This window comes from Scardinius erythrophthalmus (genome assembly GCF_964197995.2).
Source record: "Scardinius erythrophthalmus genome assembly, chromosome: 6".
NCBI classification, from domain to species: domain Eukaryota; kingdom Metazoa; phylum Chordata; class Actinopteri; order Cypriniformes; family Leuciscidae; genus Scardinius; species Scardinius erythrophthalmus.
Genome location: NC_138226.1, coordinates 48,193,321 through 48,337,499, shown reverse-complemented (window position 1 = coordinate 48,337,499; position 144,179 = coordinate 48,193,321). Strand labels below are relative to the sequence as shown.

The following is a 144,179-nucleotide window of genomic DNA, read 5'->3' as shown; positions in this document are numbered from 1 at the left end:
TGCTCCCACTGGAGCTCTTTTACTCTGGCTAATCTTCTCCACTGCCACAGCAGTGATGTCTCCTCTGCTCCCACTGGAGCTCTTTTACTCTGACTAATGTCTCCACTGTCACAGCAGTGATGTTTCCTCTGCTCCCACTGGAGCTCTTTTACTCTGACTAATGTCTCCACTGTCACAGCAGTGATGTTTCCTCTGCTCCCACTGGAGCTCTTTTACTCTGGCTAATCTTCTCCACTGCCACAGCAGTGATGTTTCCTCTGCTCCCACTGGAGCTCTTTTACTCTGGCTAATCTTCTCCACTGCCACAGCAGTGATGTTTCCTCTGCTCCCACTGGAGCTCTTTTACTCTGGCTAATGTCTCCACTGCCACAGCAGTGATGTCTCCTCTGCTCCCACTGGAGCTCTTTTACTCTGACTAATGTCTCCACTGTCACAGCAGTGATGTCTCCTCTGCTCCCACTGGAGCTCTTTTACTCTGGCTAATCTTCTCCACTGCCACAGCAGTGATGTCTCCTCTGCTCCCACTGGAGCTCTTTTACTCTGGCTAATCTTCTCCACTATCACAGCAGTGATGTCTCCTCTGCTCCCACTGGAGCTCTTTTACTCTGGCTAATGTCTCCACTGCCACAGCAGTGATGTCTCCTCTGCTCCCACTGGAGCTCTTTTACTCTGACTAATGTCTCCACTGTCACAGCAGTGATGTCTCCTCTGCTCCCACTGGAGCTCTTTTACTCTGGCTAATCTTCTCCACTGCCACAGCAGTGATGTCTCCTCTGCTCCCACTGGAGCTCTTTTACTCTGGCTAATCTTCTCCACTATCACAGCAGTGATGTCTCCTCTGCTCCCACTGGAGCTCTTTTACTCTGGCTAATCTTCTCCACTGCCACAGCAGTGATGTTTCCTCTGCTCCCACTGGAGCTCTTTTACTCTGGCTAATCTTCTCCACTGCCACAGCAGTGATGTTTCCTCTGCTCCCACTGGAGCTCTTTTACTCTGGCTAATCTTCTCCACTGCCACAGCAGTGATGTCTCCTCTGCTCCCACTGGAGCTCTTTTACTCTGGCTAATCTTCTCCACTATCACAGCAGTGATGTCTCCTCTGCTCCCACTGGAGCTCTTTTACTCTGGCTAATCTTCTCCACTATCACAGCAGTGATGTCTCCTCTGCTCCCACTGGAGCTCTTTTACTCTGACTAATGTCTCCACTGTCACAGCAGTGATGTCTCCTCTGCTCCCACTGGAGCTCTTTTACTCTGGCTAATCTTCTCCACTATCACAGCAGTGATGTTTCCTCTGCTCCCACTGGAGCTCTTTTACTCTGGCTAATCTTCTCCACTATCACAGCAGTGATGTTTCCTCTGCTCCCACTGGAGCTCTTTTACTCTGGCTAATCTTCTCCACTGCCACAGCAGTGATGTCTCCTCTGCTCCCACTGGAGCTCTTTTACTCTGACTAATGTCTCCACTGTCACAGCAGTGATGTTTCCTCTGCTCCCACTGGAGCTCTTTTACTCTGGCTAATGTCTCCACTGCCACAGCAGTGATGTCTCCTCTGCTCCCACTGGAGCTCTTTTACTCTGACTAATGTCTCCACTGTCACAGCAGTGATGTCTCCTCTGCTCCCACTGGAGCTCTTTTACTCTGACTAATGTCTCCACTGCCACAGCAGTAATGTCTCCTCTGCTCCCACTGGAGCTCTTTTACTCTGGCTAATCTTCTCCACTATCACAGCAGTGATGTCTCCTCTGCTCCCACTGGAGCTCTTTTACTCTGACTAATGTCTCCACTGCCACAGCAGTGATGTCTCCTCTGCTCCCACTGGAGCTCTTTTACTCTGACTAATGTCTCCACTGCCACAGCAGTGATGTCTCCTCTGCTCCCACTGGAGCTCTTTTACTCTGACTAATGTCTCCACTGTCACAGCAGTGATGTCTCCTCTGCTCCCACTGGAGCTCTTTTACTCTGACTAATGTCTCCACTGCCACAGCAGTGATGTCTCCTCTGCTCCCACTGGAGCTCTTTTACTCTGGCTAATCTTCTCCACTATCACAGCAGTGATGTCTCCTCTGCTCCCACTGGAGCTCTTTTACTCTGACTAATGTCTCCACTCCCACAGCAGTGATGTCTCCTCTGCTCCCACTGGAGCTCTTTTACTCTGGCTAATCTTCTCCACTATCACAGCAGTGATGTCTCCTCTGCTCCCACTGGAGCTCTTTTACTCTGACTAATGTCTCCACTGCCACAGCAGTGATGTCTCCTCTGCTCCCACTGGAGCTCTTTTACTCTGACTAATCTTCTCCACTGCCACAGCAGTGATGTCTCCTCTGCTCCCACTGGAGCTCTTTTACTCTGACTAATCTTCTCCACTGCCACAGCAGTGATGTCTCCTCTGCTCCCACTGGAGCTCTTTTACTCTGACTAATCTTCTCCACTGCCACAGCAGTGATGTTTCCTCTGCTCCCACTGGAGCTCTTTTACTCTGACTAATGTCTCCACTGCCACAGCAGTGATGTTTCCTCTGCTCCCACTGGAGCTCTTTTACTCTGGCTAATCTTCTCCACTGCCACAGCAGTGATGTTTCCTCTGCTCCCACTGGAGCTCTTTTACTCTGACTAATGTCTCCACTGCCACAGCAGTGATGTTTCCTCTGCTCCCACTGGAGCTCTTTTACTCTGGCTAATCTTCTCCACTGCCACAGCAGTGATGTCTCTTCTGCTCCCACTGGAGCTCTTTTAATCTGGCTAATCTTCTCCACTATCACAGCAGTGATGTCTCCTCTGCTCCCACTGGAGCTCTTTTACTCTGGCTAATCTTCTCCACTGCCACAGCAGTGATGTCGTCTCTGCTCCCACTGGAGCTCTTTTACTCCGGCTAATCTTCTCCACTATCACAGCAGTGATGTCTCCTCTGCTCCAGCAGGAGCTCTGTTTTCTATGGCTAATTTCACCACAGTCACAGCAGTGATGTTTCCTATGCTCTTAGCCTTATCCTAGCCTTTTTTTGTTTTCTTAGATGCTCGGAACTCGCCATCACTTCCAAATTTGACCCAAAAATCCATCCCACCATCTCAGACTTATCAGTACCAGATGGCGAAACCATTTCATATTTGATCAAAGTAAGACTGATCAAACCAAAAAAGGTAATTTCATCTACATTTTTAACCTCGCTTCGCAAATCCAACCATACCAGTCAATTCTGGCATATCTGCAATGGAGAAGTTCTCAGGCTAAATCTCCTCTGGAACCCCTGTTCTTAGATGAATCCAAAAAACCCGTGACACGTTTTTGGTTCCAGAAACACCTCAAATCTGTTCTCCAATAGTCAGGCTTTCCAGCAAATAATTTTTCAAGTCATTCCGCATCGGGGCAGCAACTTCAGCAGCCCAAAAAGGCCTCTCCCTCTCCCAACAGCAGATTCAAGCCCTTGGGAGATGGTCCTCCGATGCTTTCCAAAGCTATATCAGGACGAACCGGTAAAATAAAAATAAAAATAAAATAAGGTAGAGCACTTAATCCCCTCTCTCTCCTCTTTCCTGTCTCCTCTTTCTGTCCAGCGAGCATTGGTCTCACAGTGGACGGAGTGAGAACTTTCCCAGTAGAGCACTTACGTTTTTCTCTTTCATCCAGCGATGCAGTGTGAGAAAATCTCCTGGGCAAGCACTCATTTTCCTGTTTCCTCTTTCTGTCAAGCGAGTATTGGTCTCCCAGTGGACGGAGTGAGAACTTTCCCAGTAGAGCACTTACGTCTTCTCTTTCATCCAGCGATGCAGTGTGAGAATCTCTTGGGCAAGCTCTAATTTTTCCTCCTTTCTGTTTCCTCTCTGTCTAGCGAGCATTTGGGCTTAGCGGGAAGCGCAAATCCTCCCGATCTGTCACTGTAAACTACAACCACTCCCCGTTCTCAGACCAACAGTGAGTCAGTCAGTCCAGGCAGTGAGCCAAAATTACGGGCCTTCCCGTTCAAGCTTCCAGGCCCCTTCTTGAGATGCCAGCCCACCAAACTCGGCACTCATTTGGGGGGTCTTTAGTCCGGCGGCTGTCCTCTGCTCTTTAGCCTTTTGGGGGGAGTACTCTGGGTTCGGGCCGAACTCCGAGCTCGAAGCCCTCCCTCCGGACAGCACGCCAAATACACATTAAACCTTACCCCTTCAAATTATATGTAAGTGTGAACTCGTGAAATGATGTTTTATTAACAAGGTTCGGGAGGAGCACGTTCAGATAATTAACACAGGTGGTGAGCACTCAGCAATCAATGGTGAGAGGTATAAATACTCAGCAGTCTCACCTCATTCCATTGACAGTTTTTGCAGCATCCCTCCACCACCCCTTCTCCACACTTCTAGTACTAAACACTTACATACGGGGGGAGTACTCTGGGTTCGGGCCGAACTCCGAGCTCGGAGCCCTCCCTCCGGACAGCACGCCAAATACGCATTAAACTTTACCCCTTCAAATTATATGTAAGTGTGAACTCGTGAAACATAACAGCGCAAAAAGTGGATGGAAACTAGGCTAGTGTGAACAGAATTCTACAAAACTTCAGTGAAAACATTAAATGATCATGCAATGGGATAAAATAGCTTCTCTTCACTGCAAACAATATCATGAAGAATGTGAATATGTAACCAAGTCAAAAGGTAAGCAGTTATCCATATTACTTTCAGTTTCAGCAGATGCAAAACACCATTAAAGCCGACAACTTTTAAAGTTGAAAAATATCAAAGTTACGTAAATGCTAAAAGCTCCTTTCTCAGTGGTTTCTCAGTTTGATCGATTTGAGCAACAATAAACAATGCGAAACATAGGCAGTTTGAGTTTGTGATAGTGCTTTACTATGTAGAAAATGTCTCTCCATCTGCATCTCGTGCCACAGCGTGACGTCATGGTCCGTGTACTTTTTGGTCATTTCATTTCCTGTTTGGAATGGAATAACGAGAAATGAAAACCAGCTCGTTTATTCGTTTTTTTGTTTAGTTTAAAAAACGAAAAATGAGATTTTGGCTCGATTTTTCATTTTTCGTTTGTGGTTTACAAATCGGTTTATGGGTTCAATATTTCATTTGCACACGTGGGCGGTGCTGAAACGCCCCTTTCATCTGATTGGTCATACTATATCAAACCGCTCCGCCTTCAGTAAGCTACGAGCTTTTCTTTCTGTCAGGCAGAATAAGCATTTTTAATAATCCGCATTTTTAAGACAGCTAATTTTACAGTAGGCTCATATTCAGAATGTCGACCTTCTCGTATAACGCCAACGACCGCACAAATGGGCTTCCTTTGTGAAATATAGCAGACCACCGTTTTAAATAACAGTTTAAAAAAGATGGTTTGTTATAGTCCGACAGACAGACAGACAGACAGACAGACAGATAGATAGATAGATCGATCTTGAAGTGTAAAGCTGGTTCTCATACACAGATAATGCCTTTTTATGAATGAAATTCATGCATTTATTTGTCATTTAAACTGATGCAAACAGGGAAAGAGTAGAAAAGACGTGTTATCCTGTCGCCCCCTCTAGTGGACAGCATTAAGTATTACGGCCTTCATTGCTCAGATAACGCAGGCAAGTCAATGGATTTTTTGGGGAAGTCAGTCTGACCAGACCACTAGTTAGAAAAGATATTAGCGAGTCAGACCAGTGTGAAGGTCTGAGCTGAGTTTGGTGATGCATTTAAGTTCTAGGCGGAGTCAATTTCTCATAATCATAATACATAATAATAATGTTTAAACATACACTCTCAGAAAAAAAGGTACAAAAGCTGTCACTGGGACAGTACCCTTCAAAAGGGTTCTAATATGTACCATTTAGGTACTAATATGTACACGTTTGGTACCAATATATAACTTTGAGGGACTTATATGCACTCTTTAGGTACAAAGGTGTACCTTTTGAAAAGGTACCGCCACTGACAGCTTTTGTACCTTTTTTTCTGATATGCTAGCTTTTTCAAGCCAACATAATAAAGAAAACTCAGAGAAACATCGACCAATTCAGTATGTAATAAAATTGTATTAGTTTTATAATAAAACTAATAACATTTTAAAGGTATGCCGTGCTCTTCAACCGACATGATTTAATTAATCCCAAACCTGGTAATTTTGTCAGTACTAATGTACGTTCACTTACAGTTTCTCTCTTTTCTGTCTCTTTCTTTTCATGTGAACGGAGGCTACACATGCATACATTCATAAATATAATCTTTATTTCTATTCAATTTTCAAAATTATGTATACGTCACACACGCCTAGCCTTCTGATGTAAATAAAAGACGAGAGTGGCAAATGTTACGGACATATTATCAAGGTACAGTTCAGCCTATTATTGATTTTTATTTCCACTTCCCTTTTATCCAAAGAGACGGAACTATTTGCACTGTATTTATCAATGGGAAAATATATCATGCTAAAATAATCTGTCATTTACTGTGGCTCACATTAATGGGGTCGCTTGCAGCACGAATTACGTGACCAGCAACATAGTCTGCTTCAAATATTGTGCGTAGTTAACAGTGAGTGGTGGTTTCAGACATCATTTTATTATAGTGTAGCCTATGATTTGTCAGTGCCGCACTCGTACTGACTCTTATTCTGCCTGACAGAAAGAAAAGCTCGTAGCTTACTGAAGGCGGAGCGGTTTGACCAATCAGATGAAAGGGGCGTTTCAGCGCCGCCCGCGTGTGCAAATTAAATATCGAACCCATAAACCGATTTGTAAACCACAAACGAAAAATGAAAAATAGAGCCAAAATCTAATTTTTCGTTTTTTAAACTAAACTAAAAAACGAATAAACGAGCTGGTTTTCATTTCTCGTTATTCCATTCCAAACAGGAAATGAAATGACCAAAAAGTAGACGGACCCGTCATGTGCAAACAACCTGTTAGCAGTGATATTGTTAGGCTTTTCTGTTTACAGCGAAGTAAGCTAGTTGCTTGCACAAAATATGATAGCATTGTAATATAACAATATAATATGTAACGATTAATTTTACAGTGGCTTCATAAATTAATTAAAAACAAAAAAGCAGAACACATTCTTTGTCTGGATATAATGTGTTGTGGAAAGCTTTTTCCACACCGGAGAAAGGCATCCGCTCTCGACCGATGAGGTAATGTATGGAAGAGTTTCACAGAAAGGTAACTTGTTGAGGTCAGTATTAGAGTAATGGTTCTCTGAATGAGTAACCAAACTCTCAGAATCATTAAGTGCTGAACTTAAGCAACCGTTATAACTCTGTTATAACCTAAACTTCAATGTTCATATCCACTTACACAGACAGAAAGTGATTTCTAGCAGCTCTTCTTATAGCAGTGTTCATGTTGTACTTGATCTCACACTGAGTGACAATCATGATAAGTAGAATAATTCGCACGCCTGGCTCATTCTGATGGGGTTATCATTGTTTTATAAGATGGGACACTCCTGACCAAAATCAACATTAATCAGATTTACGTTTTTGCATAGTTTGCAAATGTTTTAGAACAATGGAAGTGTAACTGATAAATTAATTTCAGTAAGTTTGCCCTTGCACAATGAAAATATATATATGAATGCTCAAAATATTAAATTATTTGGTGTATATTGAAAATATACAGAATAATATATTGTGTTTATATATTTAATAATACATTAGGAATTGATGCTTTTCATTTATTGAATAATATGACAATATATTTACTTATACAGTATATTATGTACAGTGCAATGCATAAGTGAATACACCCATGCTAAAGTTGACTAAAAAGAGGAATAAAAAATCATATTTTGGAAATTGAACTTAATGCCTTAATTTAAAAAATTAGGAAAAATCCAACCTTTAAGGACACCAATTTTCTTTGTGAATGAATAATGCATCGTAAATAAATAAATGTTCTTCCTTAAAATACAGGGTGCATAAGTGAGTACACCCCTATGTTAAATTCCCATAGAGGCAGGCAGATTTTTATTTTTAAGTATTTCTTTTTTTTTTTTTTTTTTTTTAGGATACTATGCATCCTGATAAAGTTCCCTTGGCCTTTGGAATTAAAATAGCCCCACATCATCACATAGCCTTCACCATACCTAGAGATTGGCATGGTTTTATTTCAGTTAGCCTAAAAGCTAGTTTGATTTGCATTGAGAGATGATCTTATGGAAAGTACCCCATGCCAATCTCTAGGTATGGTGAAGGCTATGTGATGATGTGGGGCTATTTTAATTCCAGAGGCCAAGGGAACGTTATCAGGATGCATAGTATCCTAAAATTTTTTTTTTTTTAAATACTTAAAAATACAAATCTGCCTGCCTCTATGGGAATTTAACATAGGGGTGTACTCACTTATGCACCCTGTATTTTAAGGAAGAACATTTATTTATTTACGATACATTATTCATTCACAAAGAAAATTGGTGTCCTTAAAGGTTGGATTTTTCCTAATTTTTTAAATTAAGGCATTAAGTTCAATTTCCAAAATATGATTTTTTATTCCTCTTTTTAGTCAACTTTAGCATGGGTGTATTCACTTATGCATTGCACTGTATGTGATTTTATATTCAATAACACTTAATAATATATATACATGTGGTAAAATATATTACTGTAATGTATAAATATATTTGAACAGATACTGCATGTCAAAATATTTGTTTTTAAATTTATTTTCGTAAAATCTGTCACGGGTAGCAGTGCAGATGATCCAACAAAGATGATGCATGACACAGAATGCAATATTTAATAATCACAAAGGGCAATAGTACATCTACACAACTAACACAACGTTAATGCAAGAAAATGACCCAGAGCCGAGACGGGATGAAGGCCCACGGTGGAACTGATAGAAGCTGGAGTCAGGAGCCGGAGCGAGTGAGGTGGAGATGAGACCCAGGCACACCAGAGGAGGCGTAGAGCCAGGGAAACACTGAAGGCCTGGAGCACTAGGTGGAGATGTGGGCTTGGAGGAGCCCGGCAAAGCCAGAGGGGTGGAGGATCGAGGCATATTGATGACTCTGAAGTCCAAGGCAGCGTCAGAGCGATGATGGACCAAGGTGGAGCCAGATGGACGAGGGAGCAAAAGGAGATGTTCAAGAAAATGCCCTGATTGTTTATTCTGGCTCTGAGGCTTGCGGTGGAGCTGAGAGATCCACACACTAGTGATGTGACATTTGAACCGAGGCGTCAGAGCGTGTGTCGAGAAAAAGTGGGCGTGCCAGATGAAGCCGCGGTTCGAGGCTTGTGTTGGTAACGTGAAAGTCACGTGACTAATGACAAACGAGGCCTCGGTTTGTGTGGATACGTCATCGGTTCGGTCTGAGTGTCGCTTCCGGAAAAAGGGGGTTCGAAACTTGCGCCACCTTGTGGGTGTTGCAGGAGTAGTAGAAGCAGGTGTAGTAGTGTCAGAGAGTTAGAGAACTCCCATTGGCATTGTCGTTATTGTGTCATATATGTGTTAGGGCTGTATATTATTACATTATCAGGTTAGAATAGTTATAGTATATTGTTATTATTAATTATAGTAGGCCTAGCTATATTATAGTCTTGTTATATTAATTAGATAAGATTATTTGGATTGATTTGGATTTTTGGATCTGGACTGGACTGCTTTTTGATTTGGATTGCCCTTTTGGATTTGTTTGCTTTTTGTGACCTCTTCCTTTTTCCTGATAATGGAGCCAGCAAGAAAGAGGGAATCCTCCCCTGTCTGGGCTCAACAGAAGCATCAGTGTCCTCATTTATACCAGCTGGCACTGGCATTTTTATGTTCCCCTGCATCCTCTGTTTCTTGTGAAAGGATCTTTTCCAAGGCTGGAGTGATTTTGTCCGAGAAGAGGAATCGTCTAAACCCCAACACACTTGAAAATTCTGTTTCTCAATAAAAATCTATTGTAATCCTTCCTTCACCTACCCCAAACTGCAGTGTTGCAGGGTGCACCTCTATATCCCCAGTTCAATAAGCACAACACTGCACTAAAACTAGTAACAGTTCCCTGTACACTCACAATAACCACCAGAAACTATTTTTCCCACCCCAGACTATGCTGTTGCAGTTTACTTTATTACACTCCCTCCACCATAAGCACTGCACTCAACACAGTGTCACTTTTGCTGTTCATACTGTCACTATCCAAACAATTTATGAATAACTAATTAACTGTGTGTGTGATAGTTGTCTCTGCACAAGTAAATTCAGACAGAGAAAGATACATATACCCAGGCAATGGACAAATGTCTGCTCAGGTCTTTTTATTATTGCAAATGAAAGGTTACAGACATTAACAGTGAGAAGAAAATAAATAAATAAATAAAAATGTATAAAATTAACAATTAATTAATTTGTCTGCTATTTCTTTGCACAGTAGCTAGGTGTCACTAGTGAGCAATGCTGAATGAAGCTTCAAGTAATGAACCTTTGGCTGAAGCAATGGGCTGCGAGGTCTCAGTGGTTCAGGAAGCCTCATTTTGCCATCACTAGCACACACCAAAGCGGAGCTGTTGACTGGGACACCCATGCGGATCCGAGCAGCACAGCGGGAACACTGGAGGAGAACCGAGACAGTGGAGGCGAGCTGAGGAACAGGCTGGGGTAGGACCATCCGCTACGAAAGAGACTTGGTGCTGGACGACTGAGAATAACTGAGGGTTTAAATACACAAGAAATGATAATCAACAGAACAGGGAACAGGTGTGAACTAATCAGATACCATGGCAACTAATGATGAACTGGAACTCAGACAAAAGGTGACAGGGAAAACGAAACAATACATGACCTTGACAATACATGACCATGACCCACCATGTTGCCTTGACTTTAACAAACCATCCAATTGTCCAAAAGTAAAAAAAAAAAAAAAAAATTCTTGTATACCATCACAGATTTTCAATATGAAATGTGTAACTATGCAAACAATAAAGATAAATGATTATGAATGTGTGCTCAGATTTATGTAAACCCACGTGTTAACTCATGTAAGAGAAATTAATTATTTTTCTCAAATTTTTCTCTTCTTTCTTTCTTTAGTTCTTTAATTTTGTAAAAATAACAACAAACTTGATGTTTACCTTAAAATACATATAATACAATTGAGTCGAACACAGTTAAGCTAAAGGAGATGTTTCTCCCCAAGTCTTTCTTTTGCAGCTGTGATGTTCATTTTCTAGGGTTTGAGGATGAACTCAAGTCTTGGTGTAAATATTCCTAAACAGTGCCTGGTCATAGTTCTGCGCTCTCATTCAGAGTCTGGCACACCCTCCAGTGTGAGATGAGAACATATTCCCCAGCTGATCGAGTGGGTAATAGCTAAACACACACAACACCGCAGGAGAGACGGCTGGAGAACTTCAGAGGGACAATGAGCAGCATGGCGAGAGAGATCATGGCGTTTGTACTCACCACGTCGGGTTGGGTGCTGGTGTCCTCCACTTTACCGACGGACTACTGGAAGGTGTCTTCGATCGACGGCACAGTTATCACCACAGCCACCTTCTGGTCCAACCTGTGGAAAACCTGCGTGACTGATTCTACTGGGATCTCCAACTGCAAAGACTTCCCTTCGATGCTGGCACTGGACGGTCAGGCGCTTTTGTCAAGTTCGTGTGCTTAAAAGTGGCCAAAAGTGATGTAGGAAAAGTCAATGTTCCGGTAGCTGTAGTGTGCCTTTTTTGCCAAATCATTTTGTGCGATGAATACCCTAAGCAAGTTTAGTGTTTTGATCTTCCCTCATATTTAAAATATTTAACATATATAAAATATATTCCTCATATTTTGATGGTTTAATCAAACTTGCAGGGTCATTAAAAACAAATATCCGCTCCGGACGTCACTTTTGACCACTGCTGTATGTATATGTATATGTACTGTATGTCTTGGTTGTATGAGAAATATTTCAGATTGACTAGTCAAATGTAAGTAAAGCACTTTGTCTGATGTTGATCCGCACTGAAGCTGCTCTTGGATCATCTCAGATCATCATGTGTGGGTCATGTAGCTCCAGTGCTGCTAAAGACACACACCAAATACATCTTTAAATTCAAACTTTACTCAGACTGTTATGCTTATAATTTAGTTTGCATTTCTTAATACAATATAAAAGCATTTTCACTAGTCATTTCAGGCTTCATGAGCACACAATAAAGGTCCTTTGTTGGCATTGATGGCTCCATGAAGAACATTTAACATCCATGATCCATGCAATCTTTCCATTGCACAAAAGGGTCTTTATAGTGGAAAAGGTTCTTTAGATTATTAAAATATTCTTCACACATAGAAAAATTGTTCTTTTAAGAACTGAACACGGAAGGGATTGGGGAACCCAGAATGGAATTTCTATGGCGAAAACCCCATTTGGAAACCTTTATTTTTACGAGTGTAAGAAGACACATTTATATTTGTGTCTCGTTCTTCATCTCACCAAGGTGATTTTTCTCTAGGTATAATGCTCTCAACAGAGCTAACCATTTGTGCAAGGCAAACACACAAAAGTCTGAAACGATTCTTTTCCCTCTAATTTGTCAATGTTTAGCACTTTTCAGAAAGCTATGGGGAATAATTTAGATGTATTAACCCTAAGGCTGATTTCCATTCATTCATTTGTTTTCGTGGGTTAACTAGTAAGCTAATATTTCACCAGAGAACAGTTAGAAGAGCATGTGTGTGTGTGTGTGTGTGTGTGTGTGTGTGTGTGTGTGTGTGGATACCAGTCTGCTCTTCCATGACTGAGGGACAGACATCAGAGAAAGAGCCTGTGTTTAACCACAGTGATTAATGCATCACCATTTTAATTGGAATTAATCAGAAGATGGTCCACTTTGGTCATAAAGGGTTGGACATAGTCAGCAACAATACTCCAGTCGGCTGTGGCGTTTAAGCGATGCTCAATTGGTACTAAGAGGCCCAAAGAGTGCCAGGAAAACACCATTACACCACCAGCCTGAATCTCTGATACAAGGCAGAATGATCCATGCTGTTTGATTACACAACATTCTGACTCTACCATCTGAACGTCACAGCAGAAATACAGACTCATCGGACCAGGCAATATTTTTCCAATCTTCTATTGTCCCGTGTGAATTGTAGCCTCAGTTTGCTGTTCTCAGTCGACAAGAGTGCCACCGGTGTGTGTCCTCTGCTGCGATAGCTCATCTGCTTCAAGGTTGGATGTGTTGAGCGTTCAGAGATGCTCTTCTGCAGACCTCGGGTGTAACCAGTGCTTATTTGAGTTACTGTTGCCTTTCTATCAGCTGAACCAGTCTGGTCATTCTCCTCTGACCTCTGGCATCAACAAGGCATTTTCACTCACTGGATATTTTTTCCTCAGACCATTCTCTGCAAACCCTAGAGCGGGTTGAGCGTGAAAATCCCAGTAGATTAGCAGTTTCTGAAATTCTCAGCAACCCAGATTGAGTGAGTGACTGAAACATTGTGTGCTTATACAAGGCAGAATGCCATTACCTAGAAAAGACTGTGGGTATTCGGGGTATGGCTCTTGAATGGTTTAAATAGTTTCTCTCTAATAGGACCTTCTCAGTTAATATTGGTCAACTTTACTCCAAATCTGCTTCATTGATTTGTGATTTGTGTTCCCCAAGGTTCTGTTCTTGGTCCAATTCTGTTTTCCCTTTATATGTTCCCTTTAGGTTCTGTTTTTCAGAGGCACAGAGTATCTTTCACTGTAATGCTGTTGACACTCAGGTGTACCTACCTCTAAGAAAGCAGGACAGAAGGTCAACCGAGTCATTATTACTTAATTGTTTTTCATGAAGTTAAATTATGCATGTCATTGATATATTTTTATTTAAATGAGCAAAACTGAGATAATCTGATTCGGGATCGTTTCTGTAAGAATGTAAATCGGTGGTTAAGAACCTTAGGGTACAGACTGATTAAATCCTGCTTCTTCTATTTGTGTTTAGTAGCAAAGGTAAAAACTATTTCAGTCCTCTACTAACCTGGATAAGTCCTTTTCATTTCTGTAAGACTGGACTATTGTAATTCCTTGTATGCCGGTGTGAGCCAATCACTGTTAAATCGCTTTCAATGAGTACAGAACACCACTGCTGAATAACTAATCTAAGTATAAAGCACTACACAATTTGGCACCCTCTTATGTAAATGATCTTTCACGCACTCTTTTAAAACACAATTGAAATTACAATTACTATCATCAGCATTTGGTTCGACAGTTTGATGTAACAAAAGAGGCTCTTGTTGTTTTTCTTTATTTTTATTTTTTGTGAGATGTTGGCTTGTATTGTAGGCACATTTAGAGACCTGTACCAGCATGTGAACCCCTTGCTGTGATCTCCACTCTCGGCTCGCAGCTCCAACCCCTGTGGGGGAACATGAGAAGCCAGGTTTGGTTTTTGAAGAGCTGGTTGAGAGGAACGTGGACATTTAGTCGGTGTGAGCTCGTCACCTGAGTCCTTAAGGTCCACCGCTGGTTGCAGGCAGGCGAACTCATGCAGCACTGCTTCTAAGTGGGTGCAGTTTGGCCAGGATGGCGGGGTTAATCCCCTATTTCTTTTCCGAAGGACATCCTGAGATATTTAATGACCACAGAGAGTCAGGACCTCGTTTAACGTCTCATCCGATGGATTGTGCTTGTTACAGTATAGTGTCCCCATCACTACACTAGGGCGTTAGGACCGACACAGAGCACAGGGTGAGCGCCCCCTGCTGGCCTCACTAACACCTCTTCCTGCAGAAACCTAGTTTTCCCAGGAGTCTCCCACCCAGGTACTGACCAGACTCAACCGTGCCTAGCTTCAGTGTGTGGCCAGTCTTGGGCTTCAGGGTGATATGGCTGCTGGCCAGGAGGCATCCATCCAAAATCAGTGAAAGAAATATCGGCATTCTCACCAAAACGCTGCAGAAAAGCGGCAATCCGGGCGCCGTCCATTGGTGAGCGTATCTCTATGACGAGCTGTAGTTGGCTTCTTGAAGACAGTTCAGATGTCTAAAGGGGAAAGATTCTGAGGCAAGGACTGCTCAACTCCCCCTTATATAGCGGGAAGACCCGCCTCCAGTTTGGCACCATTCACTAGGGCTTCAGTATTTCTCAGAGAAAGAAGTTTCCCCAGGGGCATCAGCTACCGACGAGTAAACTGACCTTGAAAGGGAATTCATTGATTGATTTTATTGACTGATAGTGTTTATAGTTTCATATGTTTCCTCTTGTTGTTCAGGTTATATCCAGGTGTGTCGGGGTCTGATGATCGCTGCTGTCTGTCTTGGTTTCTTTGGATCTGTCTTTGCTCTGATCGGCATGAAGTGCACTAAGGTCGGTGGTCTTGACCAAACCAAGGCCAGAATTGTATCCTTTGCTGGGATCAACTTTGTTTGTACTGGTGGGTCTCGTAGACATTACACTTCTCTTTCTCTGACCTCTGAGCACTATTATGCACAGCTGAAGTGCTATACTCAAATATAACGCTGTTCCTCGCCAGGTCTGTGTTCTCTGACCGCCTGCTCCCTCTACGCTCACAGGATCACCTCTGAGTTTTTCGATCCTATGTATGTTGCGCAAAAGTAGGTATCATGGTTTTTTTTTTCTCCTAAGAACTTTCAGGGACTGCAGTGATGTTGGTGCTGAAACGTTGTGCTTCCTCTCAGGTATGAGCTGGGCGCTGCGTTGTTCATCGGCTGGGCGGGCTCGACGCTGTGTATCCTCGGAGGAGCGGTGTTCTGCCTCTCGCTGTCTGAAGGCATGAGCAGCAGGTAAAGGACAAAGGCCTCTTACTCTCACATACGGTTCAAAGAATCAGATTTGGTTTTGACCCAGATGTCATGTCATTTATGGGGTCTCATTTATTAAACTGTGCGTAGGATCCTTACTAAAAGTCTACGTGCAAAAATGGCGTACGGCAAAAAATATTCAGACTTATAAAGCCTGAACCTGCGCAAAATTCCCTTTATAAACCCCAGTCAGAGGAAGATTGTGCGCACATGCATCTCCACCCTGAAATAACCATATATGAGCTTACAGCGCCTCGCTTTACTATGCAAATCCTTATCTGCATATCATTTGTATATGCATATTCATCCACGTGATGCCATGTTTAATGTTACAAGACATTTGGAAAATATGAGATACGGATGTGCATCACATTACATTGCTAAAAATCATTTAGTAAACTGTCCTTGCCTTGTTTGGAATTAATAAATCAAATAGTATAAAATAGATTTCAAAGTTTTTCTCAATCTTTATACTTTTTTTTTATACTTTTCAATTTATACTTGCTTTATATTTTTTAAGGAAACAGATGCATTATTGATCATTATTTGCGCGAAAAGTCCTGATATTATCATGCGCTAAGCAGCCCTCGCTGTAGTTAAAGCATTAAAACATGGAAAAGTGTTCAACATCAGCGCATCCACTACAAATATTTATATTTATTAGAATATATATTTTTTTTGTAACTTCTCGGTAATAATTTCATGTAGGCTAATTTAAGTGCTTAACTCCATTAATGAGAATGGCATATTTAATCTAAATGTGTATATCAGATATAAAACATAGTATAAATCATTCTTTTATGTATTTAAACTGTTATTGTGAACATCACTGTATTTATGATTAGGACTAAACTGCTCCGTCTCTAATGTTCGTACGCATGGGTCCGAGTTTGCGTGCATGTGCGCACATTCTCCCGTCAAGTGTGTTTTTATCAATCATAACTTATGCGTGTGAAGTGGCGTCCGGCTCGTTCAGGGCCTGTTTTGTGCGACGCACCGGTTATAAATGAGACCCTGGTCACTGAGTGATATTAACAGATCTGGATGATGTTGTGTCCCTGTTGCTGCAGTTCGCCGTATCCATCGGACAGAAAGGCTTTTGTCCCCAGCGGAGTGTCTCTAATGTCCCGTGCGGCTCCACAGAGTCAGTCGTCTCACGTGAGGAGGCCTCCGCCAGACTGCATCAGCTCTTCACAACAGTTTGACAAGAACGCTTACGTATAGCGCACACGCTGTAATATCTCATTGGGTTTTTAGTGCCTTCGGATGGCCAGCACATGTCGTGTATCAGATGCTGTCATTCAAGATTTGGTTATTATTTGCCTCTAAAGCATATCTACTGCAGCATGGTTATGTTTATGTTTACGCAGCGCTGCATGAGATCATCTGTTGATAGTTATGCTGTGCTCCACCAGTTCGGGTGATTATTAAATTCTGACATCAGTAAATCAGTCCCGGTCCAAAGCAGGCCAGACAGAATCACGTTCAAGGAGATCTGAGTTTCAATATTGTCTGGAGATTGTATTGCCTGTTTTGCCTAGCCTCAATTAATGTGATTTGAGAATAAAGTTTTTGATGTATAATAAATAATCAATATAATGTTGTTATAATTGTTGCATATCATTGGGGTGATACAATTGTGCATAATATCTGTGTGAACATATTTGATATATGTGACCCTGGTCTCGAGCCGCACGGGTATATCTGTGGCAATAGCCAACAACACATTGAATGGGTCAAAATTATAAATTTTTCTTTTATGCCAAAAATCATTAGGTTATTAAGTAAACATCATGTTCCAGTAAGATGTTTTGTACATTTTCTACCATATCATAAACATAAAGCACAACTTTAAAGGCAATTTTCTCAGTGTTTTGATTTTTTTGGGGATGTATAAATCTTTCAGGTGATGTATAAATGACCATTGTCATGATGTGTAGATGATGTTTCAGGATGAAACGTGCATTTCAGTTATTTACAAGCGTCTCACAGATTACGTCTTATTTCTCTGCCAGACACACTCCTCACAATATTTATAGTAAACCAGCGTCACGATGTGTGTACAAACACAACACCCGTCCCTTCAGGACTCTCTCTCTCAAAGGTCAGACCTTCATTAACTGCTTTCCTCCGCTGAAGAGTCGGCCATGTTTGAGTGGGATTGAGCGTGTGCTCAGGAGTCAGAGCGATGAGGAAAAGTCTGATCCAGGTGTTTGGATTCATGTTCTCCACCCTCGGCTGGCTCTTCGTCAGCATTACGCTGGCCATGGACTACTGGAGAGTCTTCTTCGTAGGGGGCAAAGGCGGCAGCTGGATGATCAAGTCGTCCTGGTATTGGTCAAACCTGTGGAGGGACTGTGTGACGGACACGTCCTCCGTCACCAACTGCAGAGACTATGATGTGCTGTGGGCCGTCACACGTAAGTCTCTGGGATCCGGAGGGTCTGTTGCTGGCAGGGATTGAGTGTCTGACCTGTTGTGCCTCTTGATAGCGTATGTTCAGGGTGTGCGAGGGCTGCTGATGGCCGGCATGAGTCTGGGGTTCGTCGCTGCTGTGCTCTGCTTCATCGGCATGGACTGCACATACATCGGTGGAAGTGTGGAAAAAAAGGATAAAATACTGTTCTCCGGAGCTGCTTTTCATTTTGTGGGTGGTGAGTAAAACCATTTATCCAATATTTATGCCTTCAAACTATATGCACTCACACAGAATCTGATCTGTATTTATGCATACACAGGTTTAATACTAGTAAGGTGAGGCACTAAAGCCATTGATTATAAATCACTGTGGTTCCTTCCTCCTAAACTAGTCAAGTCACCTTTATATATATAGCACTTTTTGCAACACAGATTGTTTCAAAGCAGCTTTACAGAGATAACAGGAAAATAATGCAACAAAGTTTGTTTCCAGAAGAAAATAGCATCATAGTCCAGCTTAAGTAAGTTCAGTGATGGTTCATTTCTGTTGTAAAAAGTTATTAATTTAGTTCATTTATATATATATATAGCCGCTCTGGAGAAAACATTGCCATCGTCCAGGTCAGTTCAGTTCTCATATAATGGTGTCAATGAAGTCAGATCAATAATATTGTTGAATATTAAATATCCCTAACTAAGCAAGCCAAAGGCCAAAGGCAACAGTGGCAAGGAACCAAAACTCCATCAGACGACAGATTCGAGAGAAACCAGGAACTATTGTGAAATGAAACTGATGTACTCACTTGGAACATATTTTAAAAACAAAGTGTCGGATAGTGTTGTGTTTTACCAGCATTCACCCACACATACACTGAGAGATCTCTTGTTTTCCTCCTCACAGGTGTGTCAGCGCTAGCGGCGTACTGTTTATACACAAACAGGGTCGCCAGCACTGCCTTCTCACCGGCTGCTGACAGGAGTATTATAAGGTACATGATACTCCAAGAAAAGGCAATGCCATTCGTCAACATTAATGATCCAAACTTGGATGTTTTCATTGAGCAGTAGCACACGCGACAGCTTGTGTCGGTCACAGCAGGGTCTAGATACAGCAAACTTACATACACAAAAATGTATATTTACAAAATTAAAATGAACGCACATTTGAGGAATCACTCAGGAGCAAAAGGAAAAGTGTCATGCTAAAAGACTTACCAATAGACATAAGGACACAAGGAACTGAACTGAACGGAGTATATATACACAAACTAAATGAATTAACATGGGACATTGTCAGGACCCACACATATTATTTTAAATTATATTCAATATTATATATAGAAGTTTAATGTATTATTGACAGACTTTTTTCTCACACAGTAATTTTCATCTTGGGTGAACTATACACAATACTTATTGTCACTATCCACGATACATACTGATGCATTTTTATATTGCGATATATTGTAAAATGATATTTATTGTTACACCCCAGTACTGGCGTTTCAGAAAAATAACCCATGTGAAAAAGAAGTGCACTTTATTGTATTGGTTGTGCACTTGTAGTGTACTTCAAGATGTTCAAGTAAATTTTTTTTAAATAAACTGTAGATATAATTTTAACCGTTAAAGTCATTTGTAAGTTGAACGTGTCTCTCGTACACTTCCAGTTATTTTTAGCTGTACAAAACGACTCATTGATATACAGCTATAATAAGATGCAGGTTTTTTACCTAATATAAGTACAATGTAAAAACAAATTTAAATGGATCATTTGATACAATACACTTATTGTGTAAATACATAAGTACAGTTAAAGACACTTCATATAAAGTGGGACCCAAATCTCCATAATATCTGGAGAAACTCTCTTATACACCCCTACAAATTCTAACGAGTAGGAATCTAACTGAAGTGTATTCATTCCCATTGATATTGTATGTATCTGAAGCTGCCCTCAGTGATGAGGAACTTCTGCATTAGTGTATCTGCGCGGACACACGTGATGAAGGCCGTGTGGTGATGGGAAACAGATATTCTGTTTACTTGCATTATTTCTCATGTGTATTATATCTCTGTACTGTGTAGGTATGGCATCGGAACTCCGATATTCCTCGGATTGGCTGGAAATTTCTTAATAATATTTGGATCTATTTTATATGCTGTGACAGTCATCCCAACAAGGTAAATAACTGTTTCAGTTAATATTTACAAAACTAATTAAGAATAATTGGTTCAAATTAAAGGAAGCTTCAGCTAAGTATTAGTTCAGGGGGGTGAACACTTATGCAGGTGTGCTGTTTAAATGTGATGGGTAGACTTTTTATATTCACTGTAACAAGCACTAACAGTGAGCAATATATCCATACATCATTTATAAATGATGTAAAAATGTTAGTTCACAGTGCATTAATGTTAACAGATAAAACTTTTGATCTTAAAAATGTATTAGCGAATGTTGAGATTAATGAATGCTATATGTAGTTAACAAATGTTAACAACTGTATAATTTCATAGCAAATGTGAAGACTGATGTACAGTTCTCTCCTCCAGAGTGTTGAGTGTGTTTGCAGCGAGAGCAGAAGCCTCTCCGTCGTACGGCCAGCGGACGGCTAGTAAATCTCTCTACACTACAGCGTACCGCGCTCCGTCAGGACGCTCCGGTGCCTCTCGCGTCTCCAGCGGCTCTCGCGTCTCCAGCATCTCACACGTCACAGGGGACAAAATACCTCCCAGAGACACGTTTGTGTGAAAGAGCTCTGTAACATGACAGCCAGCAATAAAATCTGAGCAGCTGCATGTGGGATTCACTTTGTAAAAAGTCTTTCAGTTTGTTTCAGTCATTGATCAACTATCAGTTTATGTTATTACACCCGGGCCCTCAAGAAGGCAGCCTGAACAATGGAGCCTAGCTGGAAGAACACAAAACTAGAGGTTTTTCACATTTCATGGAAGGAAAGTGTTACTGCATACAGAAAGGCCTTATCGACTCTCTTAGAAGAGGACAAACACAACCTTGGGTATTTATTTGATACATCAGCTAAATTACCAAAAAGCAGTTTTAGAGATGTGTTTTATGTGTGCCTGAAATGTTAACTGTGAATCACAAACGACACCAAGATTCCGCACCTGTGTAGTGGGAATTACCGTGATCTGCCTTACGAGTAGCCGCCACTGTACCAATCTGCATCAGCTCAGTTTTGGAGACGTTCAGCTTCAGGAAGTTATTCTGCATCCAGATACTGTAAATGTTAAAGGTCCCGTTCTTCGTGATCCCATATTTCAAACTTTAGTTAGTGTGTAATGTTGTTGTTAGAGTATAAATAATATCTGTAAAATTATAAAGCTCAAAGTTCAATGCCAAGAGAGATATTTTATTTAACAGAAGTTGACTACATCGAACGGCTCGATTGGACTACATCCCTCTACTTCCTTCTTTAATGACGTCAGTTGAACAGTTTTTTGACTAGCCTCCGCCCACAGGAACGCTCCCTCAACTCTACCGAAATTTGTTTATGTACTTGCGCACTTCGTATAACTTACTGTTTACTCAGCTCTTACAGTGATTTTCTGAAGTAAAACTGACGCTTCATCTTTTGTGTGATGTACAATAAACTTTATTAAACTCATCAGTATATGTTTGATCATCATTCAGACAGCAGACTTGTAGGCTATTAATAAATAATGGATACATACAAGCAGATGACAAATACGTTATAATAACCGTAATTAAACTACTAAACTATACCTGTTCCATCTCTATACAGCACTCTGACTCTGTAGGCATTATTGTCCGACTCGAGCTGAACACGTTACTGAGAGTTTCTGATATTATCATCATTCCGTGAGATGAAATTGTCCTGAGAGACTGAGCGTGAGCTCATGAAGCTCCGCCCCCTGGGTCGTCCAGCAGCAGCTCATTTGCATTTAAAGGGCACACACTAAAACACGTTTTTCTGAGCTCCAAAAAATGACAATTTAAACATGCTGTAAAAAATGATCTGTTGGGTATTTTGAGCTGAAACTTCACATACACACTCTGGGGACATCAGAGACTTATTTTACATCCTGTGAAAAGAGGCATAATACGGGACCTTTAAATAAAACTGGGCCTAACACTGAACCCTGAGGAACAGTATCAGATTTGTGATTACCCAAGCAATTTGTGAAGACTGAAGCCAATTGAATACTACTCCAGAAAGACCCAGCCAATTTTGCCTTCTGTCCCGCAGAACAGTGTCAAACGCAACACTGAGGACTAGCAAGACCAAAATACTGCATGCATCAGAATCTGCCGCAATAAGAAGATCATTTGTGACCCTCACTAGAGCTGTCTCAGTGCTATGACCTTTTCTGAACCCAGATTGAAAAGGTTCAAAAAGTCTGTTCAGTACTAGGTGACGATTTAACTGAATAGCCACAACACGCTCCAGAACTTTAGCCAAGAATGGAAGGTTTGAAATAGGCCTGTAATTGGACAAGTCAGAAACATCACAACCAGGCTTCTTTGGTACACTCTCAGAAAATAAAATACATAATTGTACCTTTAGGGGTACAATGGCTTGTCACTGGGGCTGTACCCTTGGCATAGGGTACATATCTGTACCCTTGTGATTTGTACTTTAAGAGACCAGTCTTGTACCTGTGGTGACAATTTTGTACCTTTATTTAACAGTACAAAAATGGACCCTTCAGAAAGGAGACAAAATTGGCTTTGACAGGGTACAATTGTTGACTATAATGAGATATACTGTATATATTACACACACACACAGATGCTGAAGTAAAATCTGAATTTATTCACATTCATTTTCACATTTTCGAACATTTCATTTTAAACACAATGTCTTACTGTGACATATAAATTATCATCAACTGAGTAAGTGTCATTTGCCTGAAAGTCCATTTCATCTCCTTTCATCTCGACGTCGGTTACTTCTGTGCCTGCTTCTGATATTTTCTGAAGGACCTCCTCGTTTGAAAGTCCTGTAAGAACCATGAGTAATCGTGCTATGACTTCTCCACTGATGGCCAAAAGAAAGAAAGACCGCGAACTGGACATTCTTTTAAATTGAGATTCAAGCAGCCAATCAGGGTTGGCTCTACATGGTGTAATGGCAGCTAGTTTTAATTCTGGAGGAATAATTCCAGAACTCAGTGATGAATTCACAATTGAAGCCATATGAGGGCAGATTGGTACAAGGCAGTTCATGATAACTAAGCAGGGAACCAGATCTAAAATACTAGTAGTTGAATTCATGGACTTTACTGTACAAACAATGAAGTTAACACTGACCATGAAAAGGTAGTGGTCGGAGGATTTAAAGGCTGAGTATCAACTAGCTCAACTGGAGAGATCGTGGTTAAAGAGCTTTATATGCCATTAATACCAGTGAAATAATTAAGAAACATCAACAGAGGAGTGAACAATGTCCTTAGATGGCTTAAGAAGTTTGTCAACTGTCTTAAATAAAGATTTAGAATAAGTTGCAGCATTACCAATGATGCTTGAGTAATAGTTCTTCTGTGCAGTATTCAGAGCAGTAACAGACTGTTGTTTAGTGTAAAGAAGCCTATGTACCATCAGGCCAGGTTTTTTTGTACTGCCGATCTAATTGCCTTCCAGCAGCTTTCATTAGACGTAACTCCGGAGTATACCATGGACAGGGTTTCCTAAATGTAACAACCCGTTCTCGCACAGGTGCAAACTCGTCCAGAAGTGCAGATAGCATGGAATTGTAGTGCTCAACTGAGTTAGTAATGGGAAGCCCAGAGACAGAAGTAGAAAAGAAAGTGAAGACATCCATGTACTTGATGTTACGGAATTTAATAATGCATTTAGAAATAGATCGTGATGACATAACATTCATGTCAAAAGTAATAAGTCTATGATCACTTATGCTCATGTCAGTACTATCCAGAGATTGAATACCAACTCCAGCAGAACAAACCACATCCAATGTATGGCCCAACCTATGGGTCGGAAAAGTGACATGATGTGTAAAATCAAAACCATCCAAAATGTCCAAAAAGGAGACAGTATTAACACAAGTTGGATTATGAAAATGTATATTGCCAGTCAACACCATAGCAGGACAGAGTGGACTAAGAAGTGTCAACAACTCAGCAAACTTAAAGAAATTAAGGATTTGGTTTTGGTGGACGGTAAATGAGCAGCACAAGAACAGGTGAAACACCATTGATTTTAAAAACCAGATATTCAAATGATGAAACACTAGGAGCATCAATAACATTAATAGATATGTTAGATCCAAATATTACAGCCAGGCCACCACCTTTACCAGAAGCTCGAGGCTCGTCGATGTATTTATATCCAGTCATACATATTCAGATTAAAATAGTCATCGTCTTTATGCCATATTTCACTAGACAAAGAATGTACATTTTTCTTTGGAGGATGGACAGAGACAGGGACACTAGAGGTTTTTCACATTTCATGGAAGGAAAGTGTTATTGCATACAGAAAGGCCTTATTGACTCTCTTAGAAGAGAACAATCGTGGTTCTATTTCAGAGATGAGTACCGTTTTATTGTTTATTGACCTTGTGTTGAAGTGTGGAATTCGCTTAGTGCTAAGCTATACATTTGCTGCAAACCTTTGAGAGAAAACCTCCAGATAGTGTAGATTTCCCTGACAGAGACCGCGGCAGACAGGCCTGAAGTTTGACCAGTATGCAGTGACTCCAGCACCGGCAGCAGAACGACTCTGACCAGAGTGAATATAACAAAGGAGCTGCAGAGTTTGTATGATATTTGGACGGCCATGGAGATCCAAGGTAAGAGTTCGGATAAAGAGTACCTTAGCATGGTGATGTCCACAAGTTCAGTCCACTGCTTAACACGGATTCCTGATAGAACAAAGACGCAATAATCCAAGTGATCAAGTGAAGTCGCATGATGACATCCCAAGCTGTTTTACCACAACTTCACACGGAGGGATTGAAGCGACACCAGGAGTTTGTCTGATCCCACACGGAGACAGCAGAGTATGCCGGTAAAACACGGCAGCGGACGAGACCGGCAGCAGACAGACCGGGGGAAATGCTTAACCCTTTGATGCACAACATGGGTCTAAAAAGACCCGACTGAGTTTTCATTTTCTATATCTTTGCAAAAAATTAATTTCATCATTCAGTATTCCAGGTATTCCTCAATTAACTTGTTTTAGATTATTAAAAATCCTAATTGAAATTTTTCATTTCTTTCTTTTCGAATAAAAATCGTTTTTGTATCGCAACCCTTCTAATGCGCAACATGGGTCTAAAAAGACCCGTATTCATTTCCTATGTTATTTCAGTGATGGCTGAGTGTTTCTTTGCTGAATCTTTAAAATATTTGTATTTTATCATTTGTTATTCCATGTATTCATTAAATATCTTGTTTTTGATTTCCACAAATCATTATGTTTATGTTTCCTTTCTTACTTTATAAACAAACACAGTTTTTGTATCTTTATTTTAACCACAGAAAATATTTTATATTTTGTAAAAGATGGACATAATATTTGAATATTAGGCTATGGTTACCTTGACCTTGTAATCCTACTGAGAAATTACTTGTGAGAAGGAGAAACATGTCCAATACTATTAGCTAGCTAGCTGGGGACATATTCTAGCTAGCTAATGTTAGCTACACTAAAAAAAAGATTATATTTTAAAGCTTATTTACATGTAGAAGGCCTAACAGTTCATAATCCTTCATATGCTGAAATGATTCAATGTTTTAAGAGTTTAGGTGTCATTTGTCATTTGTGAGGCATGTAAGCACCAAGATGGCAATTTGAGATGCCGCTGTACCAGTGTGATTTTATTTTGTTTGTTGTATTTTCTTTTATTTGACCACATTCACCACAATTCAATACAGTTACACAGTTCAATTTCAGTATTATCAGTTATCTATGATATGTGAATGCCAGAGGTGTATAGTCCAGGGGTCAGAAAGTAAAAGTCCTGCCATATTATTCCACCCATGACCTCAGACAGCTGATTTCACTAATTAGTTCTACCTACTGGCTGAAAAACTGCTAATTAGGTGGTGTAATTAGGCTAATTCAGGTGATTGGAACAAAATACTGAGGAGGACCTTTACTTTCTGAACCTGGACTTTACACCTTTGGTGATTGCTATGTTAGAGAAAGTGGCAAATAAACATTTCAAGTGTTAAATGTGTTGTCTAAATGACTGCTAAAATTATTAATTTGACAAAATGTTGTCTTTATTCTTTTGTTTTATCATGCTTGATAAGTAAATTTGATAGAGTAACACAAAACCTAGAAAAAAATCAAATAATAATTTTTGGTAATTGAAAACAAGACATTTTTAATATTTATAAATCATGCAATTTATAGATCATGGAATATTAAATGCTTAAATAAATTGATCTAAAAAAAAAAAAAAAAAAAAAAAGTCCAGCCATGCATGAAATAACATAGGAAATGAATACGGGTCTTTTTAGACCCATGTTGTGCATTAGAAGGGGTTTCCATAGCTTGCGCATCAAATGCTTAAAGATGCTAGTTCAGACCAGGTAGATCAACAGGTGAAAATCAAGCATCAAGTTCAGACTCAAAAGAGTTCAAATAAATAAAAAACGTTAAACTAAACTAAATGAGACGAGAGTAGCGGCAGCCTACGCGCGCCAGCGTCCTCTCCGCATCTCGTTGAGTAAATAGTAAAATTAACAAAGATGTTGTTACTGTATGAATACACTGTTGTCAGTAACACTTGTTCATATAGACAGATTGTTGAGCTGCTCTGTTGTTATTATGATGTGGAGTGTAGATTGATGCGAAACTTAAAACACTTATAAAACATGCTTACTCTCTGAACCTACTGTAAATTAACGAGAAATAAAGCTTAAACTTTAGACGCTTCCAAACTGTAATGACTTGTTATATATTTCTTTACTTGTGTAATCGGTCCTAATCAACCTGCCTCCACCGGGACTCAAACTGTGTCTCCGACGTGGGACGCGGGCGCTCTGACGAACACAGCCTCAAGCGTCAGTCGCTAGGTGGGAGAAATATTTACTCTTTTTGGTACATTTTGGAAAAAATTCCTAGACGTCATTGTTTTGGCAGGATTTAGGCCCAATATTCTCATCTTTGATGACCATTTTGACCATCCTTTGTTTAGGATTTTTTTTTTTTTTTTTCATTTACAAAGTACTACAGCTGTCTCAATGGAAATGTATTGCTGCCTCGCTGCCTGCTGTGAGTGTGTTTGTTTGATTCGGTGCGATAAGCTCCGTCTTAGCCATATATTTCTTTGTTCTGAACCATCATTTTACTACCATTTCTAGTTGTTTATACTACTACATTTTACCCAACATCTCAGATTAACCTGACATCGCTAGCTTTTGTTATTAGTACTACTAGCACAAAACGCTAGTAATTCGCTAGCCTGTTAACGCGCCACGCGTGCGCTCAGCTATTTTATTTATTTATTTTTCTCTCGCGCGTCCGCGCCTTTGAGTTCATAAAAAGCTCAGGTGAGTAAGAATCACTCAACAAACACGGTGAGTAATGTCTTGTCCTGTTATTGTCACTTGCACTTCATGTCACATGTTTAGTATAGGCTTCTCTGTCGACAATATAGGATTTATATGTGATAAATGTAAGGAGACAGTTAGGTTGACAGAGAAGATTTCAGAATTAGAAACACGCATCCAAACTTTAATTGAGGATAGTAAGAGTGCTAGTGCTTTAGATGTTTTGGATGCGCATAGAATAGTGCACACTTTACATGACGCGGTTCTGGCTGAAGTAGAGCCTGTGCAGCCGGGCAAATGGGTGACAGTGAGGGATCGCTCTAGTCGCGGATCTAAAAACCACTCTTCCGTTCCGATTACCATAACAAATCGATTTGCCCCGCTCAGTGAAACACCCACTGAGAATGATTGTGCCCTAGTTATTGGCGATTCTATCACACGGAACGTGAAAATAGAGACACCAACCACCATAGTCACATGTTTGCCGGGAGCCAGAGCGCCTGACATCAAAGCAAATTTAAAAGTGCTGGCTAATGCTAATCGTAAATTCTCTAAGATCATTATTCATGTCGGCACTAATGATGTTCGACTCCGCCAGTCGGAGATCACCAAAATTAATATTAAAGAGGTGTGTGAACTTGCAAGTACGATGTCAAGGACTGTAATTTGCTCTGGCCCCCTTCCTGTTCGCAGGAGTGATGAGATAGTTAGTAGATTGTGTTCGCTTAACGGTTGGCTGTCTAAGTGGTGTCCGCTTAATAATATAGAATTCATAGACAATTGGAAAAGTTTTTGGGGCAAACCTGACCTGTTGAAAAGAGATGGTATTCATCCCTCCTGGGATGGTGCTGCTCTTCTCTCTAGTAATATGGCTCATAGTCTTAGAGCTCAAACATGACAATCTGGGGCTCAGGTCAGGAAGCAGACAGACTGGCTAAACCGACTGTCTGCTAGCGGCCTCTCGTCACCAAGGTCAGATAAATCCAATCACATAGAGCCTCTTTCACCTAGCTATCATCATATAGAGACTGTGTCTGTTCCCCGAATTTGGAAATCCAAAAAACGTTTAAACCCAACTAAGGTTAAAAATTTAATTGATGTTCAACAAATAAAAAACAGCTATAATACAGATGAGCAAATGCTAAAGCTTGGGTTGCTGAATATTCGATCGCTTACTTCAAAAGCACTCATTGTTAATGATATGATTTCAGATAATAACCTAGATGTGCTGTGTTTGACAGAAACCTGGCTAAAACCAAACGATTACATTACTTTAAATGAATCAACCCCGCAAGATTACTGTTATAAACATGAGCCTCGTCTGAAACGCAAAGGGGGTGGTGTTGCTGTAATCTATAGTAATAGTTTCAAAACCACTAAGAAATCAAGTTTTAAATATAATTCTTTTGAAGCATTGGTGCTTAATGTAAAAATATATAGTGTAAACGATAAATCACGTTTGAGATTTGTGCTGGCTACTGTATACAGGCCACCAGGGCACCATACAGACTTTATCAAAGAATTTGCGGACTTTCTATCAGAATTAATATTGACTGCAGATAAAGTACTAATTGTTGGTGATTTTAATATACACATCGATAATGAAAAAGATGCATTGGGATTGGTATTTAAAGACATTGTAAATTCAATTGGAGTTAGACAACACGTGTCAGGACCTACTCATCGTCGTAATCATACTCTAGATCTAATATTATCACACGGAATAGATGTGGATGCCGTTGAAATTCTGCAGCAGAGCGATGACATCTCAGATCATTATCTAGTCTCGTGTAATTTGCATTTAGCCAAGGCTGCAAAGCCGACTCCGTGTTTCAAATATGTGAGACCTATCACTTCTGCTACTAAAGATTGCTTTATTGATAATCTTCCTAATCAGTTTCATCATCTCAGCATCTCAGATAGCTTAGAAGAACTAGATATTACAACAGAAACGTTTAACTCTCTCTTTTCCAGCACTTTAGACACAGTTGCTCCGTTGCGCTTAAAGAAGATTAAAGAAAATAGTCCAACGCCGTGGTACAACGAGCACACTCGGGCCCTTAAGAGAGCAGCCAGAAAAATGGAGCGCAACTGGAAGAAAACAAAACTAGAGGTATTTCGCATTTCATGGAAAGAGAGCTCAATTACTTACAGAGAGGCTTTAAAAGCTGCTAGATCTGCTTATTTTTCAACCCTATTAGAAGAAAATAAACATAATCCTAGGTATTTATTTGAAACGGTGGCTAAACTAACGAAAAATAAAGCTTCAAGCACCGAAGTTTCCAAGCAACACAGCAGTAATGACTTTATGAACTTCTTCACTTATAAGATTGATAATATCAGGGAGAAAATTATAACTATGCAACCGTCTACTACAGTATCGCATCAGGCAGTGCATTGTAGTCTCCCTGAGGAAAAATTTGATTCATTCGTTGCTATAGGAGAGGAAGAATTTACTAAACTCATTAAATCATCTAAATCTACAACATGTATGTTAGACCCTATACCGACTAAGCTACTGAAAGAAATACTTCCAGAGGTCACAGATCCTCTTCTTAATATCATTAATTCGTCTTTGTCTCTAGGATACGTACCAAAAACCTTTAAGCTGGCTTTGATTAAACCGCTTGTTAAAAAAACGCAACTTGATCCTTCAGAATTAGTCAATTACAGGCCGATCTCGAATCTACCTTTTCTGTCAAAGATATTAGAAAAGGCAGTATCTTCACAACTGTGTTCCTTTCTTGAAAGAAATGATATCTGCGAGGATTTCCAGTCAGGATTTAGACCGTACCATAGTACCGAAACAGCTCTCGTTAGAGTCACAAATGATTTGCTCTTATCATCCGATCGTGGTTGTATCTCTCTATTAGTGTTACTCGATCTTAGCGCTGCATTTGACACCATCGACCACAACGTTCTTTTAAATAAACTCGAACATTATGTTGGCATTACAGGAAATGCACTAGCATGGTTTAAATCATACTTATCTGACCGTTATCAGTTTGTAGCAGTAAATGATGAGATGTCTCATCGATCACAGGTTAAGTATGGCGTACCACAAGGCTCAGTATTAGGACCGCTGCTGTTCACTCTGTACATGCTACCATTAGGAGATATCATTAGGAAACATGGAATTAGCTTTCACTGTTATGCTGACGATACTCAGCTCTATATTTCTTCAAAACCTAACGAAACTTATCAATTCACAAAATTAACGGAATGCATAGCGGATATAAAAAATTGGATGACTTGTAATTTCCTACTTCTAAATTCTGAAAAAACAGAGTTTCTAATTATTGGACAAAAAACTTCCTCACGTAATAACCTAGAATACTGTCTAATACTTGATGGCTGCTCTGTTAAGTCTTCGTCGTCGGTTAGGAACCTGGGTGTGCTCTTTGATACCAATCTTTCATTTGAAAGTCACGTGTCTAGTATCTGTAAAACTGCATTTTTCCATCTTAAAAATATATCTAAATTACGTCATATGCTCTCATTGACAAATGCGGAACAATTAGTTCATGCGTTCATGACCTCAAGGCTAGATTATTGTAATGCTCTACTGGGTGGTTGCCCTGCACGCTTAATAAACAAACTACAGCTGGTCCAAAACGCAGCAGCTCGAGTTCTTACCAGAACCAGGAAGTATGACCATATTAGCCCGGTTCTGTCAAAACTGCACTGGCTCCCTATTAAACATCGCATAAATTTTAAAATATTGCTGATTACTTACAAAGCACTGAATGGTTTAGCTCCGCAGTACTTGAGCGAGCTCTTAACGCATTATAGTCCGTCACGTCTATTACGATCTCAAAATTCCGGCCAGTTGATTATACCTAGAATATCAAAATCCACTGCTGGCGGTAGATCCTTTTCCTATTTAGCACCAAAACTCTGGAACAGTCTTCCTACCATTGTCCGGGAAGCAGACACACTCTGTCAGTTCAAAGCCAGATTAAAGACACATCTCTTTGACCTAGCTTTCACATAATACATTATAGACTTCTATAATTTAATGTTATGCTGCATAGATTAGGTCAGTCGGAACCGGGAACACTTCCCAAAAATCCTGATGTACTCGTTACATCATGAGAAGAATGGCATCTACGCTAATTTTAGTGTCTGTGTTTATCCCAAGGTTTTCCCGCAGCCTGCCGGATCCAGGCCGTATCCAGATCTGACGAAGGACCTTCACCTGGACCGATGACAACGCAGTGCTGAAGTGCCAACTAGTCTCTCCCTATGGAGGATCCCACTACCACTATACAGATAAGGCGTTGTCGGGAAAATTCGTCTTGCGGTCCTACCCCAAAGCAACAAATAAAATAAAATTCCTTATCAAAATTTATAAGGAAAGACAAGTATTTTGTTTAGGCTTGGCTTGTAGGGAATTCCAAACCTGCGTATATTCTAACGCACATAACTATAGAACCCATTCTAAATGCGCATGTGACTGCCATCAGCGTTTCTCACAGGTTCGCGTTTAAAGTCTGTGTAGAGAGAATGGTGTCGTCTTAGCGGCCCCTAATTTAATAACAAATGATCATTGCGACGGAACCAAATCAATTAAAACTAACTTTAGATGGAAATAACTTAACTCTGCTGTAAAGCCAAAACAATCTCTGTTACCTCAAATTATACGCTTATCTCTGTAAAGCTGCTTTGAGACAATCTACATTGTTAAAAGCGCTATATAAATGAAGATGACTTGACTTGACTTGTATAACTTTCCAGAAAAGTATTGTCCGGACCTCCACTGGGAAGGAAACAAGTCAAGTCAAGTCAAGTCATCTTCATTTATATAGCGCTTTTAACAATGTAGATTGTTTCAAAGCAGCTTTACAGAGATAAGCGTATAATTTAAGGTAACAGAGATTGTTTTGGTTTTATAGCGGTTCTTTAATAAAGTTATTTCCAGCTAAAGTTAGTTATGATTGATTCGCTTCCGTCGCAACGATCATTTGTTAGTAAATTAGGAGCCGCTAAGACGACACCATTCTCTCTACACAGACTTTAAACGCGAACCGTGTCTTAAAACGTGATTAAATGCAATACATTTGAATATGTATTCTCTCATTATTTCATCTGACTCCATAAATGAAAAGGTTTTAATGATATCTGTGCATCATTAAATGTGAGCGAATGTTTGACTATTCCTCTTAACTCTTAATGAAAATAATGCCAAAGTCAGTTAGAATAATCAAATGTAACAATTCATTATGTCAGGTAAATGTATCACGCCAATTACATAATCAATTCAAAGATAATCAATACAAAACATCAAATGCTCTGGATTTAAGAGAAGAGATGCGAACTCGACATTATACATGAAGCGGAGAGTCTGGGCCGCTCTCAGCCTCACGGGCGGATCTGAAGCACAGAAAGGTCCCGATCTTCTCGTCGCATTTCCTTATATTGACAGAAACTTCTTTCACATGGAAACATGTGCTAACAATGGGAATTTACATTCAGAGGTTACACCTTTTGGGGGTAGGAGACCATTTGTCTAGAGACCACTTTCCTTTGTGTGTCAGTTATCTCTAAACTCCTAAAAACCTTACTACCTTTTGTTTTACTTATTTGGAAATGAGACCTTTGTACCAGTCGCACTGAGACATTTCAAATGATACTAAAGATGTACAATACTCGATAATAATCATTCGCATTGAACCATATATTTTCTTGGGTGAATTCAGGTGATCTGAGTTTGAGAGAGAGAGGGAGTGAGGGATGAGGGAATGAAATGTAGATTAGGATGACTCTGAGGTGAGACTTTTGTCTCGAATGGTGAGTTCAAATGGTCATTTCCAGCAAGATCCTGTCTTCAACCAGACTGTCCGGCATTTTCTAATTTCTCAATTCTTACACATTGAATAACCCTGTTCTATGACATCATTGCGAACACACCCTTTTGGAATCTACGAGGTGCCACTCCTAATACACAAGCATGTAATACGGGTGTCTGTATATAATAAACAGTGTGTGCGAGTGGCATTGATGACACCACAAACAAGCAGCGTCCTCCGCCCTCAGACCAGGGAAAGCACCAGATCCTTCAGCACACCTTACGGAAGCTGCGCTCGTCTTTCAGCGGACTAAAGCTTTAAAAGATCATCTATATTTTCATCTCTAGCCGCATCAGGCAATCCCAGCATGCTCTACAGGACGGTGCTGATGTACACTGAGATAGGCTGCTTCGTATCATGCGTCTGCGGCTGGATCTTGATCTGCTCGACGATGCCCACGGAGTACTGGACTTACTCTGAAGTGGCCAGTTTAGTCCTCACCTCTTCCCACTATTTCTCCAACCTCTGGAAAGACTGTCTCTCCGACTCCACCGGTGTCTCCGACTGCAAAGAGTTCCCCTCGCTGCTGGCTCTGCAGAGTAAGTGTTATCAGGGTTTCTTCACTCCAGTCAGTAGTGTCTCCGGCTGGCTGTGTCCTACAGCTCCTGAACATGTGTTCTGCTAGTGAGGAGGGGGAGTGAAAGACATCCAACTCTCACTGACGTCTCATGACAATCACGAGTAGAGCGGCATGTTGTTGCATTATATGTGGTTATTATGATAGAAAAATAATAAACCATTGTTTTGGCTTCAGGAAATTAGATAAAGTTACTGAATTTCTTTCTTTTTGACATGCAGTCAAACCAAAAAATATTCAGACAGATACAATTTTTTATATTTTTTTACTAGTGTGTGCAGGACACTATAGTCCATTTCTGTAAGTGAGGAGAGCAAAATAAAGTAAACTGTGACATATTACACCCAAAAATTCGTCATACAGTGACTACCAGTAAAATTTATTCAAATTTGGGACCAAAAATGATTCGGACTCTTTGACCTGATCATGTTTTGCTGAAGTGTGTTTTCTTTAATTGCTAATGAAGAACAAAATGAAGCATTGCTTGGTGATTGGTTGAGCTGAACTGGTATTATCTAATTGTGTAGTTAAATTTAACAGCTGACAGATATTCAACATAATTCATGTGTGAGACAGTCTAACAGAAGGACGGACAAAACCAGTCAAATATCAGCTTATATTCTTGTCATATTTTATTACCATTTTCTAAACTATAGCGAATAAACTGTGATCATTTGAAATGTTGAAGATGTCTGAATAAATTTTGGTTTGACTGTATGTAATACTTGATTTTATCCGTGGGGAATTGATTGGATGGTTGTGGTTTGCTATTGGCTGATCTCATGTGAGTGACAGGTTATTGCCCCGCCCACATCATCAGAGAAGAGAAAAGATCCTGCAAAAGGAACTTATTTTGATTCAAGATTATTAAAACAATAATGATGTGCTCGGATAAATAATTTAGAATGCGCATGCAAAATATTCATCACATAATACAATATTACCACATTGTGAAAAACACTAAATAAATAGATAAACGTGACTATTGTTGTGTCCAACAGCACACATTCATCTGTGCCGATCTCTCGTCATCACATCCATAACTCTGGGATTAATCGGCTCCGCTCTGGCTTTGGTGGGGATGAAGTGCACAAAACTCGGAGGCTCTGAAACTATGAATGCAAGAATAACCTTGGCTGCCGGCATCACCTACTTGTTGTCAGGTAAAGCCGGCCGGTCCAGTTGTCCAGCCGGCCCAGCTTGCCTCTGCTCCTCTGAACTCTTCTGTCTCTGCTTCAGGTCTCTGCGGCATGTTGGCTTACAGCTGGTACGCCCACAAGGTGATTTCCGAGTTCATGGATCCCAACTACAAGGCCAAAAAGTGAATATTTCAGTACAGAAATGAAATGTGCAGTTGATGCGGATCAGAGTTGGAACGGTGTTTCTTGTGGCGACAGGTTTGAGCTGGGAGCGGCGCTGTTTGTGGGATGGGGCGGATCGGCGCTCCTGCTGGCCGGGGGACTCGTGTACAGCGTCACCGCAGGGAACCAGTGCCAGTCCAGGTATCAGTCTGATGACATTCCTGTTTCGAATGCGCATGCGTCGCGTCTGAGCGCGTTGTTGTCTTTGGAGCTCCATCGATTGATTTATAATTCTTGATTTCTCTTTAAACTCACTTACAACGAACATTTTCTACTTTTCCTCACCTCATAGTTATAACGCGGATTGTTGAGTAGACGCGTCTCAAGCCTAGTGATCCAACGCTGGATACTCTTATAGGTTACGTCCGTGGATCACGGCTGAACGCGTCTTCTCCGCACTCATTTAAGTTACAAACAAACATTTTTTCGCCTATCGTGCGTCTACTCTACACCCGTACCACTGAAAAGACGGATTATATCCAAGACTTAAGCCATAAATTAGTATTAATATTGATAGCACCACTGGTAGCGTCGTTGCTAACTTAACTTACTGTCCATCTGTTAAAATGGCGAATATATCAAATGTAAGTAGTCTACCTTTTGGTGCAGGTGAGGACACATTTGAGCTGCACGCGGTGCAGTCTGAGCTGGAAGCTGTTGAGAAACAGATCCACGACCTTTTAGTGAGACAGGCCGAGCTGATAGACCGGCGTTTGGCTCTCGAAACATCACGCGCTGATGCTCACAAATCAGAGATTAATGTTACTAACCCGCTGACTCCGACCTCGTCTACTCCGTGCGTTCCTCAACATCGGCCCCGCGCGCCGAGGTCGCGATCAGCCATGGTCTCGTTCACTCCGGCTCCAACATGCCATCACGAAGCCTGGATTTTTCCGCAGCGGAAGTCGCGAGTCAGGTCTAGACCAAGAAAACTCTCTCCGACCCTCCCGGTTTTCGAGATATCCACACAAAACCGCTTCTCCCCTCTTCGCGAAACAGAACGCGATGCTGTGATCATCGGCGATTCCATCGTTCGACACGTACACGCTACGTTAAATAAAAGTAAGGTGCATAGTCACTGCTTTCCTGGTGCTCGTGTTTCTGAAATCGCTGCTCACGTTCCCGAGATTCTGAACGAGCGCGTCGGAACTGTTGTCCTGCACGCGGGAGGGGCCGACATCAGACTGCGCCAAACGGAGGTTTTGAAGAAAGACTTCAGGAATCTGATCGATACGGTACGCAGCACATCGCCTGATATAACGATTATTGTGCCAGGACCGCTTCCCACGTATCGACTAGGTCATGAAAAGTTTAGTAGATTATTTGCGCTTAATGAATGGTTAATGTCATGGTGCAATGAGCAGAAACTTCTCTTTGTAAATAATTGGAATCTGTTTTGGGAGCGTCCTAGGCTTTACCGTGCTGATGGCTTACACCCAAGCAGATTCGGATCGGATCTTCTGTCAGATAACATCTCCAAAATGTTAAATACCTTTTGACTAGTAAACAAAAGTCCAAATCATAGTCTCTGCTGCACCAATTTAACTGATATAAATAGTGTAGAACATTGCATAGAAACTGTGTCTATTCCTCGTTTAGTGAGATCAAATCATAAATCTACTGCAGGATCTAGAAAAAATCTAATTGTTATTAAACCAGAAAATGTTGCTATTGGTAATCAAAAACAATTTTTAAAGCTAGGTCTTCTAAACATTAGATCACTCACACCTAAGGCAGTTATTGTAAATGAAATAGTCACAGATAATAGCTTCGATGTACTTTGCCTTACTGAAACCTGGCTTAAACCAAATGATTATTTCGGTTTAAATGAGTCTACTCCATCAGGATACTCCTATAAGCACGAGCCCCGTCTGAATGGTCGTGGCGGCGGTGTTGCAACAATCTATAGAGATTTTCTCAATGTTACTCAGAAAACGGGTTATAAGTTTATTTCATTTGAAGTACTTGTACTAAATGTTACGCTCTTAGATGTTCGAAAAACATCCCTATTATCTCTAGCCTTGGCTACCGTATATAGACCGCCTGGGCCTTACGCTGATTTCCTAAAAGAGTTTGCAGATTTTCTCTCAGACCTATTAGTTAACTTCGATAAAGCATTAATTGTTGGAGACTTTAATATCCATGTAGATAATCAAAATGATGCGTTAGGGGCTGCGTTTACAGATTTATTAAACTCCTTTGGGGTCAAGCAAAACATTACCGGACCGACTCATCGATTTAATCATACACTCGATTTAATTATATCACATGGAACCGATCCAACCGATATAGATATCATTCCACAAAGTGACGATGTCACTGACCATTACATGGTAACTTGCATATTACGTACTCCTGTAATATATCATGCTGCGCCGCGTTATCGATTAGGCAGAACAATCCTTCCATCCACCATAGATAATTTTTCAAACAGCTTATCGGATCTGTCTCAGCTGCTCAGTGAACCCAAACAAACAGATGAACTTGAGGAATTAACTAGCACTATGAGCACCATTCTCTCTGGATCATTGGATATTGTTGCGCCCATTAGATTAAAAAAGGTCAGAGAGAAAAGTAAAGCACCATGGTACAACAGTACTACGCGTGTTCTAAAGAGAGAAACCCGTAATTTAGAGCGTAAATGGAAACAAACCAACTTAGAGGTCTTTAGAATCGCATGGAAAGACAGTATGTCACGTTATAAAAAGGCCCTAAAAGCGGCCAGGGCTGAGCATCTACGCAAACTAATAGAAAACAACCATAACAATCCTAAGTTCTTATTTAACACTGTGGCGAGACTAACAAATAAACAGATGTCTCCTGAACAAAGTATTCCATTACAGTTTAGTAGTAATGATTTCATGAAGTTCTTCACTGAGAAAATAGAAAACATCAGAACCACAATTGTAAACGTTCAATCCTCAATCGCGCCTTATAATTCAGCCTCAATTATCACGCCGCAAGAACAATTACAGTGCTTTTCAACTATAGAACAAAAAGAGTTAAATAAATTTATAATTTCCTCTAAAACAACAACATGTTTATTAGATCCCATACCAACTAAACTATTGAAAGAAGTGTTACCTGTAGTGGAAGAGCCTCTCCTCAATATTATTAACTCGTCTTTATCTTTAGGTCATGTTCCAAGAACATTTAAACTGGCAGTTATAAAACCTCTCATTAAGAAACCACAATTAGATCCGAATAATCTAGTAAATTATAGACCCATTTCAAATCTACCTTTTATGTCTAAAATACTAGAAAAAGTTGTGTCCGCTCAACTGGGCTCTTTCTTACAAGAAAATGACACCTATGAAAAGTTTCAGTCTGGATTCAGGCCGCATCATAGCACTGAAACTGCGCTCGTTAAAATCACAAATGATTTACTTTTAGCTTCTGACCAAGGCTGTATCTCAATATTAGTTTTACTTGATCTTAGTGCTGCGTTCGATACTATAGATCATACAATACTCTTAGATCGACTACAAAATTATACTGGTGTTCAAGGACAAGCATTAAGCTGGTTTAGATCGTATTTATCTGACCGCTACCATTTTGTTTATTTAAATGGAGAAAAATCTATCATAACTCCAGTAAACTATGGAGTGCCACAGGGATCTGTGTTAGGCCCTCTATTATTCTCAATATATATGCTACCACTTGGAAATATTATAAGGAAACATGGAATTAGTTTCCATTGTTATGCTGATGACACTTAAATCTATATTTCATCACGGCCAGATGAAAACGCTAAATTATCCAAATTGACAGAGTGTGTTAAAGATATAAAAGATTGGATGACGCATAATTTTCTTTTATTAAATCCAGACAAGACAGAGGTACTACTTATCGGTTCAAAAAACCACCCACAAAACCTCTCACAATACAACTTTAACATAGTAGGATGTCCTGTTACTTCATCCTCTACAGTAAAAGACCTGGGTGTTATATTAGACTGCAACCTGTCTTTTGAAAATCATATTTCATATGTTACAAGAACAGCCTTTTTCCACCTTAGAAACATTGCTAAGCTACGTAATATGCTATCAGTTTCTGACGCAGAAAAGTTAGTTCATGCATTCATGACCTCGAGACTAGATTACTGTAATGCGTTATTAGCCGGTTGTCCTGCATCCTTAATAAACAAGCTACAGTTAGTCCAAAATGCCGCCGCTAGAGTTCTAACTAGATCAAGAAAATATGATCATATAACACCGATTTTATCATCCCTACATTGGTTACCTATAAAGTCCCGTATTAATTACAAGGTATTGCTACTGACTTATAAAGCCCTAAACGGCTTAGCTCCAGTCTATTTAACCGATCTTCTATCGCCCTATAATCCATCGCGCTCTTTAAGGTCACTAAATTCGAGGCTTTTGGTCATACCTAGGATATCCAGATCCACCAAAGGAGGGAGAGCATTTTCACATTTAGCACCAAAACTCTGGAATAGTCTTCCGGATACTGTTCGTTGCTCAGACTCGCTCTCCCAGTTTAAAACTAGATTAAAGACGCATCTCTTCAGCCAGGCATTCATATAATACTTTTAATCCTACAGTTAAATCCGACCTCTAGTTCATAAACGCCAGAGGAGAACTGGCCCCCGACTGAGCCCGGGTTCTCCCAAGGTTTTTTTTTTCTCCATTAGGTCACCTGATGGAGTTTTTCGGTTCCTTGCCACTGTTGCCTTTGGCTTGCTCAGTTGGGGATATTTGGGGATATTTAATTGAATTAATCAATCAACGATACTATTGATCAGCATTACCGAACGTAGACGTTCCACTAGAAACAAACATTGATGTATTGTTCTAATTTATTACTGTGAAGCTGCTTTGATACAACCTGTGTTGTGAAAAGCGCTATATAAATAAACTTGACTTGACTTGACTTGACAATCACCCGCACCTCTGAGTGCATCGCAATCCATTTTAGACATTCTAATGACTATAATTAACTTTGCAACTACTTTGCTAACTTTGCAACTATATTAACTTTGCAACTATATCAACTTATTCTACTAACCCGAACCCAAACCTAACAGTACTAATACTCTAATGAGAGTTAGTTGACATGTAGGTGCAACGTTACTTATACTTTGAAATAATAACCATTGAAATAAACTAACGTTTTATGAATGTCCTACCAAGAGGTCCTGCTACTGAACATAATCATGATTTAATGTTTGTGACTTCAGCTCCAAGACCCAGGAGAAGTCCTATCAGAGTCGTTCCTCTGAGCCGAAGCAGAAGACGCTGTCCACTCCTCCGCCGTCGCCCGTCCCGGACAGAGCCAAGCCCCAGCCCAGCAGACCTGCTAAAGGGTTTCACAGTGTGGACGCCTACGTCTGATATCCTCCTGTTCTACCATGCGTTTATCTGGAAAACCTCTTTATTGGTAGTGTAAAGCATTCAGTGAATCTTTATGCAAGTCTTTTTAACATCATCAACATTGTGATCAAGATACAGAATTAATTGTTTTACAGAAATAAATTGGAGTGACTCTAGTCTATCCTGATGACTGTGTCACGGGTGATGCTCTTCAAATCTCCATTAGCTCTCAGATTTTAGTTGTTTCGTCACTTTGTTCCTGTTTTTACTGGATTATTCACAGCTGCCCCATGTTAGTCCGTCAGCGTGTACGGGGTTTATCACTGATGATGAAGCGGAAGAGATGCGATGTCAAATACAGACGCTTTCATGAAGCAACAGAAACACTTTTCATTCAGACCCCTATGTACTGGGTAATACAGAGCCAATTGTCTGTCATAATCATTTGTTAACAAATTCATTGTTTCTGCCTTGAATTATTATACTATTTAAATTAATACATTTTTAGCTGTGATTTTGTATATATACATTTCTGACATGCATAACTTAGTCACCTCTGATAACAGATCTCTCTAAATTGTAATGTGCATTTTCTGTAAAGCTGCACTGAAACGTGTATTGTGAAAAGCACTATACAAATAAATGTGAATTGAATATAAAGTTCAACACAATTCTACACTACTTAAATACAAATAAAGTGGGTCTATATATTTTTTATCAGTTTTATTTTGATAAACCCGACACAATATAACATTGAGGTTACATGAAAAGAGATTGATTACTGTTATAAAAACGAATTTATGAACGTCAGCTGAGCTGAATGTATCAGAAAGAAAGGGAAACACACGTAATCGTTGTCGTAGGTGAATCCGGCAAAACGTCTGCGCAGCGCCACATCAAGTCGAACACGCCTGTTATCTGCTTCTCTGATGAAAGAAAGCTGTTTCAATAAAGACTGGATATATTGCAAATTTAGAAGGTTAATTCATTTTTGAAGGTTGGCTTTTTAAAACCCCTCCCCACACCAAATGCCTATGACCACACGTATTTGTATATTTTCGGTCTAGTGCTTCTGATGTAACTTGGCTTCTGATGTAACTTGGCTTCTGATGTATACTTTTAATAAAAATAGTGCAATCCAAGCACCCAAAAGTTCATGAATCAAGATCAAGAATTCAAGGAAACACGTCTGAGACCACATGAGGCAACAGAACAATCACGTCTTGATTTATTGTCATTTCAAAGACACAGAACATTTCAGAGGATCTCTTTCATAATGCATTACACTTCTCTTACGTCAAAATATCAGTCTCTTATAATCAAAGCAATGAGGCTGATTTCATCCTGAGGTTATGGTCATAACATTGACCATCATGGGCTGTGGGATCATGTGGGATCATGTGGACCACGTGACGTGGACGGTGCTGAAGTCCCAGCGGTCCGGATGGCCCATGTGCGGGAGGTCTCTGTAGGGCGAGCGGCTCCACTGGAACACTGGCGTCTGATCCCATGTAGGACCGCTGACGGCTAACAGCTCGAGTCGCTGGAACAGGCCGAAGCTCGTCATCTGCAGGAGAACAGAAGCGTTACAACACTCAACATCTGCAGGAGGACAGGAGCGTTACAACACTCAACAACATCTGCAGGAGAACAGAAGCTTTACAACACTCAACATCTGCAGGAGGACAGGAGCGTTACAACACTCAACATCTGCAGGAGAACAGAAGCGTTACAACACTCAACATCTGCAGGAGGACAGGAGCGTTACAACACTCAACAACATCTGCAGGAGAACAGAAGCTTTACAACACTCAACATCTGCAGGAGGACAGGAGCGTTACAACACTCAACATCTGCAGGAGAACAGAAGCGTTACAACACTCAACATCTGCAGGAGGACAGGAGCGTTACAACACTCAACATCTGCAGGAGGACGGGAGCGTTACAACACTCAACATCTGCAGGAGGACAGAAGAGTTACAACACTCAACATCTGCAGGAGAACAGAAGCGTTACAACACTCAACATCTGCAGGAGAACAGAAGCGTTACAACACTCAACATCTGCAGGAGGACAGGAGCGTTACAACACTCAACATCTGCAGGAGAACAGAAGCGTTACAACACTCAACATCTGCAGGAGGACAGGAGCGTTACAACACTCAACATCTGCAGGAGGACAGGAGTGTTACAACACTCAACATCTGCAGGAGAACAGAAGCGTTACAACACTCAACATCTGCAGGAGGACAGGAGCGTTACAACACTCAACATCTGCAGGAGGACAGGAGCGTTACAACACTCAACATCTGCAGGAGGACAGGAGCGTTACAACACTCAACATCTGCAGGAGGACAGGAGCGTTACAACACTCAACATCTGCAGTAGGACAGAAGCGTTACAACACTCAACATCTGCAGGAGGACAGGAGCGTTACAACACTCAACATCTGCAGGAGGACAGGAGCGTTACAACACTCAACATCTGCAGGAGGACAGAAGAGTTACAACACTCAACATCTGCAGGAGGACAGAAGCGTAACAACACTCAACATCTGCAGGAGAACAGGAGTGTTACAACACTCAACAACATCTGCAGGAGAACAGAAGCGTTACAACACTCAACAACATCTGCAGGAGAACAGAAGCTTTACAACACTCAACATCTGCAGGAGGACAGGAGCGTTACAACACTCAACATCTGCAGGAGAACAGAAGCGTTACAACACTCAACAACATCTGCAGGAGAACAGAAGCGTTACAACACTCAACATCTGCAGGAGGACAGGAGCGTTACAACACTCAACATCTGCAGGAGGACAGGAGCGTTACAACACTCAACATCTGCAGGAGGACAGAAGAGTTACAACACTCAACATCTGCAGGAGGACAGAAGCGTAACAACACTCAACATCTGCAGGAGAACAGGAGTGTTACAACACTCAACAACATCTGCAGGAGAACAGGAGTGTTACAACACTCAACATCTGCAGGAGAACAGAAGCGTTACAACACTCAACATCTGCAGGAGGACAGAAGAGTTACAACACTCAACAACATCTGCAGGAGGACAGAAGCGTTACAACACTCAACATCTGCAGGAGGACAGAGGAGTTACAACACTCAACATCTGCAGGAGGACAGGAGCGTTACAACACTCAACATCTGCAGGAGGACAGAAGCGTTACAACACTCAACATCTGCAGGAGAACAGGAGCGTTACAACACTCAACATCTGCAGGAGGACAGAAGAGTTACAACACTCAACAACATCTGCAGGAGAACAGAAGCGTTACAACACTCAACATCTGCAGGAGGACAGAAGCGTTACAACACTCAACATCTGCAGGAGAACAGAAGCGTTACAACACTCAACATCTGCAGGAGGACAGAAGAGTTACAACACTCAACAACATCTGCAGGAGGACAGAAGAGTTACAACACTCAACAACATCTGCAGGAGAACAGAAGCGTTACAACACTCAACATCTGCAGGAGAACAGAAGCGTTACAACACTCAACATCTGCAGGAGGACAGGAGTGTTACAACACTCAACATCTGCAGGAGGACAGAAGAGTTACAACACTCAACAACATCTGCAGGAGGACAGGAGCGTTACAACACTCAACAACATCTGCAGGAGGACAGGAGCGTTACAACACTCAACAACATCTGCAGGAGGACAGGAGCGTTACAACACTCAACAACATCTGCAGGAGGACAGAAGCGTTACAACACTCAACATCTGCATGAGGACAGGAGCGTTACAACACTCAACATCTGCAGGAGAACAGAAGCGTTACAACACTCAACATCTGCATGAGGACAGGAGCGTTACAACACAACATCTGCAGGAGGACAGAAGCGTTACAACACTCAACATCTACATGAGGACAGGAGTGTTACAACACTCAAAACATCTGCATGAGGACAGGAGCGTTACAACACTCAACATCTGCAGGAGAACAGGAGTGTTACAACACTCAAAACATCTGCATGAGGACAGGAGCGTTACAACACTCAACATCTACATGAGGACAGGAGTGTTACAACACTCAAAACATCTGCATGAGGACAGGAGCGTTACAACACTCAAAACATCTGCAGGAGGACAGGAGCGTTACAACACTCAACATCTGCAGGAGGACAGGAGCGTTACAACACTCAACATCTGCAGGAGGACAGAAGAGTTACAACACTCAACATCTGCATGAGGACAGAAGCGTTACAACACTCAACATCTGCAGGAGGACAGAAGCATTACAACACTCAACATCTACATGAGGACAGGAGTGTTACAACACTCAAAACATCTGCATGAGGACAGGAGCGTTACAACACTCAAAACATCTGCAGGAGGACAGGAGCGTTACAACACTCAACATCTACATGAGGACAGGAGTGTTACAACACTCAAAACATCTGCATGAGGACAGGAGCGTTACAACACTCAAAACATCTGCAGGAGGACAGGAGCGTTACAACACTCAACATCTGCAGGAGAACAGGAGTGTTACAACACTCAAAACATCTGCAGGAGAACAGAAGCGTTACAACACTCAACATCTGCAGGAGGACAGAAGCGTTACAACACTCAACATCTGCAGGAGAACAGAAGCGTTACAACACTCAACATCTGCAGGAGGACAGAAGAGTTACAACACTCAACAACATCTGCAGGAGGACAGAAGAGTTACAACACTCAACAACATCTGCAGGAGAACAGAAGCGTTACAACACTCAACATCTGCAGGAGAACAGAAGCGTTACAACACTCAACATCTGCAGGAGGACAGGAGTGTTACAACACTCAACATCTGCAGGAGGACAGAAGAGTTACAACACTCAACAACATCTGCAGGAGGACAGGAGCGTTACAACACTCAACAACATCTGCAGGAGGACAGGAGCGTTACAACACTCAACAACATCTGCAGGAGGACAGGAGCGTTACAACACTCAACAACATCTGCAGGAGGACAGAAGCGTTACAACACTCAACATCTGCATGAGGACAGGAGCGTTACAACACAACATCTGCAGGAGGACAGAAGCGTTACAACACTCAAAACATCTGCATGAGGACAGGAGCGTTACAACACACAACATCTGCAGGAGAACAGGAGTGTTACAACACTCAAAACATCTGCATGAGGACAGGAGCGTTACAACACTCAACATCTACATGAGGACAGGAGTGTTACAACACTCAAAACATCTGCATGAGGACAGGAGCGTTACAACACTCAAAACATCTGCAGGAGGACAGGAGCGTTACAACACTCAACATCTGCAGGAGGACAGGAGCGTTACAACACTCAACATCTGCAGGAGGACAGAAGAGTTACAACACTCAACATCTGCAGGAGGACAGGAGAGTTACAACACTCAACATCTGCAGGAGAACAGAAGCGTTACAACACTCAACATCTGCATGAGGACAGGAGCGTTACAACACAACATCTGCAGGAGGACAGAAGCGTTACAACACTCAAAACATCTGCATGAGGACAGGAGCGTTACAACACACAACATCTGCAGGAGAACAGGAGTGTTACAACACTCAAAACATCTGCATGAGGACAGGAGCGTTACAACACTCAACATCTACATGAGGACAGGAGTGTTACAACACTCAAAACATCTGCATGAGGACAGGAGCGTTACAACACTCAAAACATCTGCAGGAGGACAGGAGCGTTACAACACTCAACATCTGCAGGAGGACAGGAGCGTTACAACACTCAACATCTGCAGGAGGACAGAAGAGTTACAACACTCAACATCTGCATGAGGACAGAAGCGTTACAACACTCAACATCTGCAGGAGGACAGAAGCATTACAACACTCAACATCTACATGAGGACAGGAGTGTTACAACACTCAAAACATCTGCATGAGGACAGGAGCGTTACAACACTCAAAACATCTGCAGGAGGACAGGAGCGTTACAACACTCAACATCTACATGAGGACAGGAGTGTTACAACACTCAAAACATCTGCATGAGGACAGGAGCGTTACAACACTCAAAACATCTGCAGGAGGACAGGAGCGTTACAACACTCAACATCTGCAGGAGAACAGGAGTGTTACAACACTCAAAACATCTGCATGAGGACAGGAGCGTTACAACACTCAACATCTACATGAGGACAGGAGTGTTACAACACTCAAAACATCTGCATGAGGACAGGAGCGTTACAACACTCAAAACATCTGCAGGAGGACAGGAGCGTTACAACACTCAACATCTGCAGGAGGACAGGAGCGTTACAACACTCAACATCTGCAGGAGGACAGAAGCGTTACAACACTCAACATCTGCAGGAGGACAGGAGCGTTACAACACTCAACATCTGCATGAGGACAGAAGCGTTACAACACTCAACATCTGCAGGAGGACAGAAGCATTACAACACTCAACAACATCTGCATGAGGACAGAAGCGTTACAACACTCAACATCTGCATGAGGACAGGAGCTTTACAACACTCAAAACATCTACAGGAGGACAGGAGCGTTACAACACTCAACATCTGCAGGAGGACAGAAGAGTTACAACACTCAACATCTGCAGGAGAACAGAAGCGTTACAACACTCAACATCTGCAGGAGGACAGAAGAGTTACAACACTCAACAACATCTGCAGGAGAACAGAAGCGTTACAACACTCAACATCTGCAGGAGGACAGAAGCGTTACAACACTCAACATCTGCAGGAGAACAGAAGCGTTACAACACTCAACATCTGCAGGAGGACAGAAGAGTTACAACACTCAACATCTGCAGGAGGACAGAAGAGTTACAACACAACATCTGCAGGAGAACAGAAGAGTTACAACACTCAACAACATCTGCAGGAGAACAGAAGCGTTACAACACTCAACATCTGCAGGAGAACAGAAGCGTTACAACACTCAACATCTGCAGGAGGACAGGAGTGTTACAACACTCAACATCTGCAGGAGAACAGAAGCGTTACAACACTCAACATCTGCAGGAGGACAGAAGCGTTACAACACTCAACATCTGCAGGAGGACAGAAGAGTTACAACACTCAACAACATCTGCAGGAGAACAGAAGCGTTACAACACTCAACATCTGCAGGAGGACAGAAGCGTTACAACACTCAACATCTGCAGGAGAACAGAAGCGTTACAACACTCAACATCTGCAGGAGGACAGAAGAGTTACAACACTCAACATCTGCAGGAGGACAGAAGAGTTACAACACAACATCTGCAGGAGGACAGAAGAGTTACAACACTCAACAACATCTGCAGGAGAACAGAAGCGTTACAACACTCAACATCTGCAGGAGAACAGAAGCGTTACAACACTCAACATCTGCAGGAGGACAGGAGTGTTACAACACTCAACATCTGCAGGAGGACAGAAGAGTTACAACACTCAACAACATCTGCAGGAGGACAGGAGCGTTACAACACTCAACAACATCTGCAGGAGGACAGGAGCGTTACAACACTCAACAACATCTGCAGGAGGACAGGAGCGTTACAACACTCAACAACATCTGCAGGAGGACAGAAGCGTTACAACACTCAACATCTGCATGAGGACAGGAGCGTTACAACACTCAACATCTGCAGGAGAACAGAAGCGTTACAACACTCAACATCTGCAGGAGGACAGAAGAGTTACAACACTCAACAACATCTGCAGGAGGACAGAAGCGTTACAACACTCAACATCTGCATGAGGACAGGAGCGTTACAACACAACATCTGCAGGAGGACAGAAGCGTTACAACACTCAACATCTACATGAGGACAGGAGCGTTACAACACTCAACATCTGCAGGAGAACAGGAGTGTTACAACACTCAAAACATCTGCATGAGGACAGGAGCGTTACAACACTCAACATCTACATGAGGACAGGAGTGTTACAACACTCAAAACATCTGCATGAGGACAGGAGCGTTACAACACTCAAAACATCTGCAGGAGGACAGGAGCGTTACAACACTCAACATCTGCAGGAGGACAGGAGCGTTACAACACTCAACATCTGCAGGAGGACAGAAGAGTTACAACACTCAACATCTGCATGAGGACAGAAGCGTTACAACACTCAACATCTGCAGGAGGACAGAAGCATTACAACACTCAACATCTACATGAGGACAGGAGTGTTACAACACTCAAAACATCTGCATGAGGACAGGAGCGTTACAACACTCAAAACATCTGCAGGAGGACAGGAGCGTTACAACACTCAACATCTACATGAGGACAGGAGTGTTACAACACTCAAAACATCTGCATGAGGACAGGAGCGTTACAACACTCAAAACATCTGCAGGAGGACAGGAGCGTTACAACACTCAACATCTGCAGGAGAACAGGAGTGTTACAACACTCAAAACATCTGCATGAGGACAGGAGCGTTACAACACTCAACATCTACATGAGGACAGGAGTGTTACAACACTCAAAACATCTGCATGAGGACAGGAGCGTTACAACACTCAAAACATCTGCAGGAGGACAGGAGCGTTACAACACTCAACATCTGCAGGAGGACAGGAGCGTTACAACACTCAACATCTGCAGGAGGACAGAAGCGTTACAACACTCAACATCTGCAGGAGGACAGGAGCGTTACAACACTCAACATCTGCATGAGGACAGAAGCGTTACAACACTCAACATCTGCAGGAGGACAGAAGCATTACAACACTCAACAACATCTGCATGAGGACAGAAGCGTTACAACACTCAACATCTGCATGAGGACAGGAGCTTTACAACACTCAAAACATCTGCAGGAGGACAGGAGCGTTACAACACTCAACATCTGCAGGAGGACAGAAGAGTTACAACACTCAACATCTGCAGGAGAACAGAAGCGTTACAACACTCAACATCTGCAGGAGAACAGGAGCGTTACAACACTCAACATCTGCAGGAGGACAGAAGAGTTACAACACTCAACAACATCTGCAGGAGAACAGAAGCGTTACAACACTCAACATCTGCAGGAGGACAGAAGCGTTACAACACTCAACATCTGCAGGAGGACAGAAGCGTTACAACACTCAACATCTGCAGGAGAACAGAAGCGTTACAACACTCAACATCTGCAGGAGGACAGAAGAGTTACAACACTCAACAACATCTGCAGGAGGACAGAAGAGTTACAACACTCAACAACATCTGCAGGAGAACAGAAGCGTTACAACACTCAACATCTGCAGGAGAACAGAAGCGTTACAACACTCAACATCTGCAGGAGGACAGGAGCGTTACAACACTCAACATCTGCAGGAGAACAGAAGCGTTACAACACTCAACATCTGCAGGAGGACAGGAGCGTTACAACACTCAACATCTGCAGGAGGACAGGAGTGTTACAACACTCAACATCTGCAGGAGAACAGAAGCGTTACAACACTCAACATCTGCAGGAGGACAGGAGCGTTACAACACTCAACATCTGCAGGAGGACAGGAGCGTTACAACACTCAACATCTGCAGGAGGACAGGAGCGTTACAACACTCAACATCTGCAGGAGGACAGGAGCGTTACAACACTCAACATCTGCAGTAGGACAGAAGCGTTACAACACTCAACATCTGCAGGAGGACAGGAGCGTTACAACACTCAACATCTGCAGGAGGACAGGAGCGTTACAACACTCAACATCTGCAGGAGGACAGAAGAGTTACAACACTCAACATCTGCAGGAGGACAGAAGCGTAACAACACTCAACATCTGCAGGAGAACAGGAGTGTTACAACACTCAACAACATCTGCAGGAGAACAGAAGCGTTACAACACTCAACAACATCTGCAGGAGAACAGAAGCTTTACAACACTCAACATCTGCAGGAGGACAGGAGCGTTACAACACTCAACATCTGCAGGAGAACAGAAGCGTTACAACACTCAACAACATCTGCAGGAGAACAGAAGCGTTACAACACTCAACATCTGCAGGAGGACAGGAGCGTTACAACACTCAACATCTGCAGGAGGACAGGAGCGTTACAACACTCAACATCTGCAGGAGGACAGAAGAGTTACAACACTCAACATCTGCAGGAGGACAGAAGCGTAACAACACTCAACATCTGCAGGAGAACAGGAGTGTTACAACACTCAACAACATCTGCAGGAGAACAGGAGTGTTACAACACTCAACATCTGCAGGAGAACAGAAGCGTTACAACACTCAACATCTGCAGGAGGACAGAAGAGTTACAACACTCAACAACATCTGCAGGAGGACAGAAGCGTTACAACACTCAACATCTGCAGGAGGACAGAGGAGTTACAACACTCAACATCTGCAGGAGGACAGGAGCGTTACAACACTCAACATCTGCAGGAGGACAGAAGCGTTACAACACTCAACATCTGCAGGAGAACAGGAGCGTTACAACACTCAACATCTGCAGGAGGACAGAAGAGTTACAACACTCAACAACATCTGCAGGAGAACAGAAGCGTTACAACACTCAACATCTGCAGGAGGACAGAAGCGTTACAACACTCAACATCTGCAGGAGAACAGAAGCGTTACAACACTCAACATCTGCAGGAGGACAGAAGAGTTACAACACTCAACAACATCTGCAGGAGGACAGAAGAGTTACAACACTCAACAACATCTGCAGGAGAACAGAAGCGTTACAACACTCAACATCTGCAGGAGAACAGAAGCGTTACAACACTCAACATCTGCAGGAGGACAGGAGTGTTACAACACTCAACATCTGCAGGAGGACAGAAGAGTTACAACACTCAACAACATCTGCAGGAGGACAGGAGCGTTACAACACTCAACAACATCTGCAGGAGGACAGGAGCGTTACAACACTCAACAACATCTGCAGGAGGACAGGAGCGTTACAACACTCAACAACATCTGCAGGAGGACAGAAGCGTTACAACACTCAACATCTGCATGAGGACAGGAGCGTTACAACACTCAACATCTGCAGGAGAACAGAAGCGTTACAACACTCAACATCTGCATGAGGACAGGAGCGTTACAACACAACATCTGCAGGAGGACAGAAGCGTTACAACACTCAACATCTACATGAGGACAGGAGTGTTACAACACTCAAAACATCTGCATGAGGACAGGAGCGTTACAACACTCAACATCTGCAGGAGAACAGGAGTGTTACAACACTCAAAACATCTGCATGAGGACAGGAGCGTTACAACACTCAACATCTACATGAGGACAGGAGTGTTACAACACTCAAAACATCTGCATGAGGACAGGAGCGTTACAACACTCAAAACATCTGCAGGAGGACAGGAGCGTTACAACACTCAACATCTGCAGGAGGACAGGAGCGTTACAACACTCAACATCTGCAGGAGGACAGAAGAGTTACAACACTCAACATCTGCATGAGGACAGAAGCGTTACAACACTCAACATCTGCAGGAGGACAGAAGCATTACAACACTCAACATCTACATGAGGACAGGAGTGTTACAACACTCAAAACATCTGCATGAGGACAGGAGCGTTACAACACTCAAAACATCTGCAGGAGGACAGGAGCGTTACAACACTCAACATCTACATGAGGACAGGAGTGTTACAACACTCAAAACATCTGCATGAGGACAGGAGCGTTACAACACTCAAAACATCTGCAGGAGGACAGGAGCGTTACAACACTCAACATCTGCAGGAGAACAGGAGTGTTACAACACTCAAAACATCTGCAGGAGAACAGAAGCGTTACAACACTCAACATCTGCAGGAGGACAGAAGCGTTACAACACTCAACATCTGCAGGAGAACAGAAGCGTTACAACACTCAACATCTGCAGGAGGACAGAAGAGTTACAACACTCAACAACATCTGCAGGAGGACAGAAGAGTTACAACACTCAACAACATCTGCAGGAGAACAGAAGCGTTACAACACTCAACATCTGCAGGAGAACAGAAGCGTTACAACACTCAACATCTGCAGGAGGACAGGAGTGTTACAACACTCAACATCTGCAGGAGGACAGAAGAGTTACAACACTCAACAACATCTGCAGGAGGACAGGAGCGTTACAACACTCAACAACATCTGCAGGAGGACAGGAGCGTTACAACACTCAACAACATCTGCAGGAGGACAGGAGCGTTACAACACTCAACAACATCTGCAGGAGGACAGAAGCGTTACAACACTCAACATCTGCATGAGGACAGGAGCGTTACAACACAACATCTGCAGGAGGACAGAAGCGTTACAACACTCAAAACATCTGCATGAGGACAGGAGCGTTACAACACACAACATCTGCAGGAGAACAGGAGTGTTACAACACTCAAAACATCTGCATGAGGACAGGAGCGTTACAACACTCAACATCTACATGAGGACAGGAGTGTTACAACACTCAAAACATCTGCATGAGGACAGGAGCGTTACAACACTCAAAACATCTGCAGGAGGACAGGAGCGTTACAACACTCAACATCTGCAGGAGGACAGGAGCGTTACAACACTCAACATCTGCAGGAGGACAGAAGAGTTACAACACTCAACATCTGCAGGAGGACAGGAGAGTTACAACACTCAACATCTGCAGGAGAACAGAAGCGTTACAACACTCAACATCTGCATGAGGACAGGAGCGTTACAACACAACATCTGCAGGAGGACAGAAGCGTTACAACACTCAAAACATCTGCATGAGGACAGGAGCGTTACAACACACAACATCTGCAGGAGAACAGGAGTGTTACAACACTCAAAACATCTGCATGAGGACAGGAGCGTTACAACACTCAACATCTACATGAGGACAGGAGTGTTACAACACTCAAAACATCTGCATGAGGACAGGAGCGTTACAACACTCAAAACATCTGCAGGAGGACAGGAGCGTTACAACACTCAACATCTGCAGGAGGACAGGAGCGTTACAACACTCAACATCTGCAGGAGGACAGAAGAGTTACAACACTCAACATCTGCATGAGGACAGAAGCGTTACAACACTCAACATCTGCAGGAGGACAGAAGCATTACAACACTCAACATCTACATGAGGACAGGAGTGTTACAACACTCAAAACATCTGCATGAGGACAGGAGCGTTACAACACTCAAAACATCTGCAGGAGGACAGGAGCGTTACAACACTCAACATCTACATGAGGACAGGAGTGTTACAACACTCAAAACATCTGCATGAGGACAGGAGCGTTACAACACTCAAAACATCTGCAGGAGGACAGGAGCGTTACAACACTCAACATCTGCAGGAGAACAGGAGTGTTACAACACTCAAAACATCTGCATGAGGACAGGAGCGTTACAACACTCAACATCTACATGAGGACAGGAGTGTTACAACACTCAAAACATCTGCATGAGGACAGGAGCGTTACAACACTCAAAACATCTGCAGGAGGACAGGAGCGTTACAACACTCAACATCTGCAGGAGGACAGGAGCGTTACAACACTCAACATCTGCAGGAGGACAGAAGCGTTACAACACTCAACATCTGCAGGAGGACAGGAGCGTTACAACACTCAACATCTGCATGAGGACAGAAGCGTTACAACACTCAACATCTGCAGGAGGACAGAAGCATTACAACACTCAACAACATCTGCATGAGGACAGAAGCGTTACAACACTCAACATCTGCATGAGGACAGGAGCTTTACAACACTCAAAACATCTACAGGAGGACAGGAGCGTTACAACACTCAACATCTGCAGGAGGACAGAAGAGTTACAACACTCAACATCTGCAGGAGAACAGAAGCGTTACAACACTCAACATCTGCAGGAGGACAGAAGAGTTACAACACTCAACAACATCTGCAGGAGAACAGAAGCGTTACAACACTCAACATCTGCAGGAGGACAGAAGCGTTACAACACTCAACATCTGCAGGAGAACAGAAGCGTTACAACACTCAACATCTGCAGGAGGACAGAAGAGTTACAACACTCAACATCTGCAGGAGGACAGAAGAGTTACAACACAACATCTGCAGGAGAACAGAAGAGTTACAACACTCAACAACATCTGCAGGAGAACAGAAGCGTTACAACACTCAACATCTGCAGGAGAACAGAAGCGTTACAACACTCAACATCTGCAGGAGGACAGGAGTGTTACAACACTCAACATCTGCAGGAGAACAGAAGCGTTACAACACTCAACATCTGCAGGAGGACAGAAGCGTTACAACACTCAACATCTGCAGGAGGACAGAAGAGTTACAACACTCAACAACATCTGCAGGAGAACAGAAGCGTTACAACACTCAACATCTGCAGGAGGACAGAAGCGTTACAACACTCAACATCTGCAGGAGAACAGAAGCGTTACAACACTCAACATCTGCAGGAGGACAGAAGAGTTACAACACTCAACATCTGCAGGAGGACAGAAGAGTTACAACACAACATCTGCAGGAGGACAGAAGAGTTACAACACTCAACAACATCTGCAGGAGAACAGAAGCGTTACAACACTCAACATCTGCAGGAGAACAGAAGCGTTACAACACTCAACATCTGCAGGAGGACAGGAGTGTTACAACACTCAACATCTGCAGGAGGACAGAAGAGTTACAACACTCAACAACATCTGCAGGAGGACAGGAGCGTTACAACACTCAACAACATCTGCAGGAGGACAGGAGCGTTACAACACTCAACAACATCTGCAGGAGGACAGGAGCGTTACAACACTCAACAACATCTGCAGGAGGACAGAAGCGTTACAACACTCAACATCTGCATGAGGACAGGAGCGTTACAACACTCAACATCTGCAGGAGAACAGAAGCGTTACAACACTCAACATCTGCAGGAGGACAGGAGCGTTACAACACTCAACATCTGCAGGAGGACAGGAGCGTTACAACACTCAACATCTGCAGGAGGACAGAAGCGTTACAACACTCAACATCTGCAGGAGGACAGGAGCGTTACAACACTCAACATCTGCATGAGGACAGAAGCGTTACAACACTCAACATCTGCAGGAGGACAGAAGCATTACAACACTCAACAACATCTGCATGAGGACAGAAGCGTTACAACACTCAACATCTGCATGAGGACAGGAGCTTTACAACACTCAAAACATCTGCAGGAGGACAGGAGCGTTACAACACTCAACATCTGCAGGAGGACAGAAGAGTTACAACACTCAACATCTGCAGGAGAACAGAAGCGTTACAACACTCAACATCTGCAGGAGAACAGGAGCGTTACAACACTCAACATCTGCAGGAGGACAGAAGAGTTACAACACTCAACAACATCTGCAGGAGAACAGAAGCGTTACAACACTCAACATCTGCAGGAGGACAGAAGCGTTACAACACTCAACATCTGCAGGAGGACAGAAGCGTTACAACACTCAACATCTGCAGGAGAACAGAAGCGTTACAACACTCAACATCTGCAGGAGGACAGAAGAGTTACAACACTCAACAACATCTGCAGGAGGACAGAAGAGTTACAACACTCAACAACATCTGCAGGAGAACAGAAGCGTTACAACACTCAACATCTGCAGGAGAACAGAAGCGTTACAACACTCAACATCTGCAGGAGGACAGGAGCGTTACAACACTCAACATCTGCAGGAGGACAGGAGCGTTACAACACTCAACAACATCTGCAGGAGGACAGGAGCGTTACAACACTCAACATCTGCAGGAGGACAGAAGCGTTACAACACTCAACAACATCTGCAGGAGGACAGGAGCGTTACAACACTCAACATCTGCAGGAGAACAGGAGTGTTACAACACTCAAAACATCTGCAGGAGGACAGGAGCGTTACAACACTCAACATCTGCAGGAGAACAGGAGTGTTACAACACTCAACATCTGCAGGAGAACAGGAGTGTTACAACACTCAACATCTGCAGGAGGACAGGAGCGTTACAACACTCAACATCTGCAGGAGGACAGAAGCGTTACAACACTCAACAACATCTGCAGGAGGACAGGAGCATTACAACACTCAACATCTGCAGGAGGACAGGAGCGTTACAACACTCAACAACATCTGCATGAGGACAGAAGCGTTACAACACTCAACATCTGCATGAGGACAGAAGCGTTACAACACTCAACATCTGCATGAGGACAGGAGCTTTACAACACTCAAAACATCTGCAGGAGGACAGAAGAGTTACAACACTCAACATCTGCATGAGGACAGAAGCGTTACAACACTCAACATCTGCATGAGGACAGGAGCTTTACAACACTCAACATCTGCATGAGGACAGAAGCGTTACAACACTCAACATCTGCATGAGGACAGGAGCTTTACAACACTCAACATCTGCATGAGGACAGAAGCGTTACAACACTCAACATCTGCAGGAGGACAGGAGCGTTACAACACTCAACATCTGCAGGAGGACAGGAGCGTTACAACACAACATCTGCAGGAGGACAGAAGAGTTACAACACTAAACATCTGCAGGAGGACAGGAGCGTTACAACACTTAACATCTGCAGGAGGACAGAAGAGTTACAACACTCAACAACATCTGCAGGAGGACAGAAGCGTTACAACACTAAACATCTGCAGGAGGACAGAAGCGTTACAACACTCATCATCTGCAGGAGGACAGAAGCGTTACAACACTCATCATCTGCAGGAGGACAGAAGAGTTACAACACTCAACATCTGCAGGAGGACAGAAGAGTTACAACACTCAACATCTGCAGGAGGACAGAAGCGTTACAACACTCATCATCTGCAGGAGGACAGAAGAGTTACAACACTCAACATCTGCAGGAGGACAGAAGAGTTACAACACTCAACATCTGCAGGAGGACAGGAGCGTTACAACACTCAACATCTGCAGGAGGACAGGAGTGTTACAACACTCAACATCTGCAGGAGGACAGGAGCGTTACAACACTCGACAACATCTGCAGGAGGACAGAAGAGTTACAACACTCAACATCTGCATGAGGACAGAAGCGTTACAACACTCAACATCTGCAGGATGACAGAAGAGTTACAACACTCAACATCTGCATGAGGACAGAAAAGTTACAACACTCAACATCTGCATGAGGACAGGAGCGTTACAACACACAAAACATCTGCAGGAGGACAGAAGAGTTACAACACTCAAAACATCTGCAGGAGGACAGAAGAGTTACAACACTCAACATCTGCATGAGGACAGGAGCGTTACAACACTCAACATCTGCATGAGGACAGGAGCGTTACAACACTCAAAACATCTGCAGGATGACAGAAGAGTTACAACACTCAACATCTGCATGAGGACAGAAAAGTTACAATACTCAACATCTGCATGAGGACAGAAGAGTTACAACACTCAACATCTGCAGGAGGACAGAAGCGTTACAACACTCAAAACATCTGCAGGATGACAGAAGAGTTACAACACTCAACATCTGCATGAGGACAGAAGCGTTACAAAACTCAAAACATCTGCAGGATGACAGAAGAGTTACAACACTCAACATCTGCATGAGGACAGAAAAGTTACAACACTCAACATCTGCATGAGGACAGGAGCGTTACAACACTCAAAACATCTGCAGAAGGACAGAAGCGTTACAACACTCAACATCTGCAGGAGGACAGGAGCGTTACAACACTCAACATCTGCAGGAGGACAGGAGCGTTACAACACTCAACATCTGCAGGAGGACAGGAGCGTTACAACACTCAACATCTGCAGGAGGACAGGAGCGTTACAACACTCAACATCTGCAGGAGGACAGGAGCGTTACAACACTCAACATCTGCAGGAGGACAGGAGCTATACAACACTCAACATCTGCAGGAGGACAGGAGCTATACAACACTCAACATCTGCAGGAGGACAGGAGCGTTACAACACAACATCTGCAGGAGGACAGAAGCGTTATAACACTCAACATCTGCAGGAGGACAGGAGTGTTACAACACTCAACATCTGCAGGAGGACAGGAGCGTTACAACACTCAACATCTGCAGGAGGACAGGAGCGTTACAACACTCAACATCTGCAGGAGGACAGAAGCGTTACAACACTCCAAACATCTGCAGGAGGACAGGAGCTATACAACACTCAACATCTGCAGGAGGACAGGAGCGTTACAACACTCATCATCTGCAGGAGGACAGAAGAGTTACAACACTCATCATCTGCAGGAGGACAGGAGCGTTACAACACTCAACATCTGCAGGAGGACAGGAGCGTTACAACACTCAACATCTGCAGGAGGACAGAAGAGTTACAACACTCATCATCTGCAGGAGGACAGAAGAGTTACAACACTCAACATCTGCAGGAGGACAGGAGCGTTACAACACTCAACATCTGCAGGAGAACAGGAGCGTTACAACACTCAACATCTGCAGGAGAACAGGAGCGTTACAACACTCAACATCTGCAGGAGGACAGGAGCGTTACAACACTCAACATCTGCAGGAGGACAGAAGAGTTACAACACTCAACATCTGCAGGAGGACAGGAGCGTTACAACACTCAACATCTGCAGGAGGACAGAAGAGTTACAACACTCAACATCTGCAGGAGGACAGGAGCGTTACAACACTCAACATCTGCAGGAGGACAGAAGAGTTACAACACTCAACATCTGCAGGAGGACAGAAGAGTTACAACACTCATCATCTGCAGGAGGACAGGAGCGTTACAACACTCAACATCTGCAGGAGGACAGGAGCGTTACAACACTCAACATCTGCAGGAGGACAGGAGTGTTACAACACTCAACATCTGCAGGAGGACAGGAGCGTTACAACACTCAACAACATCTGCAGGAGGACAGAAGAGTTACAACACAACATCTGCAGGAGAACAGAAGCGTTACAACACTGATCATCTGCAGGAGGACAGAAAAGTTACAACACTGATCATCTGCAGGAGGACAGAAGCGTTACAACACTCAACAACATCTGCAGGAGGACAGGAGCGTTACAACACAACATCTGCAGGAGGACAGAAGTGTTACAACACAACATCTGCAGGAGGACAGGAGCGTTACAACACTCAACAACATCTGCAGGAGGACAGAAGAGTTACAACACAACATCTGCAGGAGAACAGAAGCGTTACAACACTCAACATCTCCATGAGGACAGGAGCGTTACAACACTCAACATCTGCATGAGGACAGAAGAGTTACAACACTCAACATCTGCATGAGGACAGGAGCGTTACAACACTCAACAACATCTGCAGGAGGACAGGAGCGTTACAACACTCAACAACATCTGCAGGAGGACAGAAGAGTTACAACACTCATCATCTGCAGGAGGACAGGAGCGTTACAACACAACATCTGCAGGAGAACAGGAGTGTTACAACACTCAACATCTGCAGGAGGACAGGAGTGTTACAACACAACATCTGCAGGAGGACAGGAGTGTTACAACACTCATCATCTGCAGGAGGACAGGAGCGTTACAACACTCAACATCTGCAGGAGGACAGGAGTGTTACAACACAACATCTGCAGGAGGACAGGAGTGTTACAACAATCAACATCTGCAGGAGGACAGGAGCGTTACAACACTCAACATCTGCAGGAGGACAGAAGAGTTACAACACTCAACATCTGCATGAGGACAGGAGTGTTACAACACTTAACATCTGCAGGAGGACAGGAGCGTTACAACACTCAACATCTGCAGGAGGACAGGAGCGTTACAACACTCAACATCTGCATGAGGACAGAAGAGTTACAACACTCAACATCTGCAGGAGGACAGGAGTGTTACAACACTCAACATCTGCAGGAGGACAGAAGAGTTACAACACTCAACAACATCTGCAGGAGGACAGAAGCGTTACAACACTCATCATCTGCAGGAGGACAGAAGAGTTACAACACTCAACATCTGCAGGAGGACAGAAGAGTTACAACACTCAACATCTGCAGGAGGACAGGAGTGTTACAACACTCAACATCTGCAGGAGGACAGGAGCGTTACAACACTCGACAACATCTGCAGGAGGACAGAAGAGTTACAACACTCAACATCTGCATGAGGACAGAAGCGTTACAACACTCAACATCTGCAGGATGACAGAAGAGTTACAACACTCAACATCTGCATGAGGACAGAAAAGTTACAACACTCAACATCTGCATGAGGACAGGAGCGTTACAACACACAAAACATCTGCAGGAGGACAGAAGAGTTACAACACTCAAAACATCTGCAGGAGGACAGAAGAGTTACAACACTCAACATCTGCATGAGGACAGGAGCGTTACAACACTCAACATCTGCATGAGGACAGGAGCGTTACAACACTCAACATCTGCAGGAGGACAGGAGCGTTACAACACTCAACATCTGCAGGAGGACAGGAGCTATACAACACTCAACATCTGCAGGAGGACAGGAGCTATACAACACTCAACATCTGCAGGAGGACAGGAGCTATACAACACTCATCATCTGCATGAGGACAGGAGCGTTACAACACTCAACATCTGCAGGAGGACAGGAGCGTTACAACACAACATCTGCAGGAGGACAGAAGCGTTATAACACTCAACATCTGCAGGAGGACAGGAGTGTTACAACACTCAACATCTGCAGGAGGACAGGAGCGTTACAACACTCAACATCTGCAGGAGGACAGGAGCGTTACAACACTCAACATCTGCAGGAGGACAGAAGCGTTACAACACTCCAAACATCTGCAGGAGGACAGGAGCTATACAACACTCAACATCTGCAGGAGGACAGGAGCGTTACAACACTCATCATCTGCAGGAGGACAGAAGAGTTACAACACTCATCATCTGCAGGAGGACAGGAGCGTTACAACACTCAACATCTGCAGGAGGACAGGAGCGTTACAACACTCAACATCTGCAGGAGGACAGAAGAGTTACAACACTCATCATCTGCAGGAGGACAGAAGAGTTACAACACTCAACATCTGCAGGAGGACAGGAGCGTTACAACACTCAACATCTGCAGGAGAACAGGAGCGTTACAACACTCAACATCTGCAGGAGAACAGGAGCGTTACAACACTCAACATCTGCAGGAGGACAGGAGCGTTACAACACTCAACATCTGCAGGAGGACAGAAGAGTTACAACACTCAACATCTGCAGGAGGACAGGAGCGTTACAACACTCAACATCTGCAGGAGGACAGAAGAGTTACAACACTCAACATCTGCAGGAGGACAGGAGCGTTACAACACTCAACATCTGCAGGAGGACAGAAGAGTTACAACACTCAACATCTGCAGGAGGACAGAAGAGTTACAACACTCATCATCTGCAGGAGGACAGGAGCGTTACAACACTCAACATCTGCAGGAGGACAGGAGCGTTACAACACTCAACATCTGCAGGAGGACAGGAGTGTTACAACACTCAACATCTGCAGGAGGACAGGAGCGTTACAACACTCAACAACATCTGCAGGAGGACAGAAGAGTTACAACACAACATCTGCAGGAGAACAGAAGCGTTACAACACTGATCATCTGCAGGAGGACAGAAAAGTTACAACACTGATCATCTGCAGGAGGACAGAAGCGTTACAACACTCAACAACATCTGCAGGAGGACAGGAGCGTTACAACACAACATCTGCAGGAGGACAGAAGTGTTACAACACAACATCTGCAGGAGGACAGGAGCGTTACAACACTCAACAACATCTGCAGGAGGACAGAAGAGTTACAACACAACATCTGCAGGAGAACAGAAGCGTTACAACACTCAACATCTCCATGAGGACAGGAGCGTTACAACACTCAACATCTGCATGAGGACAGAAGAGTTACAACACTCAACATCTGCATGAGGACAGGAGCGTTACAACACTCAACAACATCTGCAGGAGGACAGGAGCGTTACAACACTCAACAACATCTGCAGGAGGACAGAAGAGTTACAACACTCATCATCTGCAGGAGGACAGGAGCGTTACAACACAACATCTGCAGGAGAACAGGAGTGTTACAACACTCAACATCTGCAGGAGGACAGGAGTGTTACAACACAACATCTGCAGGAGGACAGGAGTGTTACAACACTCATCATCTGCAGGAGGACAGGAGCGTTACAACACTCAACATCTGCAGGAGGACAGGAGTGTTACAACACAACATCTGCAGGAGGACAGGAGTGTTACAACAATCAACATCTGCAGGAGGACAGGAGCGTTACAACACTCAACATCTGCAGGAGGACAGAAGAGTTACAACACTCAACATCTGCATGAGGACAGGAGTGTTACAACACTTAACATCTGCAGGAGGACAGGAGCGTTACAACACTCAACATCTGCAGGAGGACAGGAGCGTTACAACACTCAACATCTGCATGAGGACAGAAGAGTTACAACACTCAACATCTGCAGGAGGACAGGAGTGTTACAACACTCAACATCTGCAGGAGGACAGAAGAGTTACAACACTCAACAACATCTGCAGGAGGACAGAAGCGTTACAACACTCATCATCTGCAGGAGGACAGAAGAGTTACAACACTCAACATCTGCAGGAGGACAGAAGAGTTACAACACTCAACATCTGCAGGAGGACAGGAGTGTTACAACACTCAACATCTGCAGGAGGACAGGAGCGTTACAACACTCGACAACATCTGCAGGAGGACAGAAGAGTTACAACACTCAACATCTGCATGAGGACAGAAGCGTTACAACACTCAACATCTGCAGGATGACAGAAGAGTTACAACACTCAACATCTGCATGAGGACAGAAAAGTTACAACACTCAACATCTGCATGAGGACAGGAGCGTTACAACACACAAAACATCTGCAGGAGGACAGAAGAGTTACAACACTCAAAACATCTGCAGGAGGACAGAAGAGTTACAACACTCAACATCTGCATGAGGACAGGAGCGTTACAACACTCAACATCTGCATGAGGACAGGAGCGTTACAACACTCAAAACATCTGCAGGATGACAGAAGAGTTACAACACTCAACATCTGCATGAGGACAGAAAAGTTACAATACTCAACATCTGCATGAGGACAGAAGAGTTACAACACTCAACATCTGCAGGAGGACAGAAGCGTTACAACACTCAAAACATCTGCAGGATGACAGAAGAGTTACAACACTCAACATCTGCATGAGGACAGAAGCGTTACAAAACTCAAAACATCTGCAGGATGACAGAAGAGTTACAACACTCAACATCTGCATGAGGACAGAAAAGTTACAACACTCAACATCTGCATGAGGACAGGAGCGTTACAACACTCAAAACATCTGCAGAAGGACAGAAGCGTTACAACACTCAACATCTGCAGGAGGACAGGAGCGTTACAACACTCAACATCTGCAGGAGGACAGGAGCGTTACAACACTCAACATCTGCAGGAGGACAGGAGCGTTACAACACTCAACATCTGCAGGAGGACAGGAGCGTTACAACACTCAACATCTGCAGGAGGACAGGAGCGTTACAACACTCAACATCTGCAGGAGGACAGGAGCTATACAACACTCAACATCTGCAGGAGGACAGGAGCTATACAACACTCAACATCTGCAGGAGGACAGGAGCTATACAACACTCATCATCTGCATGAGGACAGGAGCGTTACAACACTCAACATCTGCAGGAGGACAGGAGCGTTACAACACAACATCTGCAGGAGGACAGAAGCGTTATAACACTCAACATCTGCAGGAGGACAGGAGTGTTACAACACTCAACATCTGCAGGAGGACAGGAGCGTTACAACACTCAACATCTGCAGGAGGACAGGAGCGTTACAACACTCAACATCTGCAGGAGGACAGAAGCGTTACAACACTCCAAACATCTGCAGGAGGACAGGAGCTATACAACACTCAACATCTGCAGGAGGACAGGAGCGTTACAACACTCATCATCTGCAGGAGGACAGAAGAGTTACAACACTCATCATCTGCAGGAGGACAGGAGCGTTACAACACTCAACATCTGCAGGAGGACAGGAGCGTTACAACACTCAACATCTGCAGGAGGACAGAAGAGTTACAACACTCATCATCTGCAGGAGGACAGAAGAGTTACAACACTCAACATCTGCAGGAGGACAGGAGCGTTACAACACTCAACATCTGCAGGAGAACAGGAGCGTTACAACACTCAACATCTGCAGGAGAACAGGAGCGTTACAACACTCAACATCTGCAGGAGGACAGGAGCGTTACAACACTCAACATCTGCAGGAGGACAGAAGAGTTACAACACTCAACATCTGCAGGAGGACAGGAGCGTTACAACACTCAACATCTGCAGGAGGACAGAAGAGTTACAACACTCAACATCTGCAGGAGGACAGGAGCGTTACAACACTCAACATCTGCAGGAGGACAGAAGAGTTACAACACTCAACATCTGCAGGAGGACAGAAGAGTTACAACACTCATCATCTGCAGGAGGACAGGAGCGTTACAACACTCAACATCTGCAGGAGGACAGGAGCGTTACAACACTCAACAACATCTGCAGGAGGACAGAAGAGTTACAACACAACATCTGCAGGAGAACAGAAGCGTTACAACACTGATCATCTGCAGGAGGACAGAAAAGTTACAACACTGATCATCTGCAGGAGGACAGAAGTGTTACAACACAACATCTGCAGGAGGACAGAAGCGTTACAACACTGATCATCTGCAGGAGGACAGAAGTGTTACAACACAACATCTGCAGGAGGACAGAAGCGTTACAACACTCAACAACATCTGCAGGAGGACAGGAGCGTTACAACACAACATCTGCAGGAGGACAGAAGTGTTACAACACAACATCTGCAGGAGGACAGGAGCGTTACAACACTCAACAACATCTGCAGGAGGACAGAAGAGTTACAACACAACATCTGCAGGAGAACAGAAGCGTTACAACACTCAACATCTCCATGAGGACAGGAGCGTTACAACACTCAACATCTGCATGAGGACAGAAGAGTTACAACACTCAACATCTGCATGAGGACAGGAGCGTTACAACACTCAACAACATCTGCAGGAGGACAGGAGCGTTACAACACTCAACAACATCTGCAGGAGGACAGAAGAGTTACAACACTCATCATCTGCAGGAGGACAGGAGCGTTACAACACAACATCTGCAGGAGAACAGGAGTGTTACAACACTCAACATCTGCAGGAGGACAGGAGTGTTACAACACAACATCTGCAGGAGGACAGGAGTGTTACAACACTCATCATCTGCAGGAGGACAGGAGCGTTACAACACTCAACATCTGCAGGAGGACAGGAGTGTTACAACACAACATCTGCAGAAGGACAGGAGTGTTACAACAATCAACATCTGCAGGAGGACAGGAGCGTTACAACACTCAACATCTGCAGGAGGACAGAAGAGTTACAACACTCAACATCTGCATGAGGACAGGAGTGTTACAACACTTAACATCTGCAGGAGGACAGGAGCGTTACAACACTCAACATCTGCAGGAGGACAGGAGCGTTACAACACTCAACATCTGCATGAGGACAGAAGAGTTACAACACTCAACATCTGCAGGAGGACAGGAGTGTTACAACACTCAACATCTGCAGGAGGACAGAAGAGTTACAACACTCAACAACATCTGCAGGAGGACAGAAGCGTTACAACACTCATCATCTGCAGGAGGACAGAAGAGTTACAACACTCAACATCTGCAGGAGGACAGAAGAGTTACAACACTCAACATCTGCAGGAGGACAGGAGCGTTACAACACTCAACATCTGCATGAGGACAGAAGAGTTACAACACTCAACATCTGCAGGAGGACAGAAGCGTTACAACACTCATCATCTGCAGGAGGACAGAAGAGTTACAACACTCAACATCTGCAGGAGGACAGAAGAGTTACAACACTCAACATCTGCAGGAGGACAGGAGCGTTACAACACTCAACATCTGCAGGAGGACAGAAGCGTTACAACACTCATCATCTGCAGGAGGACAGAAGAGTTACAACACTCAACATCTGCAGGAGGACAGAAGAGTTACAACACTCAACATCTGCAGGAGGACAGGAGCGTTACAACACTCAACATCTGCAGGAGGACAGGAGTGTTACAACACTCAACATCTGCAGGAGGACAGGAGCGTTACAACACTCGACAACATCTGCAGGAGGACAGAAGAGTTACAACACTCATCATCTGCAGGAGGACAGAAGCGTTACAACACTCATCATCTGCAGGAGGACAGAAGAGTTACAACACTCAACATCTGCAGGAGGACAGAAGAGTTACAACACTCAACATCTGCAGGAGGACAGAAGCGTTACAACACTCATCATCTGCAGGAGGACAGAAGAGTTACAACACTCAACATCTGCAGGAGGACAGGAGCGTTACAACACTCAACATCTGCAGGAGGACAGAAGAGTTACAACACTCAACATCTGCAGGAGGACAGGAGCGTTACAACACTCAACATCTGCAGGAGGACAGAAGAGTTACAACACTCAACATCTGCAGGAGGACAGGAGTGTTACAACACTCAACATCTGCAGGAGGACAGAAGAGTTACAACACTCAACATCTGCAGGAGGACAGGAGTGTTACAACACAACATCTGCAGGAGGACAGAAGCGTTACAACACTCATCATCTGCAGGAGGACAGAAGAGTTACAACACTCAACATCTGCAGGAGGACAGGAGTGTTACAACACTCAACATCTGCAGGAGGACAGAAGAGTTACAACACTCAACATCTGCAGGAGGACAGGAGCGTTACAACACTCAACATCTGCAGGAGGACAGGAGTGTTACAACACTCAACATCTGCAGGAGGACAGGAGCGTTACAACACTCGACAACATCTGCAGGAGGACAGAAGAGTTACAACACTCAACATCTGCATGAGGACAGAAGCGTTACAACACTCAACATCTGCAGGATGACAGAAGAGTTACAACACTCAACATCTGCATTAGGACAGAAAAGTTACAACACTCAACATCTGCATGAGGACAGGAGCGTTACAACACACAAAACATCTGCAGGAGGACAGAAGAGTTACAACACTCAAAACATCTGCAGGAGGACAGAAGAGTTACAACACTCAACATCTGCATGAGGACAGGAGCGTTACAACACTCAACATCTGCATGAGGACAGGAGCGTTACAACACTCAAAACATCTGCAGGATGACAGAAGAGTTACAACACTCAACATCTGCATGAGGACAGAAAAGTTACAATACTCAACATCTGCATGAGGACAGAAGAGTTACAACACTCAACATCTGCAGGAGGACAGAAGCGTTACAACACTCAAAACATCTGCAGGATGACAGAAGAGTTACAACACTCAACATCTGCATGAGGACAGAAGCGTTACAAAACTCAAAACATCTGCAGGATGACAGAAGAGTTACAACACTCAACATCTGCATGAGGACAGAAAAGTTACAACACTCAACATCTGCATGAGGACAGGAGCGTTACAACACTCAAAACATCTGCAGAAGGACAGAAGCGTTACAACACTCAACATCTGCAGGAGGACAGGAGCGTTACAACACTCAACATCTGCAGGAGGACAGGAGCGTTACAACACTCAACATCTGCAGGAGGACAGGAGCGTTACAACACTCAACATCTGCAGGAGGACAGGAGCGTTACAACACTCAACATCTGCAGGAGGACAGGAGCGTTACAACACTCAACATCTGCAGGAGGACAGGAGCTATACAACACTCAACATCTGCAGGAGGACAGGAGCTATACAACACTCAACATCTGCAGGAGGACAGGAGCTATACAACACTCATCATCTGCATGAGGACAGGAGCGTTACAACACTCAACATCTGCAGGAGGACAGGAGCGTTACAACACAACATCTGCAGGAGGACAGAAGCGTTATAACACTCAACATCTGCAGGAGGACAGGAGTGTTACAACACTCAACATCTGCAGGAGGACAGGAGCGTTACAACACTCAACATCTGCAGGAGGACAGGAGCGTTACAACACTCAACATCTGCAGGAGGACAGAAGCGTTACAACACTCCAAACATCTGCAGGAGGACAGGAGCTATACAACACTCAACATCTGCAGGAGGACAGGAGCGTTACAACACTCATCATCTGCAGGAGGACAGAAGAGTTACAACACTCATCATCTGCAGGAGGACAGGAGCGTTACAACACTCAACATCTGCAGGAGGACAGGAGCGTTACAACACTCAACATCTGCAGGAGGACAGAAGAGTTACAACACTCATCATCTGCAGGAGGACAGAAGAGTTACAACACTCAACATCTGCAGGAGGACAGGAGCGTTACAACACTCAACATCTGCAGGAGAACAGGAGCGTTACAACACTCAACATCTGCAGGAGAACAGGAGCGTTACAACACTCAACATCTGCAGGAGGACAGGAGCGTTACAACACTCAACATCTGCAGGAGGACAGAAGAGTTACAACACTCAACATCTGCAGGAGGACAGGAGCGTTACAACACTCAACATCTGCAGGAGGACAGAAGAGTTACAACACTCAACATCTGCAGGAGGACAGGAGCGTTACAACACTCAACATCTGCAGGAGGACAGAAGAGTTACAACACTCAACATCTGCAGGAGGACAGAAGAGTTACAACACTCATCATCTGCAGGAGGACAGGAGCGTTACAACACTCAACATCTGCAGGAGGACAGGAGCGTTACAACACTCAACATCTGCAGGAGGACAGGAGTGTTACAACACTCAACATCTGCAGGAGGACAGGAGCGTTACAACACTCAACAACATCTGCAGGAGGACAGAAGAGTTACAACACAACATCTGCAGGAGAACAGAAGCGTTACAACACTGATCATCTGCAGGAGGACAGAAAAGTTACAACACTGATCATCTGCAGGAGGACAGAAGTGTTACAACACAACATCTGCAGGAGGACAGAAGCGTTACAACACTGATCATCTGCAGGAGGACAGAAGTGTTACAACACAACATCTGCAGGAGGACAGAAGCGTTACAACACTCAACAACATCTGCAGGAGGACAGGAGCGTTACAACACAACATCTGCAGGAGGACAGAAGTGTTACAACACAACATCTGCAGGAGGACAGGAGCGTTACAACACTCAACAACATCTGCAGGAGGACAGAAGAGTTACAACACAACATCTGCAGGAGAACAGAAGCGTTACAACACTCAACATCTCCATGAGGACAGGAGCGTTACAACACTCAACATCTGCATGAGGACAGAAGAGTTACAACACTCAACATCTGCATGAGGACAGGAGCGTTACAACACTCAACAACATCTGCAGGAGGACAGGAGCGTTACAACACTCAACAACATCTGCAGGAGGACAGAAGAGTTACAACACTCATCATCTGCAGGAGGACAGGAGCGTTACAACACAACATCTGCAGGAGAACAGGAGTGTTACAACACTCAACATCTGCAGGAGGACAGGAGTGTTACAACACAACATCTGCAGGAGGACAGGAGTGTTACAACACTCATCATCTGCAGGAGGACAGGAGCGTTACAACACTCAACATCTGCAGGAGGACAGGAGTGTTACAACACAACATCTGCAGGAGGACAGGAGTGTTACAACAATCAACATCTGCAGGAGGACAGGAGCGTTACAACACTCAACATCTGCAGGAGGACAGAAGAGTTACAACACTCAACATCTGCATGAGGACAGGAGTGTTACAACACTTAACATCTGCAGGAGGACAGGAGCGTTACAACACTCAACATCTGCAGGAGGACAGGAGCGTTACAACACTCAACATCTGCATGAGGACAGAAGAGTTACAACACTCAACATCTGCAGGAGGACAGGAGTGTTACAACACTCAACATCTGCAGGAGGACAGAAGAGTTACAACACTCAACAACATCTGCAGGAGGACAGAAGCGTTACAACACTCATCATCTGCAGGAGGACAGAAGAGTTACAACACTCAACATCTGCAGGAGGACAGGAGTGTTACAACACTCAACATCTGCAGGAGGACAGGAGCGTTACAACACTCAACAACATCTGCAGGAGGACAGAAGTGTTACAACACTCATCATCTGCAGGAGGACAGGAGCTTTACAACACTCAACATCTGCAGGAGGACAGGAGCGTTACAACACTCAACATCTGCAGGAGGACAGGAGTGTTACAACACAACATCTGCAGGAGGACAGGAGTGTTACAACAATCAACATCTGCAGGAGGACAGGAGCGTTACAACACTCAACATCTGCAGGAGGACAGAAGAGTTACAACACTCAACATCTGCATGAGGACAGGAGTGTTACAACACTTAACATCTGCAGGAGGACAGGAGCGTTACAACACTCAACATCTGCATGAGGACAGAAGAGTTACAACACTCAACATCTGCAGGAGGACAGGAGTGTTACAACACTCAACATCTGCAGGAGGACAGAAGAGTTACAACACTCAACATCTGCAGGAGGACAGAAGAGTTACAACACTCAACATCTGCAGGAGGACAGGAGCGTTACAACACTCAACATCTGCAGGAGGACAGAAGAGTTACAACACTCAACATCTGCAGGAGGACAGGAGTGTTACAACACTCAACATCTGCAGGAGGACAGGAGCGTTACAACACTCAACATCTGCAGGAGGACAGGAGCTATACAACACTCAACATCTCCAGGAGGACAGGAGCGTTACAACACTCAACATCTGCAGGAGGACAGGAGCTATACAACACTCAACATCTGCATGAGGACAGAAGTGTTACAACACTTAACATCTGCAGGAGGACAGGAGTGTTACAACACTCAAAACATCTGCAGGAGGACAGAAGAGTTACAACACTCAACATCTGCAGGAGGACAGGAGTGTTACAACACTTAACATCTGCAGGAGGACAGGAGCGTTACAACACTTAACATCTGCAGGAGGACAGAAGAGTTACAACACTCAACATCTGCAGGAGGACAGGAGTGTTACAACACTCAACATCTGCAGGAGGACAGGAGCGTTACAACACTCAACAACATCTGCAGGAGGACAGAAGAGTTACAACACTCAACATCTGCAGGAGGACAGGAGTGTTACAACACTCAACATCTGCAGGAGGACAGGAGCGTTACAACACTCAACATCTGCAGGAGGACAGAAGCGTTACAACACTCATCATCTGCAGGAGGACAGGAGCTTTACAACACTCAACATCTGCAGGAGGACAGGAGCGTTACAACACAACATCTGCAGGAGGACAGAAGAGTTACAACACTCATCATCTGCAGGAGGACAGAAGAGTTACAACACTCAACATCTGCAGGAGGACAGGAGCGTTACAACACTCAACATCTCCAGGAGGACAGGAGCGTTACAACACTCAACATCTGCAGGAGGACAGGAGCTATACAACACTCAGCATCTGGAGGAGGACAGGAGCGTTACAACACTCAACATCTGCAGGAGGACAGGAGTGTTACAACACTCAAAACATCTGCAGGAGGACAGAAGAGTTACAACACTCAACATCTGCATGAGGACAGGAGCGTTACAACACTCAACATCTGCAGGAGGACAGAAGAGTTACAACACTCAACATCTGCATGAGGACAGGAGTGTTACAACACTTAACATCTGCAGGAGGACAGGAGCGTTACAACACTCAACATCTGCATGAGGACAGAAGAGTTACAACACTCAACATCTGCAGGAGGACAGGAGTGTTACAACACTCAACATCTGCAGGAGGACAGAAGAGTTACAACACTCAACATCTGCAGGAGGACAGAAGAGTTACAACACTCAACATCTGCAGGAGGACAGGAGCGTTACAACACTCAACATCTGCAGGAGGACAGAAGAGTTACAACACTCAACATCTGCAGGAGGACAGGAGTGTTACAACACTCAACATCTGCAGGAGGACAGGAGCGTTACAACACTCAACAACATCTGCAGGAGGACAGAAGAGTTACAACACTCAACATCTGCAGGAGGACAGGAGTGTTACAACACTCAACATCTGCAGGAGGACAGAAGAGTTACAACACTCAACAACATCTGCAGGAGGACAGAAGAGTTACAACACTCATCATCTGCAGGAGGACAGGAGCGTTACAACACTCAACATCTGCAGGAGGACAGGAGCGTTACAACACTCAACATCTGCAGGAGGACAGGAGTGTTACAACACTCAACATCTGCAGGAGGACAGGAGCGTTACAACACTCAACAACATCTGCAGGAGGACAGAAGAGTTACAACACAACATCTGCAGGAGAACAGAAGCGTTACAACACTGATCATCTGCAGGAGGACAGAAAAGTTACAACACTGATCATCTGCAGGAGGACAGAAGTGTTACAACACAACATCTGCAGGAGGACAGAAGCGTTACAACACTGATCATCTGCAGGAGGACAGAAGTGTTACAACACAACATCTGCAGGAGGACAGAAGCGTTACAACACTGATCATCTGCAGGAGGACAGAAGTGTTACAACACAACATCTGCAGGAGGACAGAAGCGTTACAACACTCAACAACATCTGCAGGAGGACAGGAGCGTTACAACACAACATCTGCAGGAGGACAGAAGTGTTACAACACAACATCTGCAGGAGAACAGAAGCGTTACAACACTCAACATCTCCATGAGGACAGGAGCGTTACAACACTCAACATCTGCATGAGGACAGAAGAGTTACAACACTCAACATCTGCATGAGGACAGGAGCGTTACAACACTCAACAACATCTGCAGGAGGACAGGAGCGTTACAACACTCAACAACATCTGCAGGAGGACAGAAGAGTTACAACACTCATCATCTGCAGGAGGACAGGAGCGTTACAACACAACATCTGCAGGAGAACAGGAGTGTTACAACACTCAACATCTGCAGGAGGACAGGAGTGTTACAACACAACATCTGCAGGAGGACAGGAGTGTTACAACACTCATCATCTGCAGGAGGACAGGAGCGTTACAACACTCAACATCTGCAGGAGGACAGGAGTGTTACAACACAACATCTGCAGGAGGACAGGAGTGTTACAACAATCAACATCTGCAGGAGGACAGGAGCGTTACAACACTCAACATCTGCAGGAGGACAGAAGAGTTACAACACTCAACATCTGCATGAGGACAGGAGTGTTACAACACTTAACATCTGCAGGAGGACAGGAGCGTTACAACACTCAACATCTGCAGGAGGACAGGAGCGTTACAACACTCAACATCTGCATGAGGACAGAAGAGTTACAACACTCAACATCTGCAGGAGGACAGGAGTGTTACAACACTCAACATCTGCAGGAGGACAGAAGAGTTACAACACTCAACATCTGCAGGAGGACAGAAGAGTTACAACACTCAACATCTGCAGGAGGACAGGATCGTTACAACACTCAACATCTGCAGGAGGACAGAAGAGTTACAACACTCAACATCTGCAGGAGGACAGGAGTGTTACAACACTCAACATCTGCAGGAGGACAGGAGCGTTACAACACTCAACAACATCTGCAGGAGGACAGAAGTGTTACAACACTCATCATCTGCAGGAGGACAGGAGCTTTACAACACTCAACATCTGCAGGAGGACAGGAGCGTTACAACACTCAACATCTGCAGGAGGACAGGAGTGTTACAACACAACATCTGCAGGAGGACAGGAGTGTTACAACAATCAACATCTGCAGGAGGACAGGAGCGTTACAACACTCAACATCTGCAGGAGGACAGAAGAGTTACAACACTCAACATCTGCATGAGGACAGGAGTGTTACAACACTTAACATCTGCAGGAGGACAGGAGCGTTACAACACTCAACATCTGCATGAGGACAGAAGAGTTACAACACTCAACATCTGCAGGAGGACAGGAGTGTTACAACACTCAACATCTGCAGGAGGACAGAAGAGTTACAACACTCAACATCTGCAGGAGGACAGAAGAGTTACAACACTCAACATCTGCAGGAGGACAGGAGCGTTACAACACTCAACATCTGCAGGAGGACAGAAGAGTTACAACACTCAACATCTGCAGGAGGACAGGAGTGTTACAACACTCAACATCTGCAGGAGGACAGGAGCGTTACAACACTCAACATCTGCAGGAGGACAGGAGCGTTACAACACTCAACATCTGCAGGAGGACAGGAGCGTTACAACACTCAACATCTGCAGGAGGACAGGAGCTATACAACACTCAACATCTCCAGGAGGACAGGAGCGTTACAACACTCAACATCTGCAGGAGGACAGGAGCTATACAACACTCAACATCTGCATGAGGACAGAAGTGTTACAACACTTAACATCTGCAGGAGGACAGGAGTGTTACAACACTCAAAACATCTGCAGGAGGACAGAAGAGTTACAACACTCAACATCTGCAGGAGGACAGGAGTGTTACAACACTTAACATCTGCAGGAGGACAGGAGCGTTACAACACTTAACATCTGCAGGAGGACAGAAGAGTTACAACACTCAACATCTGCAGGAGGACAGGAGTGTTACAACACTCAACATCTGCAGGAGGACAGGAGCGTTACAACACTCAACAACATCTGCAGGAGGACAGAAGAGTTACAACACTCAACATCTGCAGGAGGACAGGAGTGTTACAACACTCAACATCTGCAGGAGGACAGGAGCGTTACAACACTCAACATCTGCAGGAGGACAGAAGCGTTACAACACTCATCATCTGCAGGAGGACAGGAGCTTTACAACACTCAACATCTGCAGGAGGACAGGAGCGTTACAACACAACATCTGCAGGAGGACAGAAGAGTTACAACACTCATCATCTGCAGGAGGACAGAAGAGTTACAACACTCAACATCTGCAGGAGGACAGGAGCGTTACAACACTCAACATCTCCAGGAGGACAGGAGCGTTACAACACTCAACATCTGCAGGAGGACAGGAGCTATACAACACTCAGCATCTGGAGGAGGACAGGAGCGTTACAACACTCAACATCTGCAGGAGGACAGGAGTGTTACAACACTCAAAACATCTGCAGGAGGACAGAAGAGTTACAACACTCAACATCTGCATGAGGACAGGAGCGTTACAACACTCAACATCTGCAGGAGGACAGAAGAGTTACAACACTCAACATCTGCATGAGGACAGGAGTGTTACAACACTTAACATCTGCAGGAGGACAGGAGCGTTACAACACTCAACATCTGCATGAGGACAGAAGAGTTACAACACTCAACATCTGCAGGAGGACAGGAGTGTTACAACACTCAACATCTGCAGGAGGACAGAAGAGTTACAACACTCAACATCTGCAGGAGGACAGAAGAGTTACAACACTCAACATCTGCAGGAGGACAGGAGCGTTACAACACTCAACATCTGCAGGAGGACAGAAGAGTTACAACACTCAACATCTGCAGGAGGACAGGAGTGTTACAACACTCAACATCTGCAGGAGGACAGGAGCGTTACAACACTCAACAACATCTGCAGGAGGACAGAAGAGTTACAACACTCAACATCTGCAGGAGGACAGGAGTGTTACAACACTCAACATCTGCAGGAGGACAGAAGAGTTACAACACTCAACAACATCTGCAGGAGGACAGAAGAGTTACAACACTCAACATCTGCAGGAGGACAGGAGCGTTACAACACTCAACATCTGCAGGAGGACAGGAGCGTTACAACTAGGGCTGGTCCGAATACCATTTTTTGAGCTTCGAAGCTTCGGTCGTAATGAACATCGAATATTCAAAGCTTCGGAGAGAGGGTGTTGAACATATTCTTCTCTCTAATAAAGGCAGGAATCTCTATGTGTCTGTATGTCCGTTTGCATTTTGATTATTTCGAGACCATTCATCCAATCGACTTCACAAGGGAGTACAGTGTCGATTTGGTGCAATATAGATTGACACGCGAGACGCAACACGTTCAGAATGAATAAACTTTTAATAAACTAGGTTACAGAACAGCGCGAGCGGAAAGCGCGCGCCTCAACGAGAACGGACACTGCACTATAGGGATATAAAACGCACACACACAGGTAAGCAATACTTTTAAGGTAGTCTAATTTTTTCTGACTAATAAATTACTGTAAAGGGCAGATTTAAATAAAGAAAAACAAAATTTAAATAAAGAAAAACGAAATTTAAATAAAGAAAACACGAAATAAAAAAAAAAAAAAAAAAAAAATTTAAATAAGAAAAAACTAAATTTAAATAAAGAAAAACGAAATTAAGTTTAATTAAAAACGAGATTAATTTAGATTGATAATAACCGGTAAAAAGTCTAATACATTTTGTTTCTATTATTCTATTTTCCACAATGTCAAAGCAACGCAGCTTAATTGTAAGATTAATAAGGGAATTAAGATCAATATAACTCAAAGGGGATTGAATTACAGGGAATAAGAACCGAATTAATATGCAAATTATTCAGAATTAATATTTAACACTTTATCAACTATTCGTCCACCGATAAGTTGAGATTAGGGTATTTTACCAATTCTGGACAGAATATTATTCCGTGGCCTACGGTAATAATATCATAAAGTTATGATAACTGATTAATATGAGCAAGGTAGCAAAATCTTCAGTTTAAGGCAGTAACTTGTAAGCACACAGCACAAGACGCTTGTATGTAAAATCAACCAAGACTTTATTGAACTACTCTAATACACACAAACTAAACTAACACAAAAACACACAAACATTCATTCAAACAGTGACAGAGAGTGATGTTATTAACGGAGTGTGAATGGAGTCCCAAATGTCTAGCGTTAGACACTATTTCTTGACCGCAACCTGAGAGAATCAATCTACTAGCACTTTAATCTTAGTTCGTTTTCTTAATAAGATTTGCACCAGTTCAACCAGAATTAGGAGATATTGTGTACTTGCGTTTGAGCGCGTGCGTTCCCTGTGACGAAGTTGCTGGAGAGGGAATCTCTTCGCCGCTGATTGGCTGGCAGTCGGTCGATGATGCGTTCTAAGGGACAGCACTCGATGGTGAGTGGTTGGTTGGCTTTGCCGGGTGGCGCTTCGTTCGCGGGATTTCCTGGATTGCGGGTTGCTATGCAACGGAGTTTCCTCTGAGTCTGGAGCGACTCTGAGAGGGGTTTCTTTGAAGAAGTTCAACGAAGGATCTTACGGAAGAGTTGATGAGTTTTGAGTGAGCTCTTGGTGGTTTGAAGAGTATGTAAGCATACACGCTGGACGATGGAAAGGTCAGCAAGAGCAAAAGTCACTGCAAAAGCGAGGCACAAGGCAGGCAAAAAGCAAGGCAAAAAGCAAGGCAAAAAGCTGCTTGTCATTGGGTTATAAGCGTGTCCATCTGACCCGTCCTTCCTAGTGCGACAGCCAATCAGATATTGTCTTGGGCGGGACCTACGCCCCGTTCTCCGGTTCTTGCATGTAATTAGCGTAAAGTCCACATGATCACGTGTGCCCAAACTCCGGAGAGTTTAGTTAAACGCTTTAATAAGTAAACTTAATAGTTTAAATATGGTGCATCCTACACACATCTACTTTATATCAACATTCTAGAAATCATTTACCCATCAAGTAGGTACCAAAATACATATACTTCCCATAGTGGAGGTGGAACTAAATAAGGATTTCGCTGTGATAAGTGTTTAACACACAAAATTAACTTCAGTAATATACAGCATACATACTACAGAGAATACACATGTATGAGGCAACTTCTGGTGATTAGTTCCTATAACTGAGGTAGAAAACCTTACAAATAGGCTGTAATGAAAGTTAAACACACAGAAAGAACTCCACAGGTTACATAAAATATACATGATACTTAAGATATATGTGAGGTAAATACTGGTGATCAATTCAGCTTATTGGAAGCAATTTTGAGATCGTTGTTTGTATTAAACCACAAGTGGGTTAATTTCAGTCTATTGGTTTTGGAGACAAAAGTCTCTGGAATTTACAACTGCAGAAAGGGGGGTGTCCCCTGGTTTAGGGTTTGTGGTGATTCTGGGCCATAAGAATGCTTTAGCATCCTTCGTTTCCTGATAAGGCTGTGGATTTATGCATTGGGGTCACCACAGGGTTCTTGGCCATTTGGCCTTAAGTTTGTGGAACAAAGAGGAATCTTTTCCTGCTGTCCTGGCATCGCTGGTTTGAGATTAGACACACACAACAAGGGAAAGGGGGGTGACATCTCCTTTAGCCATCTCGGCACCATGACTGTGTTTTATGACTTACTAATGATTCACTGGGGAATCGTTCCGAACTGTGGAATGTGGTGTTGGGTTAATATGAAATGGACTGTTCAAGGATAATCCTACATAATCAAAACACAAACTCAGGCACTTCTGTCCACACACACTCCGCTGTTCTGCTTTAGCCAGAGAACAGAACACTCTCGTTGCTGGAACACAAGGCGTCGGTTCTATTTCTAACATGCACGCGTTTTCCGCGTGGCTCGAGCTGTGCCTGAGACGCGTGTCTCACGCAGGCAGCAGTGTGCAAACTCCAACCTGTTAACATGGGAGCCGAAATAAAAACGGACGCCACGCAGCTGAGACGCTCACGCCACGCAGCCAGTGTGTCGCCGGCCTTATTCAAGCGCGAATGAGAACCGTTTCGCGGGGGATCCCAGGTGTGCAAAAAAAAACAAAAAACGAATATTCGATTGTCAAATTTTCAAATCGAATACCAACCTACCGAACGAATATTCGATTATTCGAATATTCGGGTCCAGCCCTAGTTACAACACTCAACAACATCTGCAGGAGGACAGGAGCGTTACAACATATAAACTCTGGATGTAAACAGTGATGGACACTGACCTTCATGTCGGTCCCACCGTGTGGCCGCTGCTTCAGAGCCCCGAACGGGTACGAGCCGTTGGCAGGGTTCAGGTCGGATCGGGCAGAGATTGAGTTTTCCCCGTTCTGGACCGGGTCACAGGCGTCGCAGCGGGACAATGGGTCTTCCTGATAGTTATTATATCTGCAGAACACACACACAGGCCAGATGAAGCCGGAAGCAATGGGAGAAACACAACACACACATGTGACCTCAGTGGTCTCACCGCCCAGAACTTGGTTACTGTGGTATTTAAGTGTAATGCCACTACCATGTACTAGGAGGCTCTATGTTGCATTCCTCCTCTGGTATATAGCCAGGTAAGAGGAGAGAAGTTACAGATGTGGCCTTTAAAAATGCGCGTCTCAGAGAGAAGAATGGCGCCAGCATTTCCGAAATTCTGCGGGATCCTGCAGAAGGGGGATTAGGTGTTGGACGCAGGAAACACTAAAACCTGTAGATGGCAGTCGTGTTTCATGTGGCCATACTGACGACAATACTGTATGTGTGCTCGACTTCATGCCAAGCACACTGTATGATATTGAAGTAACATGACAGGGATTCTCGGTGCTTTGGCAGTACTTTGATGTCATACAAATGCACGCTTTTTGGCAAACGTTTGGTTTGCGAAGTTTTCTTTTGCCAGTTACATAAACAGTCACATATTCTTCATAAAAATCCGACTCAAACGCGCATCATTTGTCTTATTTTTTTTCTGTGTACTTACAGTAGAAGAGACGTGATGTATGATAACTGAGTCTTATAACACAATAATTCGCGAAGACCTTTGAAGAGACCAAGAGCATTTGCGCAATATCATTAACTAGTTTGTCTAATTTTACATTTAGTTCCTTTTTGCATCTGAACGTTTTTAATAGCTTTAACATGGTTGTAATGCGCTTTTCTGCATTACTGTACAGTACTTTTTATATTATCATGTTTCCCTTTACATGGTATGAAACACATAGGCGTCGATTTCGGTGGGGACGGGTACGTGTACCCACCAGATTTCGTCATGAGTCATTTTGAACCCACCACTTTTAACTTCCGTCCATATTAATTTGACTTTTGGTTTGATTTTTTTGATCGTTTTCAGTGGTTATGAGGAGCAATATGAGAGAGAAATTTGGTAATCATTGTCTGACCCAACAAAAAAACATTATAATATTCATTTTATTTAATTTTTCGTGTTCGCATTTATGAGGGAAAAAAAACAACGTGTCAGTTCTCGGTTACGGACGTGAGCGCTCTGAAAGCGGCACTAAAATACTTTCAAAACTTTAAAACTTTCACAGAGACCTCAAACAGAACAGCTGCCTTTCTTTAAATTGAATTTCGTTTTGTATTAATTATATCTTAATTTAAAAATCAATGTTTCATGAACCAATTGCCTGGATTTAATAAATAAGAAGTAAATATAGCAGGCAATAGATAATCACGACATGGAGGTGCCGGCGAGTGAACTGGAGTTTGTCTCATAAATGAACCGAAACTCAGCGTATAATGCATATTCACATTCACAGCGTATTTAGACACATTTAGACGCATTCATAATCATTACTTTTACCGGTTCTTTGTGGCAAGCTTTATGCGTGCGGTCGTGCGCTTGAGTGCGGCTATATTACGTAAACGCTCATTATCCTGTAGGCTATATAAGTAATTAAATCAATATAAAGGGGCAATTTGTCCACGAATGACTTAAATGAACAACTAGCCTACTAGACGACTAGAAAAAAAACTTTTAGTCGGAAGCAGCCCTTATTCCACATTCGAACCAGGCAACAGGACATCTGGGTTGAGCGAGCGACCCTGCAGAATGAACGAGCCGAGCGGAATATTCAGAAATGCGCTCTCCACTCACGAGCTCTGATCGGAACAAACCCGAACCTCACTGTCTGCTGAACTTGCTCAGAAACATCAAAATATAACCAGCTTTTTTAAATGGTTTTTAAAACTAAACATTATTTAAGCACAAATTTTGAGCTTACTGGCGATTTTTTTATAATTATTGACAAAATTAGAATATAGTAAAAGTTTTTTTTTTTTTTAAGTTTTGGGTGGGCCTGTTGAAAAGTGGGGCCGTGCCTGAGCTACAGGACATGGTTTTTTAAATCAGAACCTGCGCGAAAGAGAGAAAAAAAAATGAATGCATCATTGTACCCAGCACTTCTGAAAATGCACTTCCGAAGGCGTCTCTGTCCCCAGCACAGCACGATATCAACTTTTATAAGTTATAAACATTAATTTGAAATAACTTAAAGCGTTTGTATAGTAGATTTGCTTAAATAGCATTTAAACAAAGGAACTGCAAGGGTAGGAATTAAAACCCCACACACTGGTGAAAACTGGAAAAAACGGTTTTCTTTTGATTCCCTGAGTGGAGATCGATTAGCATTGGGGATTGGCAAAGAATTGGCAGACCTGGGGGGTGGGTGGTTTGTAATTTCTTGACTCTGTGTCAATTGGTAGCAGCTAAAACAAGCAGCTAAAACAAAGACTGTGCAATTAATTACATTTTGGAATTAACTTCCTTAATGTCGTTTTATTTATACACTGTAAAAAATATATTTTTTTAATTTGTAAGTAAAGTTAGCATTAAATATGTTAAATATGTACAAACAATTGGTTTACAAACTCTTGGAGGTTTGTGGTTACCATCATTCAGAAGAGTGGTGCTTGTGTTTAGACTTGTGTTTTACGTGATTAAATCAGGAAGATTACATTGGTTTCTTTTCAGTGTAGAACAGTTTGTCAACAAAATGCAAAAATATAGTATATTTATAAACATGCCTAAAACAAAGAGTGAATAAGAATTAAAAAGTAATAAAGTTAAAACTGCTTATAATTTTGTTTAAATTTACTAGCATTTTCTGAGTGAAAATTGTTTCCTAGCTTTTTTTAAGTAAATCCTACTCCAATTTTTTTCAGTGTAGGTTTCTCATTTTTATCCGCTTTCTTTTGCTTTTCAAAGGGCCGTCTACCTTTGCTACCGCGGTCTCACTCGCTGTAAACACGGGTTTTGTTTCAGATGCGTTTAGTGCGCTAGCCCCATTAAAAGCATTTTATGTGTAATTTAACCTATTAAACTCGTTGCGTTTATATTTTAGGCGCATCTGTTTGCCCTTACATGATTTACTAATACATGTATATTTTAATTGAATTGTCTTAATGGATTAAGCATACAGATTTTTTCACTTTAGTCCTAGAATGTCCCAGGGGGCTTGATGTCTTGCCAACAGTTTGACAATTTGTTAAATGTTCACAAAATCCATATAAAGGGTGATTAACAGTTGACTTCTGAAATTAAATAAAAATGACAAGATAAGAGGTTTCTGCCCGAAATGACATCATTATGGAGAAATGAGTGCTTGCAGAATATGTAACTGTACTCTTTTTTTTTTTTTTTTTGACGAATGCTTACCAGCACATTACTTTTTTGTTTCTTCGACTTTAAAGATGAATAAACTCATTAAAGTTTTTTTTCTAGTCGACTAGTAGGCTAGTTGTTCATTTAAGTCATTCGTGGACAAATCGCCCCTTTATATTATTTTAATTACTTATATAGCCTACAGGATAATGAGCGTTTACGTAATATAGCCGCACTCAAGCGCACGACCGCACGCATAAAGCTTGCCACAAAGAACCGGTAAAAGTAATGATTATGAATGCGTCTAAATGTGTCTAAATACGCTGTGAATGTGAATATGCATTATACGCTGAGTTTCGGTTCATTTATGAGACAAACTCCAGTTCACTCGCCGGCGCCTCCATGTCATGATTATCTATTGTCTGCTATATTTACTTCTTATTTATTAAATCCAGGCAATAGGTTCATGAAACATTGATTAAAATTAAGATATAATTAATACAAAACGAAATTCAATTTAAAGAAAGGCAGCTGTTCTGTTTGAGGTCTCTGTGAAAGTTTTAAAGCAGACTTTTAGTGCCGCTTTCAGAGCGCTCACGTCCGTAACCGAGAACTGACACGTTGTTTTTTCCCTCATAAATGCGAACACGAAAAATAAAATAAAATGAATATTATAATGTTTTTTTGTTGGGTCAGACAATGATTACCAAATTTCTCTCTCATATTGCTCCTCATAACCACTGAAAACGGTAAAAAAAAAATCAAATAATATGGACGGAAGTTAAAAGTGGTGGGTACAAAATGACTCATGACGAAATCTGGTGGGTACGCGTACCCGTCCCGAAATCGACGCTTATGCTAGTACAATATCTTTGCTTCTGACAATTTTCTGTAATAAATCCGTAAATCAATCACAAAACGTGTTGACGAATAAAATTTTAAATTGTCAATTTAAAAAAGCAGAAATGTGTATAAAACCCGCTTTAATTACAGTTAACAATATCTGAACTGTGCTCTTTTGCATACTTCTAACTTTCTCATGCACTTTGTCTTGTATTTCTGCAATAGATTAATTGATCTGGCCATATATGTGACCAGACTAACGTAATTTTTCTGTCATTTCTCTGTCTTTTTATCTCTTTAAAATATTGCTACTTTTGGAAAAAATGACTTACAAATTATTATGAACAAACAATGAAACTGTGTCAAAATTCGACAACACAAAGAATTATCAAAAGGCGATATAACGCACATCTCAGGTTAAATTAATTATATAAAAAACAGGGAACATTTTGTAAATGCAAAACTGGACAAAATGCATAATTAAAATAATTGTATTATGTTTTACCAAATATTTAATACCACTTCCCCATAATAATGTAATTAATTTTTAAAACAACATCTGTCAAACTGTCAATCAGATACCTCTTATCTGATCATTTTTATTTTATTTTAGAAGTCATAACTGTTGATCACCCTTTATATGGATTTTATGAATATTAATATTTAAAAGATTTACAAACTGTTGGCAAGACCTCAAACCAACCCCGGACATTCTGAGACTAACGTGGACAGATCTTTATGCTTAATGCATTAAGACAGTTCAATTAAAATATTTATTAATAATGTAATGGCAATCAGATGCGCCCAAAATATAAATGCTACACGTTGTGCTGCAACATTACCTCACAAGAAATATCTGCACAAGAACAATCACACAAGAAATATCTGCACGAATTAAGAATCTGGGTAAGTCACATTATTTAAGCCTTTCATTATGTTAGGATGATTTTGTGTATATATATAAAAAATACTGCTGGGTTTTTACAGGCAGAGTCACGTGTATTATGCTCACACTAAATTCTCTGTTGCACTTATATAAATGCGCATTGCACGCACAATCATCTTAATAGTTGTACAAAAAAGTTATGCGCTGGCAAGAACGTCACTTTGCTGTTTTAATAAAAGCAATGTTAAATATTCTGCATGCACTCATCTCCTGGAAACCACAGCAATGACAAAGCATATAAAAAAATTTGTAAACGGTGTCCAATACCCCTTCTTGTCTTAAGACAACTTTGATGAACCTTTTGGATTTACAAAGATTTTCAAATGTCTGTATTATACAGTACTGTAAATATTTGTGTCTATTACTATTTATAATTTATATTTTATTGTGGATGTTTTCTCACAATCATGATGTAATGTGAAGTAAAATAAAAATCTAATGTAAAGTAATAATCTATAAACATATTATACAATCTTTAAAAACTTGGTTAAAAAACCACCTGGTGGATATTCTGTGAAGCGAAACACATTGAGGGATTTTTTAAGTAGGCCCCCCCAAAAGCACTTGCAGAATTCTGCGAGACGAATTGCCGAATGCCGTGGGAGAAAACGCGCGTTTTTAAAGGCCACATCTGTAGTCTGGTGAAAGGGAAGCATGGTCGTCTGTTGTGTTAACCCAACTGCTCAGAGTCCTGATTGAGAAACTGCGGATTCAAGCTCAGTCAAGTAAGTGTTTTCTATGTTTAGTTTGTCATGGTTAATTCTCTATGTAAGCTGTATTTTGGTTTGCATGTCTTTTTGTATTGGTTTGTTTGTAGGTAGCATGCTAATGCTAGCCTGTGTGCTTTAATGTAGAAGAACTCTTGATTCACACCCTTTCTTCACTGGCCGGCTTTATATTATGCCTCGTTTGCCTGGAGCTTGAGAGCTCTAAAGACACTACCAACATACCAGAAAGGAGCGGACTGAGGACAGTGGAAGGGCATTACTTTTCAAGATGTTTTGATTACTCCTATGGACAATAGGACAATCGTCAGATAAGGGTTTCTCTCTTTCCCCCATTTGCAAACAAGAGTGACAGAAATCATTTGTATGACTTTGGGTTTTTGTGTTGCTGGGATTTCTATATATTTTAGGGGGGTTTTGTCAATGCAAACATTTTTGTGTGTCTTTTCATACAAACTTTAAAAACTAGATTTCCTTTTGTGCCATGTGCCTGTTATGAAGTTTATATGTTAGAGTTTTAGCACTAGGGTTGATTGAAAATCTGGTTGGTGGGTCCCTATCGTGTAGCTTGCCTCCTTAAAAGTGTTTTTGGAGACCGTACCTCATCAGACGCACCATGGACTCGATGTCGGTCACCAGAGTCTGGTTCCTGCGGAAGATCTGTGCTCTGGGGCTCTGGCTGAAGGAGAACCAGGACCCGTACTTCTGAACCAGCTCCGGTCCTCCGCTGGCATTGAACACCGCCTCGAAGTACCTGAAACAGCAGCAGATCCTGAAACAGCAGCAGATCCTGAAACAGCAGCAGATCTGGGTGTGTGTCGGACGACACTGTAAAGCTGCTTTGAAACATTAAAAAAAACACCTGAAGACATCTTTTTGACTATTAGTTAAAATAAACTTTTTAATGCTACTTTTGTTATTCTACTTTTTGTTATTGATATGATTATATACCAAAATAATTATCAGGTATAGCAAAGAAGGATTTTATAATAAACAATAATATTTGCAATAACATATCGTTTTACTGAATAATTAAGTAAACATGATTTCTTAATGTATCTTTGTAAAGAAACCTCATTGTTTAACTGGCTACTCTCTGCTGTCTCAGACGACGACATCACTTCCTGTCGGTCCACTAGATGCCGCTAAAACTGCATCTTTAATTAACAATATGGTTTGGCGTTTATTTAATTTCTATGGTATTTATACAGGTGTTATTTCATTTGTTTTGATATAATTTTCTTACTGTAAAGCACGGTGCTGTATAAATAAACTTTACTTCTGAATTGTATAAACATTTAATTTGACTGGATACAGTGGTACTGTATTATTATTCTAATAGAATTTAATTTGAGTGTTTGACATAAAAGGTGATGCATCCATCTAATAAGTTTAGAAAAAATGAACTTATATAGGTTAAAATGCCCCTGGAAATCAATTTAAGGTGGAAAATATTGCCCGTTAATAAAAAAAAGGTAATTTCTGTCACTGCTGTGAACTGACCACTGCATAGAAGATGAAAAATATGAATATCTGTGTGAGTCTGCTGTCAACAACACGCCTACACCAGCCATAATACACACCCAAAAACACACGCAGCAAAATATAATCTAATTATTATCAACAATTTTTGTCAAAGGTGTTAAAAAGCCTTAAATGTGACTTTAGCAGCCCTATATAAATAAATGCACGTGACTTGGCCTGTTCTCCAGCGGTCAGTGTCAGCGGTTCACTCTCTTCATCCGGCAGAAGCTATGAGCGCTAGCGGACAGCATGAGCTTGAGGACGTCACACAGATGTTGTGACAGATGTGGTCAGTGTGACTCTGTACTTTCACAACCTCTTCTCATTTTAACTTTTCTTTAGAACATTTCCCAGCAACGGTTATTGATCTTATCTTTGGAGGATCCGCCAAATAATAATAATAATAATAATAATAATAATAATAATAATAATAATAATAATAATAAAAAGAGGTAATTGCAACTTTCTCTCGCAATTCAAATGTTTTCTCAGAAATCTCACAATAGTGAGAAAAGTCAGAACTGTGAGATCATGACTTTCACATCTTGCACTTTGGACTTTTACTTACTTTAACTTAAACAGTCAGAATTGCACGTTTATATCTAGCAAACACCTCTTTTCACCTCTTTTGTATTCTGTGGTGGGAACTCAAGCGATCTGTGTGAACTGGATGAATTTCTCAACTATGCTGGATCTGTGCTTAGAAAGCACATTTCTGAAACATTCTTCCACCTAAAACACCCGAGCACCCGAGTTAAAGCTCGCACCCGTGGCCTAAAGAGGAGATGATCGCTGACTCTGGTTTGACTGGTCGGGTCTCTTTACTCACGGGATGTTGTAGCTGGCCCAGTATCCCGTCTCAAACAGCTCTTCCGTTCGGTCCGCCGTTTCGATCATCCCACTGGGGGAAACACACACAGAACACACACGTTATCAGGCGTTTCTGCTGCTGTAATGCAAACACACATCAATTACTCATCACAATTAGCATCATTACTCCAGTCTTCAGTGTCACATGATCCTTCAGAAATCACTCTAATATGAGGATCTGATGATCAAGAAACATTTATGATTATTATCAGTGGGAATTATTTCTGTGGAGATCTTGATACACTCACTCCCATTTAAATAGAAAATAAATAGAAATTATTCATTTTATTCATCAAGAATGAATTAAATGTATCAACAGAGACAGTAAAGACATTTATAATGTTACAAAAGATTCTATTTCAAATAAATGAAATCAAATTCATCAAAGAATCCTAAAAAATAAAATGCATCACATTGTTTCTTGAGCATCAGATCCTCATATTAGAGTGATTTCTGAAGGATCATGTGACACTGAAGACTGGAGTAATGATGCTGAACATTCAGCTTTGATCACAGGAACAAATTACACTTTACTGTATATTCACATAGAGAACAGATGATTTACATTAGAATAATATTTCACTATTTTTACTGTATTTTTGATCAAATAAATGCTGAACTTTGATGAGCAGAAGAGACTCTTTCAGAAGCATTAAATGATCTTAATCACCCCAGACTGTTGACTGCCAGTGTGGCGTTCTGTCTTAATGGTTATAAAGTGTCAGTGTGAAGCAATCTCCCTCAGTACTGTGACTAAGAGAACGCGGATGCTTACGGGATCTGCTCCAGGACTGTGAAGAGCCCTAGTTGTGTGTATCCCTTTCCCGGGACGAACAGCTTGTAGTCGACCACCATCCACTGGTTGTTGTACCTGGCCATCACAATGTAGTCACAATGATCACCGGCTTTCAGTAGCGCGTGCTCATTTAATGAGGTGCACTGAGAGAGCCTCACGTTCCGCTGTTGTGTCTGCTGAAGATGTCGGCCCACGCCGGGCCGCTGTCCGCCAGCCGGTTGGCCACGACGTTCCTCAGCCACTCCATGACAGCGCCGCGGGGACGCACAAACCTCCACAGGTCAGGGTTACTGTTGCCAATCGTGGTTTCCAGAGTCACCTGAGGGAAAACACACTAACATTCAGTAAGAGATAATGTAGATCCGGCCGTGTGTTATCTCAGAATAAACCCGACAGAGTGATCAGGATCAGGTCTTCATCAGCCACACACACACACACACACACACACACACACCTGAAGGGGTTTATTCTGAGATCACACACACATAGACAACTGTCTGGATGTTCATTATTCTGCTTATTACACGGCTACTTGCCACATAAGTACATAATTAGACCCGAAATATTAATCTGAGTATAAATATGTTATCAGCTCTTTAAACGCAGAGCTTCGCGGAGAGAGCAGTTTCAGCGGCGGGATCAAAGACGGAAAATTAAGAGATACGGTTTACAGTCACAACACTTATTACACAGCATCTCACCACATAGATCAGAGATATTGATATTTCAGATTAAACTGTTTTAAAATCGTACCTGTTTGTGTCTTATGATCCAACAGTGTACAAAACAATAGTCACAAAATGGCCGCCGCTGCGTTTGTGTGAAACGAGAGAGAGCGAGTCCAAGATACTGGATGGCATAATTAAATAACTGTACACAAAATATTGATTCGACTGAGTTTTAATATTTTATTAGCTCACCAAAAGCAAAACTTCCACGAAGAAAAAACGTTCTGTGTTCTGTTGTTATCTGGGAATATCATACGGCTGGATGTGTGATTGACCAATCAGAATCAAGCATTCCACAGAGCCGTGTAATGAGAAATAAACACTGCTCTACCCAACAAGATAATAGTTTTAAAGAGACTCACCAAACCGCTGCTGAGCAAATAAAAGTCATCGCCTGAGAAAATACTGCCAGGGTAGGAGGAAAACACCTGCGTTTTCCCGGGAATAGTCCCCTTTCCTGCAGGAACAGTGATGCATGCGTTACATATTATATACACTGTAAAAAATTATCCTGAGGCAAACGCTACGGTGAAAAACTGTAAATTGATTATCAGAAAGTTTCCGAACTATATACGGTGGACAACTGATGGATCTTACCGTACATTTTTCAGTAAAAACCGTTAAATTTAAGTTTTTGGATGTGAAAAAGAACAAATGGTCCCACTTTATATTAAGTGGCTTTAAGTACTATGTACTTACATCGAAAAGTAGGTACAATGTACTTATTGTGTTGATGTTGTATTATAAATCACTTGTGCTGCTGCTGAGGTGTGATACGGGCAGTGGTGGAATGTAACGAAGTAAAAATACTTTGTTACTTTACTTAAGTACATTTTTCACGTATCTGTACTTTACTTAAGTAGAATCAATAGTGCATACTTTTGACTTTTACTTCGTTACTTTTTGAAGCAATTATTATACTTTCTACTCCACTACATTTCTACAACGTTTCGTTACATTTTCGTTACATTTTCTGATCAGTTTTTCTTTTTCCCCTTTCCAAAACAGGGATTGAAAAAAATCTCCATGTTTTCGGTGCTGACGCGTTCATGTAACATGTAACTGTGGTGCTGCCAATAAAGCACCTAAAAGCTGTCACAAAGAACCGGCAAAAGTAATGATTATGAATATGTAAAATATAGCCTAACAAGGAGACATTTTAATTGATGCTGACGCGCGATCTTTGCATTGAACGCACCAGAGAGAAATGCACATTTCATACGAATTACATGCAGAGAACAATGTTTTCTTTCGTTTTGAATTGTTCTGTTTAAAAGTACACATTTCAAGCTTACTATATATATATATTAGGGCTGTCAATCGATTAAAATTTTTAATCGATTAATTGCATGATTGTCATGAGTTAACTCGCGATTAATCACACATTTTTTTATTTGTTCTAAATGTACCTTAAATTAATACTTTTCAAGTTTGTAATACTCTAATCAACGTGGGCATGGATAAATATGGATGCTTTATGCAAATGTATGTTTATTATTTAAACCATAGTCAACATAGAGCATGAAGACGAGACATGTTTCAAAGGTCATAGATGTTTTTCAAAGAACTTGTTCATGTCTATTAGACACATGTAGAAAGAACAAAGAAATACCAGGTTCCCATTACTTCTCTTTCTTTGCACTGAGCAATTAACACAAACATGTTTAGATTTTTGCATGACAGGGCAGCTCTTCTGAAAATGCTAAATGTACATTTATTATTTATTATTACATTATAGTTTGTCTCTCTCTGTGCCCATTTTGATGAAGCTAAATTCTCAATAAAACTGTTTTCATTGGTATATTTTGCTGTTTCTGTTGTCAAACAACGCAGAATATGAAATGGTGACTGAAACGCGACCCATTAAGACATAACCAGCTCTCCCTTCCAAGATGTTAATCTGCAAAGAAATCCTGATAATCGAGCCGTCGTCTGGTGAAATCAAATACACATAAAATAAAGACAATATCTGTGCTCTGATTTCGGCTATACTTGCATGTAAAATTAGAGAAGCAACATAAATTCTGTGTTTAACTGAATTAAAGCGCTACTCCTCTCTCCAGCGCGAGACGCAGAGAGAGAGAGAGAGAGAGAGAGAGAGAGAGAGAGAGAGAGAGAGAGAGGCGCGCGCGCATGCTGGGAGAGCAGTACCGGCGGTACCGGTAAATTCTCAGAAACTAAATAAGGTTTGGGCGCTTTGTTGAAGAAAAAAAAATAAAAAAATCGCTAAATGGGTCTGTAATGTCGCTAAGTTGGCAACACTGTGTATCTCCATTTCTCCAACTAGGTTTTGGGCCACGGGTTAAACAGAAAATACGCGCTGCGTTAATCGAGCGATAATAAAAAATTTGTGCCGTTAATATGATTTTGCGTTAACGCGTTATTAACGCGCTAACTTTGACAGCCCTAATATATATATATATATATGTCTCAGGTCTGTGAGGCAAGTAGGCTATAGACCTGAGTTTCGGTTCATGAGTCACTTTCATCAGTTCACGCGCCCACGCCTCCGTGTCCTGGGGTGCGTTTCCCGAAAGCATCGTTGGCCAACTATGGTCGCAAGTTCCGTCGTTACCAATAGAGTTCAATGGACATTGCGATGAACTTGCGAACATAGTTGGCCAACGATGCTTTCGGGAAACGCACCCCTGATCTATTTTCTGCTATATTTACTTATTTATTAAGTTTAAATCCAGGCAATTGGTTGATGAAAAACATTGATTAAAATTAAGATACAATTAATACGAAACGAAATTCACTTTAAAGAAGGGCTTTTGAGGTCTCTGTGGACGTTTTAAAGCAGTATTTTAGTGCCGCTTTCAGAGCGCTCACGTGCGAAACGGAGAACTGACAGGTCCGTAACATTGTTTTTTCCTCATAAATGTGAACACAAAAAATAAAATGAATATTTTATGTTCTGTGGAGAGCCAACCCTTCTTCATCCGGTGGGTATATTACTTTTGGTTTGCACAGTGAAATTCACAGAATTACTAAAAAATATTTTGCCATCTAAAAGTTAAAGATTTTTTTGTCACGTCCGTTACGGATTTATATTTCCTCATATTAAATATAAAACGCATGTGTCTGTAGACTAGTATTTTTCTAATGTCTGTACTTCTTTATTAAGGAAGTATGGGGAGTATGGATATAGCCTATAAACAGTTTCAATTGGTATTTGAGAATTTACATTTCAAGTTTTACATTTCAAGTTTTTACTGCAATTGTCACGTCCATAACGCTGGGATTGCCCAATTTTAAAGAATTTATCCAGGACTACGTATTGTATAATGTTAATTTCAAATAAGGGGTGTGTCGCGATTCTGCCTTCTCACACTCACACCGCGACACAGGTTCGTGGATCCGAGTGTCGCGATTTCGGTTTCATATTGCATATTGTTACAGCCCTAATTATTAGGATATAGACATTAAGAGAATAAATTGTTATGAAAGTACTTTTACTTTTAATACTTAAAGTACATTTAAAATCAGGTACTTTTTACTTTTTACTTAAGTAGGGTTTTCATTGTGGTACTTTTACTTTTACTAAAGTAAATATGTCTCTGGTTATTTGTACTTTTACTTAAGTACTGAGATTCAGGACTTCCTCCACCACTGGATACGGGTAATGCTGGGTACACACCAAAAGATTTTTTACATCTTATAAGATTTTCAAAATGTGATAGACCACAAACATGAGGACAAAAAATCCTAGATTTAAGCGTTTTGCTCCTATAGTGTGTGGTGTGCCATGATGTGACAAAGACAGCACACCACACACAAACAGATTTTCAACCAGATTCTCGACTGTGAACACAGGAAATCTTGCAAAATCTCGCGAGACTTCAGAATAAGCATGGCGGATGATATGCAGCAAGAGATTATGATGATTTTTTTTAATGATTTTCACAGAAAATTCACAAAAAAAAAAAAAACATTGTACCCACCATTATATATAGCCTTTTATACAGAAATATATTCATTCTTTATTGTCTTTATTTATTCTTTATTGGAATTATTGTCTCTTTAGAAAAAGTTATTTAATCCCTCTATAGAACCTCACTGAACCCTTGTAACACTCAGCTTCCTGCATGTGTGTGTGTGTGTGTGTGCGTGAGAGAGAATGACCGTGTCTTCCATCATCTCGCTTTCTGATTGGATATAGTTTACTTTCACGTGATAATCTCCAGAGCGTGCGCGCGTTTGTCGTCGGGGTCCCCCCCACACATCAGGATTTCTGATCGTAAATATTAAACATGTTGAATATTTACGATTCGCGATCGGAGCGGCTCCGACGTTCTTCCGAGCAGGTTCGGACACTCTTAGCACACCTCACACCAAGGGAAAATCTGATAAGATAATCTGTTGAACCATCAAGATAATCGGGACACAGCTAGGATTGTCGGAAGGGGGGAAATCGGCCCAAAATCAGCCCGATTATCTTTTGGTGTGTACCCAGCATAAGGTCAGGGACGGGTGTGCTGGGGTGGGAAGGTGTAATTACAAATGTAATTACATAAATTAATTACAGCTGTAATTACATGCAGGTATTTTTAAAATATAAGTACGTATGTACACAATTGAAAAAACCTTAAATTGACGTTTCCACAATTCCCTGCGTGACACTTCACATTTGATAGATTTTTGTTGAAATAACTGTTTCTTCATAGTTTTACTTAGTTTTTTCTAATCAGTTATGTACATTTGGGTTTTATATTACATTTAATGTTGTTAAATATATGTTTATTGCATTTTTAAAATGTCATGTGTGTAACCATGATGGTGTTTAGTGTGTGTGTGTATGACACTGTGCAGCTTCTATATATTATTACTAACTTCCTCAGCGTGTGGAAAAGCGGTTTGAGCTTTGTTTGATCATGTGACTCTCATCACCACTGTGATTGGTGGTTGTCAGCATATTACAATGGTACAAAACAGATATAGGAACTACAATATTTCGGTAAATTAACATTATATAATGAAATACATTTTTTTACTGTAAATTTAAGTCTATGAAACCTAAAATGTTGCTACCGTATTTTTTACAGTACATTTCTGGCAACCACAGCTGCTGTTTTTTACAATGTAGTATAATATTGGGTAGGAACAGGAGTGTGTGTGTCTGTGAACATCTCTGGCCTGTGGGAGATGTGCGGTACGCGAGACTGTATCTCTTCAGGATCCGCAGCATGGACTGGTAGGTGTTCCACGTGTCATGTGACACCAGCAGGTCCTGGCGGCCCGGAAGCACTTTGATGAGAGCGGAGCAGGAGCCAGAGCCCACGGCCCGAGTCCGGCTCGATCTGTTGAGCGCAGACTCCAGGTCCTCCAGGTCTCCTCCCATCTGGAACAGGCTGAGCGCACATGCAATGATATTAATAATATATATAGCTGCAAGCAGCAGTTATCGGGGTTCAAGCGGTGTAAGGCCTTTAAGCACATGCGCAAAAAAAGATATTATTATTATTAGCAAGCATGTAACCACTTACATCATAGATGGAGATGAACATTTACAGCCAATACAGTAAATATACAATAGGAAATATATGGATTTAAAGTTTTTTACAGTTCACGATAATTTATTGGCCGATGGCGGACATGTTTTTTGAGATCCGTCAATGTACGGCATAGACAATCATGGCAGCTCGCACAAAGAAACGGCATGCCAATATCCAAGTCAACTGGACTAACGGTAGCATAGTTATGACCATTTTCATGTCTTTTCAATTTTATAGCGCCACCGAGTGGCCAATCGCCAGGTTTATTTTTACTGTGATGTCAGATGGAGCTCTTGCATATGTGAGCCAAGTTTGGTGACAATATCTCATTTCCTTTTTGAGTTATAGCCATTTTAGTAAAAGTGGCTCCTCCCACTTAGAATATGTTGGCGCCCCTTAGCAACAGTGAATCAAAATTTAAATTTTTTATGATAATTATTGACAGTCTGACTCCAGAGAATCTTTCATACTTTTGAGCACGGTAGCGCCCCCGTCAGGCCGATCGGGGCGGGCCTTGGTGACGATGTAGGCCGTGTGAGCACTACCAGCCCCCAAAGTTTCAAAGTTTTTCTGCCCGATCACTTTTAGGGGAGAATTGTTGAACCTTTTTACAATTACAATAGGGTTTCAGCACTACGCGCTTGAACCCCTAATAATAATAATAATAATAATAATAATAATAATACAACATGACATTTTTCACATGGACTAAAGGGAAAAAAGCATGGCTATACTCACAGGAAGCCGAAGGGGTTGATGGAGAGGCTTCCGGAGGGGAACTCCACCTTCCCGTTATAGCCGTCCTCCAATCCCTGCAGCTGCAGCAGAGACAGGCGGACCTGAGGGAAGAAGAAGAAGATGACCAGAAGAAGAGGACCTGAGAGAGAACAGGCCATGGACCAGAAGAGGACCTGAGAGAGAACAGGCCATGAACCAGAAGAGGACCTGAGAGAGAACAGGCCATGAACCAGAAGAAGCAGTCCTGCAGGCTTCGCTTGTGCATGAGAGATGCTTTACCATTGTCATGTGACACTGATGCAAGAGCAACCAATCACTCTTCAGTATGCAAATTATGGTAAGTAGGAAGACCAATCAGTAATGACATACTGCTGTCAGTAGGTGATCAAGGTAACAGATGTCATTAAGGGTGTAATGTTTACACAGAGAGCAAGCCTAAGGTCTAATAGAGGGTATGCAGTGACGTCACTTTCCCGCGGGAACACACTCCCTCAGCCGGACTGAGTGGCAGAAGAGCTGCTGAGTGGCTGGATATAATAGGGGGAACTGTTTAAATACGAGTAAAACAAACGATTATCAGTTTTAAGGTTGGACAGGATATAGTGTTCCTAACAACTCACCACAGATCCAGTGATCATGGATATTGACATACAGCAGGAATCGTGTTTCCTGACATTTACATGAGCCTGATTTCCACGCCCGGGAAATAAAGCAGATTTGCCTTTGAACGCTTTATATAAATATAATATAGATCTAAATCCATTTGATCACTTATATTAATGATATGTATATCATCATCTCGTCCAGCCCTAAATGTTTTTTGTCAGTGTTTATTTAAAAACATCCAATTATGCAGAATATACGATGGTAATTATTTAATTGATGAGTTGTCAATACAAGATATAGTGTATGATTTTACCCCTAAACTCAGCATATTGACACACAATGATAACTGCAAATCCAGCTTTCTCTGCCTGGAGTCTCTGTGAACTGCACGATTCATTCGCTTCTGTTCTGCAGCTTTCAGCGGCCTGTGAAAATACACCTCAGATGTCTTGTCAAATCTATTTTTACAGTCAATCTCTAGATGTGTTTTGAATGTTTTTCACGCTGAAAAAAAAAGCTTCCACTCAGTGTTTCTGCCGCTCAGTGTGTGTAACCGCTCCGGCCGCCGGTGACGACACACACACACACCCCCCCTGTGTGGGAACTCTTCTCCACGCACCTGATGCCAGTACGGCGAGTCGGCGTGTGTGTCCATCTGCTGATTGAGCCACTGCAGGTTAGTGCTGATGTAGTCTTTGAGCCGCTGACAGTAGCCGGCGTCCCGAGCGGACGGCTCACAGTAACCCTTCAGTGTGTTCATCCAGTGCTGGTAGATCAGCTGCGGCACACAGAGGACGTTAGTTCACTCATGGACTCTGCTGTCTGTCACGAAGAGCACGCTGTGTTTCTGATCTCTGCTGTGATGCACAGTTTCATGCATACGCTCATATGTTACAGTAACACGTGATGACACACAATTCATCATCGGAAGTGTCCAACATTCCACACTTCAGTTTATTAAATGCATCATCTGGGCATCTTTTTTTGCACTATTTAAACTAACAATGGCTTAGAAGAATAGTGCACAACTACACAAATCAGGACCACATACATACTTGATGGCGTGTGGATCAGCTAGAGATGAAAAACAGTGGCCAGGCGAATTATATCTTATATTTTGCATTAATTTCTATAAAAACAGTCAGTGCATGGTATGCAACAAATATTTATTTGGCAAAGCAAACAAGTGCTTATAGATTAACTTTACATGTGTTGTCTAGAATCTATTTTGTACAAAGCGAAAAAAAAAAAATGCATGTAGAATTAAAATCACTTCGCAAGAGATTATTTGATGCCATCTTTCCCAATCACACTGTAATGCTAGGAGGCTAGGAGCTCTAGCTGAGCGTTGACCTGTTGTTGATTATCTTGGTTATGTATGATGTGCATTAGACGTGTACCTGTGAGGTGACGGAGGCCTCCACGAGTCCTGCCGCATACGCCTGCAGAGAGTCATTATAGACGGCACTGGTGCTGACCTCCAGATACGCCCACCTGACGCACACACACACACATCAATACAAAGCCGTGTTACTGTCATCTACACTGAGAAATAATGCAATTCTTCATGTCACGCATGTTTAGTTTCCGCTATTTTGCACCAAATCAACATTACAGCAACCAAAGACTCGTTCTGCAATTTTACCTTAACGCCGTCGACAGAGGCAGCGTGTTTTGTTCATGCTTGTAAGACAACTCTCTCTTCATGTCCACTTATTATAAGCATCTCTGGGCTTGCCTTATATAGCATTAAAGCGGAGAGCGTTGCCGGACCACATCCGTGTGCAGTGTAAATGCTCAAACCTGTTAAAGGAGCAGTAAGCAATTTCTGAGAAATGGACCGCACAGAGCAACATACTTATAGCCAATCAGCTTTAGGGGGCGTGTCCACTCCTGAAGGGGGGGAGAGAGAGTTAGCCAATCAGCTCTAGGGGGCGTGTCCACTCGTGATGGGGAGAGAGAGTGAGCCAATCAGCTTTGTTCACTGTAGTGCTCATAAATGTAATGAATATATTATTAGACCTTTTAAATGTTCCTCCGCGTTTCTCCCTCGTTTTGGGAGTTTGTTGTCATATAGGGTTACATTTTTTAAATACTTCAAGTTGCCCTCATTTTAATATTCATGTATCTGTATAATGAGTGTGTTGCAGATCTGTGTTTAATTGGTTGTTGTCTCCTCTTCCCGCCCTCTTCTCTCCCACTTTTCCACAGCTTTACACACCCATTCCTCAAGTGTTTTTCAGTTGTGAGGTGTGAGTAGCCGCATTTCCACTGTCTGGCCTAAAGCGAGCTGCTAGTGCGCGTTCCAGGGCCAGTCGTGTTTACACTGTCACTCCAGAGGCTCGATCGGGCCTCTTCTGGGCCAACGGCCAGGGGTTTCTGGCCCGCCGAATACCTTGGTCCAAAGCAGGCCAACTCAGGCTAGAGGAGTGGTTACGAACAGAGGCGGAGTTCACCTGAGTCAGGAGACGCCAGCGCCGGATGAGTCCATATACCAGCTAACATCAGCAATAAAGACTTTTAACAGTGTGGATTCGGAACACCGTACAAGGCAGAAATATTTATATGCGACGCAAAAGACTATTATGTGCGCTAACCATTACTATAGTAAACATGGTAAATATGACCGCTTGAAGAAATCAGACAAATCATATAGTCTAATACCAATCATGTTTTTATTTTATCTATCAGTGCATCTCGTCTCTTTACACTTTATATCTGATGTCCATATTTAGCGCCGCATGTGTCATAACAACGCAACTCAGGTTTTTCGGGAGCTTCCCCTGTTTCTCTGACTGATAATATAACTGTACTGGGAGAGAGTGCTAAAGCTCCTCAGGGCGTATTTTGGTGGCATATTTGTAGAAGTGATCATTCTTTCTAATTGTGATTTAAACAGCAACCATAGCTACTGTCCTGTGACTACAAATGAACAGAAACAGACACGACCGAATAAGTACTTTCGGGATTTATAGGTAAATAACACTTAATTTTTGTTTATGTGACTAATGTGCAATCTTGACAAGTTAATTCCTTATGATCAACGTATTTTATTGTAAACCTGAGGTAAAACATCAATGCTTGGGTTTTAAATCTTTTAGCAAACAACAAAAATGCCATCAAACGGTCGCTTTTATCATGTTCGTTTTGCGTTCTAGTTTCCAGTGATCTAGTATCACTAGTTTCCAGTGATTTCCTTCTGATTAGTTTTCTGATAAAACTTCCACTTGTTGGTGAAATGATGGGTTTGTGTGGTTTTGGCCCGGTGCTCCAGGTGCGAGGCTATTAGCCCGTTTAAAGCCCTGGCTCGCACTAGCCGACAGGAGAAACACGGCTATTCACCAGCCTTAAACGGGGGTTTCATGACATTTTAAGAGGAATAACATGCTGGTTGAGTTAAAAGTAACACAAAATGTGTTGTCCTTATCTAGACACATAGATGTGTTAAGAAATAAAAGGTTGTTGTTTTCAACACGTCGGTTTTAAGAGTCCAAAAACACCCACATCTCTGTTTAGTGCAAAAACAGCCGCACAGCTGCAGAGAATCAGCGCTGGGGTGAGAATCTGCGTTTCGAGAAGGGGACTGAGGCAAGACAACTTTAACAAGATCTTTATAAACACGTCTCTCTTCTCCAGCTCTTCCAGCTTCAGCGGATCTTTATAAACGCGTCTCTCTTCTCCAGCTCTTCGTCATCAGCAGATCTTTATAAACGCGTCTCTCTTCTCCAGCTCTTCGTCATCAGCGGATCTTTATAAACGCGTCTCTCTTCTCCAGCTCTTCGTCATCAGCGGATCTTTATAAACACGTCTCTCTTCTCCAGCTCTTCGTCATCAGCGGATCTTTATAAACACGTCTCTCTTCTCCAGCTCTTCCAGCTTCAGTGGATCACGGTACGAGCGGCACTGACTGCATTTACTGGCACCATCACCACAACCTCAGCTGTAAGTCTCTCTGTCTAATGTGTGTTAATGTCCTTGCTATACACACCAGTTACAATAAACTTGTGCTAATCTTCAACGAGGACAACGTATTTATTTTTGGGTCACTAATTCAGAAAATTTGGAAAAACGTTCATATGGGTTAGTTTTACAATGTCTTTATGAACTTTCTGAAGAGTTACAGTAGTAGTTGCGTAACTGTCAATGGAGGGATCAGAAAGCTCTCTGATTTCATCAAGAATATCTTAACTTGTGTTCTGAAGATGAACGAAAGTCTTACAGGTTTGGAACGACACGAGAGTGAATAAATAACGACTGAAATTTCATTTTTGGGTGAATTAACCCTTTAAAAGAACTATTATACACCTGTGTGACAATACAAATCTTTTTGCTGGCGTTTGAATAGAAATGCATTAGTGCAATTTAGAACTTTTGGAATTACTATTAGAAATTTCAGTGTGAATTTTTTTCCTTGTTCAATTCATATGATCAATAGCCTATATATTCTCTTAATAATAATAATATATATATTTTTTTATAATGCACTTTTCTAAAACCCAAAGCGCAAATATAAAAATAATACAATACAATAAAACAATTAACAAGATTATTAAGACTGTTTTTATTAATTAATGTGTCTCAACGTTGGTGCGTTTCTGATGGTAAGAGATTGTTTTGTGCTTATAGGTGAAAGTGCAATAATTAAAAATCTATTTCTCAAATGACAACAATTGCTGTGATTATAATTGTGAGCAAAACAATCGTTATCAATTTAACCAGTTTTCATTGACTAAAACTACCCTGTTTTGCAGTAAAATGCCCTGACATTTAGTCAACTAAAACTACATTATATAAATTATATTATTATAAAAAATAAAATAAAAACTGTGAGGGTTAGGGTTGTGAACCGGCACTAACAGTGTTTTAACGATCCGATAAAAGAGCAGCTTTGATATATCCTCCAGCATGCTTGAACATGTTGCTTCACATTGTTGATAATCTGTCCAGCAGGGAAAGCATGACTTCAGCCGTCGAAGGCTCAATAATGGAAAACATGACTCCAGCCGTCATTGGCGCAATAGCGGGGGGAGGGGTTACCCTTGTCGCTATCGCTCTCATCATCGCCATCACCTGCTGCTGTCTCAGAAAGCGTGAGTGCTCCCCACAGAAACCAGTCCAGTGCTTCTCAAACACTATTACATAGAGGTATTTAGGCCGGTTGCGAAACTGAATAATGAAATAATGTTGTTTTTCCCACAGAAGGTTGAGTGCATTCCCTCTGAAGACTGCGCCTCACTGGATAATGATCACTCAAGACCAGCGGATGTGTTTTAGTCGAGTTCTTTTTTATCTTTGATTTTCAGTTTCTCCTTTCTGTTTGGTTTTTGTTCAGTGGCAGTTTTCCTTTATTTAGTGTTTTGTTCCAGTTTTTTAATCTTATTTAGCTTTAGTGTTATTTTAGATTTATTGAGTATCAAAGACTAAAAATAACTAATGGTTTGTTTTGTTAGTTTTGTTGATTAAGTGTTGGTTAGTTTCAGGAAAAGAAACCACCATGGTTGTGTTTAAAGGAAGTGTGAACATGTTTTCTGTTGAGTTTTTTCTTCTGGAGGTCTAAATGTGAGAGATTTCCCACAGTCCTCTTCTGTTCAACATGTGAACGCTCACAGTTTCCCGACCAGTGGAATAAAACACAAACCATCTCCAGTGCTTGTATTGTTATTATACACTGTAATAATAAAACTAAACCACATAATTATACTACAGACGTGTGAAATTAATGTGGGAAAGATAAATACTCTGAACCCTAAGTAGATTTACACAAACTGAGAAAGTCAAAAAGCGTTACGTTGTGCCCCGCTCTTCCATATATATATATACATAATGGTCTCCAATAAACATTGGACAATGCACTGAAACATTACTATATGAAGTTGTAGTTTTTTCCCTACTTAACTGTAAAGGAACCTCCTCAATGTTAAATTATAATTTTATGTTAATTCGATACCTTTTCAAAAGTCATTTATACACTGAACAAAATTATAAATGTAACACTTTTGTTTTTGCCCCCATTTTTCATAAGCTGAACTCAAAGATCTAGACTTTTTCTATGTAAAAAAAGGCCTATTTCTCTCAAATATTGTTCACAAATCTGTCTAAATCTGTGTTAGTGAGCACTTCTCCTTTGCTGAGATAATCCATCCACCTCACAGGTGTGGCATATCAAGATACTGATTAGACAGCATGATTATTGCACAGGTGTGCCTTAGGCTGTCCACAATTAGGGGTGGGGGAAAAAATCGATTCTTAGATGAATCGCGATTCGGGACGTGGACGATTCTGAATCGATTCACAAATGTCAAAAATCGATTCTCTAAAAAAAAAAAATTCTAATAACGTAACATTGACGGAACGCAAAAGGCGGAACTCTGAAGCGGACGTGCACGTGCGCGGACAGTCTGTGGCGTGCACATAACAGAGACGCGCACATAACGGACGCATGATGGCTGAGCGCCAAATGTGCAATGCCAGTCACAAAAAGTTACTCTCTGCAGATGTTCATTCACTTTCTTTGTATAAGCTGTTTTTGATTGTGGTATACAGCAAACATTTCAAGTCATAACTCTTTATTATTTAGTTGTGTATAAGTTAAGAGCGACTTTGTATGTTACTAATTATTCAGAATATGCATAAGTCCACAAGCATTATACGTTATGATAGCTTCTGGTACATTATTCTATATTTTTGAACGAAAACTGTTTGTGAATTTGCTACAGCAAAATGTTTTTTTTTTGTCTGAAGGATTATATTGCTCATTGGAAATAACAAGAGGATGTTGGTTAGAAGTCTATTATTAAATGCTACTATGCTAGAGATTCAGAATATGCCGAAGTTTGTATTAATTTACTACAAGTATGCTGCTAGTACAAGCATACATTTATTTTCCTGTTGGTTCTCAGCAATGTTGGGACATATGCTGGCAAATGTAACCTTACAGTTGACTTGCCAAATCACTTCCATTTGTTTTATTAATAAAATTAATATAGGAAGTATTGGAAGTAAGTTCGTTATGGTTCATCATAAATACTTTGCTTTAAAAGTACCAAGTAAAAACATTTTTTCAATGTTTTTGATAAAAGGCACTTCCCTGAGAATTGAACTTAATAAATGTGAAAAAGACACTTTAATGTCTGTCATTATGTTTGTCATTCTGTATAGCAAAGCAGATGAGAGTAGATCATGATCAGAAACCTGATTAGAAATCATTATGAATAAAATCGAATTGTTTTGAATCGAAAATCTTTTTGAATCGAAAATCGATTTTGAATCGAATCGTGGCCTCAAGAATCGGAATCGAATCGAATCGTGAGATGGTAAAAGATTCCCACCCCTAGCCACAATAAAAGGCCACTCTAAAATGTGCAGTTTTATCACACAGCACAATGCCACAGATGTCGCAAGTTTTGAGGGAGCGTGCAGTTGGCATGCTGACTGCAGGAATGTCCACCAGAACTGTTGCCCGTGAATTGAATGTTCATTTCTCTACCATAGCCGTCTCCAAAGGCGTTTCAGAGAATTTGGCAGTACATCCAACCGGCCTCACAACCGCAGACCACGTGTAAGCACACCAGCCCAGGACCTCCACATCCAGCATCTTCACCTCCAACACCGTCTGAGACCCGCCACCCGGACAGCTGCTGCAACAATCGGTTCAAACTGTCAGAAACCGTCTCAGGGAAGCTCATCTGCATGCTCGTCATCCTCATCGGGGTCTCGACCTGACCGCAGTTCGTCCTCGTAACCGACTTGAGTGGGCAAATGCTCACATTCGATGGCGTCTGGCACTTTGGAGAAGTGTTCTCTTCACGGATGAATCCCGGTTTTCACTATACAGGGCTGATGGCAGACAGTGTGTATGGCGTCGTGCGGGTGAGCGGTTTACTGATGTCAACGTTGTGGATCGAGTGGCCCATGGTGGGGTTATGGTATGGGCAGGCGTATGTTATGGACAACGAACACAGGTGCATTTTATTGATGGCATTTTGAATGCACAGAGATACCGTGACGAGATCCTGAGGCCCATTGTTGTGCCATTCATCCACGACCATCACCTCATGTTGCAGCATGATAATGCACGGCCCCATGTTGCAAGGATCTGGACACAATTCCTGGAAGCTGAAAACATCCCAGTTCTTGCATGGCCAGCATACTCTCCGGACATCGGCGTATACGACAGCATGTTCCAGGTCCTGCCAATATCCAGCAACTTCGCACAGCCATTGAAGAGGAGTGGACCAACATTCCACAGGCCACAATCAACAACCTGATCAGCTCAATGTGAAGGAGATGTGTTGCACTGCGTGAGGTTAATTGTGGTCACACCAGAAACTGATTGGGTTTCAGACCCCCCCGGACCCCCCCGGACCCCCCCGGACCCCCCCCCCCCCCCAATACAGCAATACTGCTCATTTTAGAGTGGCCTTTTATTGTGGACAGCCTAAGGCACACCTGTGCAATAATCGTGCTGTCTAATCAGCATCTTGATATGCCACACCTGTGAGGTGGATGGATTATCTCGGCATAGGAGAAGTGCTCACTAACACAGATTTAGACACATTTGTGAACAATATTTGAGAGAAATAGGCCTTTTGTGTACATAGAAAAAGTTTAAGATCTTTCTGAGTTCAGCTCATGAAAAATGGAGGCAAAAACAAGATTTGCGTTTATAATTTTGTTCAGTGTATAATGTCATGAAAAAGTGTCACTAAATTGCTGGCTCCCCAGTCAGACGCACACAAGAAAACCGTCAGCAGCCTGACAATGTGCGGGGCGGGGCTACAGGTGTTGCTCCGCCCCCTGACTGCTCTAATTGGCTCAGCCGTCTCTCATAGGCACACTGCTTTAAACTATAGCATAGCTTGGAGCAATACCTTACAGTAAAACGTAAAAACAAACTTTAACATTAGGCATTACGTTTATAAAGATAGTATTGGGTAAATTGGCAGTGGGCGGGATCACACAGACCAAAACAAAAACACTGAACACACATTTCAAAGCAGAATAACTGGCTGTCGCATTGTTCTTCAGAGAAACGAGTATGTGAACTTAGCATGTTTCCTAAAACATTTTTATGCTTTAGTAGTCAAAAATAAAAAAAATACACATCACTTTTAACTATTTAAGGTGTGAAAAGCCCATGAGACTGCGACAGCTTCTTTTCTATTAATCAGTTTTTATCCATGTTACAGATAATGTGAAATCGCTCCTTAAACGATCATCTGTGACGATCTGCACTCCTATTGGCTGTCGCTCCAGAAAGTCGCTGTTCATTTGCATATAGGTATTACGCCGGTTTCACACCGCAAGCGTTAGCGGCGCGTGCGCAGCACGTATTTTTTTCGGCGTCCATGTTATTCAATGAGTGCATTCACATCGCACGCAGAAGCGGCGCGGCAGCGCGTAGCAGGAGCAGAGCAGGAACAGCAGTGCAGCGATAGTTTCGGCGCCCAGTCTATTTTTAACGCGCCGCTTACGCTGAATTAAAGTGACACGCATTGATCATGGGCAAAATACACCGCAGTGTTATCCAAAAAGTGCATTGATGATATCTATTGTGTTTTAAACAGTCACTCAAATGATCAACAGCAATTTAAAAAGAAAACAAATGTCCAAAAACAAACTTGTTGCCCTGAACAATAAAAACAAAGACGAATCAAAAGTTATATAAATGAAATGATTAATTAAATAAGCTTCTTGACAAGTCTTTTCTCTTAAATGTATTTGAAAACGAAATAAAGCAATGCCAACTTATCCATTATAGAGTACTCTGTCTGTACACAAGCCGCGGTTCAGCCGCGCGTGACAAACGCTGCCAGTGTGAAAGCAAAACGCGCGTGTCCTGCTCCTGCTCACCATACGCACTGCTCCTGCTCTGCTCACGCTCTGCTATCGCGTGCAGTGTGAAACCGGCGTTATACATCTCTCAACTTCCTCGAAGTTGTGTGGTTAAAAAAAAAATCAGGAGACAGAAAGCATGTGACATTTGCAGTTGTGATCCTATTACATGAGGTTTGACATCTGTACATCAATTACATTCATTGAAAATTATGTTCACAAGAAATGCGACATCGCAGATCTGATCTGACTTGATGCTTAAAACAACACTTATCGACGAATAATATGATATATGGCTTTTGATATTCCTTTAAAGTTTATACTCGCATTAGTCCAAAATCAAAACAACGGTACCGCAGTAATCCTGAATCACATTCGTAAATTACCTCATATACCTACATATTCATGACTTACCCAGTGTTATTGATGTGTTTGTAAAGGTATTCGTGACATTCGTTTATGAAGGTATTCATCCATGCACTCAGTGTTATTGGTGTTTGTGAGGATTCTTTCCCAGTATTGTTGATGTGTTTGTGAGGATTCTTTCCCAGTATTGTTGATGTGTTTGTGAGGATTCTCACCCAGTGTTGTTGATGTGTTTGTGAGGATTCTCACCCAGTTTTGTTGATGTCGTTGCTGAAGTTGGCGACTGCGACAGAGTCCGGTTGAAATCCCTCTTTCAGGAACAGATTAGATGTTTTCTCATCATACAGCGCAGAGTAGATTTGAGCCCATGACACTGTCACGTTTAAAACACAGACTACACACAAAAACAAGCGATGACACGCCATTGAACCTCCAGAAACACTCTTCTCCCTTTTCTTCTGAGGTTTAATGGTGTTTGGTAAACTAACTGTATTACAGCCAGTGTTGCCAACTATTTTCAAAGGAAAGTAGCTAATGCCTCCCCGAAAAGTAGCTAAATGTCGCTAGATGACGTCATGCGTCAATTAGCATATTCATGACGTCATCGCGGCGTACTTGCGTTCTGCCTGCCTAATGTTTTTTTCTCATTAAAATCATGCTCACATACTGTATTTTAATATAATATAATATAATATAATATAATATAATATAATATAATATAATATAGGCTATATAGCCGAATGTCCAATAAAGCTGTTCTGATTTACTATATTTTTTTGTCAGACAATAGAACGAGTAGCCTAGCTATTGAATGACTATTTATGTGTAAAATTAACTGAATTGAGAGAGTTCGGGAACTGGGTGAAATAAAGCACTGTGATAGTGAGTATTAAGTAATAAGCACAAGAAAAGAAAGGAAAATAAAACGGTCAAACTAAATTCTTTAAATATAAAAACAAAAGATAAGTGATAAGTCCGTCCGTGGAAACAACACTGCTCATTCACGTCTGTTAGCTGCCGTGTTGCTGCCCTCAGCCATTCACAGAACAGGGTAGACGCAGAGAGAGGTGTGTGACGGCAAGGAGAAAGCAAATCTCGCGCTCGCAGGACTCATGCTGGCAACATTTGGAGATTACTGAGGTTTGTTCAAAAAGTAGCTAGATTAGTCGCTAGTCGCTTTTTTGAAAAATTGTCGCTAAAGGGGTCTGAAAAGTCGCTAAAAATAGCGACAAAGGCGCTAAGTTGGCAACACTGATTACAGCCACCAACTGGACGGGAGCGCGCAGTCACGTGATTCGTGTTGTCCCAAACAATTCCGCGCTGTCAGTCAATTTAAGTTTCACTTTTCATTTGCTTTTTATTGCTTGGGTAACAAAAAGATTCAGGGCTAAAATTCATTTTAATCTAAAGACTAGATTAATACAGAAAAGTTAGTGATCATATTATTCAGGGAAAGTAGGAAGCTGTCATATTTCTTTTTTTTATTTTTTTATTGCAGGAACGATATAACACTACTCTAAAAAAAAATTAAAAACTTTACGGAGAGATGGAAGAGTCATCATTGTCCTCCTGTTTATCATGTCTTCGGTGTGCTCATGACCGCTGAAATGACCTTGATGACGTGGAGGATTTAACAATGGAAGGACAAAGATCCGAGATGTGCCCTGTGCATGATTTGTATGATTTGCATGCACTTACTCACCCCTAGTGGGCTAGAATATGTTCTACAATAAACTGCATAATAATTTCCACATTAGACCCTGTATAAATTAATAGTAAGGCAAGGAAGTTAATAATAAAATGAAAACAGACTTCAATATATGAACCTACAATTCTTATTTATAGACTGTAAATAAAATCTGATGCAGCAAATCTCACTTGATAATTATATATAGTAAATAAATATTTATGCATTACAAATCATTTGAATAATAATGACCCTTTACCACCAGATTATTGTTTGTGTTACTCTTCACTTATTATTATATGAAAACAAATATGTAATTATTACCAATCATTTGAATAATTATTACCCTTTACCATTAGATCAAAGTTTGTGTTACTCTTTACTATTAAATTGTGAAGTTATATTAAACTATTTGAGAGCAAAATACAAATGTTGTTGTTTTTTATTTAGGTTTATTACATTTTTGTTCCTGAAATTCACTGTTTTCCTGGGATCAGGATAATTCTGTATTTCCCAATCTTACTAAAAAGTTGGGCAGGAGCCAGGGAGTGACCCAGGTCCAAGCCATGGGAAAGAAAAGCCCACGGAGGAGCCAGGGAATGACCCAGGTCCAAACCAATACCGGGTGAAGCCTCAGCAGTGAGTCCGGGCAGAGCCGTGAGAGATGGAGACCCAGGCTGAGCCGAGGAGCCAAAGACACCGGGTGACACCATAAGTCTGAAGGGCAGAGGCAGTGCTGATGGCTTGTGGGGCAGAGACAGAGCCAGAGGCTTGGAAACCCACGGTTGCCCAAGGCATTTGAGGACAATGATGGAGCCAGAGGGAAGATGGAGCCCGGTGGAGCCGAAGGGGTGGAGGGATGAGGCACAGCTGGAAGCCTGTGGACAGACCAGGGTGACGCCTGACTAGGGCGGAGCCGGAGCCCACAGTAAAGACGAGGGAGCATGGAGCTGGAGCTGATGGGTCAGCAGGCCGAGGTGGAGTCGAGTTCGGAGGCCCAAGCTGGAGCTGATGGGTCAACAGGCCGAGGTGGAGTCGAGCTCGGAGGCCCAAGCTGGAGCTGATGGGTCAGCAGGCCGAGGTGGAGTCGTGCTCGGAGGCCCAAGCTGGAGCTGATGGGTCAGCAGGCCGAGGTGGAGTCGTGCTCGGAGGCCCAAGCTGGAGCTGATGGGTCAACAGGCCGAGGTGGAGTTGTGCTCGGAGGCCCAAGCTGGAGCTGATGGGTCAACAGGCCGAGGTGGAGTCGTGCTCGGAGGCCTAAGCTGGAGCTGATGGGTCAGCAGGCCGAGGTGGAGTCGAGTTCGGAGGCCCAAGCTGGAGCTGATGGGTCAACAAGCCGAGGTGGAGTCGAGCTCGGAGGCCCAAGCTGGAGCTGATGGGTCAACAGGCCGAGGTGGAGTCGTGCTCGGAGGCCCAAGCTGGAGCTGATGGGTCTACAAGCCGAGGTGGAGTCGAGCTCGGAGGCCCAAGCTGGAGCTGATGGGTCAGCAGGCCGAGGTGGAGTCGTGCTCGGAGGCCCAAGCTGGAGCTGATGGGTCAACAAGCCGAGGTGGAGTCGAGCTCGGAGGCCCAAGCTGGAGCTGATGGGTCAACAGGCCGAGGTGGAGTCGTGCTCGGAGGCCCAAGCTGGAGCTGATGGGTCAACAGGCCGAGGTGGAGTCGTGCTCGGAGGCCCAAGCTGGAGCTGATGGGTCAACAGGCCGAGGTGGAGTCGTGCTCAGAGGCCCAAGCTGGAGCTGATGGGTCAACAGGCCGAGGTGGAGTCGTGCTCAGAGGCCCAAGCTGGAGCTGATGGGTCAACAGGCCGAGGTGGAGTCGTGCTCGGAGGCCCAAGCTGGAGCTGATGGGTCAACAAGCCGAGGTGGAGTCGTGCTCGGAGGCCCAAGCTGGAGCTGATGGGTCAACAAGCCGAGGTGGAGTCGTGCTCGGAAGCCCAAGCTGGACCTGATGGGTCAGCAGGCCGAGGTGGAGTCGTGCTCGGAGGCCCAAGCTGGAGCTGATGGGTCAACAGGCCGAGGTGGAGTCGTGCTCAGAGGCCCAAGCTGGAGCTGATGGGTCAACAGGCCGAGGTGGAGTCGTGCTCGGAGGCCCAAGCTGGAGCTGATGGGTCAACAAGCCGAGGTGGAGTCGTGCTCGGAGGCCCAAGCTGGAGCTGATGGGTCAACAAGCCGAGGTGGAGTCGTGCTCGGAGGCCCAAGCTGGAGCTGATGGGTCAACAGGCCGAGGTGGAGTCGTGCTCGGAGGCCCAAGCTGGAGCTGATGGGTCAGCAGGCCGAGGTGGAGTCGAGCTCGGAGGCCCAAGCTGGAGCTGATGGGTCAACAAGCCGAGGTGGAGTCGAGCTCGGAGGCCCAAGCTGGAGCTGATGGGTCAACAGGCCGAGGTGGAGTCGTGCTCGGAGGCCCAAGCTGGAGCTGATGGGTCAACAAGCCGAGGTGGAGTCGTGCTCGGAGGCCCAAGCTGGAGCTGATGGGTCAACAAGCCGAGGTGGAGTCGTGCTCGGAGGCCCAAGCTGGAGCTGATGGGTCAACAAGCCGAGGTGGAGTCGTGCTCGGAAGCCCAAGCTGGACCTGATGGGTCAGCAGGCCGAGGTGGAGTCGTGCTCGGAGGCCCAAGCTGGAGCTGATGGGTCAACAGGCCGAGGTGGAGTCGTGCTCGGAGGCCCAAGCTGGAGCTGATGGGTCAACAGGCCGAGGTGGAGTCGTGCTCGGAGGCCCAAGCTGGAGCTGATGGGTCAACAAGCCGAGGTGGAGTCGTGCTCGGAGGCCCAAGCTGGAGCTGATGGGTCAACAAGCCGAGGTGGAGTCGTGCTCGGAGGCCCAAGCTGATGGGTCAACAGGCAGAGGTGGAGTCGTGCTCGGAGGCCCAAGCTGATGGGTCAGCAGGCCGAGGTGGAGTCGTGCTCGGAGGCCCAAGCTGGAGCTGATGGGTCAACAGGCCGAGGTGGAGTCGTGCTCGGAGGCCCAAGCTGATGGGTCAGCAGGCCGAGGTGGAGTCGTGCTCGGAGGCCCAAGCTGGAGCTGATGGGTCAACAAGCCGAGGTGGAGTCGTGCTCGGAGGCCCAAGCTGGAGCTGATGGGTCAACAAGCCGAGGTGGAGTTGTGCTCGGAGGCCCAAGCTGGAGCTGATGGGTCAACAAGCCGAGGTGGAGTCGTGCTCGGAGGCCCAAGCTGGAGCTGATGGGTCAGCAGGCCGAGGTGGAGTCGAGCTCGGAGGCCCAAGCTGGAGCTGATGGGTCAACAGGCCGAGGTGGAGTCGAGCTCGGAGGCCCAAGCTGGAGCCAGGAGCTGAAGGGAGGCTGCAGAGACGAAGGTGAGGAGCTGGATGGGGTTTGCAGAGGAGGAGGGAGAGGGAGGGACCATTGGCATTGTGAAATTTCGGCATCAGCTCTGGCTTTGTGGCAGGTGCGGGCTTAAGTCAAGTCAAGTCAAGTCATCTTCATTTATATAGCGCTTTTAACAATGTAGATTGTCTCAAAGCAGCTTTACAGAGATAAGCGTATAATTTAAGGTAACAGAGATTGTTTCGGCTTTACAGCAGAGTTAAGTTATTTCCATCTAAAGTTAGTTTTAATTGATTTGGTTCCGTTGCAATGATCATTTGTTATTAAATTAGGGGCCGCTAAGACGACACCATTCTCTCTACACAGACTTTAAACGCGAACCTGTGAGAAACGCTGATGGCGGTCACATGCGCATTTAGAATGGGTTCTATAGTTATGTGCGTTAGAATATACGCAGGTTTGGAATTCCCTACAAGCCAAGCCTAAACAAAATACTTGTCTTTCCTTATAAATTTGATAAGGAATTTTATTTTATTTGTTGCTTTGGGGTAGGACCGCAAGACGAATTTTCCCGACAACGCCTTATCTGTAGAGTGGTAGTGGGATCCTCCATAGGGAGAGACTAGTTGGCACTTCAGCACTGCGTTGTCATCGGTCCAGGCGAAGGTCCTTCGTCAGATCTGGATACGGCCTGGATCCGGCAGGCTGCAGGAAAAACCTTGGGATAAACACAGACACTAAAATTAGCGTAGATGCCATTCTTCTCGTGATGTAACGAGTACATCAGGATTTTTGGGAAGTGTTCCCGGTTCCGGCTGACCTAATCTATGCAGCATAACATTAAATTATAGAAGTCTATAATGTATTATGTGAAAGCTAGGTCAAAGAGATGTGTCTTTAATCTGGCTTTGAACTGACAGAGTGTGTCTGCTTCCCGGACAATGGTAGGAAGACTGTTCCAGAGTTTTGGTGCTAAATAGGAAAAGGATCTACCGCCAGCAGTCGATTTTGATATTCTAGGTATAATCAACTGGCCGGAATTTTGAGATCGTAATAGACGTGACGGACTATAATGCGTTAAGAGCTCGCTCAAGTACTGCGGAGCTAAACCATTCAGTGCTTTGTAAGTAATCAGCAATATTTTAAAATTTATGCGATGTTTAATAGGGAGCCAGTGCAGTTTTGACAGAACCGGGCTAATATGGTCATACTTCCTGGTTCTGGTAAGAACTCGAGCTGCTGCGTTTTGGACCAGCTGTAGTTTGTTTATTAAGCGTGCAGGGCAACCACCCAGTAGAGCATTACAATAATCTAGCCTTGAGGTCATGAACGCATGAACTAATTGTTCCGCATTTGTCAATGAGAGCATATGACGTAATTTAGATATATTTTTAAGATGGAAAAATGCAGTTTTACAGATACTAGACACGTGACTTTCAAATGAAAGATTGGTATCAAAGAGCACACCCAGGTTCCTAACCGACGACGAAGACTTAACAGAGCAGCCATCAAGTGTTAGACAGTATTCTAGATTATTACGTGAGGAAGTTTTTTGTCCAATAATTAGAAACTCTGTTTTTTCAGAATTTAGAAGTAGGAAATTACAAGTCATCCAATTTTTTATATCCGCTATGCATTCCGTTAATTTTGTGAATTGATAAGTTTCGTTAGGTTTTGAAGAAATATAGAGCTGAGTATCGTCAGCATAACAGTGAAAGCTAATTCCATGTTTCCTAATGATATCTCCTAAGGGTAGCATGTACAGAGTGAACAGCAGCGGTCCTAATACTGAGCCTTGTGGTACGCCATACTTAACCTGTGATCGATGAGACATCTCATCATTTACTGCTACAAACTGATAACGGTCAGATAAGTGTGATTTAAACCATGCTAGTGCATTTCCTGTAATGCCAACATAATGTTCTAATCTATTTAAAAGAACGTTGTGGTCGATGGTGTCAAATGCAGCGCTAAGATCGAGTAACACTAATAGAGAGATACAACCACGATCGGATGATAAGAGCAAATCATTTGTGACTCTAACGAGAGCTGTTTCGGTACTATGGTACGGTCTAAATCCGGACTGGAAATCCTCGCAGATATCATTTCTTTCAAGAAAGGAACACAGTTGTGAGGATACTGCCTTTTCTAATATCTTTGACAGAAAGGGTAGATTCGAGATCGGCCTGTAATTGACTAATTCTGAAGGATCAAGTTGCGTTTTTTTAACAAGCGGTTTAATCAAAGCCAGCTTAAAGTTTTTTGGTACGTATCCTAGAGACAAAGACGAATTAATGATATTAAGAAGAGGATCTATGACCTCTGGAAGTATCTCTTTCAGTAGCTTAGTTGGTATAGGGTCTAACATACATGTTGTAGATTTAGATGATTTAATGAGTTTAGTAAATTCTTCCTCTCCTATAGCAACGAATGAATCAAATTTTTCCTCAGGGAGACTACAATGCACTGCCTGATGCGATACTGTAGTAGACGGTTGCATAGTTATAATTTTCTCCCTGATATTATCAATCTTATAAGTGAAGAAGTTCATAAAGTCATTACTGCTGTGTTGCTTGGAAACTTCGGTGCTTGAAGCTTTATTTTTCGTTAGTTTAGCCACCGTTTCAAATAAATACCTAGGATTATGTTTATTTTCTTCTAATAGGGTTGAAAAATAAGCAGATCTAGCAGCTTTTAAAGCCTCTCTGTAAGTAATTGAGCTCTCTTTCCATGAAATGCGAAATACCTCTAGTTTTGTTTTCTTCCAGTTGCGCTCCATTTTTCTGGCTGCTCTCTTAAGGGCCCGAGTGTGCTCGTTGTACCACGGCATTGGACTATTTTCTTTAATCTTCTTTAAGCGCAACGGAGCAACTGTGTCTAAAGTGCTGGAAAAGAGAGAGTTAAACGTTTCTGTTGTAATATCTAGTTCTTCTAAGCTATCCGGGATGCTAAAATGATGAAACTGATTAGGAAGATTATTAATAAAGCAATCTTTAGTAGCAGAAGTGATAGGTCTCACATATTTGAAACACGGAGTCGGCTTTGCAGCCTTGGCTAAATGCAAATTACACGAGACTAGATAATGATCTGAGATGTCATCGCTCTGCTGCAGAATTTCAACGGCATCCACATCTATTCCGTGTGATAATATTAGATCTAGAGTATGATTACGACGATGAGTAGGTCCTGACACGTGTTGTCTAACTCCAATTGAATTTACAATGTCTTTAAATGCCAATCCCAATGCATCTTTTTCATTATCGATGTGTATATTAAAATCACCAACAATTAGTACTTTATCTGCAGTCAATATTAATTCTGATAGAAAGTCCGCAAATTCTTTGATAAAGTCTGTATGGTGCCCTGGTGGCCTGTATACAGTAGCCAGCACAAATCTCAAACGTGATTTATCGTTTACACTATATATTTTTACATTAAGCACCAATGCTTCAAAAGAATTATATTTAAAACTTGATTTCTTAGTGGTTTTGAAACTATTACTATAGATTACAGCAACACCACCCCCTTTGCGTTTCAGACGAGGCTCATGTTTATAACAGTAATCTTGCGGGGTTGATTCATTTAAAGTAATGTAATCGTTTGGTTTTAGCCAGGTTTCTGTCAAACACAGCACATCTAGGTTATTATCTGAAATCACATCGTTAACAACGAGTGCTTTTGAAGTAAGCGATCGAATATTCAGCAACCCAAGCTTTAGCATTTGCTCATCTGTATTATAGCTGTTTTTTATTTGTTGAACATCAATTAAATTTTTAACCTTAGTTGGGTTTAAACGTTTTTTGGATTTCCAAATTCGGGGAACAGACACAGTCTCTATATGATGATATCTAGGTGAAAGAGGCTCTATGTGATAGGATTTATCTGGCCTTGGTGACGCGAGGCCGCTAGCAGACGGTCGGTTTAGCCAGTCTGTCTGCTTCCTGACCTGAGCCCCAGATTGTCATGTTTGAGCTCTAAGACTATGAGCCATATTACTAGAGAGAAGAGCAGCACCATCCCAGGAGGGATGAATACCATCTCTTTTCAACAGGTCAGGTTTGCCCCAAAAACTTTTCCAATTGTCTATGAATTCTATATTATTAAGCCCTGTGTCCACCAAAGCGTTTTTTCACACGGCTTGTGTATTTTTTCCAATTGTTTTCAATAGGATCGACGCGTTTATAGAATATACCGAGGCGCTGAGCGTCTTTTTCACGCTGAAGTGCTGAGCGCTCTGCGTTTTTTACCGGTCACCAAGAGTTGAAGAATGTTCAACTTTGGGTAAAACCAAAAAGTGCTCATTACTGTCAGTCTTTACCCAGCCGTCAAATGACAATGGAGGAGGGGTGGGACAAATACCACACAAGCACATTCTGCTTGTACAACGTCAACAGATGACAATATTTTGTCAAAAACAAAATATCTGTGAAATGAGATACTAGTAACACTTTCGCCGATATTTCATGTCATAACAAGCCAAGCGTCTCAACTGAAAAAAAAAATGCTGCGCTGCCAAAACGCTCTCAAGCGCCCACAGCTAGGCGTTTTCAGCTGGCTAAAGACGCTTTGGTGGACACGCGGCCTAAGAATCCGGGTGATGCTTGAGTGACTGAGTGACTACCTCATTCATGGTGAAAAAACTGAGGGCTTAAAGGAGATAAGGAGGAAGGGCAGGTGAATGTAATTGGATAACTATGGTGACAAATTACTGGTGGGAAACATTGGAACAAAGGAAACAGGGAAAATCCAAGAACACAAACAAACCTGGAAATCAACAGGAATAGGCTTGTAAAAAAAGCACTACTGAGTTTTTTTAGTGTTGTTTTATTCATTGTTAGTAAATAATGCTAAATACTTACATTTTAGCAAACCTTGAACCTTATTGTAAAGTATTGTATTACTAGTTAATTTAGCTAACTAACTTCGGCTGATGATTTGTGATTTGCTAAACCAGTGTGTGTGAGATGGTTTGAACCCTGATTTATCTCAGACACAGAAGAGCCAACTTTACTCCTGCTTCATTCCTGCTGGATTCCTCCTGGGACGAAGGCACAACAGGTTTGTGTAATTACATGAAATTAGATTCAACTTTATTGTCATTGTGCAGAGTACAGTAGAGCCAATGAAATACAGAAGCATCTAACCGCAAGTGCAAAGTCCTATATAAATATATTCAAATATAAAACATTACTGTTGTAAGCTGCAGTTAGATTCATTCGTGCATGTAAACAGTGATTATGGCTCATGGATCACTCCTTGCTGACACTATACCAGACAGCTTTGGGTTACCAGAGCTTTAACCACCACTACCACACTGTTTTCCACAGCCCTAAGTTAACACCTTATGTTTGAAAGAAATGTTTTTTATACCACAGTATGCATATGCGTACACATGATTGTGCATATTTACATGTATAAATGAACTCCATGCTTCAAATATGCCCATATGGTGAATCTTTTATTTGAGTTTTTCGTTTGTATGTTGATTGCATGCTCTTTGCACATGTGCCTGTGACATCATCACATACACCCCAATATGAGTTAAAACAAAACACTTTGATGAGACGTCCCCTGAGTTGAAGATAGACATAAAGTGAAAAACAACAACAACAAAAATGGTAATGATGCCAAACAACTATTTGGTTATTTTAAAAAGTTAAGATCCACAGGGCTTATGGAAGCGTCTGGAAATACTGGTATTGTTGGTCACCTCCTTATTGGAAGTCAGCATCTCATGGTGTGAAGACCTAAATCTGGGGTGCTTCATTTTCTGCCACTTCTTTTAGAGTACACATAATGCGTCCTTCAAAATACACTGAATGAAGGACGCAAAACATTGGCAGCCTCCCAAGGATCCTTCAAATTTCGACGGCACTTGATAGAACACAGCCTGCCGATTAAAAAATTCCCGACCCAAACTTCAGAACTCAATAGAATTGAAAAGATGCAGCTTCCTTACCTATTTGGCTTCTTCACCATCCAATACTGCCAAGCAATTGCTGAATTGTTGCATTATAAAAATCCATTTGATTAGTTTTGCACCGGCAAGGCAAGTTTATTTTTTTAATACACTTCATATACAGTAGTAATTGAAAGTGCTTGATCTCAAACACAGTCTGTAGCCATGATGTGGGACTCAAGATTGGATGAAAAGTGGTCAAGATTCTACATGTTTTTCGGAGAAGAAAAAAAAGCTACAATTTGGCCATAACTTCAGATAAAATCCAAGTTACCCGAGAACGTTGCAATATGGCTAACAGTGAAAGTGCACTGAGTTTGGCTTGGCCCAATTGGAAGATGGGAAAGACGGCAAAACGGATAGCAGCAGAAAATGTAGTGTAACTGGAGACGTTGAGGGGCAAATCCTAAATTTGTTGACGATTAGAGACCATGCCATGGCTATGCCATTTCACAACCTGTTACCCTGTGGTTATTTGGGCTGCCATAGATTCCGATGGCAGAAGAAAAGAGACTAACAAGCACTTTTTGGGGCATTACACATCTTTGGGACTTGATGCCTATAATGATTTTTTTGTCTTTGATCACAGAAACAAAATATGTGCAAAACAAAAAAGGTGATAAAAGATAAGAGAGAACTTTGTAAACAAAGGAAGACAATCAAAATGTTACACAGCAACTGCAAAGGAAAGAACACGCGGTATGAGCAGGTCTATGAAGAGAGCGGGGCTGGGTGTAGAAGACGGTTCACTCCTTCAGAGAGAAAATGTTCCGGTGGGGCAGAGCCCATTCGATGGACCACCGCTGAAATACATAATGACTTATTAAAACAAACAAAAAAGAAAGACAGCAGATGTGCAAACTCTAACAAATTGCTATGTGATTCAACATAGATTGTGCTTTTGTCATTTTACACTGTAATTTATATGAACATACTTTAGACATCATTAAGTCTCAGGAGTCTCCAACCTTCCTGCAGAGTTTAGCTCCAACTCTCATTAAACACACCTGTAGCAGCTGACCAAGCGCTGCGTCCCAATTCGCCTACTTATACTACGCCCTAAAAGTACGTACTCTTTTTGTGAAGAAAAAGTACATACTTTTAAGTGTGTAGCAAAAGAGTAGGCAAGCTTTGGGACATACTACTATGTCATCTTTAGCGGACCTTCTAAGTTTATTTGTGAAGACAGAAAACCTGGAATGATATTGTAAAGTCTAAAACTTCCCAAATGAACTGAGCCTCCTGTAGGCACTGCTCAGAATCCTCCAGGGCGGAGCTACACTCTGCAGGAACGTCCTTCCTGGACCAGGTCACCAGGTGAAGTGTGTACTTTCATTTGTTGTGGTTGTCTGCCTATTTTTTATAATCACATTCCTTGTGAAACATTAGTCAACAAATCCTCAGTAAACAGTAAATCGCTGCTGGCGTGTTATTTCACAAAACTGAGTGATTTACACACTATTTGACCTAACATTTTGAATGTTTTTTCACCATGTACAAGGAACTGGAGATTTAGGTAAATACTTGAACTCACACAACTCTCTTTGAGCTGGAAAGTGTTTTCCTGGGTCCCTCTGCAGTCGAATCTCCTTCACGGAGAAGATGGAGGTAGCTGTGGTCACAGAATTTAAAAACTTTATAATAATTATAACCTTTCAACAGTGAATGTATGACATAAATGTGTAAGAAATAGTTGTGTTCAGGATTGTTTCTTACAAGCAGAAACTGCCATCTTGACTTATGATGTTCCCAAATGTTTTGATGAATGAGATGTATACGTGTAGCATCACATCTTACAAACATACTGCATATTTGTGAAACTACTAAATATGAACTTTAAAATAAGCTTATACCACTTTAATATTACTAGTACTAAATACGTACTGTCATCCAGGTCCTGCACTTTGTCTCCCAACTCTCTGAAATAAATGTGCCGAAGAGCCACTTCTGCAGAAATACGCCGCCTTGCTTCAAACTACAAAAACACATTCATCTGGAGTGAATATGTCTCTTTTACAGAGCCAAAGCACCACCAAAACAATGTTCTTCTACAAAATCCATGCAGTTTAGTTTAACCACTAGAGGGCCAAAAGTTACATAGTGTACCTTTAAGAATTAAATAAGGACAGGTGTATCAATATAAGTCCAAAAGTCTCTTTCATAATAATGAACATACTAATCTGGTAAAGCAAAATATGAATTATTTAAGTAGACATCGACATCGAAAAACCTTTTGATCTCTGAGGCTTTCTTTGCAAGGGCAAAAGCGAATTCGTACTTTACCTGTAAAAACTGGCATAGCAGATCATGACCGTCATTGGTGATCCTGTAGAACAAAATTACACAAATCATATTATAGCTATAGCTTCCCGTCCCAATGTTAAGACATTTTAGTGGTAGTATTTTGTGGGCTAATCTGGTGTCCTTGTTCCTGTTCTTGTCCTCGGCTTTTTCCTTTGCTATTGAATTTTGTTTTATGTGTGTCAAACATTACCAATTAGAGACTCTGTTCAGGTGTGGGTACTAGAAACCTTTCCCAACAAAAATGTTATCTAACAATACACCTCATATATAGATCCCAAAACATATAATATCCCCAAAGCAGCCACACGGAAAGGCTTTTCACACACCTGGGTGCATGAGTGATCAGAGGTTCCCCGTCATAATGGGGGAAGTTGAATGAGAGGAAGTTTTCATTGGTACTGACTCCTGGCCAAGAGTACTCAGTAGGAGAACCTGGAGATGACATGAGTTTATAATCAAAACAGACTCCAACTACACTTACTTGCTATCACTAGAGTCACCAGTAAAAGGTAGACATCGAAATAAAAATGGTAAAGTTGCTCAGATGTGTAAAACGTGCCTGTCAAATGTTTGGAAACGAAAAATGAAAATATTTATATTTTTATATATTTTATATATATTTTTTATATATAAATATTTATATTTATATGTAAATGCATATACGAATATGCATTTACACATCTTGCCTAGTGTTTGCAGTTTTCAAAATGGCAAGAAATAACCTCGCCAGCCTGTAGTTGTCTTGAGAAATGAGGGCTATATTAGCAAAAACTGAGTGTATCTTTAACATGCATAACACCACAGCTCTTACCCAAGATACGAAATATAAGATGAAGTTCATCCTCCACTGTCGACCCAGGGAAGAGGGGGCGTCCGGTGATCATTTCATAGAATATACAACCTACACCCCTGTGTTAATGAAACAAAGCAGACAGACGGAAAGAATAAAATGTCTTTTTGAGAAATGCATGAAAGGAAAAATCTCGATATGCTACCCAGGCCAAATAGAGTGTGCTGGTTAACATAAGTCAGCAAAACACGTTGTAGAAAAGAATAATGGAAAAGAGTTGAAATAGTCTTCAGAGTAACATCCAGCATGACACCACTGATCAAAGCTCTTCTCTAGTTGGCTGAATTTAAAACGATACCCATGAAACACTCATGCACACAGTTTAGGGTTTTCTTTTAGGTCAGGGTGTTGACAACCAAGTAACCGTCCCGCAGAGTTCAGCTCCAACTCCAATCAAACACACCTGTTGTACAGTTGTAATCGGAATTATTCAACCCCCATTGCAAGGTTTATTGGCAAAATTTACAGACTTTCAGCTGTTTGGAATGAACGAATCAAACAAAAGCAATTGAAATAGCTCAAAACAGCAAATGTTTCAAGTGGTTTCAGCAAATTCAACTTAAAATGCAACTTTTAATAATCCCTCACAACAGCACAAATCTGTAAAACAGGTGCTGTCTCACTAATCAAGGGCTTCATTAGCTGCACCAGGTGTGCTTGAGCTAGAACACATGACACATCTGAACTGGAGAGGTCTGTCGAGTTGTTAGAAATACAGTAAGTCAAAAGAATGGTCCAAAAAGTTGAGAAGACACCATCGCCCTTCACAAACAAGGAACAGGACACAGAAAGATAGTGAAGGCACTAAATGTTCCTCGAGACACCGTTGAAAGCATAGTTCACAAGTTCAAAGTTAAAGGATCAGTGGTTTCTCTCCCTGGACGGGGCAGAAAAGGCAGATATCAACGGCTACCAGATCTCTGAGAAGGTTCAGAAAAACCCTGGAGCGACTGCAGAAGACCTGGTGGCCACAGGCTCTGAGGTTTCAGCTCATCCTAAACACATGCCAGAACTCCAGAACTACACCACTACTGACCCAAACACACAAGAAAAGAGCTCAGAATCATATAAATAAGCCACAGAGGTTTAGGGACTCTGTTCTGTGGAGCGATGAAACAGAACTGGAGCTGTTCGTCCCTGTGGATCAGCGGTGTGTCTGGAGGAGGAATGAAGCATCAGCTGTGAAGAGCTCTGTCTACAGTTCAGCGTGAGGAGCTCGTGATGCCCTCGGCTGATCTATATCCTCCGGCTCTGGAAACCTGCAGTGTGTGGAGGGAGAGATGGAGTCACTGAAGTATCAGGAGATCCTGGGAGGAAACGTCACGCCGTCAGTGAGGAAGCTGGAGCTTGGACCTTCAACAGGACAATGATCCCAATCATACCTCATATTCCACTAAGGCTTGGTCGCCAGAAGTCCTAGAAGATTTTACAGTGGCATCACAGTCACATGACTTGAGCCCCATAGAAAATCTCTGGTGGGATTTGAGTAAGGTGGTTTCAGAATATTGCAAGAATATTTCTGAACTGGAGGCCATTGCTCATGAGGAACGGGCTTAGATTAAAAGTTGCATTTTCAGGTGAATTCGGGGAAACCACTCAAAACATTTATTGTGTTAAACTAATCCAATTACTTTTGGTTGATTGCAAACACCTGAAAGTCTGTACATTTTGCCAATGGGGGGGGGGGGATAATTTCGATTGCAACTGTATGTGTGTCTATTCATGCAGCATCAGCAGCATATCTTACATGCTCACAGCAGCGAGTGTGTGAGTGTGTGTGTGTGTGTGTGTGTGTGTGTGTGTGTGTGTGTGTGTGTGTGTGTGTGTGTGTGTAGCCTCACCAGATGTCGATGGAGGTGAAGTACTCTGTTGATCCCAGCAGCACATCTGGAGGTCTGTACCAGAGAGTGACGACTTCATTAGAGAAAGTCTTCGAGGGCACTGACTTCTCACGTGCAAGACCTACAGCAGACACAAACAAACCTGATGTAAATCTGTAAACGTCATGATTCTGGCTCATTTCACACTATACAATCAATGCCAGTTGTCTATCAACTGATGAGTATTTGGGTATGTGAGTGATCGATCCTACCGAAATCAGCCAGTTTGAGCTCTCCCCTGTCGCTGATGAGAAGGTTCTGAGGTTTTAGGTCTCTGTGCAAAACTTTCTGCCGATGGCAATAAGCTAGACCTCGCAATAGCTGAAACAGGAAAATCTGCAGGGTGGAAACATGAATACAGTGAAGTCATTCCAATAGCTGTGCCTTTACTGTTGTAAACCATGTTTCCAAAAAGTTTTCATAGCAATAAATGTGGCTTCTTAAATGCTAATGTGCCAGTCAGCACTTGAGTTAAAGCTCTCATATACTCATGGCGAAGTTCTTTCTTCTATTTAGGGCTAAAAAGAAGTTCAACAATATACTGTTTTACACACTGCTGAGGGTGATGTCTAGATGAATATGTAAATATGTGCTGCGCTCTTTCCTCTCAATAACAAATGAACACAACAAAATGCCAGCAGTGAGAAAACAGCTGTTTAGAAAGCATCTGATCATAGACATGTGGGTATTTTTGCACCAGCTCTGCAATTTGGGACTCTATTTATACAATACTTTATACAATCAATCACTTTAAAGCAGAAGTTTTACAGTATTAAACATGAAAGAACGGTGTCAGCATCGCTTTCAATTAGAATTACAGCTTCAGTTTCTACTAGGCATGTGACGGTTTAAAATCTTCATGTTGTGATAATTGCTGAAGCTTTTATCACGGTATTCGGTATTATCACGATATTGAAATAAGTCTTGTCATAGTATAACAGGTTTAATAACTTTTTCTTGTAACTAAAAGAACTAAACATTTAAATACAATAAAGCAATGCACAAAACTGTATGAAGTGAACGAATGTTTCAAACAGATTAAATTGCAAAAGAATTATAAAGAAGATCAATAGGTAACTCTACAGTAAGGTATCATTAGTTAACGTTAGTTAATGCATTAGCAACGAGCAGCTACATTTGTTACAGAAGTTATTAATCTTTGTTAAAGTTAGTTAATCTGTTAGTTCATGTTTGCTCAGATCCAATAAATAATACAGTTCAAACATTTGATTTTAATAAATGTTGAAATTAAATTAACTAAGATTAATAAATGCTTCAGAAGTAGTTTATGTTAACTAATGAATTAAAGGAGAACTCCGGTCAATTTTAACATAGAATAAAAATAGAATAACTCGGTATAGGCAACACCGATTTTTGTCGTTGTTCTCTGTATTGATGTACAATAAAATGAGCTCAATGTTAAAATTGACCGGAGTTCTCTTTTAACTTATGTTAAATAGTGGAGCCTTATTGTAAAGTCTGACGGAACAATAAAGAATCAGAACATATTCAGTCAATATCTAGGGCATATTTTAGTCCAGATTAAATGTTTTTGTTCACCAGCCAAGGACATCTTTCCCAGAAAGTTTGCTTTGTAAAGCAACTCCAGAAACGAACTTCGTTTTGGCCTGATTTTGTTATAAACGACGTCACACCAGTTTGTTCTTCAATCTCGATTTCAGGGCCTTTAGTATAGCAAAAATGCCCTTTTTCTTTCCTCTGTCAGCAGTGGTGGACACAAAATTTATTCAGTTAAGGCACCGATTCCCAGATTAAATATTGCTCCACCAAACCGTAGAAGTACTCTTTTAAAATTTCTACTAGAGTCAATCTACAAAAGTATTAGTAGTTGATATTCACAATAAATCTCTGTCTTAATCTATTCAGGCCACATGAAGTTGTGTTGTGCTACGACATGAAATTGTTTTCAGTCATTTTCCCTGATGCATAGTATTATTTTTTAGTTATACTCAATTTAAACTAAAATGACAGGCAGTTTGAGGATATGTCTAACCTTTACATTATAAATGCTCATTATGCTCCCACAGTCCTCCAAATACTGTTTGAGGTCCTTCTCCTGAAAAACACACAAATGTTTCAGAAATACAGTAGACGGACAAAATGAGAGATGCGATGATGAATAATATCTCACACACCAAGTACTCAAAGACTAGTGTAAGGCACTTCTCTGTGTGGATGATGTCGTGGAGCGTGACGATGTTGGCATGTTTCAAGTTCTTCAGGAGAGACACTGACAGAGAGAGAAATATCATCAAATCAGCATGAATTAAAACGTCACAAGAAGTGTTGATTCTCTACACTTGTACAGTCTGGCACTGTTACTCCAGGGTTGCTAAGAAAACTGTGTGGTATAATCACAATAGCTATATACAGGGCTCAGAATTCATGGAGTGAATTAGTTAATGTTCCCAAACTTCTGAATGGTAGAGGATATTGTACCTTCTCGTATGGCGGTGCAGGGTGCGCCTTCTTCATACTCCAGCCGGATCTCTTTCAGCGCCACTAGGTTATCCGTTAATTTACTACGACCCTTAAACACTGTGGCATATGTGCCCTACACACACACACACACACACACACACACACACACACACACAATCAGCTGTTGAGCAGCATTACTGATGTGCAATGGCCTTTGCATTTATATTAAAATGACAAATTGTAAAATTAGTTATATTACAATATCAACCGACAATTGGCCAAAAGAAAGATAAGGATAACCCACTCAACTCTACTGACGACATATTAAACAATTCTAATGCAAGGTCAAACACTCAATAAAATGTATTTAGTTTAGTTGAACAGAAACTGTATCATCCACTGTGGAGAAGATTGGAGCTGGTCAGAATCTCACCTCTCCCAGTTTGTCCAGTTTGACATATGACTCTAATTTGCCAAAGCCGATTTCTGACTGAAAGGAAACAGATCTCAGTGATTAGCTGGTCGTGTCAAAGATGATATTTTTATGATCTAATGTAAACATTAAATAAAGGTGTAATGAACCTTGGCAAGCACAAAGAGATCTGACATTTACTCCCAGGTTCACAGACAGGGCTTAAGATATCTCCAGACTAAAATGCATGTTTGAGCTGTTTCAACTGAAAGCATATCTTAAAGGGATAGTTCACCCAAAAATGAAAATACTGTCATCATTTACTCTTCCTCAAGTTGTTCCAAACCTGTATGACTTTCTTTCTTCTGCTGAACACAAAAGAAGATATTTTGAAGAAAGTCGGTAACCAAACGTGGAAAAAATAAATACTATGGATGTCAATGGGGACCAGCAACTGTTTAATTACCAACCTTCTTTAAAATATCTTCTTTTGTGTTCAGCAGAAAAAAAGGAAATCATACAGGTTTGGAACAACTTGAGGGAGAGAAAATGATGACAAAATTTTCATTTTTGGGTAAACTATCCCTTTAATATATCTATATAAAATATATCACTGCCATTGTTTTTTCTCAAGATTCACACCAGTAATGTTTTTTCTAAGACACGTTTATAAGAGCTCCTTAAATGTCCTAATTGAATTTAGGCCTTATCCTGGCTTAATCTAAGCCCTGTCTGACAGAATAGATACAGATATAGAATAGAAATGCATTCTAAACATTTGATGATGTCATACTAATAGATCATGACAAAGAAAGACTTACAAGTGACGTTCTGCGAAACCTTCGACTTAGAGGTTTGTCAAATGGGGGGCTGTTTGTGGCAAATTTCTTTAGGTAACCCTCTGGCAAACGAATATCCGCTGGCAGTGAAAGACGTTTGTTGATTTCCTGAAGGGGAAAGGGAAGGGGAGAAACATAAAATGTGTCAAAGAGCAGTTGTGTGGGGCAGATGAATATATCTTGATAGAGTGCTGATGGAAGGGCACTTATAAATGTCACCTGGTGACCACATAATACTGCTGGACAACTTTAATGCCCATGTTGGGCAGGACAGAGAGATATGGAGGAGAGGGACGGCTTGCCTGATCCAAACACAAATGGTATTATTGGACTTCTCTGCTTGGCATGGATTGGCCATAACAAACACCATGTTCGAACATAAGGTGTACCTGTTTCATAAGTTCTCAGGCAGGCACAACAGGATTGGAGTAAACAGAGAGAACGAAGCCATAACAGAATATCATAGAATATTCATGTTACAGAACGCCCCTCAGAGGACTGAGGTGAAGCTGGTGGGACTGAGGATCGAGGCAGAGCCAGAAGGAGCCGAAGGGGTGGAGAGATGGAGCGCAGCAGATAGTGGTGCCGGCAGGATGACGTCTGACCAAGGCGAATCCGGAGGGATGAGGGAGCCCGGTGGAGCCGCAAGGATGATGGCTCACGGTGGAGCTGAGGGAGGGAAGAGCCAAGGTAGAGCCGACAGGTTGACGAGCCGAGGTGGATTGACAGGATCAGTGTCTGAAGGCAGACCCAGGGGATCCTCTCGACTGGGTGGAGCTGGAGACTGGAAGAGCTGAGGTCCACACAGAGTAGAGTTAAAAGAGAAGTCACAGGGCTGAAGGAAACCAGCAGAGAAACCAGCGGGGCTGAGGAACTGGCTTGCCACTGCAAGATCTCAAACGCTGAACACATAAGAGGCAGGAGGTACCAGTTCTTAACCATTACGTATTTCAGCCCCCGATAATCAATGTTCAAAGAACCATCCTTCTTCTTTACGAAGAAGAACCCCGCACAAGCCAGAGAAGAGGAGGGACAGATCAATATGTAGATAATGGAGCAATAATCAGGGATGACACAGTACAATGGGAACCACTGGTTAAATGAAAAGGAACTCCTCTTTGTGGTTTCCTAAGTAATGACACTCACTGGGCCAGTAATTTGTGTTATGGTCATCAGGCAAAGACCGCTCAAGGAGTGAAGAATAGTGATCTTAAATGGGAAGGCCCTTCTGCAGAGCCCAGTCTTCATTGATGAAATTCTGCTCCAAGTCGAAGAGCTCTCAGCACTTGAATACAGAGCTGTTGACGACAACAGTTGCAGGAGGGACTTTACGGGCACCGGGAGATGGGGAGATAGACGTACCGCTCACCCGGACCCCCTTGTTTACTGGCGAGCCGTGGCTTTTACAGGACATAACACATTAACATGACCTTGGTACACAACAGTAAAGGCAGAGACCCAATGTCAGTCGACATTGCTTCTCCTCCGCTGTGAGACAAAGTCTGCCCATCTGCATAGGCTCCAGCTTATCTGCTACTTCAAGTGCTCAGGAATCGGAGAAGATCCTGTATGAAAATGACGGAGTATGTTTTTATGTTTCCACTGTTCGATCGCGCCCGTGCCTCTCTCTCTCTCTGACACACACACATTCCAGCATTGCAATCTTGACATCGCAGCCTGTTCATTTTGCTGCGTTCACACCAAAACGCGAATAGAGCGTCAAATTTGCGTCTATCGCGTCTAGTTCGATGCTTGAACAGTTTGAATCCATTCGCGCGTCCAAAGCGAATAGGACGCGCTGCGCGCGTATAATGATAAAGTGAGCGTTTGAAGCGAAATAGACGCACGTTCAGAGCTAAGGCGGGCTACAGATTAGGTGTCCCTAAAGAACCCGCATATGCGCGTATCTAACAGTAACGTTAGTTCCGTATTACATTAATTAATGTGCACGCGAGATTTATTTATTTTTATACCGTGTATTCTCTGTGTAAATCCCTGCACCGAACGTACGTTCAGTACGAATACGTACCGTTACACCCCTAATGGGTATCGATCATAGGTATCGGATAATTTTTTTTCTCCCCTCCGATATCCGATCTAGCATTTTGGGCCAGTATCGGCACGATACCGATGCCGTGGATCGGATCGGGACATCCCTATCGCAGAGCATTTGGCCCATGACCTGATGTAAAACCGCAGGGCTCTGTGTCTTAGTTCGATGCGGCTGTCCATATGAATGGCAAGATCAATGAGGTAATATAAGAATTCTGGGGGGTCACGGACATAGATTTCATCTTTAACCTCCTTAACCAACTCATACAAAAAGTGTGCCACCAGTGTTGCTGGGTACAACACAGGATCCGGAACTCTTCTGCCTTACCGAAGAGTAGTCATGTTGCCAAGATGCCTCCTGACCGAAGACGGACCTATTCAATACCTTAATAATTTCAGTTCAAGAGCTGGAAATCTGCACTACATAGAGACTGAGACTCCCAGACTGCAGCAACCCAGTCACAAGCCCACAAGGCGAGGAGCGAGATGAAAAATGTGGCTACCCATCCACTGGGTCCATCTCTGGCCAATGTGTGATGTCAGGCTTTCTAGAAAGAAGATCCCAAAAGCAGATAGATGCTTAACACAGGCTTTGTTGAAAATTTAAAAAGCCCTTAAAAACAGCTCAGGGCCAAACTCCGACAAGAGGAGGTATGCGAAGAGTAGTGAGTTAAGCATGGGTCAGAATCAGAGACAGTCCACACAGCAACCACAACAAAATAGGAGGTAAGAGAAGAGTCAGACAGGCAGGGAGGTCAAAACCAGGCAAGCAGGAGAGGATAAAGGGGCAGTTGAGGACCAAGTCCAAAGGCAGGCATGGATCAAACAGAAATAGACAGTATAACCCAGTGATTGCAGTAAAGGGGAAATCCAACAACCAGCGCCAGGGACAATGCCAAGAGTCACCACTGGTGTGGGTAATTCAATGGATGGAGTGTTTGGGAAGGTATGATTCCATTAGAGTAACTGGGCAGATGACAAGAGTAAGCGGAGAGAGAAACCTGAACGACTCCACTGCTTCCACAGTGCTGTTCATGATGGTGAGTTGGGGGAGAGATGGGGTGTTCAAGAGTCCACGATCAGCTCCACTGTTTTGAGAATGTTCAACTCCGGGTTGTTATGACTGCACCAGACAGCCAGTTGTCTGAACCTCCTGTCTGTATGCAGACTCGTCACCGTTGTGGATGAGGCCTATGACAGTGGGGTGTTGAAGAATTTTGATGACTTCATGACCAGACGTGATAGAGACTCACTTTTTTGGAGACTGGAATGATAGTGGAAGAGACTTCTTCAAAAAGAGAGAGAAATCAAACCTGAGTCCTAGGAGAGAGTGACATAACCTATAACACTGCATTTTCTGAACAACAATCAGCTTCAGGTGGGCTCCTGAGTATTAGATGTAGGGGACAATCCCAAAATCACAGCCTGTACCTAATCCCTTTTCTTTTGTTTGGTTTGGCATTTCGCCAACTAAAAGAAATGAAAAGAAAAAAAATGACAATGACAAACAATAAGGTATCCATAATAATGTTAGGGTTACCTAATCCTAGGGTTAGGGTTAAGATAATAATTTATCTACGACTGGTGTCAAATGATCTGCTTATCGGCTATGGTAGGTGGTCTTATGTCAGTGAGGTGTTGGTTATAGATAGGCTGATCTGTGGTTTGAGCTGTGGAGGGGCTAGGGAGGCATTCTATCGCTTTGCCGAATTCATAGATGATGGTGAGGAAGTATGATTTTATAGGTGTGTTGCGGGCATATGCGAGGATAACCCCCTTTGGCACTGAGGAACCACAAGTTTGGACACTGAGATCCTCCGTGGGATATAGCAGAACGCCATTCTTAAGAGACACCATTTGCTTAATTTAATTTATAAATTTATAATTTATGTGTGTGTGTCTACCTGTTGGAATGTTTGTGACTCACTTATGATTGTACATGCATTACCTCATTAGAGAGTCGCTGCTGAAGGTTGCGCATTCGCACTCTTACAGGACTCTGAACTTCATCAGAGGAGGTTCCTGAAGCTTGATCACTTTCTCCATCTGACCACATTTTCCCATGGACTACACCTGTAAACACACACACACACACACACACACACACACACACACACACACACACACACACACACACACACACACACACTTTATAACCCCTGATGTCTTGTGTTTTATTACATTGCACATCAAACAAGTGAAAATAATTAAAACCCAGCGATGACCATGACATTTCACCTATTCTAATGTTGAATAACCATGTCAGGTGACCACAAGTTCAGGTCATTGATCTGGAGTAAAAATCAAGCTGACAGTGATTTGCTGAAACAAACAACTGGACTTCCCTCTATTTAAACACATTTACATAGCAAGAAGAAAAGAGCTGTGCGCAAAAAGGAACAACTACAAGAAAACATCCGGCTATATCAGTGGAAGAGAAACAAGGTAATTTATTCGGTTGATAATATATAAGTCCACAGCGACTCTTTACATATTTTATCTAAAGCTAATTTGTTATTGCATATTATCTGTATAAATTAATACTGTACTCTGCATTTAAACTAAAAGCTTAATATTAATTGTTAAAATATAATTGGTTGTGTGAATCCAAACAATACAAAAAGAAAGAGAGTAAACAGAACATTTGTTTTTAATATGATGCTACTGTAGTTGGCCAGGAGATGGAAGTTACAGTACAATAAATTTGAAGAAGGGCCGAGAGCCGTGGGAACAGAGCGAGTGTTAATGCACCACACCGGTCTCGAGTCCCACGGAGGAACTCCTGAAGGATAAAGGAGAAGTGACAGCGGTGAAGGACGAGAGAGGACCAGGCCTGGCACTTTATGTTGTGGTTTTGTTTTAGTTTATGTGACAGTCGTCCATGAGGGGCTGCCGCTTTACTTTTGTTTTGTTCTTTATGTTTATTTTATTATTTAATTTATTTAATTTATTTTATTTATTTACTTGAAATTTGTTATAGTATAGTTGGGTTTTTTGGCTTACAGGCCCAGAAAATTCTGAGTGAAAGATTTCATACCTACCTTCACTATGTGCACCAGAAGTTTCAGATCCAGCAAATCGACGCCCATCAGATTAAAAAAAGGTGTTATTGTAGTAAGTTGTTAATCGCAAATCATACACCTCACAAGGTTGTTTCCAAAATAGTCCCATACAATAGAACAGTATGTATAAAGCCGCTCAGACTAATATTTTAGTCTTAAGTGTGTCAAAATTCTAGGGTTCTAACTGTTAAGACCTAAATAATTTGAGAGTGCTGGAGAGGTATGCTAACCTAGTTATAGTCTAGGCAGAATTTCTGAAAATGTGCTTATTTAAAGTGCTGGAGGCATTTTGTGATTATTTATATTATACAACATTTCTAGGGGTATTAAGGGGTGCTGAATCCAAATCTGCTGTATATGAAGCTCAAAAATGCCCCAAAATGCCTCAAAATTGAGAAATTCAAAATGGCCGCCACCGCCAGACTGAAATCTATTTTTCAGTACATCTTTTTGACTAAACAAGGTACAAACATGAAATAAATGTGCTTTTGTACATTTTCCTACATGGGCAATTCAATGCCATATTCAGATTTGAGATGTAATGTGAAGAAACTGCTTAGATATTGCAAAAATAGTTGTTTTTGCCTATGAATAATTACTCAGTTAAAATTATAATTATTATTATTATTATTATTACTATTATTGTTGATATTATCAGGCTCAAAAATGTCCTTTGTATCTACATTTACTTACTTTGTACTTTTCTTATCATTTACCTTACCTTGATTTAGATCAATAATAAGTGTCAATAATCAGATTGAAAATCACAGAAGTATAGAGAAAAAGGTGGTCATTAGTGATAAAGAAGTTGTCAATCAATTAAGATCCAAAAGCAGGAAGATCCATGGGTCATGGTGATATTCATTGAACTATATCCCAGTAGAAGTTACAGTGACAGCTTATTCGCAGTCCTCTTCAATTTTCTGGCAAGTGTTGTCAAGTTTTCTGCAGTTGAATGCATCTATACATTCCATGCGACTCTTTCTGAATAATAGAACAATAGAATAGAAAGATTACAACCAGTACAAGTACAGGTACATTGGAATACTCTACCAGTCTATCATATTTGTCCATTCTTGTACACAATGATCAAAATCAACTAATTCCCTATACACATACCTGCAGCTGCAGCATTGGCTGAGGCATCCCTTGGTACACCCACATGAAGTGAACTCTCTGCAGGCTTTAGGCTGAGACATTAGCCGTGGCACTAATTGACCTTCCTTGTGCATCCATCCCATTTCATCCACTGGAGGAAGATCAGGATATGGGAGGTGAGCTTGGTTCCAGATTGTCGCTTGATAGTGTGAACGCATGATATGAAACTTCACTGCATCTGAGGTTGGAGGCAGAGTCTCTTGTGGACGACCTTTGCAAAACAACTTCACTCTTGTTTTCTTATGCCTGTTTTGATGGATTCGTCATGGTACCTGTCGAAGACTACATCAACCCTCTGGTACTTCTCTGCCATCTTCAAAACTGTGTCAGCAAACTTGTTGGCATAGTTGCCGAATGTTGTGATGTCAGGTGGCTTCGCAAGTGCCATTACAAGTGCCAGGATATCAACATCTCTCAGTAGATGGACACTGTCGTATAATCTGAGAACAGTGATAGCTTCTCAGACAACAGCGATGCTGAGACTGACAACAGATGATGAAGACGATGAGTACACACACACAGAGTGCACAAAGAGTAGAATGGAAAGAGATGATGTGGATGAAAGCAGAATATGTCTATCATTAAAAGAGCACAGTGTGTTTCAATATGGTGGGGACACACTCAAGAACATAAATCAACAAGGACGTGGTCACATCCCAGTTTCAACAATCTCTGCTTGGTGCAGAACACCTTGGACATGCACAAATGAAATGTGTTTGTGGACAAACGTCTGTGTGAACCTCCAGATAGTGACCAGCACTTGGATCTGAAGTCACCCATTTGAAAGAACAAAGCCAAAACATTTGCCTCTTTGTATGAAGTCGTGGAACTTTCCAAGAACAAGCAAAACATCATCAAAGTGGACAGGCAGATTCTACAAAGGCTCATCACAGCTTACAGAGTAGGTTGCAAGGTAGACTTGCAAAATATTCTCCAGCATGAACTCATGCCCATCCTGCCATCTCTGGCTGCAACTAACGGCAGTCTACATTCCACCAACTAATCTGCTTCTTGAAAAGGAACGATTCGAGCGCCGTCTTCTGTTCTTCTTTTAGAGAAAAAGCCAAGTCTCGTTCATTTTAGCGGCCAAAGCTGTTTCAAACAACTGGTGTTCATCCATAGCCATCTTGCAATGTTTACTAAGGACTTCGACGTCACATTACTGTCGTCATCTGTTTAGCTCGCCTATATCAGATAACCCGCTGTGATTGGTGCAGCTCAGATCGAGGGGCATATTTAATGAGCTCCATTGCTCGACACCAGAGTAACTCGCTGAGCAAATTCAACTTCTGCTCTCGCAAGAACTCTGGATTACCAGGGTAGCCTGACATCACAACATTCGGCACCTATGCCAACAAGTTTGCTGACACAGTGTTGAAGATGGCAGAGAAGTACCAGAGGGTTGATGTAGTCTTCGACAGGTACCATGACGAATTCATCAAAACAGGCACAAGAAAGAAGCGTAAACAGTCAACCAGTATGCAGAGAGATCGTGAATGACTTTGTTCCACTTCCAGCAGACTGGTCGAGCTTCATGGCACTAGAAGAGAACAAAGCAGATCTCGCCCGACTGTCAAGTCATCAGGTCCAGAACTTGAAATCTCCTCTCTGAGTGCTGACCATGAGGAGGCTGATACACGACTGATTTTGCACTGCATCCAGGCTCCTATGGACACAAAAGTCATGTCAGCGCGTGACACAGACGTGCTTCTTCTACTTCTAGCACATCATGACAGAATTGGATGTACTCATCTCTACATGAAAGCCGGGACATCAAAGGATCCAAAGTATTTTCCAGTACATGACATTCGCAAGTTACTCTGATGATCAAGTGGACACACTCATTGCCTTCCATGCCATCACTGGCTGTGATAGTGCGTCTCAGTTCAGCGGTCACGGAAAGAAAACAGTCTGGCAGGTATTCGAGCAACATCACACCAATCTTACTGGCCTTGGGAAGCCACTCCTTCGTTGCCCAGGCGGTGTGTTTGGGATCATTGTCATGCTGAAAGTCCCAGCCACGTTTCATCTTCAATGCCCTTGCTGATAGAAGGAGGTTTTCACTCAAAATCTCACGATACATGGCCCCATTCATTATTTCCTTTACACGGATCAGTCGTCCTGGTCCCTTCGCAGAAAAACAGCCCCAAAGCATGATGTTTCCACCCCATGCTTCACAGTAGGTATGGTGTTCTTTCTCCTCCAAACACGACGAGTTGAGTTTTTACCAAAAAGTTCTATTTTGGTTTCATCTGACCATATGACATTCTCCCAATCCTCTTCTGGATCATCCAAATGCTCTCTAGCAAACTTCAGACGGGCCTGGACATGTACTGGCTTAAGCAGGGGGACACGTCTGGCACTGCAGGATTTGAGTCCCTGGCGGCGTAGTGTGTTACTGATGGTAGCCTTTGCTACTTTGGTCCCAGCTCTCTGCAGGTCATTCACTAGGTCCCCCCCCCGTGTGGTTCTGGGATTTTTGCTGACCGTTCTTGTGATCATTTTGACCCCACGGGGTGAGATCTTGCGTGGAGCCCCAGATCGAGGGAGATTATCAGTGGTCTTGTATGTCTTCCATTTTCTAATAATTGCTCCCACAGTTGATTACTTCACACCAAGCTGCTTACCTATTGCAGATTCAGTCTTCCCAGCCTGGTGCAGGTCTACAATTTTGTTTTTGGTGTCCTTTGACAGCTCTTTGGTCTTGGCCATAGTGGAGTTTGGAGTGTGACTGTTTGAGGTTGTGGACAGGTGTCTTTTATACTGATAACAAGTTCAAACAGGTACCATTAATACAGGTAACGAGTGGAGGACAGAGGAGCCTCTTAAAGAAGTTGTTACAGGTCTGTGAGAGCCAGAAATATTGCTTGTTTGTAGGTGATCAAATACTTATTTTATCAAGGAATTTACCAATTAATTCATTAAAAATCCTACAATGTGATTTTCTGGATTTTTTTTCTCATTTTGTCTCTCATAGTTTAAGTGTACCTATGATGAAAATTACAGGCCACTCTCATCTTTTTAAGTGGGAGAACTTGCACAATTGGTGGCTGACTAAATACTTTTTTGCCCCACTGTATGTGTATAGGGAATTAGTTGATTTTGATCACTGTGTACAAGAATGTGCAAATATGATAGACTGGTAGAGTATTCCAATGTACCTGTACTTGTACTGGTTGTAATTTTTCTATTCTATTCTTCTATTAATCAGAAAGAGTCACATGGAATGTATAGATGCATTCAACTGCAGAAAACTTGACAACACTTGCCAGAAAATTGAAGAGGACTGCGAATAAGCTGTCACTGTAACTTCTACTGGGATATAGTTCAATGAATATCACCATGACCCATGGATCTTCCTGCTTTTGGATCTTAATTGATTGACAACTTCTTTATCACTAATGACCACCTTTTTCTCTATACTTCTGTGATTTTCAATCTGATTATTGACACTTATTATTGATCTAAATCAGGGTAAGGTAAATGATAAGTAAAGTACAAAGTAAGTAAATGTAGGTACAAAGGATTTTGTACAAAGGTACATTTTTGAGCCTGATAATATCAAAAATAATAGTAATAATAATAATAATAATTTTAAAGGTTGTATCAGTGATTTCAGGCCCAAACATAAATGATCACATTCATCTAATCTTTCCTACTGATCCGCTAGCTGACCGCCCCATAAGCAGGCCGCCAAAAAAAAACGTGTCTCTGTAAGCCCACCCACCGACAGGGGTGGGTGTTGTGAGGTTTTCGTGTGCAGTTGTCATAGGCAGCCGTGCACGAGCGCAAAACCTCACAACACCCACCCCTGTCGGTGATTGGTTGGAACACTATTTATTTTGGTTGAGTGGTTGGTGAAACTGATTGTTTTTGTGTGTAGATCTCAGAGCCTAGGCTGCCTATAGAGACGCGTTTTTTTGACGGCCTGCTTATGGGGCTGGCAGCTAGCGGATCGGTAGGAAAGATTAGGTGAATGTGATAATTTATGTTTGGGCCTTTTTTGGGCCTGAAATCGCTGATACAGCCTTAAACTGAGTAATTATTCATAGTTAAAAACAATGATTTTTGCAATATCTAAGCAGTTTCTTCACATTACATCTCAAATCTGAATATGGCATTGAATTGCCCATGTAGGAAAATGTACAAAAGCCCATTTATTTCATGTTTGTACCTTGTTTAGTCAAAAGGATACACTTAAAAATAGATTTCAGTCTGGCGGTGGCGGCCATTTTGAATTTCTCAATTTTGAGGCATTTTGGGGCATTTTTGAGCTTCATATACAGCAGATTTGGATTCAGCACCCCTTAATACCCCTAGAAATGTTGTATAATATAAATAATCACAAAATGCCTTCGGGGTTCTGATTTTGTGAAAATTGACCCTGTCTATTAGGAGTAACAAGATGGCAGCAGAGAGGAGACACACACTTACCAACGAAGTAGGAGTTATTTGATAGCAGGGTGTTGGTAAAACGATACAAGCGTCGTCATCATCAAGGTATTGTTTTTGTAACTGACCTTCTAAGATATTTGATACCATATCCCACTCAACAAATCAATGCTCTAACTGCAGAAATGAAAGTAATAATGAGTTTTTTGGCAAGTGTGAGAATGCAGCAGTGCACTGGTGCAGATTTAGGCTCATCGGCCCACATAAGCAGGGTCTGAAATAGCACTATTGTGCCACTGACCACACCAAACATACAGCAGTGGCCAAAAGTGATGTCCAGAGGCGATATTTGTTTTAATGACCCTACAAGTTTGATGAATCCATCAAAACATTAGGAAAATATTTTATGTATTTATTTTTCTGGGCCGGACATCACTTTTGGCCACTACTGTTTGGCAGTTCATTGACTTTCCAACTGAATCTTCAAACCATGCTGTAAAAGTTGGTTTTAGTTTTTGTAGATTACATTTTTGGCATTATTTCCTTTTATCTTGATAGGATAGTATAGAGTGAACAGGAAGTGAGACGGGAGAGAGAGCGGGGACGGGATCGTGAAAGGTCTGCGAGCCGGGACTCGAACTCGGGTCGCCTGAAGCACAACGGCGCTATATCAACGCTGTCCACGAGGCTATCGGCACTGACAAAAACAAGCCACTTTTATGAGGACTTCCGGCTTCCTTGAAGTTGTTGGAGCCAATGATGGAAATCGTATCATCGCTCTAACTGCAAATGAGGAGGCATATATCAATAGAAAAGGATTCCACAGTGTCAATACTTTTTCATGATGTTTCTTAATTAAATGATTGTATTATAACTACATGAAATGATTGGTGTCATGCTGCTGTGACCTCACCCTTGCAGGCTCACTACTGGATGATTCAGAGGTTGATGGCGGCCATTTTGAGTTGACATCATTGTAGTCCTTAAGCCCAATTTATACTTCTGCGTCGAACTCACGCCGTAGCTGCGTCGTAATCTGTGTGTAGCACACGTACCCTTCGGCGTACCCTGACGTGCACCTCTCCAAAAGTGTACTCTGCACGTGTAATTTAGCGTCAACACGGACAACGACGCAGAAGTATAAATGAAAACCACCGCGTAACCTACAGCGTAGAGGCTCCGGCGTAGGTCTGACGCAGAGGTATAAATCAGCCTTTAGTTCACCATCAGTCTAAGACTTTACTGAAAGTTGCTTTTAGCTTCTTTATAAAAGTCCTACGTTTTACTAAGACTTTTTTGACACTTAAGTCAAAGTTTAAGACTATTCTTATGAGCATTTCTGAGAAGTTTGGTTCCTCAAATCACAGCCCTGCAGAGTTCATCTCCAACCCCAATCAAAGACACTAGAGCGAGGCGATCGAGAGTTACAGAAGAACATTACAGGTGCGTGTGATCAGGGTTTGAGCTAATGTGTCAAACTCAGTGGAGAACAGAGAGCATTCTGGGGCAGTCAGACCGTCCTAAACAAGAACTTGTGAATTTATTCCCAAACGTGGACAGAAACATAGTGTTGGTTTTTGTAATGTCTGTTAATGTTAAATGTTTTGATGATCACTTTTTCTCATAAGCTGTAAAAAAAAAATCCAAAGATCCAAAGTTTTGAAAAAAAGTGCCATGTTACATAATGAAAATAATGGGTTTGTCATATATCGGATATTTCCTTTTTTACTTCTAATTTCTATTTTTATATTCTGCTACTTCTGCTGTTCTGAGTAAACATTTATCATATAATTGAATGCCTCTGTGTGAACACTCATCAGTGATTAAAGGAGTGTATGAGAGTGAAAGTTTGTCTGTACGCAGTTTCTGTTCTCACCGATGTCTCGGGACAAGGGAGGCTCGTCCAGCCCGGTGTCTTCTGGAAGCTCCGAGAGACTCTCGTCCAAACGCCGAACGCTTTGCAAGCTCATGGACAGGCGCTTTTTAATGATCTTCATGCGGTCCATCAAGGATGCTGTGGGTTCAGTCACATGTGCACATTCAGTAAATCCACAATCTGAGCTCTTCAAAAAGCAGCTGGACATAAAATGCTCAGTACCATCACTCAAACAGGACAGGTTCGGTTCAGATATTGTTTTGGGAATGTAATCTGTCGTGGATCATTTAGTCCTTATGTTAATGTGAGGTCGACTCGAATCGTTTGTTGAGGGAATGGAATCCTTTTCTTATTGCCACAAATATTACTCTTTCTTTGCCACTGACGGTAATCCATGTTTTCATTGTACAGTAGGGGGCGCTACACACTGTAAAAAATATATGATCAATAAGTTATTACAACATGTTTTTACATTGCTTTAACTCAGCAAAATAAGTTAAGCAATTTTCTACTTTTTTTAAATGTTACACAAGATTCAAATCATTTTTTTTTAAAGTTAGTTAAATGCAATTTAAGTTTAAATGACTTAAACATCCTAGTGGATTGTACTTAAAAATGTAAGTCAGCAACTTTCAGATCAAAACAGAGGTGAAGATATAAGATATAAGAAGATATAAGAAGTTCTTTACGAGCAGGACTCAATCTACTCCATCTGTGTTTTTATCATCGCTCTGAATCTGATTCAGACATAGTCTTTGATAAAAACGTGGTTTTCTCAGATTTTTGTTAAAAAGTTTGCTTTTTTAATGAACTTGCCCACATTCAAGTGTTGATAAAGAAAAGAATGCATGAAGCTACAATATGAGTTTTTTGTGTTTTTCTCCTTGCTATAAATAAATTCTGAAAATAGATCTTCACTTCAATTGTCTCCTTCGCCTCAACGACCAAAGCATATTATATTATATTATATTATATTATTAAAACTAAGTGAACCGAACCTGTCCCTTGTACTATAATTAAATCTATAATAAAATAATTTCAGTTCATGTAGACTGTAGAGGAATAAATGTGTGTGTTGAACGGCAGAATCTGTGTTCTTCAAAGCTGCTGTGCTGGAAGATTATCGGTCACTGGTTTTATGATAATTTACTCAGAACCTGAGACATATTTGGGCTTTTGGCCGTGGATCTGAATGAAGAGCAGGGAGTAAAGAGTTAACAAGAAGCAGTAAGAAGGCAGAACACCAGAATTGTGTGTAGAATTAAACGGATTTGGTCAAAAAGTGCCCATTGAACAAGCACTAAGGATGATGATAATTAAATGACCATTCAAGTGCAATAACAAAAAAAGTAGCAGTTTATTTCAATATTAAAGGAATGGTTCAGCCAGAATGATCTCATTCCAACCTCTGCAGAATGTTCATGTTGCTCTGTTTCACACTGTGATTATTGCACATGCATAACACATATATTTGCACTGACAACTACAGACATGAACATCTCCAGTTCACCCATGCTGCATCTCTCTGGATTGGGAATTGGTCAATTGTACAAAGTTTTAGTGAGGATGCGGGAGAGGATCTGTGAACGGTAGTGAAGCGACACAACTGACACATGTAGATCACATGATAATCACAACATGGCGGATATAGTACATCCAGATTACATTCACTATATATATATATATATATATATATATATATATATATATATATATATATATATATATATCGCTTTTTTAGTAGTCGTGAAGTAATTACGTACTCAAAATAAGTACCCACTCGAGAGAGTAGTGCATTGGCTGATCCAGACGGAAAAATACGCAATTTAATGCTATTTGAGCATAAGAAACCTGATTTATGGGACGGTTAATGTCCAGATTTTGTTGCTGATTTGAAATAGGCTATATGATTTAAATGTGAGTTTGCCAAGCTGTTTTCTATGGTTAACTACCTTAGTTAACATGAACTAAGAATGCACAATACTTCTACAGCATGTATCTTAGTTAATAATCATATTAATTTGAACATTTACTAATGCATTATTAAAATCAAAGGTTGTATTTGTTAACATTAGAACAATGCACTGTGAACTAACATAAACACAATGAACAGCTGTATTTTAATTAACTAACATTAACGAAGATTAATAAATACTTTAACAAATGTACATTGTTACATTTATGTTAACTAATGAACCTTAATGTAAAGTGTTACCGTTTTACTGTATGTAAAAGAGCAGCATGAACATTCTTCAGAATTTCTCATAGTGTGTTCTCCGGAAGAAAGAGGTTGATTTAAACCCCTTTAGATGCTGGTATTTAAGGAGTGTGTTCTGAACGCGTGTGTGTGTGTGTTGACATCTTGCCCCATCCTGAAACACATGCGTCATCATCCCATCTGCTGAAATCAGTGAATAACAAACATCATGACAGGCTTTAATAAGCGCTCAATCCCGCATTAGCTGAGTTACACACCGCGAATCAACACAACTCTACATTAGTCAGGAACTGCTGAAAGTTCATGACTGGACTGGCATATGAAGCACATACTAATGCACGAAACACCGCAGCCTACCTGCGGCAAACGCGACGCGACGCGTGTTCTCTTCACCGACGCTGCTCGCTGCACTCCACCGTGTCACATTTATACCTCACTAAACAGGATCTACAGTGAGATAGGGTGAATGTTTGAAGAGTTCGAGCTGAATCACCGATGCTCGGATGAACGGACATTTCTCCGGTCCGGCCGGGACTCCTGGAGATCACGTGACCAGCGCTGCCCTGTGTGTGTGATGAAGCGCGTTACCGTGAACATCCCATATCGGAATCACCCCTCTTCACACACACACATGCACTGGTGCACCAGTAATATTTTCCTACAAGATTATTTATAATATATTTAACATTTAAAATGCATTGTGCATGCTTGCTGCTGCTGATCTCCACTGTTGCAGCACATTGGTCACGTTCATTCTAGAGAAAGGTTCCGCCTCTTTTTGATATTCAATGAGGACGTATTTATTCGTATATATATATATATATATATATATATATATATATATATATATATATATATATAGATAGATAGATAGATAGATAGATATAGATAGATAGATAGATATAGATAGATAGATAGATAGATAGATATAGATAGATAGATAGTCAGCAATAATAACTTCAATACATAAGCATTTAAAATATTAAAAATTATGTAACTTGTTTTTTTGTTTTTTTGTAAGAACGGTAAAGTTCTCTTTCTGCCAGAATTTTTAGTGAGTTGTATTTGGGTAGCCTGCTATAATGCAACACCTTTATATAAATGGCATTTAATGGCGCTTAATTTTACATTGTTCACTTACAAATTAGCCTGACAAAATCATACACTTCAGACATGAGTAAAGTAGGCCAATGAACATCCATCTGTAACCCCATATTTAGTTTTTTAAATTCATAAAACAAGTTGAGCAGGGGCCTCATTTATAAAACTTGCGTACGCACAAAACGGGGCTGAAAACATGCGTACGCCAGTTCCTGCGCAAAATGTGGGATTTATAAAGAAAAACTTGACGTGAAAATATGCGCACCTACACGCAAACTCTGACCCATGCGTACGCACATTTTGGAGACGGAGCAGAACGGCGACACCGATGGTGAGTTGGAGTTAAATGTCTTTTTGGTCACTTTTAGAATTTAGAATTAAAATTAAACATAATACAGAAAGATAATACAAATATAATTTCACTCACCAAGCCTGTCACTTGAAGCAAATATCCATTCCTTCTTAAATGTCCGCGCCAGCGAACGCGTTGGGCCGTTTAGTGAAACTGACGCAGTTTAAATAAATAAAATAATGATTTAAACTATGTTTTACTTCTGATATAAACATTTAGATATTCAAATTATGGAGTTAAACACTTAAACATGAAATCATACTGAAAAGTTACAACTTTTTTTTATATTCAATCAATAGAAATATTTGTTGTGGATGTGATTGTTTTTGAACGCTTTTCCTGTGGCGTGCTTTAATGTTTTAACCACAGAGATTGCTTATCATGATAATACCAGAATGTCTGAAAAAATAGTTTCGTGCAAATAATGCCCAAGGCCTATCTGTTTTCATTAAAAATATAAATCAATTAAAAATACAATTCGGCAAGTGGAAAAGACTTTCTCTGAAATGTATTTTACACTATTTGATTTATAGGCTATTCAAAAACAAGGCAAGGATAGACAACTACTTGATTTGTATTAATGTAATGTTTCTTGTACCGTTTATATCATTTGCATATGATTATTCAAGTTATCACGTGGATGAATAATCATATGCAAATGATATGTAGATGAGGATCTGCATAGTAAAACTAGGCGTTGTATGCTACATATATGGTTATTTCGGGTGGAGACGCATGCACGCACAATCTTCCGCTGACTGGGATTTATAAAGTGAATTCTGCGCAGGTTCTGGCGTACGCACGGTTTTATAAGTCTGAATATTTTTTTGCGTACACCATTTTTGGCTTTTGTGCGTACGTTCACTTTTAGTAAGGTTCCTACACACAGTTTTATAAATGAGGCCCCTGGTCTTTTCTTCTCTATAATGCTGTATATCTGAGTGAAACGGTTCTGGAACAAGAACTAATGTGGGCGGGGCTTGATTTTGACCGTGACTAATTGATTGGATGGTTGTGGTTTGCTATTGGTGGATCTCATGTGAGTGACATGTTGCCCCGCCCTCGTCATCAGAGAAGAGAAGAGATGCTGCAAGAGGAACTCTTTCTGATCCAAGATTAACACAATTATGATGTGCACGGATAAATCAAGCCCCTCCTTGAACTGCCACCTTACCGTGGTGGAGGGGTTTGAGTACCCGAACGACCCTTGGAGATATGTTGTCTGGGGCTATATTGCCCCTGGTAGGGTCTCCCAAGGCAAACAGGTCCTAGGTGACGGGTCAGACTAAGAGCGGTTCAAAAACCCGTATGACGACTATAAATTCAAGGACCGTGACGTCGCCCGGCATGGTGCAGCCGGGGCCCCACCCTGGAGCCAGGCCCGGGGTTGGGGCTCGTATGCGAGCGCCTGGTGGTCGGGCCTCCCCCCATGGGGTCCGGCCGGGCTCAGCCCGAAGGAGCGACGTGGGGCCACCCTCCCGTGGACCCACCACCTGCAGGAGGGACCGTAAGGGGCCGGTGCTAAGTGGATCGGGTGGCAGTCAAAGGCGGGGGCCTAGACAACCTGATCGCTGGACGCGGAATCTATCTCTAGGGACATGGAACGTTACCTCTCTGGTGGGGAAGGAGCCTGAGATTGTGCGTGAGGTTCAGAGATTCCGACTAGAGATAGTTGAGATCACCTCCACGCACGGCTTGGGCTCTGGAACCACACTCCTCGAGAGAGGATGGACCCTTCACCACTCTGGAGTTGCCCATGGTGAGAGGCGGCGGGCTGGTGTGGGTTTGCTTATAGCCCCCCAGCTCTGCCGCCATGTGTTGGAGTTCACCCTGGTGAATGAGAGGGTCGCTTCCCTGCACCTTCGGGTCAGGGATAGGTCAGAGTGCAGAG

At 42.1% G+C, this 144,179-nt stretch overlaps 5 protein-coding genes and 1 long non-coding RNA gene across 7 annotated transcripts; 4 read left to right on the top strand and 2 right to left on the bottom strand.

The window, feature by feature from the left end:
- Positions 1-11,324: 11,324 nt before the first annotated feature.
- cldn10b (claudin 10b) lies at positions 11,325-16,930 on the top strand (the record flags this gene model as incomplete). The annotated part of the gene is made up of 5 exons (XM_081367434.1): positions 11,325-11,544; positions 15,157-15,318; positions 15,418-15,499; positions 15,584-15,688; positions 16,777-16,930. 5 exons carry the CDS (start codon positions 11,325-11,327, stop codon positions 16,928-16,930), a joined length of 723 nt encoding a protein of 240 aa, XP_081223560.1.
- Positions 16,931-17,894: 964 nt separating this feature from the next.
- LOC308691872 (claudin-10-like) lies at positions 17,895-20,876 on the top strand (the record flags this gene model as incomplete). Its single annotated transcript, XM_081367433.1, has 5 exons — positions 17,895-18,126; positions 18,199-18,360; positions 19,026-19,113; positions 20,213-20,308; positions 20,678-20,876. The coding sequence occupies 5 exons, from the start codon at positions 17,895-17,897 to the stop codon at positions 20,874-20,876; spliced, it is 777 nt and encodes a 258-aa protein (XP_081223559.1).
- Positions 20,877-33,790: 12,914 nt separating this feature from the next.
- Positions 33,791-40,772, top strand: cldn10l2 (claudin 10-like 2; the record flags this gene model as incomplete). Its single annotated transcript, XM_081367432.1, has 5 exons — positions 33,791-34,022; positions 35,062-35,223; positions 35,300-35,381; positions 35,458-35,562; positions 40,619-40,772. 5 exons carry the CDS (start codon positions 33,791-33,793, stop codon positions 40,770-40,772), a joined length of 735 nt encoding a protein of 244 aa, XP_081223558.1.
- Positions 40,773-41,943: 1,171 nt separating this feature from the next.
- Positions 41,944-108,104, bottom strand: plbd2 (phospholipase B domain containing 2). Of its 2 annotated transcripts, XM_081369051.1 has the most exons (13): positions 107,676-108,104; positions 106,673-106,910; positions 97,624-97,717; positions 96,843-97,001; positions 95,618-95,718; positions 94,521-94,735; positions 89,747-89,841; positions 88,815-88,975; positions 88,636-88,731; positions 87,820-87,891; positions 86,068-86,220; positions 79,567-79,729; positions 41,944-42,318 (listed from the first exon to the last, which is right to left on the bottom strand). In XM_081369051.1, exons 2-13 carry the CDS (start codon positions 106,846-106,848, stop codon positions 42,148-42,150), a joined length of 1,656 nt encoding a protein of 551 aa, XP_081225177.1. In that variant the 5' UTR covers positions 106,849-106,910; positions 107,676-108,104; the 3' UTR covers positions 41,944-42,147. The 2 variants fall into 2 exon arrangements, with proteins under 2 accessions (XP_081225177.1, XP_081225176.1); XM_081369050.1 differs by lacking the exon at positions 107,676-108,104 and having other exon boundaries at positions 106,673-107,005.
- Positions 99,763-103,335, top strand: LOC308692754. The gene is made up of 3 exons (XR_014030370.1): positions 99,763-100,165; positions 101,171-101,313; positions 101,423-103,335. It is a non-coding gene; the product is annotated as an uncharacterized lncRNA (long non-coding RNA).
- Positions 108,105-116,458: 8,354 nt separating the features above from the next.
- LOC308692744 (cyclin-dependent kinase 16) lies at positions 116,459-141,426 on the bottom strand. The gene is made up of 16 exons (XM_081369072.1): positions 141,193-141,426; positions 138,618-138,755; positions 130,078-130,202; positions 126,060-126,185; positions 125,260-125,316; positions 124,845-124,959; positions 124,541-124,635; positions 124,399-124,461; positions 122,597-122,720; positions 122,346-122,466; positions 120,466-120,563; positions 119,981-120,086; positions 119,634-119,676; positions 119,235-119,325; positions 118,885-118,962; positions 116,459-118,153 (listed from the first exon to the last, which is right to left on the bottom strand). The coding sequence occupies exons 2-16, from the start codon at positions 138,745-138,747 to the stop codon at positions 118,062-118,064; spliced, it is 1,464 nt and encodes a 487-aa protein (XP_081225198.1). The 5' UTR covers positions 138,748-138,755; positions 141,193-141,426; the 3' UTR covers positions 116,459-118,061.
- Positions 141,427-144,179: the final 2,753 nt, after the last annotated feature.

Coding starts and splice junctions, on each gene's coding strand:
- plbd2 (XM_081369051.1), bottom strand. CDS start 106,848: ATGGCGTGTCATCGCTTGTTTTTGTGTGTAGTCTGTGTTTTAAACGTG. Junction 95,719..96,842: donor ACTCGCCGTACTGGCATCAG/GTGCGTGGAGAA, acceptor TTCTTCCCTCAG/GTCCGCCTGTCTCTGCTGCA. Junction 87,892..88,635: donor ACAGTCCTGGAGCAGATCCC/GTAAGCATCCGC, acceptor TGTTTCCCCCAG/TGGGATGATCGAAACGGCGG.
- LOC308692744 (XM_081369072.1), bottom strand. CDS start 138,747: ATGGACCGCATGAAGATCATTAAAAAGCGCCTGTCCATGAGCTTGCAA. Junction 124,960..125,259: donor AACTGGACAAACTGGGAGAG/GTGAGATTCTGA, acceptor GTGTGTGTGTAG/GGCACATATGCCACAGTGTT. Junction 124,462..124,540: donor CACTAGTCTTTGAGTACTTG/GTGTGTGAGATA, acceptor TGTGTTTTTCAG/GAGAAGGACCTCAAACAGTA.